The 120,947-nt window shown below is 32.9% G+C and overlaps 16 protein-coding genes and 1 non-coding gene across 25 annotated transcripts; 12 read left to right on the top strand and 5 right to left on the bottom strand.

Moving 5' to 3' along the window:
- The first annotated feature begins 9,305 nt into the window (after positions 1 to 9,305).
- Positions 9,306 to 10,492, top strand: LOC11415372 (early nodulin-like protein 2). Its single transcript, XM_003602275.3, has 2 exons — positions 9,306 to 9,471; positions 9,828 to 10,492. Exons 1-2 carry the CDS (start codon positions 9,306 to 9,308, stop codon positions 10,490 to 10,492), a joined length of 831 nt encoding a protein of 276 aa, XP_003602323.3.
- A 6,359-nt stretch (positions 10,493 to 16,851) lies between these two features.
- On the top strand, positions 16,852 to 18,346 carry LOC11433908 (homeobox-leucine zipper protein ATHB-12). The gene is made up of 2 exons (XM_003602273.4): positions 16,852 to 17,387; positions 17,614 to 18,346. The coding sequence occupies exons 1-2, from the start codon at positions 17,010 to 17,012 to the stop codon at positions 17,971 to 17,973; spliced, it is 738 nt and encodes a 245-aa protein (XP_003602321.2). The 5' UTR covers positions 16,852 to 17,009; the 3' UTR covers positions 17,974 to 18,346.
- Positions 18,347 to 19,639: 1,293 nt separating this feature from the next.
- On the top strand, positions 19,640 to 19,719 carry TRNAL-UAG (transfer RNA leucine (anticodon UAG)). The gene has a single exon. It is a non-coding gene; the product is annotated as a tRNA-Leu (tRNA).
- Positions 19,720 to 19,762: 43 nt separating this feature from the next.
- Positions 19,763 to 23,709, top strand: LOC11444754 (pyridoxal reductase, chloroplastic). Its single transcript, XM_024778514.2, has 8 exons — positions 19,763 to 20,203; positions 20,668 to 20,761; positions 20,923 to 21,046; positions 21,273 to 21,374; positions 21,694 to 21,845; positions 21,957 to 22,050; positions 23,181 to 23,362; positions 23,464 to 23,709. The coding sequence occupies exons 1-8, from the start codon at positions 19,861 to 19,863 to the stop codon at positions 23,465 to 23,467; spliced, it is 1,095 nt and encodes a 364-aa protein (XP_024634282.1). The 5' UTR covers positions 19,763 to 19,860; the 3' UTR covers positions 23,468 to 23,709.
- Positions 23,710 to 27,113: 3,404 nt separating this feature from the next.
- On the bottom strand, positions 27,114 to 29,299 carry LOC11444753 (ubiquitin-60S ribosomal protein L40). The gene is made up of 5 exons (XM_003602271.3): positions 29,096 to 29,299; positions 28,915 to 29,001; positions 28,654 to 28,756; positions 27,422 to 27,488; positions 27,114 to 27,327 (listed from the first exon to the last, which is right to left on the bottom strand). The coding sequence occupies exons 1-5, from the start codon at positions 29,196 to 29,198 to the stop codon at positions 27,301 to 27,303; spliced, it is 387 nt and encodes a 128-aa protein (XP_003602319.1). The 5' UTR covers positions 29,199 to 29,299; the 3' UTR covers positions 27,114 to 27,300.
- Positions 29,300 to 38,841: 9,542 nt separating this feature from the next.
- LOC11437926 (6-phosphogluconolactonase 3, chloroplastic) lies at positions 38,842 to 41,905 on the top strand. Its single transcript, XM_003602269.4, has 3 exons — positions 38,842 to 39,246; positions 39,321 to 39,456; positions 41,219 to 41,905. Exons 1-3 carry the CDS (start codon positions 38,918 to 38,920, stop codon positions 41,681 to 41,683), a joined length of 930 nt encoding a protein of 309 aa, XP_003602317.1. The 5' UTR covers positions 38,842 to 38,917; the 3' UTR covers positions 41,684 to 41,905.
- A 6,421-nt stretch (positions 41,906 to 48,326) lies between these two features.
- LOC11415371 (rab GTPase-activating protein 22) lies at positions 48,327 to 53,108 on the top strand. Of its 2 annotated transcripts, none has more exons than XM_024780211.2 (5): positions 48,327 to 48,811; positions 50,521 to 50,656; positions 50,748 to 50,797; positions 51,188 to 51,241; positions 51,383 to 53,108. In XM_024780211.2, the coding sequence occupies exons 1-5, from the start codon at positions 48,636 to 48,638 to the stop codon at positions 52,632 to 52,634; spliced, it is 1,668 nt and encodes a 555-aa protein (XP_024635979.1). In that variant the 5' UTR covers positions 48,327 to 48,635; the 3' UTR covers positions 52,635 to 53,108. The 2 variants fall into 2 exon arrangements, with proteins under 2 accessions (XP_024635979.1, XP_003602316.1); XM_003602268.4 differs by having other exon boundaries at positions 48,331 to 49,106.
- A 2,706-nt stretch (positions 53,109 to 55,814) lies between these two features.
- On the bottom strand, positions 55,815 to 58,608 carry LOC25489786 (cytochrome b5). The gene is made up of 4 exons (XM_013605987.3): positions 58,457 to 58,608; positions 58,105 to 58,200; positions 56,366 to 56,432; positions 55,815 to 56,280 (listed from the first exon to the last, which is right to left on the bottom strand). The coding sequence occupies exons 2-4, from the start codon at positions 58,189 to 58,191 to the stop codon at positions 56,030 to 56,032; spliced, it is 405 nt and encodes a 134-aa protein (XP_013461441.1). The 5' UTR covers positions 58,192 to 58,200; positions 58,457 to 58,608; the 3' UTR covers positions 55,815 to 56,029.
- Positions 58,609 to 61,396: 2,788 nt separating this feature from the next.
- LOC11437925 (metal-nicotianamine transporter YSL3) lies at positions 61,397 to 66,966 on the bottom strand. Of its 2 annotated transcripts, XM_013605986.3 has the most exons (9): positions 66,603 to 66,966; positions 65,939 to 66,319; positions 65,236 to 65,408; positions 64,824 to 64,921; positions 64,594 to 64,728; positions 64,303 to 64,492; positions 64,103 to 64,217; positions 63,060 to 63,949; positions 61,397 to 61,817 (listed from the first exon to the last, which is right to left on the bottom strand). In XM_013605986.3, the coding sequence occupies exons 2-9, from the start codon at positions 66,297 to 66,299 to the stop codon at positions 61,785 to 61,787; spliced, it is 1,995 nt and encodes a 664-aa protein (XP_013461440.1). In that variant the 5' UTR covers positions 66,300 to 66,319; positions 66,603 to 66,966; the 3' UTR covers positions 61,397 to 61,784. The 2 variants fall into 2 exon arrangements, with proteins under 2 accessions (XP_013461440.1, XP_024635978.1); XM_024780210.2 differs by lacking the exon at positions 61,397 to 61,817 and having other exon boundaries at positions 62,537 to 63,949; positions 66,603 to 66,957.
- Positions 66,967 to 68,191: 1,225 nt separating this feature from the next.
- On the top strand, positions 68,192 to 73,006 carry LOC11421663 (ATPase family AAA domain-containing protein 1). 2 transcript variants are annotated; one of them, XM_013605985.3, is made up of 5 exons: positions 68,193 to 68,780; positions 70,806 to 70,964; positions 71,093 to 71,388; positions 72,012 to 72,120; positions 72,794 to 73,006. In XM_013605985.3, the coding sequence occupies exons 1-5, from the start codon at positions 68,273 to 68,275 to the stop codon at positions 72,796 to 72,798; spliced, it is 1,077 nt and encodes a 358-aa protein (XP_013461439.1). In that variant the 5' UTR covers positions 68,193 to 68,272; the 3' UTR covers positions 72,799 to 73,006. The 2 variants fall into 2 exon arrangements, with proteins under 2 accessions (XP_003602314.2, XP_013461439.1); XM_003602266.4 differs by lacking the exon at positions 72,794 to 73,006 and having other exon boundaries at positions 68,192 to 68,780; positions 72,012 to 72,413.
- Positions 73,007 to 76,246: 3,240 nt separating this feature from the next.
- On the top strand, positions 76,247 to 81,293 carry LOC11430809 (ATPase family AAA domain-containing protein 1-B). Its single transcript, XM_003602264.4, has 5 exons — positions 76,247 to 76,621; positions 77,104 to 77,404; positions 79,955 to 80,113; positions 80,239 to 80,534; positions 80,853 to 81,293. The coding sequence occupies exons 1-5, from the start codon at positions 76,424 to 76,426 to the stop codon at positions 81,054 to 81,056; spliced, it is 1,158 nt and encodes a 385-aa protein (XP_003602312.1). The 5' UTR covers positions 76,247 to 76,423; the 3' UTR covers positions 81,057 to 81,293.
- A 3,888-nt stretch (positions 81,294 to 85,181) lies between these two features.
- LOC11430808 (AAA-ATPase At2g46620) lies at positions 85,182 to 87,079 on the top strand. The gene has a single exon (XM_003602263.4). It carries the CDS (start codon positions 85,370 to 85,372, stop codon positions 86,849 to 86,851), a length of 1,482 nt encoding a protein of 493 aa, XP_003602311.2. The 5' UTR covers positions 85,182 to 85,369; the 3' UTR covers positions 86,852 to 87,079.
- A 1,758-nt stretch (positions 87,080 to 88,837) lies between these two features.
- On the top strand, positions 88,838 to 93,463 carry LOC11430807 (MYG1 exonuclease). Of its 6 annotated transcripts, none has more exons than XR_003010571.2 (8): positions 88,838 to 89,276; positions 89,372 to 89,470; positions 89,961 to 90,152; positions 90,289 to 90,408; positions 90,588 to 90,659; positions 90,866 to 91,096; positions 92,840 to 92,891; positions 93,026 to 93,463. XR_003010571.2 is itself a non-coding variant. In XM_024780073.2 (8 exons), the coding sequence occupies exons 1-6, from the start codon at positions 88,947 to 88,949 to the stop codon at positions 91,088 to 91,090; spliced, it is 1,038 nt and encodes a 345-aa protein (XP_024635841.1). In that variant the 5' UTR covers positions 88,838 to 88,946; the 3' UTR covers positions 91,091 to 91,096; positions 92,862 to 92,891; positions 93,026 to 93,463. The 6 variants fall into 6 exon arrangements, 4 of the variants coding, with proteins under 4 accessions (XP_024635841.1, XP_024635843.1, XP_024635842.1 ...); XR_003010569.2 differs by having other exon boundaries at positions 92,834 to 92,891; XM_024780073.2 differs by having other exon boundaries at positions 92,862 to 92,891.
- On the bottom strand, positions 91,209 to 93,367 carry LOC11443478 (rhodanese-like domain-containing protein 14, chloroplastic). Its single transcript, XM_003602260.2, has 6 exons — positions 93,049 to 93,367; positions 92,904 to 92,950; positions 92,557 to 92,649; positions 92,254 to 92,392; positions 92,066 to 92,168; positions 91,209 to 91,528 (listed from the first exon to the last, which is right to left on the bottom strand). The coding sequence occupies exons 1-6, from the start codon at positions 93,248 to 93,250 to the stop codon at positions 91,414 to 91,416; spliced, it is 699 nt and encodes a 232-aa protein (XP_003602308.1). The 5' UTR covers positions 93,251 to 93,367; the 3' UTR covers positions 91,209 to 91,413.
- Positions 93,464 to 100,711: 7,248 nt separating the features above from the next.
- On the top strand, positions 100,712 to 105,633 carry LOC11415370 (molybdate-anion transporter). The gene is made up of 8 exons (XM_003602257.4): positions 100,712 to 101,026; positions 101,743 to 101,887; positions 101,978 to 102,146; positions 103,168 to 103,438; positions 103,707 to 103,972; positions 104,071 to 104,286; positions 104,569 to 104,671; positions 105,172 to 105,633. The coding sequence occupies exons 1-8, from the start codon at positions 100,876 to 100,878 to the stop codon at positions 105,228 to 105,230; spliced, it is 1,380 nt and encodes a 459-aa protein (XP_003602305.1). The 5' UTR covers positions 100,712 to 100,875; the 3' UTR covers positions 105,231 to 105,633.
- A 2,506-nt stretch (positions 105,634 to 108,139) lies between these two features.
- On the bottom strand, positions 108,140 to 110,669 carry LOC11437924 (uncharacterized). The gene is made up of 3 exons (XM_003602256.4): positions 110,400 to 110,669; positions 109,082 to 109,241; positions 108,140 to 108,706 (listed from the first exon to the last, which is right to left on the bottom strand). The coding sequence occupies exons 1-3, from the start codon at positions 110,476 to 110,478 to the stop codon at positions 108,457 to 108,459; spliced, it is 489 nt and encodes a 162-aa protein (XP_003602304.1). The 5' UTR covers positions 110,479 to 110,669; the 3' UTR covers positions 108,140 to 108,456.
- A 7,438-nt stretch (positions 110,670 to 118,107) lies between these two features.
- LOC11437923 (F-box protein SKIP23) lies at positions 118,108 to 119,610 on the top strand. Its single transcript, XM_003602254.3, has 2 exons — positions 118,108 to 119,334; positions 119,533 to 119,610. Exons 1-2 carry the CDS (start codon positions 118,108 to 118,110, stop codon positions 119,608 to 119,610), a joined length of 1,305 nt encoding a protein of 434 aa, XP_003602302.3.
- The last annotated feature ends 1,337 nt before the right edge of the window (positions 119,611 to 120,947 follow it).

Here is a 120,947-nt window from a genome sequence, read left to right as displayed (position 1 = left end):
ATTTTTCTTATATGAATATTTTTTTTGTTACGTAACTATATACTTATTTAATGTTAATTTTTTCTTATATATAATTATAATTAATATATTGGAAAATGATATTTTGTACGGAAGTTTAGGTACGGAAGTCTACGGGAGCGTGAATTATACTTCAGAAAAAACAAAATTAAATTAAGAGTTGTGATATTTGTACAACCATATGTAACAACTTTAATGACAACTTTTATTTACTCTCTTCCTATAATGTGAGTATGTGAAAGAAAGTTGTTAAAAAGTTGTCAAAAAGTGGATGTACATATATCATTTCTTTTAAATTAAATAAATAATAAAACCTTTAATAGATGAAACCCACCGTTCACCGAAAAGAAGAAAAAAAAAAACTGAGAAAGGAAACCGATTTAGACAGTACAATTGCTTTTCAACGAATTCATCATACCAAAGGCTGCATCGTTACATTTCCAGGAACCTCAAAAACCCATATAGTCATCATGGTAAATGAATGAGTAGATATCAAGTGTGAGATTCAACATAAGAATCACCCTCCATATCATGTGATTTTAGGAAATTCTGAAGTCATTTCAAGCAAATCTTCATCAGTTGAGATTGAAATTATTGCAAGGCCTTTGTGTTCAACATTACTGCAATTCCAAAATCAGCCGCATCTATCGGTGCTTGCACTCATTCCTTACCACACTTTCTGTTTTAGCAAATCTACATAAATTTGTTAAGGAAGGAGATTTGGGTTTGCAAGAGAAGGAACAGGTTTGTTTTCTTTGGGGGAAACGACCAGGGTTGTTGTTCTCTACAGTCTACACAAATTTCCACATAAGCAAGCAAGCTGGTTTTTTTTTTTTTTTTTTTAATTAAAAAAATTCACAAAGTGTAGCGCGTGGAAAGTGAAAGTATTCACGCGTCCGTGAAATTTCGTTGGGTAATTGCCGTACCAAATAGCATCTCTCTAATTTGTTTTTTACATCTTTATTTTTTATCAAAAAAATCTTGATAATTGTGGTTCGATTTTTTGATTTTTTTTGTTAAATTAAAAATATTTAAAATTCGATAATTGTTTATGTAATGTCACATCCAAACACTTCAATTTATGTAAGTACTTTTTAGTGTACATATCCAAACATAAATAGCTTATCAAATATAAGAGCTTATGATATAAGCTCTGTTATAAGCCATAATGCTATAAGCATCTATATAAGCTGTTTATCCAAACGAGGCCTATAATATTATATATTTCAACTTTTTTGTACAAACAAAAATAAAAGATATTAACTAAACAAAGAGTTCTACCCAACACAAGAAATGCAATGATAAAAATCAAAAGTACAAACAATTAATTACAATACCAAATTAATTAACTGAAAAAACAACATAGATTATTATAAGCTAAGAGATACAACCCAAAAACATAATATGATTTAGCCACCAAAGATGAAGATCAAAAGTTAAGTTTGAAATTTTCTCCTTCAACCACCTTATTGATAAATGATAAACTTTATCGAACAAGCGAGATATCGAGTCCTCTGTATACTGAAAAATTTGATTGTTTCTTTCCTTTCAAATAACTCAAACACAAACTAACAAAATCATTTATAAGAAGACCAAATAGTTCTGAAAAAAGCCTCATAAATTACCAAATAGCACAAGATGATCAGACAAGTGTATCGTATTTACTGAGTACACTCCGAGCCATTGCATAACTAGGCCCCATATATTCTAAAAAATGTCGCACCCCAGAACCATATGATCAATACTTTCCGACATCCCGCATCCGCTCACTCACGAAGTAGTATCAAGTGGAATAATTCCTCGCCTTGCTAGCTTGTCCTTTCCGGTGAGCCGATTACGTAGTAAGTGCCAAACGAAAAGAGAAATTTTAAACGAAACTATTGTCTTTCTAATTAAACCGCATACATTTAGATCGGAACAAATTTTATTATGCAAAAGATCAGACAAAGATATCTTTATCCCGCAGACAAGAAAAATAAAAGAGGGTCTATCTGAGACCTCATCAGTACTTTAGGGACAGACTTCTTTTTTTATACATATGTGCCATGAAGCTTTGTCTTTATAACCAAGCAAACTGACAGTCCCTTTATTGAGGCTTGAATAGAGTGTAGCATTATGCATCAGCAAAGCAGCATGATCTAATTTTGAGGAAATTGAAGATACATAAATTAAGCAATGAAAGGGAAAAAGAACGGTGCAAAGGGATTGCCAGAAGTCAAGAAGCTCTCTTTTTCATTTCATTATATTGTGGGATCATGTGTATGTCTGGTTTTGTGTTAGACAAGAATTGAAAAATTGACTATGGATAAAAATGGCTTGAATGTATAATTATTTAGAGCAATGATATTTGAACAACCATTTGCTAACAACTTTCATGACAACCTCATTTTTCTTTTTTTTTATTGGTCAAAAACAATGGAGAGAGAAAAAGGAAGAGAGAGAATAAGAATATAATCTGAGTATGTGAGATAAAGTTGTTTAAAAGTTGTCAAAAAAATGATTGTACAAATATCATTTCTCAATTATTTGTGAGTTGAACAATAAATTTAAGTGTTAAAATCAACCTGAAATCAAAAATCTAATTTTTAACTTTAAGTAGAACCAATTATAGAGAGAAAATCAATTATATTCGAGAGCAACCAAACATTTAAACCCCAAACCTTACATATATTATACATTGTCCCTGCCAACTGAGCTGAGCTCACGATGACCAATTCTGAATCATTTTTTTTTTGTGTGGTGGTTGGGGTTTGAACCCCTACCCAATTTTAAATCATCTAGAAGTGAAGTAAACCTACCTAATATTATTTACCATTTACTAAAAAGCCTATAAATTATATTACTGATAAATTAACTTTATTTTCTAGATAAGCAGAAAATTTTATTTATGATAAATATTAATTCCGTCCTCCTAATTTCCTTTATGAGTGATAAATTGAGACATTTCATGAAACAAATTTATAAATGAAAATAAAAGATAATAAGAATTTTACTAAATAACTGTATCAACCATGTATTCACCATTTACATGAATATACAAACATAAATAATTTTACATTCCACCATGTATCAATTAATAATTTTACAAACATAAATTAATTGGTTGATAGACAAACATAAATTAATTATTAATTTTACTAACATCACTCATGTCATTTAGCATCTCTCATGTGTCAATTAACTGGCTGAAAGAACAAATTAATGTTATTTAAATCATTAAGTCATGGCATTTGTGAACTAGGAAGATTTTAATTTAATTTTTTCACGTATTTTCTCCAATGATGGTTGATCTCATTGTACATTATTAGTTTCTTCTGCTAGGCTAGTTCACGTTGAGATCTATGAATAACATTTATTTTAATCCAATTGAATTATTGGTCTAGTCCAATAGTTTTTCCCTTTTTTTATCTAAACTCTTGCTCTCAAGGGAAAATATGGAGAGTTGCGTCAAGTGATAAATAAAATTTGGTCTAAGAATTAGAGGGATCAAATTTGAGATGTTAATTATTGAGTAATTATTGGTCGACGCTCCTTTTTAGTGTACCACTCATGTACAACTCCATGTGGTATGGATATCTTGGTAATTTCACCTCAAAACCACAACCTTTCTTTCATCCACTACTTCTCTGTCTCATATCCTTGAGGATGGTACAAAGGTGGTATGTCACCTAAGGATGTCAACCTATTACCACTCTAATTATATCTCAATTACATTCTTGACATAAAAGATCTTTGGATTTGATGTATGGAATACTTATGAAGAATGATCCTAAAATATATCAAATAGCAGAACAAGGAACATGAATCAAACAAAATGTTAAACTATACTGTTAAGTTTTTTTTTTGAGACAAAAATGCTAAACTATATACTACATGAGTGATCATACATGTACCACCTCATGTGGCAATGCACCCTTTACACCCACATAAAATTCTGACACGTGGCAACCTGAACTCCACACAAATAAAAGATAAAATGTGGTTGTGAGATGAACTTACCAAAATATCCCTAATACATGGGGTGTACAATGAGGTGTAGGAATAAAGGGTGTTCATGTAACATTTTCCATACTACATATTACTGCATTGACTGAGCAGCACAGTCATCAACAATTATTATTAAAAACACTACCATGAATGCAGACCCGACTTTACCAGCCCAGAAACCAACTCCAAGACTTTTGCCTCGGTGTAACTTAAGTAAGAATTAATCTGGTAATTAACTGTGTCGTGTAACTTAAGAATTTAGTTAAGTGTACTGTAACTTAATATGAATAACGTAATTAGAATTAATTTGTCATGAAGCAAGGGAATAATATATTTATTTAGCAGATTCATAAAGAAAAACTTAAAAGAGAGCTTGAAAAGAAAGATATTTGAAAAAGAAGGCAGAAAGACATCTTCTTTTATAAAGGAAGAAAAGAAAGAAAGAAAAGATAGCAATAAATAAAATAGAATCTATTCTACAGAATTATATGCTTCAACTACTATCTCCTTCAATATCAATGTCTTTCTACCACTCAAATAAAACTTATGTACTACGTACTGATCCAAAAATAATTTTATAATCAATAAAGCTGAGATCAATAGTGCAGATGGGCGCAGGCAAGCCATCAGAACTTAAATATTCTACTCACACCCTTAAACAAATTAATTATCTTGCAAGGAGAAACAAACTTGAAAATCTATATATATAATTGATATGTATGTTTTCAAGATTTAATGAAATATCAAATATATATAGGTGCATATTTACATACCCGAAATGAAAGTGTGAGAAGTCTGTTATATATATGTATGTATATATGAAAACCTAGGAAAACTAATAGCCAGGAAAAAGGATATCATATGATCATACAAGCAAACAGACCTATAAATAGAAGTAAACAGAAACATGAGTACCACTTACTCATGCATAATCATATGAATTTTGGACCAAATTATGATGGACAAGACCCAAAAATAGATGTAGAACTTGATAAAAAATAAAAAATAAAAAAAATAAAAAAACTAATGATGGTTACCTTTTCCCTATTAATATAGCTAGATCTGTTGAAGAGAAGAAGACAAAGGACGTATGTGATGTGAAGTCAAATCTCTTCATCATTAAAGGGATCCACCAGTGAATATCACACACACATACACACCAATAAAACTCCACAAATAACAAATATCTTTGAAAAAATTAAGGATTGATAACTGACCTGTGATCTACCTCATAGAGAAGATCAAGAATTTGTTTAGAAGGAAGCTGTAATTGAGGGGAATGAAGCCTGGTCCGAAGAGGAAACAATAACAAATTCAATGATATTAATAATTCAACTGTTTGTGTGAAAATGGATTAGTTTCCATGGATTGCTTGAAGTAAAATTTAAGGTATAGGTATATATATTGGGACAGTGATCATATATTGATCTCCTTGGACCAGGCAGCATTCCCCACAAAATATCAGAGCTTCCAAGACGATTGATCTCTTTATATTGCTACCTAGCTATCTCATATATAATCTGATTCTGAATATCTTATGAATACTCTCTAGGTTTCGTTTTGCGGTATATTATAAGGAAATAGTGCAATGATGAAGATAATCATTAATTTGGTTTTAATAGAAAAGTAAAAGTAAAAGCTACTCCACAGTCCACACTAGCATCAGCATAAGAGAGAGAATGAATGAGTGAATTAATAAGGAATGGGGTCTGGCGGTCGTGGGCATTTCTAGAACACAGCTGTACTTGTTGGGTGAGACTTAAACTACCTCCTCTTACTCAGGGCCGTCCCTGAGAATTCGAAGGCTCAGCTCGGGAAATGAAAAGAGGCCAGTGATAAAATCAAAATGTCTTTTTTTTTAAAAGAGCGATGTTCTATTTATATTTTTTAAAAGATAAATACAAGGTGCCGTATATATGCGGTATACTCAGAGGTGAAAATGACTACCGTATACATGAGGAACCCCTACTTAACACCAAAATCAATCATGAGGAACCCCCACTCTTGAGGCCCATCCTTGTGGGAGGCCCAACTCGTTTGAGCTGTTTGCACCCCCTCAGGGACGCCCCTGCTCTTACTAGTTACTCCCTCCGTCCCGCAATAAATGACCTGTTTGAAAATGTGCAATTTTGACCTAACTTACTTTGACCATATTTTTCTACTAATATACAAAGATAAATAATATCATATAAGATGTCGTTAGATTCGTCTTGATGAGTATTTTCAAAATATCAAATTTTCATAATTTTTTCCAATATATTATTCAAGATATTTAAACTCAAAATTACGCATTGGTATGCGTAATTGGGTCAACTGTGTCACTTATTAAGGGACGGAGGGAGTAGTAGTTACTACTTCTATCTTTCATTTTATCAGAATTTATTTTCACACGTCCTTCAAAATCATCATTTTATCTTCGTTCGAATTTAATAATTTGCATTTAGAAAGGCATGTTTTGTTCACCAAACTGAAGTTCTAAAACGACAACGACACCAATCAAGTTAGATGTTTCCTTGATCATATCTTTTTAAGATATTCGTTCGGCCTAGGACCTACAAAGAAATTAGGACTTGAATGGATAGATCAAATGAAAATTTAAAATTGCATGATCCATAATCTTGTCGGTGTTTTATTATATTGCTTTACCTTGTTGAAATTGTTATTTTTAATGCATGTTGTTGTATAATTTGATTTAAAGATGGATTTTTTTTCAATTTTTGTGTTCTGCATTGGTTCGAATTATATAATTTGAACCTTCCAAACCTCAATTTTAAACACAATATGTGAACGTTTTTGAAGATATAATCCGAAATATTGTAGCAATGAATTATGAGTTATGAGTGTTAACAAAATTTTTGTCAGTAGAGGCCTTTGTATCAATTATAATATGAATTATGAGTGTTAACAAAATTTGAATTGTATAATCCGAAAAAAGGTGTTCAAATTATATAGTCCAAACGAGGATGTTTTGGAAATTATGGAGGGCGTGTGAGAAGTGATGAGTGTGAAAAAAGAAATTCTCAGCAAAAATATCATTAGGAGTAAAAACTTTGTTCATGTTTGGGCCTACCGGTGAGATTTTCTATATAACACACCATGTAAATCAAGTTTTTCTATACATACACCCGGTGTGAAAAAAATAAATTAGGCCACCTACAAACTTGAGCTCTAGGTCGTCACAAATTGGACCTATGCCTATGGTCTGCCCTGATTAAAAGCACAAACCTCGATAAAGTAAGAGTTTTATGATAATTATGATAGTTGTGTTGGAAACGCCTTAGGCCAAATGGGCTCAAGTTGTCGTTCATTGCAGCGTGACTGCCGCATTGCAAACTAACTATATATATATATATGATTTGGGGTGACGTTATCATTTCTCATTATACGCTTAAACAAATTTGCTTATAAGAGTGTTACATTGTCGGTGTTATTCAAACATAAAAGAATTTATATATATTATTGGTGTCGTTGAAAAGAATAAGTATATTTTGTAATACTATGAAATTGCAAAATATCTATACCTCTAATTTTAATCAAAATCAAAATAATTTTAATCGAAACCAAAATTAAATCATAAAAACTATTATTCGTTATATATATTCATTAGTGCAATAAAAAGAAAAAATATTATCGCTTAAAAAAAGTTTATTATATTAGCCAAAAAAATGTTTTTTTTTTTTTAATATGTAGATCTAGAATAAACAAAAAAGTAAATAAAAACTGTCAACAATGTGATTTCTCCCTTGATATTAATATTAATAATTAAAAAGGGGAAAAACCAAACAACAACAAATTGTAGTTAGGGGTAGGGATGACAATGGATACCAAATGGATAGAGTACTATAGTACCCGTCCCCATACCCTCATTTGTAAAAAATGTCCATACCCGAGCCCGTACCTTCGTGGACAACAACTTTAGTGCCCTTCCCCATACCCTATGGGCACTTAAGTGCCCATACCCGCACCCATTACCCGCACTTTCTCTATGAAAAGACAATAAAAAACATCACAATTGAAATAAAACTATGATCCAAAATTATTTAAATCATCTAATAAAATAGTACGAATCGTAATATTTAGCCAAATAAAAAAACATCCAAAATATCCCTCAAAAATTAAAATAAAAACATTCAAATAATCGTAGTATTTAGGTTTAAACTTAAATAGCTTAGATTTTAGGTTTAGGTTTAGACTTAAATAACTAAATAAATTAAATAATTGTACACCAAAAATAAATAAAGTATTTATTATATTATATAAATATGTACATGCGGGTTGCGGGGCTGAGTAGTATAGTACCCTTACCCGTGTCCATATCCATTAAAATTTGCGGGTAATTACCCTACCCGTGCCCATATCCATGAAAGCGGGGTTTACCCTATCCATTGTGGGTATTTTTTGCGGGTGCCCATCGGGTCTGGGTCAAATTGCCATCCCTAATTAGGGGAGAGAACTTTGTTACTTATTAGGGTCCAATTCAACTCGATAGATTAACTTGTATAATTATCCGTAAATGATACCCGATTTAAAAGAAAAAATATCATTCGAAGTCATCTTCTTTTTAGGGAATTTGTTATTTGAAGTAAAGTTTTATTACACATAACCTTTCATGATAAATAAGGAATTACATATAAAAACATTAGGGCTTCCTTCAAAAAAAAAAAACATTAGACCCTCACCCATTTAATATGGACCAGCTCCAACATTGGAGCCTACTAATTTAAATATATATATATATATATATATTTTACTATTATAAATTTATTTTTTACAAAAAATTTAAAAGGTCCGCTCTAAACAATTTTTACGAAGTTTATATTAGACGCACTCAAGGAAATGATATATATTTTTTTATAAAACGATATTTTTTTCAAATATAATAGTCGATAAATAGCTCTTTAGAAAACAAGTATAGAGTACTTGATCTACTTCAATTTACAGTGCTTCATTCTTTTTTGGAATCCGAGTCAGCTCCAATGATGCACTTTAATAGCCCCGCGTGAAACCATTGATTTAATTTTGCTACAATTTGGCAATGATTTATTCTGCTGCTTAATACTCCTATTTGCCTTCAAGTTGCATCTTTCCCTCTTAAAAAATTTCCTTTTCATATGTATGGTAACAATGATAATGATTATAACATTAAAACACAGCTGAAATCAATAGCATGATCATAGGAGACTGCCTCGTTTTGGGTAATGATTCATATGGACACTTCACTATAAATAAACATCACTAGCCTCATCTACATTTCAATTCAATCATCATATAGATTTCTTTATCTGAATAATTTAGCAATGATGAGATATTGTTTTCTTTTGCTTGTATCACTTGTTATTCTCAACACTTCATTGTCATCTGGATACACATCTAGGGTTGATGGCAAGGAAGGGTGGCCAGTCAAACCCTCATCAGGCTACAATGTATTGACTAGCGGAATCAAACTTCTAATACACGACAACATTTGTAAGTCCTATCCAATTTTTCATTTCAAAATTTGGCTTAAATATATTTTTGGTTGTGCTAGGCGTTAGAGTATCACTGTTTCTCTTGGTTTTTGGTTTGGTTTTATTGTGCATGCATGGAAGTTATTTCGTGTTACACCAGTTTATGTCCGTGTTTATGCCACTCTTATTGAGGTCTTTTGTGAGGTGGGGTGTAATTTGTGGTTAGTGAAAGTAAAGGTGTGCTTTGTTTTTGGATCCGGTCAACGACTAAAAACAAAACTATAGAATTTTATTGAGATTAAATTCTCCTATTAAAATTTAAATTTTTGTTTTACTGTTACTTTATATGATATGATGTTGTTTTTCGACATGCAGATTTCAAGTATAACAAAGAAATTGATTCAGTGTTGGTTGTAAACAAACAAGATCATGATTCATGCAACACCAAAAACCCGATTTACAAGATGGAAGGTGGAGATTCAGCCTTTCAATTGGACAAGTCAGGTCCCTTTTACTTCATTAGTGGAAACGTTGAGAATTGCCAAAAGGGTAGAAAGTTAAACGTTGTCGCTTGGTTTCCACATCGGCGATTAATGTCTCTGGCAGCGGATGCTCCTTCGCCAAGTATGGTACAAGTTCCAGCAATGTCTCCTACAGTCAATGCTCCGACACCAAATGTCATTGGCTGGAATGCTCCTGCGCCAAGTCCTGCCGACATTCATGCTCCATCACCAAGTCCAACAACCAATCATGCTCCGGTACCAAGTCCTACCGACAATCATGCTTCGACACCAAATCCAAGTGGCAATCATGCTCCAGCACCAAGTGCTACCAATATCCAAGTGTCACCGACACCAAGTGCCACCCATAAAAAGTGCCATCGACGTCGGCACTGGGGTCTCTGTTTTGGCTCCAAGTGCCACCGGGATTCATGCTCTGACATTGCGCCATCTCCTGGTCATTCGGGCTCTACAAGGTTGAGTGGTTCTGTTGGTGTCAATGTTGTGGTGGCATTGGTATTAGGAAGCCTTGCTTTTTAGAATGTTAGTTTTCGGACATTCATATGTTGTTACTTTCCTTTTTCTTGTCGTTGTATTTGGTCTTGTTCGTAGTTCATGGTGCCTTCTAAAATAAAACATTTTATTTTAGTTGTTGATTTTGTGGAATATAATTAACTATTACACTGAAATTTTCGCTATTTATTTATTTTAACTATTAATTATCAAATATATTTCCATTAAAAAAAACCATTTGAAGAGGAATGAGTTAATGTAACAAAAAAATGAACTGCCGCATGTTTTTCTAGGAGAATATTAGTTTGCAACAACTCTTCCTGATGTTTATTTATGACTTAAAACTAAAAAAACATTTGAGTTCAAGTCTTCACATTTTGATTTCTCCCACTGATCCATATATCCTACATAACACAATATTTAGATTTACGCAGCTTGCCTTGAGGAATGATAAAGAAACAACCATAAGTTTTTAACAATTTTTTTGAGAAATGATAGAAGATCATTGAAGTTTGAAATATTTTTAGCTGACTTAAATATGGAAATGGTCCCTGCAAATATCTGGCGTTTTGATTTTAGTCCCTATAAAATATTTTTTTGTTTTTAATCCCTGCAAATATAGAATATTTGATTTTGGTCCTTGGTATTTTGTTTTAATCCTTGTAAAATCATTTCATATTGAAATTGGTCCCAATAATATTCATTTTAGTCCTCATTTTGAGGGACTAAAATCAAATATTCTACGTATTACAAGGACCAAATCCAATATGAATCAATTTTACAAGGACTAAAACAAAATACCAAGGATCAAAACCAAATTTTTTATATTTGCAGAGACTAAAACCAAAAAAATATTTTTACAGGGACTAAATCCAAAATGTCAGATATTAGGAGAGACTATTTTCATATTTAAGCCTTTCTAGCTTCTTAACAAATTGGAATAGTTAGTTTCTCGCTAACAAGACCCTAATATAAAGGAAAATGTTAACCAGTGAATGTCAAAATTGGTTTCACCAACTTGATAAAATTAATTGAGAACTTTCAATGATATTTTTTTCTCCATCCATCGTTAATTGATTAACACACATATTATACACACCTTGGGTTTGAGGAGAGTACACCCAACTTCCTTAACCCCAGGAAGCCATGGATCCTTCATGACTTTCACATTTCCACCATCACCAATCCTCCATCTACAACCATGTAAAAAAAACCTTATGTTATTATTTCAATCACTCATGATCATACATTGATGTGTTTTTTTATTAAAAAAATTAAAGTATAAAAGCTTGCACTCAGAAGTTATTGTTTGATGGGTTTTGCTAGAAGCCATCCATGAAGGTGTTTTTTAGCAATCCACACCTCAAGGTATGATTTCCATTTTTTAGTTATAACTTTGCTAAAAAAACACCTTTATAAAAATTAATTGGTGTCTTTTAACAAAGACTCATAGAATAACTTGCTAAAAGACACCTTCATAAAAGGTGTCTTCTAGCAAAACCCTTATTTGATTATATATTCATAAGTTTACCTATTTTCATTAGAGAATTTTGAGGATACACTCAGAAGTTTTATAAAATATTTTACAGTAAATAAAAGACACAATAATAGATCATTAAAATTGTACTAAGTTTCCAGCCGTAGTGCATATCACATGTTGAAATATTTTCATATTGTGCATTGGTAGGTATTACAACATCCAGATCTTGGCTTCGAACTTTAATTACATTGCGTTTGTAGAATATGGCATTTGGTTATCTTTCAATTTTCGTTCCCCTCCTTAATTATCTTCACAACTCAAGATATCATTAAAGAATGATCAGTAAAACAAAACAAAAAATTGAAATACAAAAGCATTTTCTTAAAAGAAAATGTTAAAATATAATATTATCTAATTAGTTGTCAATCCAAGATTTAAAAAAAACTTGAAAAAATTGAAAGCAAAATGGATTGGACCTAAAAACACAACACAAGTCAGACTAGTAACTTAGGTTTCCACAACCAAAGATCTTTATTCCTACACGTTTAAGTGAATAATCAAGAAATCAAAACTCTGATACCAATTGAAGTTGATGGAAACCCTAAAAAGAGGAGGTTTGAATTATGTTGACTATTTAAAAATCTTTCTTGTATTAACTTAGACATAAAAGTCTTTTTGAATTAGCTTTTCTTAAAAGGTTTCGACAGCTCAAATAGCTCTTTATCAACTCATTTAACTTCATTTGAATCCAATTGAGAGCTTGAAGTTAAAACATAAATAATTTGTGCTAAATAAATAAAGAGATAATGGAAGAGATAAATATGCAATAGTTCACATCCAAGGTGAATGCTACATCTAGTCCTCCTACATCCATCTCTTTCGTTCCATAATCAAGTCTTACTTGTGATTAGGGGTAAATTACCCCCAATTCGTCAAGGGGTATTGTATGTCTCACCAATGCTTTTTCCTTACAATTAATTATCATTTTCATCTCAAAAACATCAAACTTTTTCATCTCTTTCATTTAACATGTGATTTCAATATCTTTCACTCCAAAATCGAGTACTACTTGTCAATAGGGGAAAACTACTCTCAAATTATGTATGCCTCACGGATTGACACTTGTTAACGATACCCAATAGGGCACATTGCAACAAAACAATATAGATTGTGACCGTCTGTATTTAAAGTTTTGTTGCTGATATCACATATGATTCCTATGCTATGCATTGCCAATGTTTTCTCCATTAGCTTTGATTCTTTTCACAATCATTAGACGAATCTAACAGTAACACACGCAAAAAATGATTGGAAGACCAATCACTTCATCTTGGACTTTGAGGCACCTAATACCTAACTTTGCTCACCAATTGGTTTGAGGGCCACCCATATGGTACAATTGGCTACGTGACACCTATCCCCTCTTCAAAAGCAAGAGGACCCCTCATGGCCGTAAAAATTTAATAGCTAATGAAAATGATATTCTTTACAATAATAGTTTGACGTTTACAAAAAGACTAGCTTGTGAGAAAATTCATCATACTTGCCCAAACGGAAAGCAAGGCTAATCATGGCCGTTTGAAGACAAAATTGGTGTCCTTTTCATGAAGAAGAAAAAAAGTTGGCATGGATGGTGAATGCATCTCTCCCCACGCAGTTTCTAGCACAAAATAGATGAAAAGAAAGAAAATAGTAGTAGATTTAAGGGCATGATCCTGCCCTAGCTTCCTGGACTTGGACAAGACTCCTTAACTTATCCGACCTTTGAAATTGAGTAAAGACAGGTTGACAATTAAAAAAATATCCAACCGTATATTTATATGGAATGGATATTATTTTATTTTTTATTACCTTTTTTGTCTCATTTTTAGTCGTAATATTAGTTATAAATAGTGTATTTTTATACGGTATTAAATATGTTGTTGATATCCTCTAAAAAAAAATATGTTGTTGATCTTTTGGTGTTCGAATAACATTGCTATTGAAATTTCATTTTCTTGGATTGTGGTTACAATATTGCTTGTGTGCTTTTTATAAAAAATAAATAAATAAATAAATAAATAAGGTCAAGATATCAAAAAGAAAGGTACACAATTTTTTATCTCTCACACATTTGATATTTAAGCTTCGCTTATTTACTTAGGTGTTGGACAAGGCGGACTCACTGCATGGTTGTGTGTGACTATACCCGCACCATATTATTATCCAATTTCTTTTCAACTTAAATAATGAATTATATACAATACATGTTATGTGTCTTTCATGTATTCTTACTTGGCCTAGCGGTTAAAAGATATTTTTAAAACTAATATTGTTAGTTTGTTACTATGACAAAAAAAAAAAAAGCAAGGTTATTTTAATCTCTTCATGTGATTTGGTAGAGATATACTAAAAGGTGTTGGAATATATTTAACAATTTTCCTTTGGAAATTCAAATCACCAAGACATTTGGGGTTTCTAGAAGTTTTGGTTACATTGCATATGTTTATTTCACAAAATGTCACAAATTCAACTCACTAGGAGTACAATAATGATCCTTAGTGTAGGGGCACCTTAGTTTCTGAACGTAGGAGTTTTTGTTTTGCTTGTACATGCGCATGTGACACTTCACCAAACACCAACATAGACAAACCAATTTGCGAATGTAATTAACCGTGGACGGAGAGCTTGATATATATAAAGCGAAACTAAAACATTGTAAAGCTTAATATGACAAGGACATGCAGTGATGCAGCCTTAGTTTTTTGCTATAAAACAAAATCAGTAATCAAGTGGTGTTCTTTAAGACTAATTAGTATGATTGGTAATAAATGTAAAAACTCACTTTCTTTGATTTAACTCCACAATGGGACAATATTTTGTTTGTATTAGGCGACATTATTTGACCCTTATCTTGTGTCCTGTATGCTTGAAAGTGTGCACTATTAAATTATTTTTATCTCATCTTATCTTCTTATCTAACCCTCACTGGATAGCTTCTTTCACTACTTGTTACTCACCAACAAGTTGCAGTAACTTCGGGTCAAAAAAACAATAAATTAGGGAAACTTATGCGTTGAAGAGAGCATGGTGTCGGACTCGGACACCCACAAACGATATATTATTGATGTGGACGTGTCAGAGTATTTTAAAGCCATGTTTATGTTTGTGTCGGTGTTTCATAGCTGTATATTGCGAAAAATATTGATAATGCTGCAACAAACAGTTCATTCTGAATTACTAGCATTTTCTAAAATATCTTGGCTTTTCAAGCAGACAAAAGAGTTGGTCCTAAGCTCAACTTTGTGGACACTACAGGTACAAACAATGTTGAACTAGCTACTGAAATTAAAGGCGCAAAAAATAAATTGGTCTCTACTTCATCTTTCTTTTTTTATTACCTAATTAAATCTTCGTTCTACACTAAATTTATTCTAGTTGTATGAGTTAGAAAAGTTATCATATAAGTTTATAATTAGGAATGGTGACAAATGCAATTCCTTCATTAAACACGTGTACAGAGCAGCATTTGACTGAGCCATCAAACTATGAGTAGAAAGTGTCTCTTGTCCTAATTACATTAGCCCTTTGCTATCAGATGTTTCAATAAAACAAAAAATCTAGTCTCAGCGATCTACATTTCGACACCTAATTAACTTAAGAATAATGACATGAGATAAGGTTTTCTAGTCTCAGATCGAAACAACAAAAGATAGATAGGTCCAACTTTTGACAGAAACATTAGTCCTTGCGTAACAAAGTAACCTCCAATTCAGCTGGAACTTACTATCAAACATCACTTAGTGAGAGTTTAAATTATCATATTAATGTGCTTTAAATGTGTTGCATATTCATAAACTATCTAATACTAACACTTTAGAATGAAAGCGCGTGGTCGTGTTTATCCAAACGATACTGATTTCACATGTTACATTCAATTATTTTATTTTCTTAAATTATACAGATGCGGCGGTGTCGATATGTTAATGTGCCTTAAATGTGTTGTATATTCATAAGTTGTCTAATACTAACACTTTAGATTGAAAGCATATGGTTATGTTACCTAAACGGTACCAACACATGTTACATTCAATTATTTTATTTTCTCAAATTATCCAAATGCGGTGTCGATGTGTTAATGTTAGTCTCTCGATGCATGTATTAGTATTTCGTAGTATATATATGGACTTTGGTTTCTTAGATATTAATATTATTGACCATTAATTAATTATGTATAATCATGTGAGTTGTTATTTTATATTTCTTGAAGGTCTAAAACAATATAAAACATATATACGTAGATATACCCGTTTATAGATATTTTAGATGATTACTTCACACAAACAAAATAATGATACGGCTGTTTACAGCATTAAGATGCATCTAGTCAAGAATTCTAAACATTACAATACGACAATTAGGCACTAATGATGTACCAAAATTGAGAAATTAGAAAGATTTTCCAACAATTTATTCATAATGTGAATTAATTATTTAAAGATGAAATTTACTAATTAGTACTAATAAAGAAGAGAAATGAAAGCAACAGAGACGTGTGGCATGAACGTGACAACTCGTGACAAGTAAAGAGTTCCTTCTACAAATGAAATAGATAAGGCCATTAGATGTCCTACAACAAGTAAACTAACAAAGATAATTTCTTGAGTGCTTCTTTTCCAACTCTATGAGTTTCTCGTGTGTCTTATGCAGTTCAGGTTATATAATCTGAACGATACAGACATTCCCTAAAAACTTCTAAAAATACGTTTGAAATATTTTAGATTTTAAAATCAGAATAGGACGCACGAAAAACTCATAGAGTGAGAAAAGTAACGGTCTACTTTCTTTCTACCTAGCAAATAAAAAGATAGTAAGCACCACACGTTTTCTAGTACCATAAGTCACTATGATCCTTCCTTTACAAGTTCCAATAACGTGATACAAATAACCTTGACATACATTCTTTTTTAGCTATATATATTCTACATCCTATTCCCCCTCAACAAATTTTAATCTTTTTTATTATTAAACAAATCTTCCTTCAAATTCCAAAAATTCAAAACTTAGGCCTTAGCCATATATAATATGATGGAGGAAGAAGAGAATATTCATGAAGGGTTTAAAGGAAAAAATGTTGAAAGCATGAGTTGCTTAGAGACACCTCAGAATTCAAAGAAGAAAAACAAGAAGATAGAAAACAAGAGAAGGTTTAGTGATGAACAGATAAGATCACTAGAATGCATATTTGAGTCAGAATCAAAGTTGGAACCAAGGAAGAAGATGCAACTTGCAAGAGATCTTGGTTTGCAGCCTAGACAAGTTGCTATATGGTTTCAGAACAGAAGAGCAAGATGGAAATCAAAAAGGATAGAACAAGAATACAGAAAACTCAAAGATGAATATGATAATTTAGCTTCTAAGTTTCAGTGCCTTAAGGAAGAGAAAGAGTCTTTGCAATCAGAGGTAAGTTAGTACTTTGGTTCTTGCAATTATATTGTAACATAACTATAGTTGTGTCTCGATAAACAGTTTAATTTAAACGAGTTCAGCTATTCGTGAACTATTCATGCTCAACTCGCAAAATATTCGGTTAAGTTTGTTTATTTATTTACTCAAGCTTCGTATTAGGCTCGATTAATTAAATGAGTTGAACTTAAGCTTAACCGTGTGATTTTTTTTTTCCTCGCAGGTTCAGAAGCTAAGTTATATGGTGGAAACATCTCATGATGGAGGAAGGGAAGCAAAGGAAAATAGCACAGAAGATGGTGGTTCAAGAAATGGATACAACAATAGCAGGTTTGAAGAAACAAAGCAAAGGTTTTCAAATGAGGGTTTGGAGGATAAAGTGGTAATTTATTCAGATGATCAAAATGAAAGAAGCACAACATGGACAGAGAAAGTTGAGGACAGAGGAAATCAACTTTTAAGAAATGATGATCATGCAGAAATTCCCTTGACAACAACACTTGAAAAATGGTACAATGTTGATCCATGTGGTATGTTAGACCAATCATGCAATAGTTCTCAATGGTTGGATTTTTGGACTTGAAAATTGCACCATGTTCTTCTATGTTGCAATGTTTGGTGTTTCCTTGAAAAAGGAACAAAGAATGGTTCAAAACATGCAATTGCAAGGTCAAGGAGAATGTCCAAGCTCAAAAAAATGAAGTTTTGTAGGCTTGATTTGATAGGTAGAGAATTATGATAGCCTCTCTCAATTCATTTGTTTAGAGATTTGGAAGAAGAAGGAATAATGTGAAAATTTCTCTGTTTTGTGCAATGCACACGCTTGCATGCCTTTTCCATTCATTTGCTTGTGTCAGTGTGATGTGTTTTACCATTTCTAGTTTTATAACTTTAGCTACCACCTTGTTAATTTGTATGACCATTGTAACATATATATGACTTGGACTCACACATAACATAGGTGCAAAATAAATATTGTGAATGAGATATTGCTTCACTTTATGAAGAACTTTATAATGGATATTTTCCTTTCTTGTCTTAGTTAGTAGTAATGATCAATTGCCTTTTTACACGGAGTTTGGAATAATTATGCAGGTGATAAATAATTAATCAGTGCACACTTTAACTTGGTGAAACCTTGAGTTAAATAAAATTTATGATCCAATGGAATATCCTTTTGTTTGCTTTTAACTCAACATCATATCCATATCCAATACTTATCCTAATTCCTAGTTCATATAAAAAGCGGTAATTTTCATTACATCATAAATACACACATTAAGAAGTGAAAAAAGTTGGTTAGTTATTTCTAATTGGTCCAACTAGATTTAAAATTAAAACATGTTATGATACGTTCTTTTCTACCAGCAAACATATTCCATCAATCTGATTTGGATCCTCAACAGTTTGAAAAGGAACGACACGACCCTGTAGTTATAACCTTACCTTACTACCATTATTTATCAAAAATAATGTTTGTGATTTAATTCAGTACTAGAAAAAAAATTATTATTTCATTTAGGTCATGATCCTCTATCAAACATACACTTCAACTTAACTTTGTGAAGGCTTTTTCATCGTGGTTCTTGCTTATTCTTAATGTTAAATGGAAAAGGCATGGGGATTGCTTATCGCTCTAAATTGGTTCTGTTTGGATTTCTTGTTGCTATAGCAAGATGTTGTAACATATTTCTACCACAGTCCGGTCTTAAATTGATGGTCGAAATCATTTGCAATTAATTTTATTTGTTCATATAGTATGAACCATCCGATTTTAAGTCAACGGTTAAGATCGTCTGTTGATCAAAACTGTGTGAGTTAATGCAAGCAATTCGGGTTAAAAAAAAAAACGGTTGTACTGATTTTGTTTTCATAGAAGAAAAAGAAATAAAATATTATACCGATTAACAACCAACTCTTGTCGTTCCTCCTTTAGTTAAGGTTAAGACAATCGAGTTTGGACTAGTTACCATGTACTTGATGTTGTAACATTTTGCTTGAAAATAGTACATTAATCGATCAGACTTAGTCGTGATGGCTTCGCAATAATTCCTACTAATTTTTAGCATTTTCCAATAATATACAAGAAAATAGTATACCGATTTATTTCACTGTTATTTCTATTATGGTGTGTACTTTTTCTCCAAGATTCAACAACTTACGGTCTTACACAGAAAATTGAGGAAGCGTGTTACTTAGTTTAGTCTTTAGTGTATATGTATAAAATATCAGACGACATAATCAGCAAAGACAGTTTGGCCGAGTGGTCTAAGGCGCCAGATTTAGGCTCTGGTCCGAAAGGGCGTGGGTTCAAATCCCACAGCTGTCAATTATTTTTTTCATTTTCTTATTCATAATATTAAACTATTTTCTTTCTTAATCGACAAAACTGATCCATAACAGTTAGTTACCACCACACAACGAATTAACTACCAAAACTGATTTTGTGTTATGTTACATAACAATAACAATGGCACTCTCATCTTGCTGCAGTTTTGTTGTTTGTTCCTCAAACATTAACAACCCTTTACCATCTTTTACTTTCAAATTCCCTTCCCTATGGCCATCCACCCAAAACCAAAAGCTCAAGATGGGGCCTCTAAGTGTTTCTCCAATGGGTTTTGGAACTTGGGCATGGGGTAATCAGCTTCTTTGGGGGTATCAAGAATCCATGGATGATGACCTACAGCAAGTGTTTAACATGGCTGTTGAGAATGGTGTTAATCTTTTTGATACTGCTGATTCTTATGGTACTGGAAGGTTTAATGGTCAGAGTGAGAAACTTCTTGGGAAGTTCATTCGAGATTTTCGAGGTTTGTTCATCACACTTTTCCTTTAATTTGGTATAATTTAACTGAACTATGCTAGATGCATGTGCCTTTATATCAATGTAAATATGAGTGTGATGGAAGGGGAAGAGATGATGATATGGATTATGGATTGAAAAGGAAAGGAAATGAAGGCGATGTATAGCTCAATTAAGCACTTAAAACATAAGTGTCTATGTATAAGCTATTTCTATAACAAAGGATAAAATAATGTCAACTTGTTTTGATATAAGCTATTAGTTGTTTTCATAAGCTTAAAACAACTCAAGGACATGTCAATCTGTCGTGTTATTTTTCTAAGCTCTACCAAGCAGTTTCGCAAGTTCTTAAGTCAGTATATAAGTTCTAATAAGTCAATCCAAGCAGGCTAATAAGTAAACTTAATAGACATGGTACTAAATTATTTGATTTCCTATTGTTTTCACTAAATTTTGTATGCACTTCCTTAGAGAAAAAAGGGAGCCAGAATGAAATTGTGATTGCAACAAAATTTGCTGCTTATCCATGGCGCCTTACACCAGGGCAGTTTGTCGATGCTTGCAGGTAGACTTTTGTTGTTGATATGTTCCCATTCTGCCTGAATGATATTACTGGACTAATATACTCATTCTTATTATCAAGTTCTTCCTACGCAGAATTCCATTGCAAATATTTGCTTTACTTATTTGCGTATGCCGTTGAACTTGAATGAAATGAATTTTCAGGGCATCACTAGATAGGATGCAGATTGAGCAAATTGGGATAGGACAACTGCATTGGTCAACTGCAAATTATGCTCCTTTTCAAGAATTAGCTCTTTGGGATGGTTTAGTGGCAATGTATGATAAGGTTACGATATTTCATGTTTAATAGTAGGATCACATAAGGCCTTAAGTGAACCATTTTTTAAATACATTCGGGGTGTTAAAGATTATTTTTTTACATGCAATTTTCATATTTTTATATATCAGATGAGTGTAAACAACGAGTTCAACGGTTCTTGCTAGGAAAAAACATTACTTTTGATTTCTTCAATGATCAAAGTTTATGTCTTAATATTTATATTGTCATCCAGGGTTTAGTTCAAGCTGTTGGAGTAAGTAATTATGGACCAAAGCAGCTTTTGAAGATACATGATTACTTGAAAGACCGCGGAGTTCCGTTATGCTCAGCCCAGGTAGAGTGTTATGCGTGATTGTAATGGTTTTACATTCAAATTTTGCTTTTGGAGAAATGCCTTTTAATGTCAGTAGTGTGATAACCATGGTTTAATTGTCAAATTAGACAAAAATATCCTTGAGAAACTACAACAGAAAAGAAAAACGATAAGGCAGAAGAAATGAACTGAGATCGGTTAAATGAACATGAGTTGCCAGAATAACTAAAAGAGAAGTGATTCCTTGAAATTATGCTGTCAGTATGCCACAACCATTCATTTATTGTCATGGCCTTCTGGTATACTTTCATTAATCTTTGTAATAATTTTGACATTTCAGGTGCAATTTTCTTTGCTAAGCATGGGGGAAGATCAACTAGAGATCAAGAGTATATGTGATTCTTTAGGTATTCGCGTAATTGCTTATAGTCCTCTAGGACTAGGAATGCTTACTGGGAAATACTCAGCATCCAAACTTCCAACTGGACCAAGGTGTGTTGACATTTACGCAAATATTTTAGAACGCTATTAAGTGCTTAATATTATAGCTTAGCATCAATAATTTTTTTTCGGTGTACCTTTGTTTTTAATTGCAAATCACAGGGGATTGCTATTTAAGCAAATACTTCCTGGACTGGATCCTTTATTGAGTTCCCTGAGAGATATTGCAAATAAAAGACGCAAAACCATGTCACAGGTAATCTTTTTCCTATTTTTACCTACTACTTTCGTTCTTTTTTATAAGCCCCTTTAGCGCTTTGTGTATAAATATCGCTCAGTTGCTCGGAGGTAGTACTAAAATTCTCATCAATTTGACTGTCAATTCATTTGAGGCAAATAAATATGTTCCAAGCCTGAAGGGCCTGAAGGTGTACTGTGTAGTAGTATATCTTGCATGAGTGCTTTAGGGCATTTTTTTATCAGTAGGAATCGAACTTGGTATTCTGAAGTTTACAAGTTACAACACTCAGACACAGTGCGCACCAACCACTTGCGCTAGACTTAGGTAGTGGTTTAAGGCATCGGACTATACTTATCTTTCTTTTAATCCATTTTATCTAATGTGGAATTAATCACTCACTTTTGAGTTCCAACAATAGTGGTAGTGGATGGGGTCAATGAATAGATAGTGCTATAAATGTTCTCTCCATTTTGTAGATTTTATTTTCCTCGCAATTATTTGACAAGAGCATTTCAACTACCAAAACCTGTAGTTTTCACATTAATCAACCGCATGCTTACAGTTCCATCTACTATGGCAAAGGTAGGCCCTGCAGGCTTGGCCCATCTTCTGGAGAACATAACTTAATCGTATTCTGCTGTCATACTCAGGCTCTATGCACCTTCCTTCGGGCTTCTGATCCAATCTTTTGTACACTACTAGTACTACTCTGTGTCCTTGTTCTGACCTCCAAATGCCAATATTAAAGACTCGGCATAACAGAAAACTAAAACCAAGATCTGATGGTCATAGAAAGCTTGTGAATAATAGATTATTCAATTAAAGGATTATATGATATCATACGTCATTGATATCTGATGTCACAAAGTAACTGTTTTATCTTGTATGTAACAACATCAGAACTACTCCGACTTCATTATCAGGATCATCCACCAAAAAAGACAAACCTTAAATGTTTTAATGTCGTGTTTTCCAACACAGCTTACTTTTTTAAAGGTTTTAAACTTCCCTTTAAAGAACGACCAACCAACCCACATAACTGTCCATGTCCTAGGTGTGTTACAAATGACAACGTCGATCACTTACTCTGACCAACCTTGCCCGATCAAATAAATTCATTGTCTAATGCATCATTGTCATGTCAGGTTGCAATAAATTGGTGCATATGCAAAGGTACAATTCCAATTCCTGGAGTCAAGTCAATAACACAAGCAGAGGAAAATTTGGGTGCTCTGGGTTGGCGTCTCTCCTCAAACGAGCTACTTCAGTTGGAGGATGCAGCACAGCAATCGCCTCGCAGGATGATCCAAAACATTTTTCAAACCAGGTATGCATGTTATCTAGCTTCTCGATTATAGGCCAGATATTTCAAGGTTAATAAAATTTGTAATTATTAGTGTTTCATGAGACTTCTCTTTCATATGCCAGATGATATTAGCGGCACAAGTTGCACACTGAGAATAACAAGGCAAGGCCTCATGGTTTTTATCATCTTCTAACAAGAAAACCAGAGAAGATTGTTGAACAATTTCATCTATACTCGTCCAGAAGAGATCGTTGTTTTTAAAGTATTGCAGTTACGTGCATATCTTCGTTTTTAAAGTATTGCAGTGTGCATATTGTGAAGAGTTGTGTAACTTCAAGAGCACCAATCCTGATCATATACTTGGACAATCATATAGTGTCATTCATATAATTTTTTGTCACGTATTATGAAGATAAATTTATTGACACAAAAAGAAAGTTTAATTTAAAAATATTTTACTTTTATGCTGCTAAAAAAGCTTCTACTGAGAAACAGCCACACCCACTGACGTAGAAAAATAGTAGGAAAACGAAAGATTCCATAATTGGTGCATCTAAAATTAACATCTAAACAAGTGAGAGGAAAAAATTATCCTTCCTTTGATGCCAGTGTAAACTATTAACATAACTTCTACTAACAAGAAACTATTTCCAATTATACTTCGGATGAACTTTTTTAACAGAAATAACCTTATTTCGTATAATCAATAATAAGAGAATGAATACATGTAGAAATATCCTGAAAGATGCAGAGACTTCATGACAACACCAACCAGCAGCAATGATTTCATAATATGGAGCTTCAAGAACCTAGGGATCTTTTCCAATGTAGAGCCTTAAAAATCATATTCTAACTCCTAAATCAAAAATAAAGTAACTGCATTTCCAAATATATAAAACAAGGTTGTCAACATTAACAAAATGATTAGGATACAAAAATATGATTCACCATTCAAACAAACAAGTCCTAATAATGCTCAATAGTTTTTCTTTCATCTGCACAAAGCAACACTACATTCTTAAGAAAGCAAAAACTAAAAAAGTCCAACCTAAACCGATTGAAGACATATGCAAGTAATATCGATTATATAAGGTATTTACAGATTACGTGTTTCATCGCCTTAAATGAGGATATCCTACAATTCCATGTAGTATACACTATTCAAAGTACTGAAAACAAAATATAAAATAATATTGGAATTAATTTGTTCAATGATTGACGTTTATAAAATGAACTAGAATTTCTCAAGACATTTTAAGACTTGATAGAAGTGGGGCTGAAAGCAAAAATTGCCACAAACCTAGAGGCTGACTGAGATTGGCAGACAATGCATCAGATAGAACAACTGGAGTGCTAACTTTATGCAGAAGAATAGATCACAATCACTTGCGCTAGAATTCTTCTGGGTATGAATATCACTAAACTGCGGTAGTACTAAAATTCTCATGGAAGTCTTTTGACTGCCAATTAGTTTGAAGCAACTAAATATGTTCGAAGCCAGTAGGTGTACTATGTAGTAGTATATCTTGCACAGGTGGTTCAAAGCAATTTTATCGGTGGAAATCGAATTTGGTACCTCGAAGTTTACAACATACATACATATATTGTGCGCTAGACCTTCGTGGTGGTTTAAGGCGTTGAATACACTGGTTGCTTCATTTTGCCTATTTCTATCCGATGTAAAACTAACCACTCGCCTTTGAATTCCAATAATACCCATTACTTAATGAGGTCAATGAATAGATAGTGTTATAACTGTTCTCTCCATTTTGTAGAATTTATTTTCCTCACAATCATCTGAAAGGAGCATTCCAGCTACCAAAATCTATAGTTATCACATTAAGCATGCGCATGGTTACAGTTCCATCTACTTTTGCAAAGGTAGGCCATGCAGGCTTGGCCCATCTTCTGGAGAATATAACTTTATCCTATTCTGCTGTCATATTCAGGCTATAAAGCATCTTTCTTCAGAACTATTCAGCTCTTGTCAAAAAAAAAAAAAATCAGAACTATTCCGACTTCATTATCAAGATCACCCACCAAAGAAGACAACCCTTAAATATCAATTCGTTCGCTTTTTAATGCCATGTTTGCCAACACAACTTACTTTTTTAAAGGTTCTAAACTTCCCTTTAAAGAACTACCATCCAACCTGCATAATTGTCCTTGTCCTATGTGCGCTACAAATGTCAATGCCCATCGCTTACTATGACCAACCTTGCCCGATCAAATAAATTCACTGTCTAATGTATCACATTATCATGTAAAGTTGCAATAAATTGGTGCATATGCAAAGGTACAACTCTAATTCCTGGAGTCAAGTCAATAGCAAAGGCAGAGGAAAATTTGGGTGCTCTTGGTTGGCGTCTTTCATCAGACCAGCTGCTTCAGTTGGAGTATGCAGCACAGAAGTCACCTCCCAGGATTAAAGGATTTTCCAAACCTTCAGTTGGAGCTGCTTGGAGACAAAACATTTTCCAAACCATGTGAACATGTTATTCTTTTCAAAAATTATAGTTCAGATGTATAAAGGTTAAATGGTTAATGAAGTTTGTAGATATTAGTGTCTCACACGACTTCTATTTCCTATACCAGATAATATCTACATCAAAGCTTCGGAAAATAAAGGAAAATAAAGATTCTTCAATCAACAAAATTCAAGGTATAATAAAATTTTCCATTTATTTTCTTTTGAGTGAATAGGCAAAAACCACCCTAATTTTTAAGAAACTTCAAAAAAAAAATCCTAAAATTGTCAAACGTTAGTCAATTACCCCCTCCGTTTGTGTGGGCCGTTAAACTCTGTGACATGACATTTAGATGTACACGTGGACCTTCATGTGGATCAAACCTTATGCCACATCACAGGGGTAAATGACTATTCTTTTTCATTTTTTCATTTTTTTGCTTTTTTCATCTTCTTCCTTCCACTTCTTCATCATCTTCAACATCACTTTTATCAATATTCATAAAAAATCCAGAAAAATATTTAAGACACAACAATCATCAACACCACCACCACCATATCATTACTAAACCTCCAACAACAATAACAATTGATGATTAAACCTCTTCAAAAAAAAAAAAAAAATTGATGATTAAAGAAAGTGATAGATGCAATAGGAAAAGTGAAAAAACAATTGATGTCCAAAGCAATTTGTCGCCATATATTTAAGAGAACCGCTCTCCCTTGTTTCGTGCTTTAACAACTAACATGTTTTATTTGTACTTTTTTCATCCACTTTGTTGTTCCTTCCTTCTCCTTCATCGTAATCTCTCACTCTCATTTGTGAATTTCCTCCAATTTTGAATTATTGTAATAGATCTGTGATGAATGTATTAAAGTTTGGATTTTTAGAATTGGGGCTCAAGCTAAATATTGCATCCCAACTCAAAAGCCAGATAATATTTAGCTTGAGCCCTCTCAACCATTCCCGAACCAAATGATCAAGACAACTTTGAAAAGTTCTTTAAAGTGATTATCTTTGACCCAAAAAATTCCACTTCTTGAAATCAAATTCATATACAGTCAGAGTAAAGTGTTTGCACACAATCAGCAGATTATAGCCATCAAATCATTGGACACCTGCAACTTTTAAAATAACCACTTCTAAAGTCGCACATATGTGATGTGCCAACAAACTTTTTACTCTCACAACAATGCATGAAAATTAAACTCAATTTTTAGGAAAAAGCACTTGTTATTAGCATCCAAGTTTCGTTCCACACATTATCACCAAAAAAGCAACAAAATTATTGTACCAACAAAAAATAAAAAGCAACAAAATTATGTCATCACATATAAGAGTAGCATAATTGATTTAACATGTCTCAATCCAAAACAAAATCATTGACAAAACTGCAAGTTCAACTTCCAACAGAATTCATACTATGAAGCTAATTATCAAAGGGCATTTTCCAGTAATGACAACAAAAAACCTTCCAGCAAACAAAACAGTCTACTTGATCTTCTTCTTTGGCCTCAACTGCAGTACAAAAAATATAATCCATTATGAACTAAATAATAACAACATGCAGATTCCATTCAATAAGACAGGCATAAGTGATAGAACATTGTACCTGGTTGCTGTGTCCGCACTTCTTTTTCCTGCAGTTGACAGCACGAGGGTGTAAACGTGCATAGCACCTGCACAGCATAGTTATAAGTAAGCACACTGGTTGTAAACATCAATGTAGATTAGCCCCGCTTCAAATAATAGATGCCAATTATAATTCAAGTAGTCTGACATTGAACAGAATAACACAATATAACTAGGTAATCATAGTATCACATAAGATGTAGGGTATCTAATATTTATCCTCTACATGCACCCCATAGGCAATTACTATTATTTTGCAAAAGAATACATTTGGTTTCAAAATCATGTGTTTTTGAAGTTCACATGTAAGCAGATATCTAAGGCAATACAATTTATTGATTGAATGCTTATGTCACAAAATCTCAATCCAGTCAGGTTTCAAACAGTAATAGATTTGTCAGTGAAATAACCTCGTTTTATAGAACAGTTCTGAGACAGTTGGCCAATTGTTTGAAGGAAGATGTGGTTCATACACTATGAAGTATGGACACAGACACCAGATACAACATTGACACAAACGCGTCAACGCTGATAAAATTGTGGGAAAATGACCTAATTCAATGTAATCACAAGTTCGGTGTCATGTCGAGTCTGACACGAGTCGGACACAGGGACACGTTTTCAATCAGAATTGTATGTGCAACAGAGTTCATACATCTGTTGTTTCGGAAATATTCTAGCTCTTAGTCTAAATTTATGCCCAGCAAAATATCAACGGAACCAAGTTAGTTAGATATAAAAGGTATTGTTATCACAGAGCGAAGAGAATAACCTAAGTGTATGCCATGCCAAACTGAAGAAAACCATCATTTTCTATGAGGTTTGTGTTCTTCCTATCCCATAAAATAACTATTTTAACATAAAACCTATGAATTTACACTTATTTAGATCCCATAGTAGAAACAGTTTCATAGCACTAGACTGTTATATATATTGCAAAACATAGTGCCAATTGCAAAAAAACAAGTAACCTTTTTAAACATTCAGATGATTTTCCTACAGTTGTCAACAAGGAGCACTAAAATCATGTCAAAAGCACCAACAAGGATGTGCGCCTCAATAAAATATACAACCCAAACCTCAACTAGAAAGTGTTTATTTTAGCAAAGTTTACTAACCATCAATCATCAAACTAGCTATTCAGAACATTAGAACTACATTTGCAATTACTTCTTTTCGAATTAACACAAGAGCCAGATTGTGTAAACTTACTTGCGGCAGATAGTCTTATCCTGATTGTATTTCCTAGCCAATGCCATCAAAGAAGGCTCAATGATTCCACCACGAAGCCTCAAAACAAGATGCAATGTTGACTCTGTAAAATCAAAAAACATATCTCATAAACCTCGCAGTTCAAACAATAGCCATTCATTGTAACTCATGAAATTTAGGGTTCAGTAATAAAAAAACATTCAATTTAAACAAACACATAGCTAATACAATTTCTTCAAAACATGAAATTCAGAAATTAACCTTTCTGGATGTTGTAGTCAGCAAGGGTACGGCCATCTTCCAACTGTTTTCCGGCGAAGATCAACCTCTGCTGGTCCGGGGGAATTCCTAAACAATTGAAAGAAAAAAAAAAACTATTCAAACAAAAACGAATCAAAGGAAAATGAGAACGAATGGATCTAGTTATTGAGTAAGAACAAACCTTCTTTGTCCTGAATCTTAGCTTTGACGTTATCGATAGTGTCGCTTGACTCCACCTCAAGGGTGATAGTCTTGCCGGTTAGGGTTTTCACGAAGATCTGCATATTCTCTTCCGCCGCTCAGTTTCTCTCTTCTCCAATCTCTGCTGTCAAAGTTTGTAACTTTTTCTAATAGGCGTATATATACGAGGTGATGATGATAGATTAGGGTTTTTCAAAGCGGAGCATTTCGTAGCCCATTTTACATTTTTTCTTTTTTTTGCTTAAATAAATATTTGATTTCTATAGTTTCTATAAACATCTCAAATTTTGGTTTTAATCCACTTTACATTTATACTTTTTAAAGGAATCCATTAAGTGTGTGTTTGATCCAACTTTAGATAGATTTTTTTTTTTTAAATGGCAAAAATGAGATATATATTAACACCAAACATGTCGTTTCTTCCGCACAAGGCGTGCAAAAAAAAGAAATCGACGCTAATTACAACAAAAGTTCAATCAAAATGAAAGAAACAAAAAATAGGGGACTATCCTATGCCCAGACAGAATAGGATAGGCTATCCAATTATGCACCCCCAACACATGAACTGCCTTTGCTGCTTTCAACCACCAGTAAGAATTAATTTGAACCTTTTCGAAGATAGAATTGATTCTGACAGAATTGATTTTGAGAGAATTGATTTATGTTTGGATACAATAGTGCATAATTGATTAAACAAACTGAATGTTGTTTGGATAGTTCTTATCAAAATTGATTTTGAATGTATAATTACTAAAATAGAGATAGTTAAATTCAAGTAAATGTGCATAGTTGAATGTATATGTAGATCAATAATAAATGTATATATATTATTTAATTTACATAAATAAATTTTCTATATATTAATTTAAAGCATAATAAATACGATCATTAAACTAATTTTTTTACAAAATATTTGTTCATATATTATATATTTTATGATAAAATATATTTAAGTTAAATGATACTAGAATTAGTTGCAAAAAATGATAAAAGAAAGATAAAAGAACTTGGTAACTCATGACCATAAACATTTTTCGGGGGCTAGCTTGGTTAAGTTTTCTGATTAAATTTGGTTCATCAAATTAATTACAAAGCAAAAAGAAGGAGAATTGGTAAAGGGCAATAAAGGAAAATAATAGGTTGTAATAATCAAAATATTAAATTTAATGTAGAATTGATTCGAGCAAAGTCAAAAGCTAGGAATTGTAGCTTTAAGGAGAATTGTTTTTGGAGGATAGAAGCAATTCTGAAAAGCCAAACCAAACAGCATTGAAAACTCAATTTCCACTTTTGAGGTTTGTAGAAGTGCTTCTTGTTGCTCAAAAGCCAAAACAAACAAACCCTTAACATTTTGTAACAAAAAAAAAAAAAAATATCACATGTAACCCAAAAAAATCCAGTAACCATTTTCAACAATTTTGATATCTTAATTTTTTTCATCACAATTTTGTGTCTCTATTTTTTAAGTTAACTTGTATTTTTTGCGGTGGCCGGAGTTCGAACCTCAGACCTTGCATATATTATGCATTGTTCATACCAGTTGAGTTAAGCTCACGATGACAGTTAACTTGTATTTACCATTTTTGTTTTTGCCTGAATTTTCATGTAAATATATAAAATATTATAACAATCTCTTGCACTACCAAAAAAAATATCTTGTATAAGAATTTTTTTAATAAAATATAAATTTAATTTTAAGCGTTAAAAATAAAAAATTCATATTTAACCTATAACTACAAAAAAAAAAAAAAAAATTGAAGAATAAAGGTGAGTTTGTTTAGAAGTTGTCACGAAAAACATTTGGAACAATAAAACTTGCTAAAAATATTCATAGATTAAAAACAAAATTTGAGATATCTATATGATCCAAAAAATTATTTAACCTTTTTTCTATTGTTTATTTAATTTTTGCAAATTAGATGAGTTTTTGTATTTTTTTATTAAAATAAAAGTTTAAGTCAATTAAGCTCCAAGCGCTCCTCAAGGTCGGGAAAGGCTTTAAGACTCAACGAATTTTAATAGAGCTACTTACATATCATTCAATAGGTCATCGTGTTGAGATGTTCTCACACAAACTTTGAAAATTGATCTCACAACCTTGCAAGTGAGTCAGCTCCAAGAAAAAATATATAGAATGGACAAACTTTCATTAGCTCGATTATGTAAAATTGAGTTATTTTTTGTTTGTATACCAACAAATGTATTTTTTGTCGTTAACATGTATAATATCATAAATCATAATTTTTTAAACCTAATGATAATTATTTTGTTAACAAAAGCTTATGTGGCAAAAGGTTTGATTATGTGGCATTGTATGAGTTGATATGCTTATTTTCATGTGACTATTTTTGTGTTTATTACGCATTAAAAACAAAATAACAAAGAAACAAATGGTTAGACTTAGGGCCATACTTTTCTAAATCGCTAAACCTTTTTCGCAATTCACAAAATGTATGTTATCAACGAGTGTTCAATCCTCCATGAAGAAATTCAGGCAAGACATACTTCCATTGAATACAGTAAGTGCGTATTTTGAAGATGCATTAACTAGAATGTAAACATTATGTTCTTTTTTATTTATTGTTATCTACGTGTTATTCATTTCATGGTAATCAATGTTTTTTCAAAGACAACGATGTTTAAGTTATCTGTATAGGATGAAGAACTTGATGCAAAAGTATGACACATTGTGGATGTTTTTAGATGTTATATGACGATTAAAATATATCCATAAGTAGTTGAACCGTCCTTCAATTGTAAATGTTTTAAAAAAATAGTGTTATCTTTGTTGTTAAAATGTTTTGCGCCAATTATGGTGGTTGATCTAGCTCTCTCCACATATTTAAAACATTTTATAAAAGTGTTTTTTTATACTTTTAACAACTTACATTTTTTTCTCATTTAGATATGAAAAAAAATTCATACAAATTAAATTCAAGTTTTTATAGAAAAATATTATATTTTGATTATTTTTTTAGTATCAACAAATAGTTGGATATTTTGAATCCACAATATCATTTTTAAAAAATAATGTTACCTTTGTTGTTAAAATGCTTTGCACCAATTATGGTGGCTGATCTAGCTCTCTCTCCACGTATTTAAAAGATCTTATAAAAGTGTTTTTTTATACTTTTAACAACTTACATTTTTTTCTCATTTAGATATGAAAGAAAATTCATACAAATTAAATTCAAGTTTTTATAGAAAAATATTATATTTTGATTCTTATTTTTTTTTTTGCTGGGGATTGTTGTATTTGTTGTAAAATTTGTTAACAAAAGAATGAAAAAGTATGATTTAACATTTATTTTATAAAGAATGAGAAAGGAAATGTTGATGTTGTGTGGTCGTTTGCATTGATTCTTGTTGTATGTGTAAATTCTCTTATGTTCATTGTTATTTTGTCTATAGACAAAAAAAAATGAAAACAAATACTTCCTCCGTTTCAAAATGAATGTCGTATAATGTTTTTACACACATATTAAGAAATATATTAATTAAAAGAAAGAGATATGTTATTTTACTAAATTATCATAATCAACTATTGATTTGTTTTCCATTAAAGAAAACATAATACTTTAGAAGTAATGTATATAATATTAATTGAAGGGTACAGTTGAAAAGAAAAAGTTATTATTGCATTGGAAACTAAAAATGACATCCATTTTAAAACAATTTTTTTTGCTAAAACAACAATAATTATAAAATGGATGGAGTATCATTAGTTGGCGTCCATTATTTGAGATAAGAAGTAGTATTTTTTATTTTTAATTAAAATAACAATGTTTAAATTTTTAATAGAAATATCCTAACACCATAATGCTCATATTTAATAGAAACATTATAATAATACTCATTATTTTTCATTTAATATTTATAAACATTCTACAATATTAGCAATAAAATTATTTTTTATATAATTTTCGTAATGTTACGTGACTCGTGTAAAATCATGGATCTTTTACTAGTTTGCATTTGAAGAAAAAAAAAATGACAAAGGTCATGGGTGAATAATGTTAGTAATTGAATTAGGAAAAAACTAAAACATGGGCTTTTGATAACCCTAAATCATGCCAATGATTGCACATGTAACTTTTGTTAAAAAACAAAAATTTCCCTACGTTGAGGCTACTATCAAGTATTTAAATATTAAGATAAGATACAAACTTCTAAATATTGTTGATTGTGTCAACTAAGATAGATCTTGGAATCATTCCACGTGTATTAATAGTTTATTACAAAAATATCTATATTCAATAATTGTTGTAGTAACCAAGTAAACCTAACACATTTTGTAAATAAAAAAATAAACCTAACACATTTCTCATAAATTAACTTCTTTAACAATTTGTTAACATCCCTAATTTTTGATAAAAGTTCCTATAATAAACGACGCATGGAGTATATTCAAATTGTTAAATGTAAATTTTTATCATCCAATTATAAGTGTCTCCCAATTTTATTTTATTTTAATTATAAATGTCTAGCACAAGACATAAGTTTTATGCTAATTATAATTTACAATAAAATTGAATTGAGAAGTTGAACTTGAACTCTTATTTCGACACATCCGTTCAAAATCATGTAGCCGTTTCCCTCTTCAAACAGTTTTGAACACACAAATTCCGTGCAAGTAGAAGAGTTAAAATAAAGCCATTTTTCATGCGATGGTTGATCTTCAGGCTAAACTGCTTCAACTGTAAACAAAGAAGCAAAATTATGAATCAACGTGAAAGTGATTTTCATATTCGTACCATCCTGTGAAACATTGGCTACCATTACATGTTCCCCAATGCAGAGTTTCAGAGGCGGACGAACATCTCTGTCTTTTTGGATTAGATACCATCGATCGTGGTATAAGGCCCAAGGATCAATCATTTTCTTTTCGAAATCATCATCAGTAGCATCCTTAGAATCATACAAATTTTTTTTTAAATCATTAGTCAAAAGATTATTGAGAGCGTTTCAGACCTATCTCTATCTCCCATCTTAGAAGATCTGTGAGTGAAAGAGGATTATCCGTGGAGAGAAATCTAATGAAATTAGGGTTTTTAACTATCCGGTATAAAATTGGGTTTTTAACTATTCAAACAAGTGGGTTGGGTTGGGTGGGGTAATTGGGTGAGTATGGTATACACCTCTATTTGTGTGTAACATGAATTTTATCTATCTAATCATTGATTCATTTTTTATTATTATATTTAAAAAATTTAAACAACTAGTTATGCAATTTTTTACAAATTCATACATCATAGTTTTTGTAATTTTACACAATCGACCGTATGTACTCTTTTATAAAATAGTCACGAGTTTTCAAAATTTTATCATGTCAACTTTCTCGTATATCTACATAAAAGTTGTTTTCGCATATATAAACAAATAAAATTTATCGCTGGTGTGACTCAACTATTAAACGTTGTTTTTGCATATATAAACAAATAAAATTTATCGCTGGTGTGACTCAACTATTTAACACATTTTTTTATGCATAAGAGAAAAATATTTAATAGAAACATTATATTAATACTCATTATTTTCATTTAATATTTATAAACATTCTACAATATTAACAATAAAATTATTTTTTATATAATTTTCGTAATGTTACGTCTCGTGCAAAATCACAGGTCTTTTACTAGTTTGCATTTGAAGAAAGAAGAAATGCCAAAGGTCATGGGTGAATAATGTTAATAGTTGGACTAGGAGAAACCAAAATATGAGCTTTTGATAACCCTAAATCATGTCAATGATTGCACATGTAACTTTTGTTAAAAAACAAAAAATTCCCTACTTTGAGGCTACCATCAAGCATTTAAGTATTAAGATAAGATACAAACTTCTAAATATTATTGATTGTGTCAACTTAGATAGGTCTTGGAATCATTCCACATGTATTAATAGTTTATGGATTTTTCTAACATGTTCAATTTTGCACAGGATAAAGGATGATTAATGCACCACTTTAGTGGGTTTTTTCAAATCTCATTAATGAGTCTCTATTTTAAAAATTGATTTTTTTTTCTCTCCTCAATTAACTATAACACAATTAATTAGCCTAACTTTTCTCATAAACTGTTTCTCTCTCTCTCCTATTTTTTTTTTTCTGCTTTTCTCATGAACACAAGTGCAGTGATGACCATGCTTGCTTTGTTTTCCATCTCTGCGTGTGCAATTAGCCAGGAATGTAAGAGGCTATAGTTGTTTTTTTTTTCTTCACGACATATGGAAGAAATTACGTAATGCTTTTCAACAAAACCAGCACAAAGCTTCATCAAATTAGTCCTATTATCAATTGGAGAGAAATCTGAGAGAGATTGATAATGATAATTCAATATACAAGGCCATTACAATGAATGATAATAAACAAATGATAAACAAACGGGTCATCCCTTATCTACTTAATCTACATAAGAACTAGTTCTTCTCTCTACCTCACCCTCACAAAAAAATTAATCAATGACATATCCTATGATACTGGTTATGGCATAGAAACGTGTCGAGTGGCATAAAAAGCAGCTAAAAAATTGAGTAGAATAAATTGAAAAGAGATAGCCTTTCAAAAAAAATTGGAGAGAGAGACGGTTTATGAGAAAAGTTAGGCTAATTAATTGTGTTATAGTTAATTGAGGAAATCCACTAAAGTGGTGCATTAATCACCCCTTATCCTGTGCAATCTTGCACAGGTTAGAAAAACCCATAGTTTATTACAAAAATACTCATATTCAATAAGTTGTAGTAACCAAGTAAACTTAACATATTTTGTAAAAAAAAAATGTAAACCTAACACATTTCTCATAAATTGACTTCTTTAACACCCCTGATTTTTGATAAAAGTTCCTATAATAAATGACACATGGAGTATTTTCAAATTGTTAAATGTAAATTTTTATCATCTAATTATAAGTGTCTCCCGATTCTTTTTTTAATTATAAGTGTCTAGCAAAATTGATTTATTCAACCTTATTGTATTGTCTTGATTGGTTTTGGGTTCTAATTTGATGAAATTAGGTCACGTAATTTTTTTTTAACAAAATAAAAAAGTTGAGTCATTATTATGAAAAAATACGACGACTCATCATTTCATCATTTAATATTAACAAAAAAACAAAAATAATTTAGATAACCCGTTACCAAACCCAAAAATAAGCGATTTGTCCAAATCGGTCTAATGATGCAACGTGGTTATCTTACCCCATTCAAACCGAAATATTGTATATGTTCAGGTTTTGGGCTTCACAAAATCCAACCCAACCCAACCCATGTACACATATACTATTATGAAATTTTACCTTATACCACTACACATATACTTTCACCCTAACAAATCTTCAAATATTTCAATGTTACCCTTTAATCTTTTACACATTAATTTTTCACCCTCGCTTGAGATTTTTCAATTTAGTACGAGTTCACCCCACAACATTCTGATTTCCGAATATATTTCCCATAAACCACTTTAAACATTTTCCGAATTGTATCTTTTATTCATAAATGAATATCAAACTTTTCAGAATTCAACCAAATTTTTGGAACATTTATGTTTAGGTTTCCAGAAAACAGTTTTTCGGTGTAATATTCCAATGTTTTTCTTAGATCTGGCTATAGCTTTTATCTAACTTAAAATATTATTATATTATTTGTTTTGGCTGAATCCAATTTAGATTAATGTTTATGGAACTTCTACGGTACACCCGCAAATTAAGGTGTACCGGTACTCTCGCTTACAATTTTTATAAATTAACTATCATTTTTTATGAAAGAAAATTGGTGTTTGTTGACATATATATTTTAGAAAATATCATTTTATAAAAAAGAACATCATTCATTTTTTAGAAAAATCATACTAAATTTTTCTACATTTTATTGTAAAAAATAATCAAAATTCTCTATTATGAGTAATATGAATTCAGAAAAATCGAATTTTATTGTGTTTACGTTTTTGGTAAATAAGATTTAGTTATTATAATTATAGGTGATGGAAAATATTTTTTTCCTACAAAAAATAACTCATTTAACTATTAATTTAAGGATTTGGTGTACCAATACACTCAAATTGTTGGGTGTACCATAGAATTTGCCTAATGTCTATCCTCCATTGAAAAGATGCATAGGCTATAGTGAGAATTCCAGCCACGACAACATCAAAACAAGATATAATCATCCATCTCTCAAGTAGTTGTAATCAATCGGTGGTAAACAGTTCCTTGAATCCAACACGGGAAAACAATTTGTGGGAAACTATGAAATCCGCAAAAACGTGAATTCACAACAATTTCGGTAACAATAACGATTCCCGTTGAAAGAATAGATTCCTGTAAAATAAAAACAAAATCGGAACGTTTTCAAGCAAGAAAGGATTCTGGCAACAAGAAAGAATTTAGAATGCACTCACTCTCTGTTTGTCTGAGAATGTTTTATGGAGAAAGAGGGACAAATGAAAGTGATGGCTCGAGTTTTATTTTATATAAAAGGGTAAATTGAATAGTTTGAGTCAAATGTTGGGGTAAATGCATAAATGTAAGGTGCCATTTCACATGGGAAAGGTGAAAATCTTCCCATGATGGACCACATGTGATTATAGGTTAGATTTTGAGGTTGTATTAAATTTTATCATATGTCTCCCACACCATAGCACTTCTCTTTCTTCTCTCCCTCGTTGCTCCCCCGCCAACATCATCCTCATCAACCTCAAACACCTAGAATGAAGGTTGTATCAAATCAGCATCACACATAATTTTTGGGTTTATATTTCATTCTCTTTTCCTTACTGTTTTTATATATTTAGCAGTGCTGCAAATCTTCATTTCCTATGAGATTTCAACCATGGTTGGAGAAAATTCATAAAAACAGCTTCATTTCAAGTTTCAACAACTCGGTTTCCCTTCAATTCAATTGATCACTGATTTTCTAAAATCCTATTATTTTCATTGTGCAAGTTTTCACCATTGTTGACTGATGTTGGCTACAAAAAAAAAAAAGCAACCAGATGTTCGTAATATAGGCAGTTTGTGGCATCTGGAGTGGCTATTCTTGCTTGGGAAGAAGACACCGTTGAGTTAACTCACCACCGAGTCAGTGACTCAGTAGAAATAAAAAAAAAAATCAAACTATAAATCTAAGTAGATGTGAGAGAAGAAGTGAATGCACATAATTAGATGAAGTTGATATTACATGGATGAACATTTTGATTTAACTTGCTCAAAAACATATTGAAGTTGCTCAAAATTTCAATCTTTATTTAAAAAAAGAAGAAAAAAAAAATCAATCTTTAATATTTGGAAAACATTTGCCCACGTTACATTAGAAAGAAGAACATGTGTATTTCTTAAGCTCTTTTAGAGAGGGAGGAATGAAAAAGAAATATAAACAGATTTGGTATTGGTGGTGGTGGTGGTAGTGGTGGGTGGGAATGGAAAAGAGATGCTATGGTGTGGGAGACATATAATAAAATTTAATACAACCTCAAGATCTAATCTATAATCACATGTGGTCTATCATGAGAAGATTTTCACCTCCTAAATGTAATGGTGTAGGGTAAAACTTCCCTACTATTATCGACAATTTTCAGCCAGTTCAATCCTAGTTTCAACTAATTCATCCGGCTTGTTACTAGCATATCCGGTCCAACAACAAAACCGAACCAAACCGGTCATAGGTTCGGTTGTCAGTCCCTTAGACCGGTCCGAGTTTTAAAATACTGTCCTTGGTTGTGTGTATCGCCGGGTTACTGTTAGACTTCACTTTTTGGGTTTGGTGAATGAGAGCGTGTTCCCATTTGATTTGACTAATAAGAACAAGACGCATGTCTTCCACTTTCACCCACTCTTCGTTACATCTCAACACTCATCGAATCCCATCGCTTTCCCTTTCAAACCCAAACGTGCATCCACTTTCAACTCAATTCTCCTTTCGACCCCTCAGATTCAAAGGTGTCAGCGCCAAATCCAACAACAAACGGTTCGTTTGCAAGGTAGTGAAATCTTCAATGGCTGTTGAAGTTGAAGTCTTCGAAAAAGAACAACTTGCTGTTTCTCTCGCCAAATACGTCGCTGATCTCTCTAATAAGTTCACTCGCGAAAGAGGCGCTTTCACTGTTTGTTTGTCTGGTGGCTCTTTGATCAACTATCTCCAGTGAGTTTCTTCTTTCTCTCTTGATGATTGATGATTAATTTAATTGAATTATGAGATTTGTGTTGTGATTATAGGAAACTGTTGGAGGATCCGTATATTGATTCTATTGAATGGGCTAAATGGCATGTGTTTTGGGTTGATGAGAGAGTTGTGCCAAAGACTCATGATGATAGTAACTATAAGCTTGCTTTTGATGGGTTTCTATCCAAGGTATGTTCTATTGAACTTTTTTTTCAACTATTAAAAGATTTAATTTTGGTTCATATTTGTTGAGATCAGAATTTTTAGAAAAGAGAAGGGATTAGAAGTAGTAAAAATCCATGAATATTGATTATGTTGCACAATCACGTAGACATGAGTAATAAATTAAGAAAATAGAAGTGATTGAATGTAACCACGTGTGTTGTTTGTGTCCGACACCAACAAATTCAGACATCAAACACACATTCAGTATGTGAGGATCCATGACAGACTTTGGCAATATCGAGTCATTAAAGTGTTAGGAAGTATGTAGTATGAGTGGATGTTACTAAGTGTGGATTGAAGGGATTTTTTTTTATCACTCAACAAGGGATTTAGGTGGAAATCATGGCAAAGTGATGAAATGAGAAAAAGGTGAAGAATTCCATTGATGAAGCTTCCCAAGCCCAGCCCAGAAAGTGTATTTCAGGTGCCCCGCATAAGCGAAGTGTACTTTCAGATCCTTTCCTTCTTCTACTTATAGCCACTAGTACTATAGTACAATTAGTGAGAGTTTATTGATGGTGCTCAAGTGGTGGGTCTGTGAAACAAATGTCATTTTGTTTGTGCAGCCTGTGGTCAAGATTTGGCTTCCTGATGCTTAAGCACTGGGTATACGCAAAGGAATCTAAAGTTTGTTCAGTGAATGCGGAAGCACTAGCTTTCTGGAGAAAATTTCTTGTACAATACAATGGAATTTGCATTGCCACCTTTCTTTGCTTCTTTCATCAATTATATCACCTATTAAACAAAAATTAAGTGAATACTCTGTACTGCCAACATTAAATTTCATCAAGAATAGATAAAGCCAACACAGTATTTGTTAGGAAGAGTTGAAAAAAGAGACGTCAATTTCGCGCACGAAATGATATTTTACTTGAAAATCACTATTAGATAACCATTTTGCAACTGGACAGAGTGCATTATACAGGCATGTTCTTATTCAAGTGACCTGCAAGATGTTGAGGGCCGTGGTATGCCCTTCAGGGAACAAAGGTTTGAGCCAATGTTGTCAATCACACATCGCAAAAAATAGCATTTTGTTCAAAAAACACTATGCTACCACGCTATAGCGCCGCAATGGCAGCCATTTGACAACACTTTGTACTAAATAGCAGATCGCAAAATAACAGCTATTCATGCAAATTGCACTATGTTATAGCACTATAGCCGCTATTTGACAACACTGGTTTGAGCCATGGAAGACTCTACCTGTGGGCTGTGGCGTAACCATTACTCACATTCAGAGAGATTAATATCAAACTAGAAGGTGTCAGAATTTTATTGCAGACCTAGAAAAGGGCATCTCTATTATGTGGTGAAGTGAATTGACAGGTACAAGCATTCCAGGGAGAGACTATTACGTGTGGATGATCCGACCAATGAATCCCCGTGTCGGATAGGTTGGTCTTCTATCGACAAGTGTTGCGTATATTGATCATTCCTATAAAATTAGGCCAGAGGGGAAATGAATTTTAGGGACCTCGTAATATTGCTATGCATGTCCACTTTATAGCCGCAATGTAAAAATAACTACAAAATGTTGGATTGAACATAGTGTACAATTAGTTTACACTGACAGTGTGTGTCTCATTTTCTCATTTATGTATGTACAGTCTTCTTTAAAATGACTGCATGACCAGAGTATGCTGTCTCCCTACATAGTCTTCTATTAGTATATTTTTCTATCAAGTCTAACCTGTTAATGCTTACATCACGATTCTCTTGGCAGGTGCCCATTCCACCTGGTAATGTTTACGCGATCAATGATGCCCTTTCAGCTGAGGGAGCTGCCGACGATTACGAGACATGTGTCAAACACTTGGTCAACAGCAATGTGATAGCTTCATCATCAGCCAGTGGATTTCCAAAATTTGATCTCATGTTGCTTGGCATGGGTCCTGATGGGCATGTAGCTTCTCTGTTCCCAGGTCACCCTCTTGTCCATGAGAATAAAAAATGGGTTACCTCAATTAACGACTCGCCAAAACCACCCCCAGAGAGAATAACATTTACCTTTCCCGTGATCAATTCCTCTGCTTACATTGCTCTTGTGGTGACTGGTACCGGCAAAGCGGATGCAGTTCACTCTGCACTACGCGGATCTGAAACATCTGAAAAGCTTCCTGCTGCATTGGTTTCACCTGAAGGGGAGTTGAAATGGTTCTTGGACAAAGGTGCTGCGTCAAAGCTGTAGATCCTGAAGCTAAGCCAGTTAATCTATGTGTTGTGCTCGTGTTTATTTTGGCAATAATGAGTTTGTGTAATGGATCACATAACTAGTACTGATTCTCCATATCTCAGTGATAGTTGACACTGGAGAGGGATCTTTGTAGCAATAAGAGGATAAAGTGAAGAAAGAGTGCAAGGCAAAGTTCTTTTGGTTCAAAGTCTAAAATTTCCCTTGATAGGTTTCCCATTATTGTGAAGCAACTCACCCTCCCCCTCATCTTTCGTATTCATTTCAGTTGGGATGCTTCCAGCGGAAGGCTGAGTTACGTTCATTACTTAGCTGATCAGATTGGTATGATGATGGACATAATAACTAAGTAGTGGACTTCAATGGTGTTCATCTTAATAGAATGAATGCCTTTTGCTCCACACTTGTCTGAACAAGTGACCAGAAAGTAGGGTGCGTATGTTTTGGATTAAAAAAAAAAAAAGATTTAGTTTTATATAAGTAAGGAGATTTTTGAAAAAATTTTAAAAAAAATCTACAGCTAATTCTCGTGTGTTTACCAACATAAAAATCATTTTTTTAAAAAAGAAATTATGTTAAAGGTTACTAGGATTAAACATGGCAACAAAACTCGCATTTGTGGGTATCCGCCTGAACCTGCTCTACGGGAAAACCCTAGTAAATGGGGTTCAGGTTTGAGTTTTTTCGATTTTAGAAAACGAGGTGGGGCGAGTATTTAGGCACTGATACCCATCCGAATCCGACTGTTTGCATCAGACTTACATTTCTACTTCACTTAGATTATAACCCCTTAAACTAACTTTTAAATTACACTTATATATTTATAGTTTTGTTTTTAAGGTGACTTAAGGGTGAAAAAAAAAAACTACTAGCAATAAACCACAACTTGGATCACCTCCTTGTTAGATTCGGCTGCTTAAAACCACTACTTGGAACAAATTCAACTCATTTAGGTGCAACACACAAAGTTATACATTAACTGATGTTTTCAATAATAACAAGAATAGATTGATTTTTCTATTTCAATCTTTTTTATATTTGTGAGTGTGCTTAAATTATTTAAATTTGTGGTTGTGACCACCCAAACATTTGTTAGAAAATAGAATAACGTGACTTGAAATCAAGTCCTTATGAGTACATTGTAAATTCACAACATGTTGGTTTAAATGGCAGAGGAGCTTACTTCAATTTAATCAAGGTTTTATTTGAAGCCAAATCAGTATGATTTAACTATCTTTTTATTTAATTTTCTATTGAACAAAATAAAAGGAAAAAATTTACACATTTCTTTCTTGCGTTTCCTATACCATCAAACATTACATGCTTTCATCTTTCTTTTTTCCTTTTTTCAATACATTTTTAGCCATGATACTTATTTTTAACTTCCTTCATTATTTTGGGGCCATGATACTTGAATACACACATACTACTTCTGTAGACTTGATCTCAAACTTAACAGCCACTCCAAGAAAGAATATGCATCCACATAAAACAAGTTGCAATTAACTTATAAAATGCATGAACATATATGCAAGGAACGTACTCTGACCACATGGGCACCGCAAATTTAGGGTATGCAAAGCTTGTTCTCTTCACCTAGCATTTCATATTTTAATTAATTTTTCACACAACGTTTTATGCTTCTTTTGTGGTTTTACATGGCATTGGTTTCTCAACACCTTTAATCATAAACAAACCTATACACTCCACTCAGTTTCTCAAACGAATATCTTTTTCCTATTGCAATATGTAACCAAATTAGATGGTTAGTCCACGATGATAATGTTTTGCTTAATGTGGCAGTTTATCTTCTTTTCCACCCTCTCTCTCCTCCTCTCTTCCCTCCAAAATCCAATTTCGGTGGTATCAATCAAATGTTACTTTTAGTGCATGCTAGTAAAACAGTATTTGATGCTATAAAAAACAGTAAAGGAGTATTTGACTGAGTACACTTTATTATATTCTCTCCACTTCGATATATAATAAAAAATTTAGAGCATTTTTCTCTCAATTATATAGAGTCACAAATTTTAAATATTTTTTATTTTACTTTTAACATCTTTATTCCATGTTTAATAAAAATGAATCTATACGACCGTGTCTTCTTCTTTTGACTGGAACTGTATGGATCTCGTATAAATGAGTATCATTCATTCCTTCAGAACACATGAGATAAATAAACAAAATTAAAACAATGATCTCATTGTTCGTAGTGATTTTTCCTTTTTCGACCAGAGTATATACCATTTACATTCATATTTCCACATGTATAAAGACCATTGCCGTTCATATAAATTCTAGGTTACATTTAAGCAATATCTATATGACAAGGTCCAAAAGTAAAATAGGAATAAAAAAATAAGAAGACCAAATAAAGTAATAAACAATCTAATGAGAAGCTCGTGAAGTTAAATCCCATGTTATTTAATTGCTAACAACGTTATTCTTTCTTTGAAATCCAGTAATTAGCCTAAGATAATGACGTACGTATTTATCTTAGCTGGTTTAAGATAGTAGAACTAATAGAGTATCCTTTATTGCTTCATTGGAAAAGTCAAATTTAATCTATGCTCTCTGGGTTGCTTAAAACACCAAACAACCACTTCATCATTAGCATGTTTTGACCGCAATCACTTAACATAATTAATGCAATAACTTTAGGATAACAACGAGTGCAATGTGGTAATTACGATACACCCTTGGCATGGTGGTGTTGTCATTATCCTAAAGAAATCAAGCAGACTCACTTTAGACTCGTTGTTTATTCTTTGGAACCTCTTTCATCATTGTGTTAGATGATGAAAAGGACCTATAAAACATGAAGAATTTCAAAAGGTGAAGCATATGGGCCTCTTAAGATTGATCCCTTTTTTCCCTTCTCATTTTTCAATAAAGATATTTAGCGGGCATGTCAATGACCCGATTAATATGCTTATTTGTTCTATGGTTGACATTTAATCATGTTTAGGTTTGTGATTGAAGTCATAGTATCAAGTTTTTGATGTCTCTACAACTACAATATAACCACGTTTGAATTGTTTTAGCAATATTAAACTAAAATTCACCCTAATTTCAATAATTACAATGTACCATTGATGTGACCGTATTTTTTTAAACCATGTTATGTCGAAAATCAAGTGTGAGTGATTATGTCTTACATTGATTAGACATAGAGGAATTGTTTGATATATAAGAGAGGGGACACTTATACCTAATGTCTTAAGGTTTTGGATGGAGATGTGTTGTCTGTCTAAGTCTCTTATTGATCTTGTACAGTTAGCTCATTGCCGCTCCCCGGACTCCCCGACAAGTGGTATTAGAGCCCTTGATTATGTCTCACATCGACTAGAAATTGAGAAAAGGAAATGTTAGATATATAAGAGAAGGGACCCATTGCCTCTCCCGACGCTCCCCAACAAGTGGCATCAGAGCCCCGAATAAGCTCGGTGGGGAGCGGGATTCTAGTGTGGATCAGACTACTGAAGTGCACTTGAGGGGGAGATAATTGAAAATCAAGTGCGAGTGATTATGTCTCAATATAAATAATACTTAAGATTTTTGGTGGAAATTCGTGTCTTTGATGTAATGTATTTATTCACTTTTTTCGATGTCAAATTTTTCAATGTTCTCGTCCATAAAGTTCAAACACAAAACCTTAAGAAATCTCAATCTAGTTATAGTTATAATCAGATCAATGTAATGTTTAAAATGTTATCATCCATCATGATGGTGTGGTTGTTGTTAATAAAGAAATAAATCATCGGGTTATCCCTAAAGAATTGTGTAGAGGCAGCACATGTCATTTTTAAAGGTGTCTCTTCAATCTTCATCATGACAATGTTGGAGGGTTATTGCCAAACAAACAAAAGGCCTTCATTGTATATGTGTGATAGTAGACAGTGTATGTGATAGATTATGGAGAACAATATATATATATATATATATCTTCCGGGTACAATTTTTTATAGTTTATTTGTCGGATCTGAAAGTGGCAATAAATGGGAAAACAATAAACTTTGAAAACCATGGAGCCCACAAAGGGTATATCTAACATCATATCCTCTCGAATATCCAATGTTTAGGATTGTCCCATAAAAATCTGGAGATTGTATATGAAGATAACCCCACATTGTAAAAAAAAACCTTAAAAATTGAATCACAAGTTATACATTGTTGCTAGTGAATAAGTAGCAACTATTTTTCATATGAATGAAAAAGCGCTACAATTTTCCCATTAAGAATAAGTAGTACAAAGTGATTTTGTTAAAAATAAATAAATACAAGTGATAGTAACTTTTGCAGTTGAAAGAACCCAATCAAATATATTATGGACAGCTAAAATTATCGAGGCCAATTGCAAAGCTGGTAGAACCGTGCTATGCTAAAAATAAATAAAAACTTCAAGCATGATTTAACCTTTCTACAAAACTATTTACCATATTTAACATGTTTACCAAAAGTGATATGAGATTCGGTTAGATTACTAGACAAGTTGGTGGTATTCTCTGACCAAATTCAAACTCCTTTTGACTGAAAATGCAATGTTAGTGTAAGGTTATTATTATTGTATTGCCATAATCAAACACATTTTGATAGTACTAACCTACTTTTGCGTCTTCTGTTTGTTTGGGCATGACAAATTATGAAAGTGGTTAATAACTCAGTATCGCTTAACTAAGTAACTCATGTCATTAGTTGAATTGAGCCACTCATAAGAAATTTTGAATTCAATTTTTTATTTATTTAAAAAAAACAGCATTAAAGACACTCTCTAAGCTTTCTTTTGCAATAACATTATTTCCCTTGTACTGAGTATAATAATCAATTTAGTTTGAATCTTCTCTAGTAACATCTATTAATCCAGTGATCTCTAACTATCCACTATAAATAAAATATAGGTTTAATGATGGAGACATTTATTGCCCCCCCCCCCTCCTAAAGAAAATTATATATATTCTCTGAGTGGTATGATGAGTAAAAATATACATTTCTTTTAGTATAAAGTCAAAATATATTTTTAGTGTACCCGAAGAATCAAATTTGAATTGGTATTTTCTGTTTTTTTAACTAGTAGATCTAATTGTGTATTTTGAAGTATTTGTGGATCTAATTGTTGTAACTGACCTATCATGCGTTGTCCATATTAACTGAGCTAAGCTCGTGAAGATAAATTTTGTAATTTATTGTAGAATTGAATATGCAAAATTATATTAAAGATTTTTTTTTTAAATAAATAAAAATATTAAGGAAAGAAAAACTATTATTAATTGCGGTGGTAATATCCATTTTATAACTTATTTTTGGATGAGATTTAGACTTTCTTTCTTGAGGTTATATAGTCAAACATTGAAAGTATTTTGGTCCAGTAATGCCCAGAGACCTAGACGATAAAATCCAAATAAAATGCATGCAAAGCTATATTTTAAGCTCTGTCGAGATAAATCTATACTTTAAGCAGTTTGAATATGAATAGTATAGACATATAAAAGCACCGGTATAAAATTCTACTAAAACCTCGTCATCTTTAAAATATTTAGCATCACTTACCTTGGTAATATTTTAAGCAGAATTGTATATTATCGAGTGTAATTTAAAATCCAAGAACATGACTTGAGGCCGAAAATGACAATGAATATTTTTTGTTTACAGAGAGATGACATTGAAGTTTACAATTGCAGTAAGGCATGCTAATTATATAATTAAAACATTATTATTTATTACTGTATAATAGTGCTAACCAATTAAAAAAACTAAAACACGTCAATTCTATTAAATTTTTATGACAATGAAATTATATATATAAAAAAAAACTAACCTAATCTAGGGATAATATATATCCCATTACATCATACCGAAATTTAAGAGTTAATGAAGCAAAAGAGAGATTGAGTCCAAAAGCATGAACCATGTTGATATATATAATTTCGCATTTGACTTTTATTTTTGGTAGATTAATTCCCTTGTATGTTTGGGAGTGGTCATTTAGTTTAGAAAAATTATATTTATACATCCACCTTGTGATAGTAAATATTTGCAAACATTATTTCCAAAAAAACATTCTGATAAAAATATTTGCAAACATTATTTTCAAAAGTCTAAAGTTACGTATTTGTCTTGTCGGAGTACTACGTATTTGGTGGATGATGAGTACGCATTGTAATGCAGCAGATGGAGTGAGGAGAGTTGGCATGTGACATACGTATTCAACGCTTAAATCGCTTTTCTCCTAATATATTAAGATTTTGACCCATAAATTACAAGACAACTTATATATTGTAATAAGGGCCAAAGAAGGCAAGTAATGAGTATTATTATTCAAAAGAAAAAAATAGCGAGGGAGATTAGTCATAGTCATCTTAAAACCATTATTATTATTTTACTAAATAAGTATAATTCATTAAACAAATTAAATTCTATCAAATTTGAATACTTAATTTGAAGTTAAAAACTCATTTTATTTGATTGATCTAATGGTTAGATATTTACATTTTGCGAAATAAATAAATAAGATAAGATGTCTGAGATTCAAATCCAATCTTATATTAAGATTCGCTTAACACAAAGAGAAGAGTTAAGTAAGAATCACTGCAATCTAATGAGGATAGTGATTATTGTAGAACCTCTCCCCTTACTAGGAAAGTAAAAAAGCCTAAACAATCTCTCCCCAACAAACATATAGGGGAAAGAGATTCTTTCATTTGCATCTCACTCCTCTATCTTTATTATCTATCTCTCTTCATAGTGGGAGAGAGAGAGAGAGACAAAGCAATAGTACAAAATAAGTGGCTTCTCAATCAATCCTCAAAACCAAAACAAAACAACAAAGTCTTGTTTGTTTTCATCTTCACTTCTCAAACAAAAACACGTTTTGCGGAATCATTCATAAGAAGAAGAAAACCAAAGAACAATCGTGGCAGGGGTATTCAAGTAATTTCAACTCCTCTCCTCCATGTTCCTTTCCACTAACTTGAACGTCAACAACCAAACTCCGTTCTTCTCCGACGGCGCCTCCGCTGCCAAGTTCTCTTTCATGAGCACGGTGGCCACCTCTCTGACTACGGCGGTGCTCTTCACGACTGTGGCCGGCATCGCTCTCGTCGCCGTCTTCTTCTATGGTGCAAGTAGGTAAACACCAAAAATTCCTCAAATGAACGAATCTCAATCGCAAAAACTCTAGCTCAATTCTTCACTCTGATGAAACTGTTTTCGATTCCGATTTTGTAAACAAAGTGAATATAGCAAGGAGTTACTTATAGATGAATCCTCTTAGAAGAAGTAACAATTCATCTTCGTCATCTTCAAATAATTCATCTCCTTCTTCATCATCATCGAATTCATCGTGGATCCATTTGCGTTCGGTTTTATTCGTTGTTACTTCTTCTTCTTCTTCCTCACCAGCTTCCTGTTCATCCTCTGATCGGTGAGTTTTTCTTCTCCCACTTCATTTTTTTCCTATTACTTTGTTCTGTTTAATTCGCCCCAGATCTCGAATTTTCGATATCACCGATCTTGTTATCAGTGTCAGTTTAGATTAATCAGCATGTGTGTTTCTAATTTTGGGGCTTTTTGTTCGCTTGTGGGTTGTTCTGAGAGTGTAGAAATGGTTAATTTGTGGAATTGAAATGCTTTCAAGAATGAAAAACAAAACAAAGTTTTGATTTTTATGTGAAAGGGGAAGAAGGGTTGAAAAGGACGAGATAATTAGAGGGAAATAGATCTCTATTTTGGTTTATTTGAGGCATTTTTTGTTCTGCTGTCTTTTTGTGTGTAATTAGATTTCTTCAATCTGAAGCTCCTTTTATCTTGTTTTGGATTTTTTATCCTTTTGATTTTTATCTAACTTGAGTCCTGTCAAATCAAATTGTCTATGAATAAATCACCATGTTTAGGGAAAATGTAATTGATTGTGATGATTGTGATCTTGATTGGATTGGATACCAAAACCCTTTTTCTAGCTTTGTATTTTGCTTAGATCTTCCTAAGCTAGAAGGAAGATCTATGCATAAAGCATATTTAAGTGAGTATGTTCATTTGGAAACTTAAGAAATGTTTTTTCTGGACAAAATCAAATCTTTGGTGTTTATTTAACTTGATTTAAGGAAATATATCATGTTGTATCAAGCATTACAATTCTTTAGGCTTTAGTATTCTAGATATTTTGTGGATGTTGATGTGTGATGTGTCACAATTCTTCAAGGACAGTTTTTCTTTATGTCCTCTTCCTTTACTCTTTTTAAATCAGATCTCATAACAAGTTAATTTTTTTTTCCATATGCTCTCTCAAACTCGTGCTTATTTATGTCAGTTGATAAGTTCATATAAGCTTGCATAAGCCAATCCAAACTCACCAGTATTTTGTTTTCATATGTACATTTATAGAGGCATATTACAATATTGTCTTTGTAAGTTGAGGAATTCTAGAACTGAATGCATTTATTCATTTTAGCATTATGGAAACAAGATAGTTTATACATAAAAACATTTTAGTGTGGAATCCATTAACAGTAATGAAATGATACATGAATGAAATCTGTGAGAATGGTAATTCACATAGATTTGTAATTCAATGCTAAAATATGTTTCCGCTTTTTTCCATTGGGAATGAAGAAAGCCACAATTGGCTTGAGCAAGTATAAAGCTTGACCAAGTATATCTATTCGACTGGAGTATTGTGACATGCTTTTAAAATGAAATAATATATTTTTCTGTTTACTTCTTCACTCACCTAAATGTCATCGCCTAAATGTCATAAATGATGTTTTCTGCCTATTCTCTATTCCAAAACCTACATTCAAGCAGTAGTAGTAATGAGTAATTCTTTGTGACAATTTCAGAGGTCGTCTTAAATCACCATGGTCACGCCGAAAAAGAAAACGTGTCCTTTCTCCTCAACAATGGAAAAGTTTGTTTGCTCCCGACGGGAGAATCCGCGATCGTGGAATGAAATTCCTGAAAAGAGTTCGCAGCGGAGTGAGTTTACTTATTTATCTGTTTAGATTTCAATTTAGTGGCTTTTGGTGTTTCATTTTGATATTGATTGTGATATGAATGTCTGATGCAGGGTGTTGATCCTAGTATCAGAGCTGAAGTTTGGCCTTTCCTACTTGGAGTGTAAGCATTCTTTCGTGTTTCACTTCTAAATGATGTTTATTTATTTGGTACATCTAGGATGCATGGATTTTTAGACAAACACGTCTTCTAAAGACAGCAAGGCATATATACATGGAGCAAAATTTAAAGCTTCTCTTTAGTATTTGACCTTTCATACTCATTTTATTTTGATTCTTTTTCAAAATTCAATGTGATGGAATGAACAGGATTATCTGTCAATTTTTTTTAATATCTTTTTTTTCTGCTTCATGTTATGCATTAGGATGAATATTGATTACCTTGTCATTTATTATATTTTCTGTTATTTGAATTTATCCTCCAATTTTTTTCTTTCTATTTTCATTTATTTAGACATTTATATGGTTACTGATTACTCTTTCGTGTAAACAGATACGATTTGGATACTACCAAAGAAGAAAGAGATGTTATAAGAACTCAAAATAGGTATGCATACAAGTTTATATGCAATCCATGCCTGATCCATCATCTTTCTTTGGTCTTTAAAACTTTATTTATTTGTACTTCCCTTTTTCCTTTTGTTCAGTTTAACATACTGTTACTTTTATTCTAAATCTTTGAACACAGAAAGAAGTATGAGAAACTCCGCAGACAATGCCGGCAACTGCTAAAATCCAACAGTGGGAGCTTTAAGTTGATTGAAATAGGTGAAATCAACTATGAAGGAGATGGTGTGAGTTTTATTCAAGATTCTGGTTCTCCTAGTTCTGAAGATGCAGCAAGTGCCAGAGAATCCCTTTCCAGTGGGGAACAGAGCCCGGATTTTGAATATTCAGATGATCCATCCGTTTCCCTGTTGGAAGGAGATGATGCTCCCAGCAGCAGCAACGCTGATGCCTCTGCCCTCGATACAGATTCCACTGACTCGGATTCCTCAGAAAGTCCCGAGGTATTTCAGACATTTCCTTCTGATGATGGTCTGGAAGAGAACAATGCCAAGACAACTTCTAAGGATAGTTCTTCTCCCTCACAAATGAAAGGCGCGTCAACACTACGAAGTAGGGAAGACTTTGCCACATGGCAACGGATCATCCGACTTGATGCAGTACGTGCCAATGCAGAATGGATGCCGTACTCTCCCTCTCAAGCTGTTGTTCCAGAAAGTAGGGCACATCGATCTGCTGAGGCTGTTGGCTTGAAGGATTATGGTCACCTAGATGCTGGCAGAATTTTTCATGCTGCTAGATTGGTTGCTATTCTTGAAGCATATGCACTATACGATCCTGAAATTGGCTACTGCCAGGGTATGAGTGATCTGTTATCTCCTATAATTTGTGTTGTATCAGAAGATCACGAGGCATTCTGGTGTTTTGTTGGATTTATGAAGAAGGCCAGGCAGAATTTCAGGCTTGATGAGGTGGGTATTAGAAGGCAACTCGATATAGTTGCAAAAATAATCAAGTTTAAGGATTCCCACCTGTTTAGGCATTTGGAGAAGCTCCAGGCCGAGGATTGTTTTTTTGTTTACAGGATGGTGGTGGTATTGTTCAGAAGGGAGTTGACATTTGAACAGACTCTCTGCCTTTGGGAAGTAATGTGGGCAGATCAAGCAGCAATCAGAGCTGGTATAGGGAAATCCCCCTGGAGCAGAATTAGGCAGCGTGCTCCACCAACAGACGATTTATTGCTTTTTGCAATAGCAGCCTCAGTGTTACAAAGAAGGAAATTGATCCTTGAGAAGTATAGCAGCATGGACGATATCCTTAAGGAATGCAATGGCATGGCAGGACACCTTGATGTTTGGAAGCTTCTGGATGATGCCCATAACTTGGTGGTCACCCTTCATGATAAAATGAAGATAGAGGCATCATTCCAATGACTGCAGTTGATACGTAAACTACTATATTATATTGTTGTTGAAAGATCTTTACTTACAGACTGCTGGATTTCTCCTCCGCGTCTGAAAATAAGCACTGCAAAGGGCGGGTTTATTAAAACGAATCTCGGTGCTTGCTAAACTTTCCACTGCTTATTTATGATCTTTAGTTTCGATAGTGTTGTGTCTTAAAAGGGGATTGAAGTTAGTTAGGTTTTATACCATGTTTATTTCTTTTTTTTTTTCTTTTGGCTCCATCCTTTTCTTCCTTTTAATTTCAACTCTGATTTGAGACCCATTTCGGAGTGAGTACCTTTGCCTGAAGCAGGTGGGTAGGTGCATGTAACAGTTATTAGAAGAGACTGAGATTTCCTCGACAATTACAATTGTTGTCCTTTTTGACTGAATCTGAACTCACCAATCCTTTGACTCTTCATGATGCTGACTGAGTAAGCATATCAAGTGGAGTTTATTTAATCTTTGACTGGACATATGCTAGTTTAGAAGTATATCTTAGTTATATTTAATTTAATTGCTTTAGGGTGCAAGTTAACGGCCGCATAATTTGATGCGTAGCTTACTCATTCCGGTCATATGCTTTGTTTTGAGGGTATCTCCGTTAACTATTGATGGTCACTTTTACTTACACCACTAACAAAAAATAAAATTAATTGTCCTATAGTCTTCATCCGGTCTATGCTTGATTTTGGACTGCCGCTTTTTCACATTCTAAAGCATTCTATCAGTGTTCATCTTTACCTGTTTATATATCATCTGTTAAGCTAAAATATTCTTGTCTCTAGGATAAGTTGTCTCTTATTTGATTTTTTTAAATTTCAACTTGATTTTTTGTTTTTTAAGTTAAGAAATGGTTTCGTAGTTTGCAAAAGTAATACCAGTGTGAATTTTTCTAACACAATTTAATGAAAAGATCAACATATAAACATAAAATAAACTTAAACTTAAAAAAAAAATGCGATAGTTGTACAGCATGGAAGGTGATTATTTAGTCTGTTGATTATTAAGTTCTTTTTTAGGGCTTTCGTCAAACTTATTTTAGTTATAACATGGAAGGTGATAGTTGTACAACTATTTTGTAATATCTTTTAGATAACCTCTCTTTCATACTTACATTATGTTTTTATTCTCTTTCTATTGTTTGACCCATAAGGAGAGAAAAAAAAAAAAATTATCACAATTTGTTGTGCAAATATCACTATTCTTGTAACATACGGACATTGAAATGATGCACATATGCATACACCTTTCTTTGATTGGACTGACCTCGAACTACCTTTGGGTACATTTTTGACATTTTGTCTTGTATTTTGCAGTTGTTTCCTTATGAAATACTATGAACATTTCTTTTGAGAAATTATTTATCTCTACATATTAACCTTATTTTAAATTATTAGATACATTTATTATTTATTGTAAAAGTATGCACATACTTGATATTACAAGTTTTGGCATATGATGTTTGAGTAAACTATCTATGGAAGTCGTCTGACTTGGGTAGAATATGTTCTCCAGTCTCTCCCTTCCTATGTAATGTAGATTACTATTTCCAAGTCAATTTGCGATGAATTGGATGAGAAGCGTTATAATTTTACGTGGGCGATACGGATCATAGTAGGAAATTACATCTGATTAATTGGAAAGAGGGGTGGTAGACCAAAAAAATGTTGGAGGTACAAATCAGACATGGGGCTAGAACGATTCAATCTAAATACCAATGTGGTAATGATATCTTTTTCAATGACAAACGTAATTATGTTAACTGTTATATTAGTATTTTTTATGTTTGGCATGATTCGAATTCTAAACTTTAACTTTTTTAATCCAAGTGTGAAAATGATCTAATTCCTCACATCTACAGTGCTAGACAAGGATCAAATTTTGGAAAGGTGTTTCATCTTGTTAGGAAGAGGTTCAAAAGAATTTGGGTTGGCGTACTGCTGATGGTAAGATGATTGACTTCTGAAGTGATAATTGGTTCTCAAAAAAGATGTTTTACTTCCCCGCATGAATGATACCTTGTCTTGGCTGAAAATTGCATGTCAATGAGTAGCTTTGCTACTCCGGTGGTCACTGGGACATTTTTAAATTACTTCATCCGTTTCAAAATACATGTTGCAAAATACATGTTGCAGTCAAACTACATTACACATGTCAACGCACAACTTTGATCGTTAATATTTTTAATTATCTAAAGTAAAAAATGATAAATTTTTTAAATTTTAAAAATACTTATTGAGATAAATCGAACATCTTGCATGCTAAAAAAATATAGTCAAAGTATGTCATGTAAATTGTGCACATTGCAAAAATGCGGCATGTATTTTGGAACGGAGGGAATATCTCCGTTATCTTCCTAAAGCTATCTAGGACTAGGACCATAATGTTACGCTTGTATTATCTTGGTCCAGATAGCATAGCTTGGTCTGGTACATCTAATGGTACCTTCTCTGACTTCGACTTTTTATTATTTAGAACAGCTGCACCAAGGTTCCTCATCTTGTGTTTCAAGCTGTGTGACGCTGGCAGGGATCTGAATTTGTTTGTGAAAGGGTGCATGCAATGCTCAAACTACAAACGACATCTGCAACGTTTTCGAGAATTCTATCCATTTGCTTAGAGATTGTTATTGTTAATCTGTTGTTAGCGGTTGAATAACAATGAGAATCAACCTAGGTATGATGGGCTACATTGAGATAAGAGAAACAAGAATTATCGTTTTGCAAATCCGCCTAATTTTTCAGCCTTTGTTTAGATTGTTTGGTGGGGTCGCACCATATGGACCAAAAGTATCACCCGAGCAAATCTGGTTTGCATTTAACCTGTTTTCTGTTCTTACAACCATAAGTTAGGCTCTAATGGTCCATAGTAGTTGTAACCTCTTGTGGTTATCACCAATAGAGACTACAGGGTGAATTATTCATCACTATGCAAGCAGAGTAGCCCCAGAACTAAAGGACTTTAAATGAAGTACACTGGTTACCAGGTGTAAAGCAGTAGTACGATTACCGTCAACCTGTGACAATAATCTAGTTGAAGAGTATCTTGCACTTTGCATCCCCATAAAAATTAAGTGCCTTACAAAAAACTCATTAAATCAGAATTAGAGTGATCACTAAATAAAAAAAAAGCTTCCGAAAATATCAACAAAACAAAGATGCTAAATGAAGAGAGATGAAATTCACAATCCAACATTATTATTAGGCTTTTCAGTCACAATGACACCAGTACCATTCATTACCAAAGAAAGTTGAAAAACATTATAATCCAGTTTCAATGCTCAAGACACCAAGAAGAAACTAAACACTGTCCTTTGAATGACCCTCTATAAATAGCTAACAGACCCCTCACAAGGGTGCAATATGATGATAAAGAAGGAGCTACTCTTTCTTGGTGTAGTTTCTGACAACAAAGGCTAAGCCCAATATCAGGAGAGGCACCAGGAATTGCAAAATCTTGATCACAAATTCTGAAGTCTTGTCCGGATTGTACTGAGACTGCTGAGGTGGAACATAGGTGCGCTTTAGGGGAACAGTGGATGGATCAATCTCACCAATGTAGTATTTGTCCATCATTTCTCTAGCAGAATCACTGTGTCCCACATCTTCAAAATCATTAGTTGCATCTTTCCCTGTAATCGATACAGTACAATATAATCAATATGGTTATCCTCAGTGATTTAGTAACATACCCTTTTCGAATGGATATAAGCATACCTGTTGCAGACAACAAAACCTCATCACCTCCAGGATGATCCTCCATAAAAGGGGAGACATCGTACACCTAACATGGTTGAAGAACAAATTTTCGTCAAGAGGCATAGCTAACATTAACATTATCACATACTAAAACTATGTAGTAAAATCTATGTCTTTGGCCCAATAGCAACCATTCAGGCCAATATACACGTTGCTCTGCATTTTTCAGGGAATTAGAATAGCCTCACAATTGGCCATCACAATATCAGGCATTGTTTAAAATAGTGAAAGTGGTTTTCCTTCTGCTAGATTTTTAACTAGCTAATGTCTTGTAGAAAGATGGGTTAGGGGAAGGCAAACATTAAAACGCATCACAATGTGAATACAATAGCTAGTGAAAGCATCTAAGCCATATAAAAGGAAGATTGAGGAAGACCACCTCTCAGAGCATATTTGACTAACATCTTGCTATTTGACCAACACTCCCCATTATGTTTCGAAGTCACAGGGGAACAGAAGGATAATGAATCAAACTGTGAAAAGGAAGAGTATGGCACATAAATTAATAACCCATTATAGGAAGAAGGGTTTTATGAAGGTTACAAGTTAATCCTTATTTTCCTCCCTGCATTTTAAAAGGATGCCAATAAGAAGGGAGATTAACTTAAAACTCCCCTTCCCAAGTCCCACATGGCATCAAACATCAGATAGATCTCAAGATCTGCAGGTAAGTTCAATGATTCAAATATTTCATGTATCGACTGACATTCAATTTGGATAAACCCCACAAAATACAAATGCAACAAAAGAAACTCATTGTATTAATATTTATTTCTAATATTCATTCTTCTTAAACGTTGGGGTGTGCTTATTTTTTCATTTGTTTGCGATACTGCTCGCTTATCAAAGGTATGGAATCAAATTAACCATATTTTATGTGACAGTTAAGATATTAGTACATATGACTAAAGCCGGTACACGACTAGTAATGCACGTAAAGGATGATCAACTTCTGATGATAATTTGTGTCAACCAGATGTTATATTTTTCTACTCAACTACTATCTCGCATGCAAAATTACTAGTGTTTGGAAAGGATACTATATAACATAACACAACGACTCGTTTTATTATTTGGTCATCTATGAGTAAGAGGCAAAGTTTAAATTGCAGCATCTATAGAACCGTTCAGATTTGAATAATTCAATATGCTAAAATAAAATCCAAACTTAAGGTGGTTGTAGACAAACAAAGCATGTCATGCAGGCAATATATCATATAAAGTTGAAATGTTGATATATATGAAAATGAAACAATTATTATTCAGTTAAACGTGTAACATCAAATAAGATGCAAAGAAAAGACCTAAAAAATGTAATCTGTCTACAAGTAGAGAAGAACAGGACCACCATCATTTGTTAACCACACTGATCTGGACATAGCATAAACAAACCTCAACAACATTCAATCTTAAAAATAGGAAACTATATAGCAGATAAAATTGTTCAAAAGAAAGATAAAACATGTTCACTACAATAAGGAACACTCTGCAACATGCAATGCACAAGATCCAGGAAATATACGTAACATGCATGATCCCAAAAACTTGAACTTCATCTTCAACAAAAAATTAAAATCAAAAGAAGCATTTAATTAGCATAATCACAATTTTGATTGTGTTTCATCAGAGTCTATAATTCCAAAGAATAATCAATCACTCATGAAAAAAAAAAAAGAACTTTTTGCGAAAAAAAATACCTTTCCAGAAAGAATAAGCCAGCAATCTTTGGTCTTGTTGTGCTTTGACACATCATCGAAAGTGTGAAGCTTTGGATCTGAAGCCATTTTCTTTCACTGCCACAAAATCAAAGACCCAGAAAAATTCAAGTCAAACCCACAAATTAATTTTATCTGAATAAGAAAAAAAAGATCTAAAGAATCAAGAAAAAGGGGAACAAGCATGCATCACATCAAATCAACTTCTTCAAAAAGAGAATAAAGAAGAACGTGAAAAAGTGTGAATTTTGATTATTGATGAAAAATTGGTAGAGACGAATCGATGCAAAGGAAAAGGAGAAGATTTTGAAGGGAAAAAACAAGAGGGAATTACCACTTCCGGTCCTTGGGAGATTCTGAGTGATGAGTTGTGTTGTGTCAAATCTCTTCTTCACTTTGTGGGTTGGTGACACTGGATTTGCTTATAAATCACCACCAAATTCTTTTGGACTTTAAAATTACCCTCATACTTTATTTATATTACAGTATTGCCCAATACAAAATTTTGTTTATTTTTTTCTTTTGGTACAATCAAAATTTTGTTTATTTCGCTATATTATGTAAAAAACCAAAAAAATAAAAAAAGAAGAAGTTAGAAGGCTAATTAAACAACACAAAACATGAGGAAAAAAACAAAACCAAAGAGACAAACGAGTAAATCATCAATTTGGTCATCGTCTTTGTAAATAATTTTTAAATTGATTCTATTAATATTTCAAAATAGTATATGTCTTTGTCAAAAGTTTTTCAATTGAACACATGTTTCTATGTTTTTTTCACATGGTAAATGACTTAATTGAAAAACTTTTGACATAGACAATGACTATTTTGAAATATTAATAGAGTTATGGATTAATTTGAGGATCACTTACAAAGACAATGATCAGTTTAATGATTTACTTGAGACAAAACTATTCCATAAGGAAATAAGTTCATGATGCACCAGATTGACAATGCCTTTCGAAAATGACTTATAAATTAGCAAACTAGAATATGAGAAAACTTTAAGTTTAACCAGAAAATCTATACTTTGACTCTCTTCTCTTCGTGTATGACTGATAGAGTCGTTGCTTTAAGTTGGATTTTTAATGTCTTAGATTTAAAAATGTTTTCAGAGACGTTTTTTAATTACGTAAATGATGTCGGTAATATATGGAGCATCACACATTAACCACCTTTAAATTCATTTTTAAATACAGTTGCAATTTCAAAAAACACATATAATGAGTAATTTTTGTTTTTTTATAATTTTAAAATGTTGATGTGACAATTATTTGATGACATGATTGTATGTAACAATGACAAAAGACTAACGTGATATTGATAAGTTGAATTATGCATATACATTCATGTTAAATCATATTATTTTAACATCGTAAGTATATGTTAGTTGGTAGAGACATTACAATACCTAAATTTTTTGAATTGAATTTAAATTTTTTTATTTATTCATCTTAGAAGGTAGTCACATAGTTAATTGATCCACAAAATAAATCATAATATTTTAACTATTTGAGAATATTAAAACACTTCATTAACTTTCATCTTCTTTATCACCTCTACACAATGATTCTCAACCCAAAACTCAAACACTTCAACCTTAACTAAAAACATTTGTGTAACCTTCTTCTAAGATCAAGCAATTGAAGGATAGTCGGACTAAATCAAAATTCTTTTTTTTTTGCCTGACTCGTTTTCCATGCTGAGCATTTGAGAGTGAGAAGCTATACGATGTCTACATCGTGTCCACAAAGTTGTATTTCATCTATTTATTATTAGTTTTTTTTTTTAATTAAGATTTGGCTGGAGAGGAGACAAAAAGCATATTAATCAGTTTCAATCATTGGATTTAAAAGAAAAAACTACTAGTACCAATTGTATTGTACTGATTATTTTTCTCTAAAAGAATTTTTAATTATTTTATTGGTAATATGCATTTACGTGTGTCTTTGTTTTTTGTTTTTTTGAGGAATTTACGTGTCTTTGTTAACATTAGCTGAACGACACTGTTAAAAAAAATTACATTCAAATTGATGCTTTTGAATTTTGATTATGTTTTATGTTATAACGACGCACTTTGAATTCGACGGGAGAAATTCAGAAATATCATGTTGAACAAACTCAAGTTGAATTGAATTCAATGCCAAATAGTAGGTCATTGATTTTTGATGTACTTAGACTTAGACCCTCCAAAAATGCTACAACATGTATTTCCTATAAACTCCCTTTACATTTTTTGGTACAAATATACTCCCTCTAGTTTATTTGCATGAACTTAAACTTTTTAATTTTAAAATAAAATAAAATAGGTAAAGTAAAGAAAGTATTTAGAAACACGTTTTGCTTGTCTTCAACTTCAGTACTACCTCCGTCCCTAATTATAAGATCCTTTTAAAAAAATAATTTGTCTCTTTTTATAAGATCTTTTTGGTGTTTCCAAGTATATTAATTATTTCTTTACCAACATACCCTTATTTATTTTGCATTTTTCTTCAATCAACAATAAATATTATATTGAAAACATAAATTTACTCTCTCTCTTAAGGATAAAATTGTAAAAACAATAGTAATTATACACAAATTTAATACTACAACCAACTTTCTTAATCTCCGCATTTTTGACAAAAAGCTCCTATATTTAGGGACGGAGGTAGTACTAACTAGTAACAACAATACACAAAATCAAACTAGTTAGTTAAACTACTAGTTCACAACTACCACTCTTGAGAAAAAGAAAAGTCCACAAAAACAATGGGCTAGTCAATTCAAAGTAAACAAAGTCAAACCACTGTTGGTCTGGTCGTACATCACTCGTATGCATTGTGTGCTGGGATAACACTTTATGTTGAATATTTTGTTATATGAAATTTTTATTACAGACTAAACAAATACCAGTGTTATTCAATATTTGATACTCTTACAACACTTTATTTGAAACAATCTTCATTATCACAGGGCGTAGCTCAATTGTTAAAAATATCTAAAAAATTTCATTGGATACTACCTAGATACGTTTACTTATGTCTGAGAATTTATAATAGTTTTGTCATTTCGTGTATCTATAAAAAAATCTCTTACGCATTCTCAAAGCTTAACCTTCACTCGATTCACTTATCTCAATATTCTTAAAGTATATATCTCTCTAATTTGTGATTAACACCTATTAAGAAACTCACTTTCACAACCAAGAGGATAATGTAGGCGATGATCATTGGGCTCGAACTGCGCAGCAAAAGCAGTATAACTCATGGTGCAAATGATGCAGTAACAACAATTGATGCAACAAGTGAAAACCTTTCAACAACCACCACCCCATTGAAAAGTGGGGAACAAGAACAAGGCCTTTCATGAGTTTTATAAGTTGAAGCCGCCAAATTTTGAAGGATGTATTAATCCATTAGTGGCTTAGGAATGATTAAAGAAAATGAAGAAAGTCTTTAATTATCCCCTTGCACCAAAGAAGAGAAGGTGATTTTTTCTACCCGCATGCTCAAAAGAGGCAAAGACCTGGTGGGAAGGTGGAAGGGCCTACATGATTTTCACTCGCGTTGAGCTCCCTACTCCTCGCTTAGCGATTTGTTTTGCCCTGAAACTTCAACCTTTTTGACTTAACTCGCTTCCAACTCGCTTAGTGAACTGCCTTGAACTCGTAATCTTTGATTTTATCCAATCCATGTATCTTTAAGAAAATAACCCTACAAAATGTATATAATTAGGTCAAAGTATCTATATTGGCTTTCAAAAGCTAGTTTACTGATATTTGCTATAATTTTATGAATTTTCCTTAGATCACTTGTAAAACAAGTCAATAAGTACCAATAAAATATGTAAAAATACGTAAATTCGGCACTTATCAATGTTCAATTAGAATTACTAGGTTAAAAGTTAATCATCATCTATGTAGAATGTTAGAATAGGTTAATGAGACACAAATGTGGATTATGCATTATGCATTTAGGTAGAGATTTTTGGAGAGTAATGAAACTACAACTACTAGATTGTAATTAAACATCTAAGCATAAAATGCTATGAATAATAAAATTTACTGGTTATGCATTGTGGGACTAGGCAGTGTGAAGTATTTATTTTATTGCGGGGTAGATTAGTTAAGCTAAGACATTCCTCCAGGCACATAGGAATGCCTTAGATGTCAGTTACATTTTAGGCAGGTAAATGGGACGCTACGTGCAAGCTTTTATTTAGCAACTACGTTGATCGTACATATCACGTTGAATTACCCACATCTGAGTGATTTTGCAGATGCGTCAAGGAGTTTTTCTCATGATAGTTAGTTAAGTTAATTTATGCGAGTTAGTGTATGTTACGATAGTAATAAGTGAATTGTTGTTAAACCGAAAGGGCAGATTCAATCTAATCTATGATCTAATGTAAATTCACTTTAAAGGGATATGTCTTGTGCTCAAATTGGTCATCCTATTCAAATATGTCAAAATTTGTCACAGTATTTTTGCTTACAATTTTTGTACACATTCTTCTTGTGGAATATAAGCTGGATTTACATATTAATCTGGACTACAAAGCTTGCACATTTTATGTATATATATATATATATAATAACTAATAAGCAAGCCTCCTAGCTATCCTATGGCATTATAACCATAAATACCTTAGGTAGAGTAATCTAACTACATCTAATTCCTCTAATCACTATAAGTAATATTATATCACTGAATGTGAACTTTGGACTTGCTGCAGTAAACAAAAGATGCAGTTACACAGATATCTATCTCTACCGAATGATCTCAGATTGGATGTTCCTGATTGCGCAATAACAAAAGCAGCTTAAAATTATCTCGGCAATTAATTTGAGATTGAACGGTTGAAATAGATAACCTTGGGACGCAGTTACTGCACCAAATCCAAATCCGAACATTCTACCTAGATGGGAAGAAGCTCATGCATATTGGGGGACGAACCTTTAACAAAGCGAGAATGGATGAAGGAAGAATCCACAATCCATCTCCACAAATCAAACCAGAAGCAACTGCAGGAACCATCAAACCAGCTTCCTTTTTGTTCAGCATATGCCATGCAAACACAACTAAACTGCCCACACACATATCAATGGCAAAGTAGCCACCAACTAAAAAAGGCACAGCCATAGCCATTGGAAGTGGAATCCATTTCCCAACTTGTTGTGGGCCAAGATCTCTGACCAAATTAGCCACTATAGCAAATGCGAAAAATCCACAACACAATTGCAAGCAATGATCTGGAAGAGCAGAAAAGCCTTCCACACCCAAAATTGCCATGTTTCTATATATAATAGCATATGGAGCCTTGTAAATACCATCTGGATTTCCAACATCAAAAGCCTTATAAAAAAGGAAGAATGTGACAGGAGCAACAACACAACCTATTGCTGTACCAATTGCTTGGCTTACAAGCATCGAACGCGGTGAAGTCAGAGTGAGATGGCCAGTCTTCAAATCGTGCATCAAATCAGATGAAATTGAAACAATAGATTTAATCAAACCACACCCTACAAGTCCAGCAACTACACCATCACTTTTTCCAGCTAAGGCTGCAAGCACAAAGAGAGCCACTTTTCCATAGTTATAGGCCATGTTCATATCAGTTAATCCAGCACCATAAGCATTGCAGAAGCCGAGCGAGGGTGCAAAAATATACGCAAACAGGACGAAATACCACTTCACCTGAGGGAACATCAACGGGATTACAACAATTGAGACGATGGAAAACAATACGTACCCTGTACATGCCAACCATATAGGAATATTTTCTCTTGCAAACATTTCGTTACGTCTGAGATCATCAAGAGGCAATGGTTTCTGGTTACTGGAGACTGCAGTGGCAAAGAAATATTAGATTTTACAGGCAAATATGAGACTCATTGTGAACAGTATGTTTAGAATCTGAATGAAATCCTCAAGGACAGGAAAAATTATACTCCCTCCGTATTTAAATACGGAGGGAGTAAGTGATTTCATTTACTTACATGTATTAAGATCCCTCTTTTTCATGTTGGCATGGATATTTGTGCCAGTGAAATAGAGAACTTTGATAAAATTGTAAAGCCCATCACCAAGAATCAAGGCAATGGAAATAAAAACCTGTAGCAAGGGATACAATTTGATAAGATCTAAAAGCAAATAATATAGATTTGATAAGGTCTAAGTTTAGCTAGAATTGAAGGACCTTATAACCATTGAGACTCCTCATGCTACTTTCTGGTATACTAGCAGGGAACCATTCTCCTTTTAGTCCTTTGATTAATGGCCACATGATGCCCCAAGAAACCACAGCACCAAGAAGTAATGATAAATTAACAAGATGAGAACAAATCATTCCTGCTCCAACATAAGTCATACTGAAATCGAAGTAAAATCTGCAAAATTAAAGCGCTTTAATCAGTAACAATTGGATAATCGTTCCATAGCCGAGAACTTTTACAACTAGTTGTAGAACAAGAAACAAAGGAATACACACGAGTTTTTCCATGCTTGCAATCCAAAAGTAGGAAATTGAACAAATCCACAATTATCTCCACCGGTGAAGAACCACTGAAAGAATGCCCACACAAAACTTGCCGAGAAGAATTTCACGAATCCATGAACCTGCTTCCTGGGAAAGAAGTTGAACTAGTTTGAGCTCCTAAAAAATTCATTAAATTAAACACTCCAAAAAAGTTAAAAAGAAAAGACAAAATAAGTACATACTTGGCCATCACATCTCCTTTAGGAGTATGGAATCCATTAATGAGAACAGCAGTAGCAGTTCCACTTGGATAAGTTAATTTGTAGTCTATAATCATTATCTGTTAAAGAACACAAATACCATCATCAACACCATTCAAGTCAAATAGAACCAAATTCTTTAGCAATATTTTTCTAAAAAATATCGTGGAAGGGAATTTTTTTATTGTTTAAAGTGATACTAAGAATCATTCTACAACCATGCTAAAAGGATTTAAACTTCTTCCCGTGAGATAACAAGATTAAAATCTTAACACTAAACTGACACCTTATACACCAATTCTTTAGCAACATTTGAATAAGCAATTGCATTCGATGAATCTAGTGCGAAATCATGAAATTCATTCAATACAATGCTAAAATGAAATATTACTACCTTTCTGATGGGGACCAAAGCTAAAAGTCCAACAAAACTGGTCACAAATAGAAATGCTGTCATCCAACCAATTGCAGGCTCCTTGGTACTACCAGGAGTATTCCCTGGTGTATCAATCCCTGCTTGCTCATAAGTCCTCCTATTCAACCCCAATAGATAAGATCCAAAACCACCTACAATTATCACACAAGTTCACTTCAACAAATCGCAAACACACACACATAAACTTTATGTTACACCAAATATCTGTTTGGATTGGATTAATTAAGCCTATTTATTTCGGAGAGCTCACGTAAACAGCTTATGACATGGCTGTAAGTTGTTTTCAGCTTATTTCCGTAAGCTCGCTCTCCAGGATAGCTAATGAAAACAACTTATAACTCATATGAAACCATCTGACTTTATTTTATTTTTTGTTACAGAAATAGCTTATACATAAGCACTTAGTTAATCCACTTATCCAAACAGGGGCCAATTCAATGTCCCTAAGCTGCTTTCAGCTTACTTCCATAAACTCTCCACAAGATAACTTACGGAAGTAGCTTATAGCTTATATGAAAACGGTTTGACTTTATTAGATCTTTTGTTATAGAAATACTAACTTATATAGAAGCACTAAATGAATTGCTTGTCCAAGCAAGGCCCAATAGAAGGTAAAATGATTAGAATAGAATCATAGAGCAAGAGAAATGCAGACACTAACCTCCAACAGCGATGCTATAGCAAGCAACTGCACAAGTTTGAATGATAGTATTCTCTTGTCTTGTGAATGGAGCTGATACAATATTAGCTTTTGAAAGAATCTTAGTCCAACTTCGAATAAACACGAAACCAAGTAGAGCAGCAGAAACATTGAGATTAGGGACTAATCCAGTAGTGAGATTGAGTTTCATCACAATCACACTATAAATTATTCCAATTATAAGACTAGCTATTAGTCCTCTAACTGTTATCTGTTTCCTCCATGGTGCTATTCTATTCAACTCTTCATCCATAGCCACTTGACCCTCTTCAATGTGATGATTCTCAATCTCTCTTTCTTCTTCATTGCTTCTAGTATCCATTGGATTCACAGATTCCACCACTGTGATTGAAAAAAAGTTTAAGAGAAATAGGAAAAAGAATTAATATTCAATGATGATGGCTTAAACTAAAACTCTTTGACCACGTTCTTAAAAATCAATGGGACTGAAGAGAAGTAATAAATAATGATTAAAGCAAATCTGAAAGAGAGGTGTGCGGTTGTGTCAGATTTAGTATTATTCTGAAATAAGCATGTTAGAATCTGATTCTTCAAATTTGTAGAATTTTTTTGTCACGTAATGTAAAAACAGAATATCAGCTCAACAAATGAAGAAATATCTTACCTTCAATTATTGTTTTGACAGTAGAACGTTGAAATAATGAAATGTAATATAGAATTCTAAACCGGGTGTGAAGAGATTAAGGAAACAATAACATGGGCTAATTCAGAAGTTGTAGACCCTGGACACATTAATTTATATTTGGCATGGCTAGAGGAAGACAAAATAAAGTCCACTCCCTCTCAACATAGCTTGCATGTAGTACAACGTAGTACTACAATAAAAAGAAGTTTCCTTAAATTTTCATGTTTATTGTACTACAACTTTGTTTTAGTGGTAAAAAACCTACTTTCCAGGTAAGCTTAAGATGATGGGCTGAAAATCAAAATAGTCTACCATTGACTCATATACAGGATTTTAGTTAAGAAGAAATGAAGTGATAAAAAGTCGAGCTAACGATTAATCTCTAGCAAACAAATAATAATAACATTTGAGTTAAAGAAAAAAACATAAATGGTTTATTTTGAATTGTTGGATTGTTATTGTTTGTACTGTTGGGGAGTAGCGTGTGGCATAAACATGGGAAGATGAAAGGTCAACAACTCCACCAGTAACCGAAGAATTATAATAGGATGCGGCGGGACCAGGTTGTGTGGTGGGCCCTACACCATTTTTTCTATTGGATTCTCCACAACTAACCACCGTTCGATTTTTTTCTATCACTCCTTTCATATCCAAGACAAGACAAGATTGACGTGCGTAATAATCAAGCAACAACAAGAGACACCATTCACACAAAATTGCACATAATTTTTATTTCAGCCAAAAATGATCCTACAACTTGTTTATCCCCATGAACTTAGTTTGGGAGTTCGAACACTGTCCACCACAATCTAAAACTTGTTCTTATTAATTGGAGAAAAAAACAATACTAGTAGCTTTTTTGAGGAAAGAAAAACAAAAAACAAAGCTGTAACTTTTTTTATAACAAAAATAGATATTATGAACTTTAATCTAATTTCCTTTCCCAGTTTGCTAATATGTCCTGTTGTGGCAGTTGCTTTCAGCTTTGGCCTTTGGCCGATATTTCTTCGCTGCTTTTGTGTCGTTTCGCTTCAAGTATTACTCCAATGGTAGGCTAACCCAATATATTTGTGAATAAATCAAGTTAATTTTATATTATATTTAAATTTTTTTTTTTTTGTTAACTCTCCAGTTAATGAACTCTAGTATACGAAGTTCGGTCACAAGGTAAGTAAAGTCTCATAAAAAAATGTTTCATCTAAAATTTGAATTCAATCCTTCCAAATGATTTGTCTTTTGGTGAAGTTCATTAATAATTTGAGTTCAAATATTTATTTTTTAAATGACTTGAGCGAGCTTAGTGCTTGTTTATTTGTGCGGTGAGTGACCGCTAATGCACATTCAAAGTCAATATCACCGTGGTTTTGAGAAGCAAGCCCTCGGGAATGGCCTGCCTAAAGCACAAATACTTTGTACTCAAGTATTTAAGTACTACAGTACTTAAATTGGGTGGGGTGTGGGTAGAAAAGAATGGGATATAGGTCGAAGCTTTATTAAGGCCCAACTATTTTGATAAAGTAGCCTAGCCCAATGGAACTCAATCTTCGTCATCAAACTAAAGCAACTCCTCCTCCAAGCATGGTGATTCTTTTTGTTCTCGGTAGAACGGTTCCGCTGCAGAGAGCGGAAAATTACAAAACAAAGAAAGAATGTCGTCGAATTCACCAGCATCAGAATCTAAGTTTGTAACTGATTTGATTTTATTAGCGGCGAGCGCCGCATTCAGTTGCTTAATATTGTACACCGGTTATTCATATCTTGACCCGAACCGTCAATCATCCAAAAAAGCCCTCGAACATAAGAAAGCCATTGCAAATCGTCTTGGTCGTCCTCTCATTAAAACCAATCAATACGAAGATGTAATAGCCGGTGATGTTATAAATCCTGACCACATCGATGTTGAGTTCGACAGTATCGGAGGATTGGAAACTATTAAAGAAGCTTTGTTTGAGCTTGCTATTCTTCCTTTGAAACGATCAGAATTGTTTACCCATGGAAAGCTCTTGGGGCCTCAAAAGGGTGTCTTGTTGTATGGACCACCTGGTACTGGCAAAACCATGCTTGCTAAAGCTATTGCTAAGGAGTGTGGAGCAGCTTTCATTAATGTTAGGATGTCTAATCTCATGAGCATGTGGTTCGGCGATGCCACTAAGCTCGGTAAGTCTGCTCTATTTCTGTTAATACTTAGGGCGATAGGAATACCTATATCATACATGTAAGACTGTTCTTGTTGTGGATATGTTAATATGTAGTCCATTAGGGAAATTAGCCTCTAAATGGTGCATTTGATCGGCTGAAACAAAAAACAAAAACAACACAGAATAAGGTAGAACAACACTTGACAAACTTTTATGGTATTGAACAATTTTTTCTCTTATACTATGTTTTGTGGACAAAATGCTGTTTTGCTATTTTACACAACTTGTACTTGGGTTGCCAAGTTGCATTGTGGTTTAGTGAAAGACAAGAATTTCAGTTTTTGTTGTGTCCCTTGCCCCCAAATTTGTCGAAAACCTTGGAACAGAGTACAAACAACTGAAGTTGTTCTGTCATGTCCCTGATTTTGATTTTTTAACAGATCAAACGAAATGAGAGAACTTTGAAGAAGTAATAGTAGTTTAAAACCTTTATAGTAGTATCCAATAATTTGAAGATACGATCTTGTAGTGAAAGGAGGTGTATCATCTTTCATAAAGAATTAAACTTTGACATTAAGTTGAATAGAACAGAAGTCGCCTTATGCTGTCCCAGTACCTTATTTTTTTAGAAAAACCAATCTTTCTCTGATATGGTTGTTGAAAATAACCTTTTTGTCAGTGTGTACTGATTCTTTCGTTTCAATGTAGAAGTATCAAAGCTACTTTTTATCAGTTAGCAAATCCTATAATAGATAGTGTTTATTTGACAGATATTCTCTGATGATGAATCTTATTGATTTCTTGTTTTTATGAATGTGGTTTATCAATGATGATTCTTATGTGTAATCTTTTGAGTGTTCTAATTCCAGTGAATGTGCATCATTAATATTTGTAGATTGTACCCACAATTTTGTAAATGGATAAAAGGATTCACAATGGTTTTGATTTTTAATGTCTTATTTCAAATCTAGATATTTCAGCATGTACTTGTTTTGATTCTTTGACTAATATTGCTGGTATATTCTCTATTTATCAGAATCTGTTGTATTTTTGCTTTGCTGTATCTATGGCCCAGACCAATATTAACCTTTTCTGCTATAAAACTGGCTACTTTTTTTAACAATAAGACAAACTGCTGTTGATGAATGTTTTCTAGACAATCCTAATTTTTTTAAATTCAATATCTTGTGAGAGAATATGTAGCCAATATGTTGCTGTGTGTCTAATGGTCACGGCCTCACAGGTGCACGTCGTGGAATCAGCCTCTTGTAATGTAATATAACTTATATAAGTCTGCTTACAATAGACCCGTAATGGTTCCAGACCCTTTACTAGATCCTACCACTGTGGGAATTTCGTAGGTTGCCTTTTTTATCATCGAGGTTGCTGTTTTTTGCTTTCAATTTCCGACTGAACTGCCTGCAGGTTTGTTTGACACGCATGCAATTTATACTGCTTACAATAGATTCATTCTGTTTGATGGATAAGGCCATCTGTTCATCTAATGGCAATGTGTTGTTCTGATAATGATAGTAACCTTTATATTGGGAAAACAAGTTTATAACATATGAATATCCCTCCCTCGATCGATTTATGGGCATTTGAAAAACTTTCTAGCTGCTAAGACTAATATTGAACTGGTTTCCAAGATGAGGCCAAAATATTACAAATAACTCTAGTTTTGGAATGAGTAAAAGGGTTTCTGTTTATGTTTATGCTGTTTGAGTTTTTTGTCCCTGTATGTTCCTCGTTCAGGAGTGTATCTGTATAGCGATGGCTACCCTTGTTGGTTCTCTAATTATTGTTGATTAGCAAAATGTGTGGTTATTTGGTTGAAGGCTTGCAGCTGTTCGTGCGCACATAGGTCAAATTCTTCATTAGAATATCTAACAAGGGCATCCTGGCATACATAACTATGCTTCATTTATTAAACCCTGATATAATTGTATCTAACCTTTCATGTGATCAATTTGCTTTATGTTGTTCATTTTGAATGCGGTTCTTTGTTTTGGCCTATCGTTAATATTATGCTGTTCTCATGCAGTGGCTGCCATATTTAGCTTGGCTTATAAGCTTCAGCCTGCTATCATATTCATTGATGAAGTAGACAGTTTTTTGGGTCAACGTCGTTCATCAGATCACGAGGCTTCGCTAAACATGAAAACTGAGTTCATGGCTCTATGGGATGGGTTCAGCACCGACCGTAAGTTCTAAAGTAGTTGACACGTAATTTTCATTCGTGGCATAAATTTTCAAAATAAGTGACTATTTGGATGAGGATTTTACTAGCAACGTCTACTACTTTAAATATATTTTTTGGTTTACGTGTAGAGAGTGCTCGAGTTATGGTACTTGCAGCAACTAATCGCCCTTCAGAACTTGATGAAGCAATACTTCGGCGTTTTCCTCAAGCCTTTGAAGTTGGAATTCCAGACCAGAAAGAGAGGGCTGAGATATTGAAGGTTATCTTAAAGGGCGAGAGGGTTGAAGATAACATAGACTTCAGTTATATAGCTGGTTTATGCAAGGGTTACACCGGTTCAGATCTATTTGATCTTTGCAAGAAGGCTGCATATTTTCCTATTAGAGAACTGCTGGATGATGAGAAGAAAGGGAAACAATCTCAAGTTAGTATATGTGTCATTCTCTTCTGCTATAATTTAAAATTTTCGCAATAGTGAATAATATGCTGTGCACAGCTGTCGGCTGACTTGACTGGACTGCATTTCTGTATCTGTTTCAGTTTCTGTTGCCTAGAAGAGAAAATAAAGGCTTAATTGCACTTTTGGCCCCCTAAGTTTTAGATTTGTGCAATTTTGCCCCCCCCCCAAGTTTAGCCCCTTTATGATTTTTTATCCCCTCACATGTTTTTCCTTAATTTTGAGTTGATATGGCAATTTTGAATGACATGGAAGCTTGCTATGTTTGCCATAGTGGATATTATCAATTTCTTAAAATAAAAAACTGGTAAAATTGGAGAGCTCATGTGCCTTCCCTTCAGTTGTGCATTTGCTTGTGTCCCAAATTGTTTAAAAGTGAAATCTTGCACTTCAAATTGCCTTCAAAATTAGGGAAAAGCATGTGCGGGGCTACAAAATCATGAAGGGAAAGGCACGTGAGCAGAATGTTGTGTTGGATGTGTGGCGAGACTAGACAGGATACAATTTCATATAGTCTTGTACTCTTGTTAACTAGTGTGCCTTTGGAGATCGAAATTACTGAGCAGTTTTATTTTATTTTTATGTTTCAGGAACCTAGACCTTTGTCGCAGTTTGATTTAGAGAATGCCCTTTCCACTTCACGGACGACGGCTGTTGCAAGCGAGTATGGTGTGTCATCATCAAGACGGACGTTTCCTGGTGAGTCAGTTGATTATCAGGGTCAAGCTGCAATCAATGAATTCTCTAAGCTTATGGTTTCTTATATGCTTAACCTCCAATCAGATTCCCAGGATTCTTAAGCTTTTGAATTTTTCTAGAGCATTTTTATACTTTCATTTAGCTTAGTCCGGATTGCAACAATGATTACTTTGTTAGTTATACTAGTTCTAGAACATTTATTATTTATTATATTTATTTATATATTTATTATACACTGTTTACAAAAGTGCCAAGGTTGGCTGCTGCATTTTATTCAGTATTTGATGCATCAATTCTTCTTGTAGCTCTTCTAGTTCCATACATGCCATACTTTATTTCTTCTGATTACTGTTGGGGTAATGCATATATATATTTATGATGCAGTCAAATGACAGAAAACTAGAATAATATAAATTTCCACCGGGCCTCGGCTGTTAAGTGGACACCGGTCATTTTTAGAGTTGAATCACGCATTCTGCTCTGTTTTGTTAAAGATTTGTGAAAGAGAAAAACATATTATAATCTGGAATCAACTCTAAAGAACACTTACTTTTAGTCCTGGTGATGCTAACACAGCCAAAAGTTCATCTACATTGCTGTATTATATAATAATTTAGTGCATAATAAGTGGTTTAATTGGATCTAACACTGAAATGCCTAACAACTTTAACAGATTAAGCTAATATTCACCAAGACAACACCTTTATCAAGTTGCCAACATCCATCGATGGTCGAGACCTGGGGGAATAACTGGTATCGGAGTGAATGCGGCATGGTTAATCCCTCCAAATTCATATCTTTGATAACTTAAATATTTCACACAAATTAAAAAAATCATTTAATTGATGTATATATGTACAATCCAACATTTTGTTTTTCATAAAAATAGGTCATCCAAATCCATACAATTTGTTTTTCCAATCACTTTTTACGCTTTAGTGTATTTGAAATTATACCATTTGGTACTCAAGTATTGGGAATGTCCTCGTCTTCCAAGCTTTTTGCTAGAGGAATGTTTCATGGGACACTGTTTGTAGAGATAAAAAGCACGGTGGCTTAGGCTTGGGGAGGATGCACACTGTTAATATAGCCTATATATGATGCGGACCCAAGGTTTTGCATAAAAAATACAAATGTGGCGTTGAGCTGTTGACGTGATTCCGAAAGTCGATAAAGATAAGGAACAGGGCAATTTTTGGCGAGGTATATGATCAACTTGGGACGGGTTCTTAAAGTTAACAACCTGGAGACTTGGATCTGGACATTTGGTGGAATTTTGGAATGATAGATGGTGACCGTCATGATCTTCCGTTGTTATCATGTGTGGAGAACCAAGTGCCTATGCATGAAGCTAATAGATCAGTTGCCAATTATGTTGATATTGTAGGGAATTGGAGATTTCAGGATATAAAAAATCGGCTGCCTCATCATGTAACATAAGTGATAAGTAATTTTGTTGCCTCCTTGTCTATCAAGTGGTGATAATTGCTTAGCTTGGAGGATGAATAACGATGGTTCCTTCTCCTTATCTTCCGTACTTATGAATCTCTTGAGAAGAATAATGGTCATGAGTGCATCGTATTATCAATCTTATTTGGAAGTGGACAAATCCTTATAGAATTCAATGTTTGTTATGGAAACTTAGTCATGTCTCTCTCCTAACTAATGAGAAGTGTTGTTGGAGGAAATGGCTAATATTCATACGTGTCTATTATGTCAAAACGGTGTTGAGGACCATATGCATGCATTTCGCGATTATAGAGTGGTGAAAGAATTTTAGAAGTTGTTGAACCCTCGTATCACGACTCATTTCTTTGATATCTCGGATTGGCAAGATTGGTTGATGGTTAACATCCTACACAAAGGTTGTTGTGATGTTCAATGTGGTGTGAGTTATTTTGTGCGGCTCTAGATAATATTTGGTGGAGGCGTAATGTAGTTGTGTTTGGGTCCGAGATTGTGGATAATTCAAAGCTATAATCATATATGATATAATCAGAGAGTTTGTAGCATTAAACATATATGAAGCGGTCACGAGAACAGAGAACTTGGCATCTTGTGACAGCATCCTTCGAGACGATGATATAAGCTTTATATATGGTTTTGCTGCAAAAATTACTCCATGTTCTGTTCTAGAAGCTGAACTTTGGGGGCTTTTACACTGACTGAAGATTGCTTAGAGTAGAGGTTTTAGGAATATCAAAGTGTATGCAAGTAATTAAGTTGATATCGCATAAGTTGTCAATCAAATAATTGTTCAAATAATATTACTCTTTATTAATACCCATACTCATATGACCCGTATAGAGAATATTGATAACTATGAGTGTTCAAAGCCTCAATATACCACAAATATCATTTAATTCTTTATTTTTTTAGTTGAACAATATCATGTAGTTTTTCCCCTAAAAAAATCATAGTTTTTGTCAAAAAAATTAGCAATACATCAAATAGTTAAACAACCACTTGATATGGAATTGAACGACAACATTGTATACGAAAAGTTAAAACCTTAAGATACTAACTCTCTCCCTCCTTAATAACTTATAAACTCTCGCCCCACAATTTTTAGATGCATTTATTATTATTTTTTAAAATATAACCCCAAAAACAATTTAGTATTTAATATCTTTAAATAATATATATATATTAATTGCACTATCAATTTTTTTAATATATGCAATTTGCATAGGAGACCTATATTGTTGGTGTAGGGTCAACTAAGGGTTGCAAGAAGTTTATTTGGAAAAAAGGTTTAAGAAAATTTGGAATGTTTCATAAATTTCTTTAGGAGTATTTTTGTAAAAAAAGAACATTATGTATTAGAATACAAAAAAATAATGCCCATCTTTCGAGAGATCATTAGATTTCAGAATTATTCTTGCATCTTGAGGTACTTGGTTCGAGACTAATCCGACCCCGACTAAATCACAATCAAACCTTTAAACTTTGGACCTGTGCCTACATCAGTTTAATATACAGTCCATTTAGAATTTGGTCGATAGATAAATAAAATAAGACCTAAGTTAACCTTTATTGTTTCACTCAGAAATTAAACTTAAGTTGTCTTGGACAATTTATCCATTGATGAAACTCATATCCTCCATAAATTTGTTACTATACTGTAACACAACTTTTGAGAGGTTTAAATGGTTTTTTACTATCCTCACCCGATCCCTTTAGGCTATGTTTGGATTGGTGGTGAGTGGTGGAATGGAATGGAATGGAGTGGGATGGAGCCACATTCCATTGTTTGGTTTTGTAAAAAAGGGATGGAATGGAATGGAGTATGATGGAACCCATTCCATCCAATACCACTCATTCCTTCAATTTTTCATTCCACCCAATTTGGGGTGTATCCAATGGAATGGAACCACATTAATAATATAATTACCATTTTGTCCTCAATTTTCATTCCCCAATTTCAAGCGCGCATCTTTCCCTCATTTTTTTCACATCAGCCTTTTTATTGGTTCTGCTATAGGCTTCTGTTGTGTTTGTTTTAGGCTTTTAGCTGTTATGGAAGGTTTTTTTTTTTTTATTGCGCATCAATCCTGTATGTTGGGTAGGTTCCTTTGTATTGGTGTATTCATTTTTTGCTTGCATATGTTTTCTGTCATGTACAACTGGTGCGCTAATTGATATGTCCCTTGTAACAGTTTGGCTGTTTGCACATCTTGTGCTAGCCTTTTTGCAATATTAATGTGCTGACTCAAAAAAATAAAAAGCTATGCATATGTTTTTTTTTTTTTTTTTTTTTTACGTTAAAGCTATGCATATGTTGAATACAAAATAAACCTGCATTTCATGTGTTCACGAGAATTGAATAGTATTGCAGAATAATTAAGTATCTTGAGTTATAAATTCAACATAGTGAAATTTTCTAAGAAAAGGGTAAAAATGGAATAAAAAAGTTATAACTAATTTCATTCCGTCCACTTTCCAAACAATGGAGTGGGAAATTAGTTCCATTCCGCCGTATAATATCCAAACAATGGAATGAAATCTTTGTTCCACTCCATTCCATTCCATTCCGCTCCATTCGGTTCCGCTCCGTTAGTTTTAGGTTATCCAAACAGAGCCTTAGGTTTTATACGAAAATAAAAGCCCAAGCAGCCCACCTCAGAAACTTACGCGAAAGGACGAACTCTATCGTCATCCGCAAGTATTGATTGAATATTAGATTCTTAACTTTTCAAGAAACCTCCCTCGATTTTCGCAGACCACAAATTCGGTGGTTGGATACTTAAAAAGAAAAACCAACTTTAACTTCTATCTTCGATTGTTCGTTCATTCAAAGGACATGGGAGGTTTTTCAGATACGAAGGTTTTACAAGACCTGTTGTTGTACGCGGCAAGGGCGGCGCTGAGTTACTGGGTTTTGGTCACAGGTCTCCGCTATCTCGACCCGAACCGTGAATCATCGAAGAAGGCTCTTGAACAGAAGAAAGAGATTGCTAAACGTCTTGGTCGCCCTCTTATTCAAACCAATTCCTATGAGGTACCCTTTTTTTTTTAATACTTTTTTCATTTTTATTTTTGAACCAATTTCCATTTTTTGTTCATAATTCTGTGTTGTCAAACCGATGAAAACTGCATAGGTCGGTTTCGGGTTGAAATTTGTCAAACCGATGAAAACTGCAGCACTAATTCTATGCCTAATTTCAGGCTGAAATGTGTTACTACATACAGTTGCATAGAGCAACACAAGGTTGAAGAAATAATTGAAAAACAAAATTGTAATAAAAAAAAACATTTTTGTCCAATCTTTGTGCGGGGTTCCTTTTTCTAGCTTATATATAGGGCCATGTTCGTATTAGTATTTGAAGGCTATACCAAGCATAAAACCATCCTGTGCAGGACCTGGAGCTTTTTTTTTTTTTTTTTTTTTGTGTAGATTTCTGTGAAAATATTGGACTTAGTTAAGTGTTATTATCTCTCATTTTAATGTTTAATTTAATTTGCGCCCTTTATTGTGTGTAGGATGTAATAGCGTGTGATGTTATAAATCCTGACCACATCGATGTAGAATTTGACTCTATTGGGGGTCTTGAAACAATCAAACAAACTTTGTTTGAGCTTGTTATTCTACCCCTGCAACGACCAGACTTGTTTTCGCATGGCAAACTCCTTGGACCACAAAAGGGGGTACTGTTGTATGGACCTCCTGGCACTGGGAAAACCATGCTCGCAAAAGCTATTGCCAAGGAGTCCGGAGCAGTTTTTATTAATGTGAGGATATCCAACCTGATGAGCAAATGGTTCGGGGATGCCCAAAAGCTTGGTAAGTGTGTAGCATTCATATTGTAGCATATTTTAATCATGAATTAAATTTTTGTTTAGAGATATGGATGTTGTGATTTTCTTAGTTCAGTGATTAGAACTCTTATATTTTTCATAAAAGGCATGTCTACATGCAAAGATCCATAAAATTGTTTGATGCTTTCTATGCGAGTGTATAAAAGCTTGGCATGCCAACTATTGTAATCACACTATATAACTTCTTTGTTGCTATATGAGTTGAATGTGTGTTACAATCTTGTTTCACTCACTGTTACGAGTGGTATCACTTGCAGGTGTAAGGTTAGTCATGTCTACAATTGATAATATATGATTAGAGCTGTTCCAACGACCAACATAGTTTCTTTTGCTGAAAAGGGAATTTTCGTTCAACAGAAATTATTGTACAAATCAAATACCATTTAGCCCAGTGGTAAAGGCACAATATATTTTTTATGGGACAGAGTGTTGGGATGTAAAGAACCAACACGAAAATTAAGCATACCAGAGATAAGGTTGTGCTTGGCTGGTATTCATAGTAGGAGAGTTGGGGTAGCACTCACAGTAGAAAAGAGGGTGGAAACTAGGCTTAGGTGGTTTGAGCTTGTAGAGAGAAAACTTGTAGATTATTTAGTAAGGAGAGTAGATCAGACGGAGGATAATCACATCCCTAGAGGCAGAGGAAGACCAATCAAAGCTATAAGAGAAACTATTAAGATTGATATAGGGATTAATGAGTTAGATAGAAATATGGTATATGATAGAACATTATGGCGTTATTTGATTCATTTAGCCGACCCCACATACTGTGATAAGACTTGGTTCTTGTTGTAGAAATTATAGTACAAGTTTAATCTTTATTTTTGAATGTACGACAAACCAATTTGCCTTGAGATTGGTTTATTGATTACCTTAAAAGGGCAAAGACACTCCTCAGGATTTTTCCGTTCTGCAACAAACTCATTGCTCTATTCACTCAATGATATCCCTCTTCCCTTGTGTCCTATTTATGCCTGTAAACCTCTTTAATTAACCAACGAACATAATATTAAGAGAATGACAGCATAAAAACACTTGTTTTTTTTTTTAAAAAATATTACCACCCACCTCAAAATCAACCTAGCCCTCAAAGCTCTAAAAGCTGGAACATATAAACACTTTTGTCTTGATTATGATGTACGTTACTGTAGAATATTAAGAGAATGTGGCTGCTTATATTATTCAAATTTCATTTGCTTGGGCCCGACCGGCTGTATGTCCTAAGCAAAGGTTATATTTGAACTTTCCGTTTGATCTTTTTCTTTAATATTGTAACTGTGGCCAATTTGGGTTTGGCTCGTTAGCCATTAGGCCGAGAGAAACAGACCCAACATATAAAAACCCACTTCTAGGCTCCATTTGTTGTTCTTCATTGAAACCCAATATTTCTTGTGAGATTCTGTTGTAGCCTGGGGGAGAGAGATGCATGAACAAAGATACGAGAGAGAAAGTCAGCTAAGAAACTCAATTGAAGGAGGCTAGATAGTTCACAGCTAGATTTATGCTTGAAATCCTGTTTAGGCTGTCATTCCAACCTTTGAAACTCAGTTGCTATGTGCACCAGTGAAATCATGAAAAATTGTCGACCCAAGCAATTTCACGATTAAGCATGGCGACCTCACATGATCCCACCAAGTTTTGATTCTGTTTGGAATCAAGATTGTAAGATTGATCTTTATGTACCTTGGTTGTAGGCACCGGTCCACTAACTGCCGGTGTCTGTTGGTTCAAGTGAGGGGTGGAAGCATGACTTGACATTGCATAATTAGGAATTCTGTGACTGCCATGCATAACCGTTCTACTGACAGCAGAAAGTTGACCGCAATACCCGTGACCCAAAAAATCTCCGCCATCACAGGCTACTTCATCTATGCTTGACCACACTATGGGTGTTTTGGCCTGATTCAATTTTAGCTTCTTCTCTCCTTAAAAGGAGTAGGGTCGACCACAATGTTACATGTGATACTCGGGCACAGCCACAATGTTCCGCTCCTTCCATCCATCTATTTAAGGCCATTTGACAAAAATTTCTAGCGTTAAAAGTAAATTCATTATGAATGCACTATTTTCTGAAAGAAGTTGTTATTGGAACTGGTTTTTGAAATAAGGTTAAAATATATCAAACAATTCTAGTTTAGAATGAGTAAAAGGTCTCCCTTATTGTTTTTGCTGGTTGAGTTTTTCATCCTTGTACGATCCTTCTTGCGGAGTGTATATATGGTTAGTGATGGCCAGTCCTGTATAGGTTCTATAATAACAGCAGATTAGCAAATGTGTGGTTATTTTTTTGAAGGCTTGAAGCTGTTCGGCTGCATATGGGCCAAGTGCTTCATTATAGCAGTTAGTAAGGGCAACCTGGCATACCTAACTATGTTTCATTTATCAAATCCTGACTGATTATACAATATAAGTTTGTATAAATTTTTTTATTTTTATGTGATCAAATTATTTTCTGTTGCTTTTTTCAGCGTGGTTCTCTGTTGAGGTCAATCACTAATATTTTACTGTTCTGCAGTGGCTGCCGTATTTAGCTTGGCTCATAAACTTCAGCCATCCATTATATTCATCGATGAAGTAGACAGTTTTTTAGGTCAGCGTCGTTCATCGGATCATGAGGCTGTGTTAAACATGAAAACTGAGTTCATGGCTCTATGGGATGGATTCGCCACCGATCGTAAGTTTTTAAGTAGTTTGTTGTTAAATTTTAATTTGCTGTGTAAATTTTCAAAACAAATGACAGTTTTGACAGAGATTTAGTTATTAGACTGTTGCTTTATGTTATTTTTTGTTATTGTGTAGAGAGTGCTCGGGTTATGGTACTTGCAGCAACTAATCGCCCTTCAGAACTTGATGAAGCAATACTTCGGCGACTTCCTCAAGCCTTTGAAATTGGATATCCAGACCGGAAAGAGAGGGCTGATATATTGAAGGTTATCTTAAAGGGGGAGAAGGTTGAAGATAACATAGATTTCAGTTATATAGCTGGTTTATGCAAGGGTTACACTGGTTCAGATCTATTTGATCTTTGCAAGAAGGCCGCATATTTTCCTATTAGAGAAATACTGCATAATGAGAAGAATGGGGAACAATCCTGTGTTAGTATATTTTTCATTCTCTTCTACTTTCTTCTCTGCCTTATTTTTTGAATTTTCCCAGAAGTGAAAATATGCTGTTTACAAGATTCAATTTCTGTTAACTAGAACAGAACAAATTAATTGTGTATGTCTGTTTTATTTGGTACTGGTATGCACCCAAAGTTATTTTTGTCTGATTAAAGCGTCTCATGTTAATGAAAGCAATTAATGTGAAAGATCAATTTGTGATGACGTGGATAGTCATTTAGTTGCTTTTTTCATATCATGAGCGCCGGAGCTGAAAATACTGAGCTATTTTATTCATTTTTCACGTGTCAGGAACCTAGACCTTTATCGCAGGCAGATTTGGAGAAGGCCCTTTCTACTTCACGGAAGACATCGGTTGCTGCAAATGAATACAGTAGAATGACATCAAGAACGTCGTTTCCTGGCGAGTCAGGTGATTCCCAGGTTGAAGCTGCAATCAGGGAATTATCTAAGATTATGGGGGTTTCTCACATCCAAGTAGATGCTCAGGATTAAAATTGAGTTTCTTTAGAATGTGTCGTTTAGCATAGCCCAGATTGCAACCGCAATTACTTCCTTGGTTATTCTAGTTCCCAAACTTGTATTATTATACACTATTTATACAAGTGCCAGTGTTGCCTTTTGCTCAGAATTTCATGCATCAATCATCTTGTATAACATAACATACCATGTATACTAGACTTTATTTATGATTATTGTTCGGTAATTGAAATATATTGTTGTACCGCCCTACTTTTGATATGATACGTTGATATGATACATCCTAATATGTGTATATGAGAGCTGCATTTTTCTCCACCACCTATCATAAAAACCGATCTAGTTAGTACTGAAGTGCCGTTCCAGATGGTAAAAAAAAAAAAAAAAAACACAATTTTTTACAATTGTTTAAACCTCTGGATGGATGAATCCGTACAGAATCGTGTTTTTGCCTGTCTGGAAGGCTACATCGGTTCTTGCGTAGGCCGTAACGATTAAGCGGACTCAAAGTCAAGGGTATATCTGAAATCAATTCCGAAGAAAACTTAACTTTGATAATATTGATACTAACATGACCAAAAGTTCATATGCATTGCTGTATCATACATGATTTGTATCATGAGTGGTATAATTGGATCTAACACAGAATTGCCAACTAACCTATGACTCACTAAGATGGTGCAGTTATAAAGTTGTCAACGTTCATCAATGATTGAGAACTTAGAGAAATAACTGGCTTTGGAGTGGGTTCAGCATGGTTATACTTTATGCAACGTGGGTTAGTAATTTCATACATGTGTATTTGTTGTCTTTCTGGTCCACCAGCATATGGTGGCGATGATTAACTTCAACATTTGAAAAAGTCACTAGCTCTTCCCATCCACATTCATTCATTATGGTTAAGGTCTTAAGGACCACAAATTTGAAACTTTCCACCATCAAAGCATATTTCTACGGTGAATGCAGCAGGACCACCACTTAGGAGGCATATATCATCGAGTTTTTACATCATTACTTAACAACTTTTAACATCGGACTAAAACATGTTGTATAATTTAACAAAGACTGACACATTTGCATGTATGGCTGAGCAGACCACAACCACAACCAAGATGTAAGATTAATGTTTATCGGGACAAACTTTAAGGTTATGAATTGATCTTCTTGTGACCACAATTATTTTATCGTAGGTGTTAATTTTTAAGGTTATAAAGCTTATGATGCTGACTCTATCCTAAACCCTATCTTAACATGGAATTTAAGTTCACATTACTGCTTAATTTTAAAGAGTTGATCCTTTTACACATTTTTTTTTTTATGAAACTCCTTTTATGTATTTTTATTAATAAGAAAATGGTTTTATTAGTAAGAGAAAAATACAATTTGTTTAATATAGCTAATGAATGCTAGTATTACTCCTCTAGGCTCTAGTCTGTCTCAAATTTAAGTAAAAAAGTGTAAATATTTGGTGGTTTTAAATATAAATAAATCTAACATTGACTATCATCATATTTTTCTCTTCCAAATTAGAGCGCTAGCGGTCGAAAGTTGAGAAAATGTTTGAATGGAAGAGTTCAAAATCAGAGAGTTCCTAGTACAACCTTCAAAATCAAAGGAGAATGATAGATAATATCTTCGTTGTTCTTTACTTATTATTCTCTTTGACTCCGTCTTATTTTTCTTCTTTTTTAACAAGAATTTTCCATTTGTCATCGGGTATGAAAAGTAGCACTATATTTAATTCTTGATGTTTTTGTTGAATAAGAAAATCAGAATATGGTTTTTATGATTCACGAGTTGATGAATACTTATGATATTATTAAAATAATAATCTTTTTCTCGATAATTAATGGCAAATCATCAATGACCAGCAACTTTTCTACAAAAAGAATGAACGATATTCGGATTAGGTTATTATTTTAATAATTAACTTCTCCAATCAAATAATAACGTGCAAATATTTTAAATTTTTTATAGTAGTATATTTATTAATGGAGACTATATAATGATAAAAATATTTACATGTATCCAAGAATGTTACTATCATAATAGCTTAACATACTTTTTTTAAGTTGTCCGATCTAAGGATAATGAACTCATAAGCTTATCACTTCACCATCGCGAAAGGAAAGAAGACTTTCCTCTATTTTTTCGAGCAAAATTCTTGCATTGCAATCCATGTTGTATCTACTTGACCTTGTCATAAACAAAACGATAATAATACTTTGTATTTTAAAGGAGTTGATTTCCATGTGGATATTTCGTGAATTAAATTATTCCAATTTCATTTTAAAAAAAGTCAATTTGGGTATACTTTCTTTTTTATGTTTGAGCTTAGATTATTTTTCTTTCTTAGTTGGCCTGGTGACACTCACAAAAATTAAGTCATAAGTATAATATTAACGAACTTAGAATATCCATGCCAAAAGTTTATTACGTGCACTTCTTTTAAATATTTCAATTTCCCGTTTCAACTGTCACGTGAAACTGTTTATTTAATATTAAAAAGTAAAATTGATGAGCATAAATCAATTAGGAACGATATGTTATAATATACAAGTAGTTAAAGTTGGAATTCTGAATTTTCTACTTATTCATTTTAAAATGTGAGTTTTGTTTTTTTTTTTTTGGTCAAGAAGATGTGAGTTTTTAGTCACGGGACTATCTAACATATACAAATAATATTAAAAAGTAAATAGTTAGTTTTTCATACGATTTCTATCATTTGAGTATTCAACTAAACATATGTTTAATTTCTCAAACAAAAAAAAAAAACTAAACATATGTTTAAGGGTGAATTCTAGGGTGAGGGTCCAATTAGGTCTCTCGCCGGTGGATCACGAAAAAAATACCAATAGATTAAATAGATGGTTCAGATTTATTAAAAGCAATAGTGTAAACATGTACAACTACTCACATTCAATCCTATCCTAAAATGATTCTAGTGTAGTTACAAATCATGTTATGATTCTTCCTCCATAATCAGTTACCACTCTTACACTCAAACCATCCAATCTGAAAATCAAGTTATGAACCTTAAAATTAACTAATTTCTTCTTCTTCTTCAACAAATCTGTTAATTGCAATCCCATTAAATCTCCAGTCACGCAAGCGCCCTCATATAAGTAGTTGATTTTTTGATCTCAACACTTATTGTATTTTGATTAGTTTGAGTTAATATACTATCTTTTTGGCATATTTAAAAAATAATCAATTTTTTGTATCATATATATCTATATTTTATCATATTTCATTTTTTATCTTCGGATTTAATATTATATTTATAGGGATATGGCAGTAATTTATTTTCTTATTTGATCTTTTTTTAATTCTAAGTTAGATCATATTCATGAGAGGATATGATAAATTTTAGAATTAATTTTTCATGAGAAAAATTCAATTCAATTATAATAATCTATACATAAATGGAAGACAATCGCATATAAAGATGCACTATAAGAAGCAAAAAACGTCAAACATTAAATCAAGACCAAATATGATACAATTATTTTATCTTCTGCTATCATGTCCACCAAAATGGTCGTTAATGCATTACAACCTTAGAGACTAAATCGAAACCTATAATAATAAGTGTAAGAAACATCCTAAAAAATATATACGAAACAACCAAAAATCTAATTAAACCATAAATTAATTATTGTTGAAAAAAATGTCCTTTTGATCCTTCGATATACCCACAAGAAGTTAGTTTTTAGCACATTACTAACATAACATAGATGTAATTTTGAAAACAACCCATCGTTACTTGGAGTACTATCTTCTTAGCACATTAAGAAAACCCGTGATATAGATTGTTGGCATAATAGTAACACATATCACAAAATATACATATAAGCAAGTTTGATTTAAGACAACTTACCAATAGGAGTGTCCTTTTTTAAATGAATTAAGGTTCCCACTACATGAAATGATTTAATAAGAGTCATATATCATAAGTCATAATCATTCGATAATAACATAATTTATAAAAGAAAATAGAAAATAGATTCTAAATCTAAACAATGAACAATAATAGAGAAAAATGTGTTAGCGTAGGAGGCCGTAAGCTTCCCAAGAGTCAAAAAAATTGAAAATCAAATACCCCAACGAAGAACACACGTATTAAATTTATTTATTAACAATATTAAATTTGCCGGCAACTGACCTTACGGAAACAATGACCTGTTCAAAGTTTACACTGTTGATATATACAAAGTGCATCAACAACATTACACATTTACATTCCAATATTCCCAAATCCAAACGCACGCACCATTATATTCATTGATTCTTAGATCAATATTTATTATTAAATTCTCAACTGAATTATGATTTGGCTTGGGGTCACTTCCATGACAATCTCTTCAATTTTCTTCATCTTTGTTTTTTCTTACTTAATCCTTCGTTTCTTTCGTAAAACCTCTGCTTTACACTTTCTCAAACATTGGTGGCTTTCGTTAGAAAATCGTCTTCATCTTCATCAATCGTTTAAAATTCCTCTCTATGATCATAATTTCCGGGAAAATCAACTTTACCGGAAAATTCTCACCTACCTTGATTCACTACCTTCCGTTCAAGATGCTGATTTCACAAACCTGTTCTCTGGTCCCAATCCGTCGGATATTTTTCTCCACCTCGATGCTAATCAAATTGTTCATGATACTTTCTTGGGAGCTAAGCTTTCATGGACGAACAACACCGTCGCTGGCGACTCCGCTTCTGCTCTCGTGCTTCGAATGAAGAAAAAGGATAAGCGCAGAGTTTTTCAGCAGTATTTTCAACACATTCTCTCAGTAGCAGACGAACTTGAACAAAGGAGGAAGAAGGATATAAAATTGTTTATGAATTCCGTCGCTGGAGAAACATACCGGTGGCGATCGGTTCCATTTACTCATCCAGCAACCTTCGAAACGGTGGCAATGGACGCAGAACTGAAAAACAAAGTGAAAACAGATCTAGATCAGTTCATAAAGTCAAAGCAATACTACAACCGTTTAGGCCGTGTTTGGAAGAGAAGCTACCTTCTCTACGGTGCTTCCGGTACCGGTAAATCAAGCTTCGTCGCTGCGATGGCGAAGTTTCTCTGTTACGACGTCTACGACATCGATGTTTCGAAGATAATCGACGGTTCAGATTGGAAAACACTCCTGATGCAAACGACGCCAAAATCGATGATCTTAATCGAAGATCTCGATCGTTTATTAGCTGGAAAATCAACGGGTGTAAACATATCAAGCGTGTTGAATTTCATGGATGGAATCATGTCATGTTGCGGTGAAGAACGCGTGATGGTTTTCACGATGAATGGTACAAAAGATGAGATTGATCAAGCGGTGTTGCGACCTGGAAGAATCGATGTTCACATACATTTCCCCTTATGTGATTTCTCCACCTTCAAGATTCTTGCGAGCAGTTATTTAGGGTTGAAGGAGCATAAGCTTTTCCCTCAGGTTGAAGAGGTTTTTTATCAGACCGGTGCCCGGCTTAGTCCGGCTGAGGTTGGTGAGATTATGATATCGAACCGGAATTCGCCGAGCCGGGCTTTGAAAACCGTTATAACTGCCATGCAGGTTCAATCAAACGGTTCGGGGCAGAGGTTGAGTCATAGTGGCTCGGGTCGAAGCTCCGAAGAAGTTAATGATACAAGTGCTGTGATATGTAGAGAGAGTGTTCATACGGTGAGGGAGTTTCGGAAGTTGTATGGGCTTTTGCGGTTGGGAAGTAGGAGGAAGGAAAAGGATGAATCGGTTCCTAATTCGGGTCCCATTGAGAAAGAAACTCCGTCAAGAATTGAGGGTCGGGTCGGATAAATTAGATCCGATTGGAATATTTAAGTTTTTCTTAAGAAAATTGTAAAGTTGTTTGCCAGTTATTTGCTAGCTGCTACTAACAATTATTGCAGATTTTTATTTTAGATTTTTATTTTTTTATAATTTACAATTCGTTTGTTGTATGTACACAGAAAAATAATTATGGTTAGACAGATAGAACTAGAATGAATTCATATTATTTGTTTAATACTGAGTTTTGATATTCAACACGCTGTGTTATTTTTGAATTCCATTTTAGGGTCATGATGAATCTATTTAAATACTCTTCATTTGGGCAAGCATTGCTTTTGATATAAATGAGACAATAAGACTTGTAATTAGGTCTTTAGAGTTTAGAGCCACTGACTAGCGAATAAGGGTTCTCAAATTTGAGGCCGTTGATTTGGGAATGTTCCCTACAACTTACATTAATTTGTGGACTTTTTGACCATGAAAGAAGAAATCAAATTCTATTGGCTTCAAGAATATATAAAGAAGGTTGCTCAAATGTATACACGGTTTGGATGTTCTAGATGGAAATATGTCAATCCATAGACAATGGTCAATAAAATAGCCTATATCTTTCCCTCAAAAAAAAAAAAAAAAAATAGCCTATATCAAGTTTAAGTTACACTAAAATTATTTCACCCCGACCAAAAAACCAATTCTAAAATTAGAATTTTTGGGCATTTAAAAAGTTGTTTTTACACCAACAAGCAGGTCTTTTAAAGTAGGTTAACATGCTGGACAACTTAAACTAAAGTAGCTTAACATGCTCGGCAACTTAAAAAAAAATTTAATAGATTTTTGGTCAAATACATCTTAAGATTCTTTAAGTTTTTCGTTTTTTCTTAAAGTGGTCTTTAAATTTCAAAAGTTTCAAACAGGTCCTTTTAGTTTTTGAATCGTTTCAAACAAGTCATATTGTAGATAACATAGTTGGTAATTGCTTCATTGAACTCATCTTTGGTACCAAATCTGGCTCCTAACACCCACTTAAAATTAGTCATCTTTTTAGGCATGACAAATGATGGATAATACTTTTTGTTGTTATCATCTGAATCATCACCATCATCCTCTAAAAGGACTTGTTTGAAACGATTCAAAAACTAAAAGGACTTGTTTGAGACTTTTGAAACTTAAAGACTACTCAAAAAAACGAAAAATTTAAAGAACTTTTAGATGCATTTGACTTAAGTTTTTTGATAGTGATAACTACTTAAGTTAAGTCTTGCCCAATCTAACTTGTTTTCTACGCCTGTGGTTGATGTAAATTTTTCAAATAAAATAAATAGGTGTTGAAAGTGCCGTGTGCTTGAAGCTTGATTAGAGGATATTACAAGTTTGTTGTCTCCTAGCTTCCAGAACTTGCAAACCATACAAGAAGATAATGTCGAGGCTCTATTGGATGTTGACCTAGCTCTATCTAAATTCAGGTAGTTGTGTTACTCTCACCTGTTAGTTTCATATGACACATATTAACATTTGCTTTTTGCTTAGAACAAACCGTTCTCCAAATTTAAGATATCGGACACCATTATGATTTATGCATTTATAGAAGGTATAAAAACATTTGAACTCAAAAAATGTATTTATTAAAAAATGTTTCAAAAATTGATTATTTTAAAAGTCTAAAATGGGTTTGTGAGTGTTGTTTTTAAGAGAAAAATATATTTTGAATAATTTTTCCATTGTTAAGTGTCAAAAATGAATTAGTTCAAGTGGTAACAAATCACAATTCTTAAACAAGTGGTCAGAGTTAAATATTTAAATTTAGTTTATGGAGAAAATTTAATTGAAAGGAGAAAATTCACCTCGTGTTGCCAGTAAATTCCATTACGGAGGTATCTATAATATAGCAACAAAATATAGAATGGGTGTGGTGTGGTTGGTAACTTTGTAACAAGTGAGGGTGAAAATAGCAGAAGTAAAATCATTAGTATTCAACTCAAAACGAAAAAAAAGGCCCATCAACACAACCCAAACTACGTCTCTCTCAAGATAAACTGACAAACGACGTCGTTGCAAATATCTTCTTCTCCGTTGCTCTGAAACACAGTAGAGAAAGCTGAAAAAAAAGGCCGAAGTTGCGAAAATGTGGCACAGGACATTTCCATCATTTCGCAGGATTCTATCATCATCTTTCTCCACGTCACGCGCGAAGCGCGTGGGCACTCACAATGGAACCTTCCACTGCGACGAAGCACTCGCTTGCTTCATGCTTCGTCTTTCCAAACTCTTCTCCGGCGCCGATATCGTTAGAACGAGAGACTCGAACCTTCTCGAAGTATTGGATGCCGTAGTCGACGTTGGACGCGTGTATGACCCGAAACGACACCGTTACGATCATCATCAAAGGGATTTCGATCAAGTTTTTGGAAATGGTTTCGTAACTAAGCTTAGTAGCGCTGGACTTATCTACAAGGTCTTTCTTCCATTCTTATTCACTCACTTGCTGTTTTCGTTTCTTCATTATTAATCAAAACCGAATTTATTGTTCAATATTCGTTAATCATGCAGCATTTTGGATTGGAGATAATTGCAAATGTGCTTCATCTTGATGAAGATCATCCTCATGTACACCAGTTATATCCAGCTATATATAGAAACTTTGTAGAGGTAATTAATCTTAGTATGAGTTGTGTTATTTTTACACAAGTTTGACATCAAATTTCGACAATAGATTATATGGTTAACACATTTAAAATATGTTGTTGATTTGATTCAGTAGATTGCTAATAAATATAACAAAGTGTCACAACTGTTTAACCGTCACTAATCATAATTTTCAATTACGATCAAATATACGCGATTTAAGTGTTAAAATATGCATGAAAATTCGTTAACTACATTTTGTGTTTAAATATACACCTGAAAATCGTGGTTATTTTCGTTCAAAATCGTGGTTTAGTGAGATACGATCACGTGTTATATTCATTAACCCTCGACTGAATTGCTTTAACCAACTAGTTGTTGAATTTGATGTCAAAGTCTTATTAATGTTTTACTATGCATTCACATTTTCGTGTTCATTCTTGAAATCTTGGTGGTTAAAATTAATTAGTCTTGAGATGTTTCTGTCTGTTAAAAATACTGTTTTATTTTTAAGGCAGTTGATGCTGTGGATAATGGAGTGAGTCAATATGACTTGAAAGAATCTCCGAAATACATAATCAACACAGACTTGGCATTTAGAGTAGAACGATTGAACTTCGACTGGATCGATTCTGATCAGTCAGCTGATGCAGAGAATGAGGCCTTTCATCGGGCAATGGCTCTGGCTGGTGGTGAGTTTGTGGAGGTGAGACTGTTTTGGAATGTCCATATTTGATTTCTGCTGCTCCCTGTGTTTAATTGTTTATATTGTTTCTTACTTCCTGTTGAACAATCATTTTAGTTTCTGGCAAAAATATAATCTTTTTTTCCTCGTGTTACAGAATGTGAATTATTATGCAAAATCATGGTTACCGGCACAGTCTATTGTTATGGAGTGTCTTGCAGCAAGAGAAACTATTGATTCTAGTGGAGAGATCATAAAACTAAATCGATCTTGTCCTGTAAGCACACAAGCCATTTAACTTATATGACGCAATTTTTCAATAACTTCCTAACAGTGATAGTTTACTCTCTACATACCAAACAGCAAGTAAAGAACAATATCTGCTAGGGAAAGTAATATTTGGTTTTGACTTTTTAATATCCTTTTAACTATTCTTTTTTCTCACTTATTCCACAGTGGAAGCTTCACATACATGAGCTCGAGGAGGAAATGAAAATCAATCCTTCCATCAAATATGTTCTTTACCAGGTAGGTTTGTCTGGCTAAGTTAATCAATCAATCTGAAATTGAATATAAGCATCCATCATTTTCAGCATCCCCTCCCAAAAAATCCTTATTTTCTGGTAAATCTTAATCAAGGAAACTTGTAAACTTCCAAAATTTTCTTTATTTTCCTATTCAATTATAAATTACTATTTGATCTGTGATTTATGTAATACAATTTCTACTTGTAGGATGATAGGAGTGAAACATGGAGAATACAGGCAGTGGCAATTTCACCTGCTACATATGAGAACAGAAAACCACTACCATATCTTTGGAGGGGTTTGGAAAATGACAGGCTATCTGAGGTTGCTGGAATCCCAGATTGTACTTTTGCGCACATGAGTGGTTTTATTGGAGGAAATCAAAGTTATGATGGAGCACTAGCAATGGCAAGAGCATCTTTAAAGGCTTAGGCAATGGTAGGTTAAACAAATACCTTTTTCTTGTATTTTAATTGAAAGGGTGCTTTTGTGGTTCCAAAACATGGTTCACGTGCATCAGTGAATTGCAAAATGCTGCTAAGTGATAACATGATGCTAATAAATAAATCCTTTCATGTTAAAGCTATGGAGGCAATCTTTAGAGAACGTAACATGACATTTTCTCTCATACTAAATTTCTACACCAGTTCAATGTTTACATTTCAGTTCATCCGTTCTGTCCTTTGTGTATCAGCATCCTCATTATGGTCAAAACTAGGTCCAGACTTCTCGGCATGCACAATGCTGACAATATTTCACTCCTCTGCTACAGCTGGCAGATCCTCTTTAAACCATTTGTAAAGCCCACCTTCTAGATGGAAGACGTTGTTGTACCCATTAAGGACTAGCAAGTAAGCTGCTATTAGAGATCTGTGAAAGTACAAAAATGTGATCATTAGAGCAGCCAATCAATGATTTTAATATTATATTTCACAATTACATGAAAAGTGGTATGCACCATGCAGCTTTCAGCTATATCACTTTCTCTATTCTTACATCCATGCAATCCAAGTTATTAACGGCACCTTCCCTTGTGTATTTTAGCCGATGAAGAACTAATTTGTCTTTTTATTACTCTCTCTGGTCTTATATCACATGATTACTGAAACAAATTGGCAGGATGGTTTACAATAATACGAATGTCATTCATCCTGTCCTCTAAAATTTAAATGTCTTTGAATCTGAGGTTGGTTATAAAGTGCAAACACACTCAAAAGGTGAGTTGGTATCGGCTTGCGTAAATAATGGAGTGATTTCATAAATTGTTGTCAACCAGTTTTGTACTGTATATTCTTACAGCATACATGAAGTTATATATTCTTACGGCATATATGAAATTATATAAGCAATATTGAAAAACCAGGGAGACAAAATCATGCTAAGAAAACCAGGGAGATAATTTAATACCTAGATTGTTGACCTTGTGGCAGATTTTGTGTTGGTTTCATTGTTCCCCCTGCTGAGCAAGCTACTATTATCTTTGCATTTTTATCTAATTGTTCACCAACAGCTGGCCGCATGAATCAAATATTTAGTTTCAGAAAACAAGAAATGCACGAATTCAAGAACTGCGCGTTGAGGCAAATTCATCTTACACTTGATAAACTCGGGATTCTCTTCTGTGCCAGAGAAAATACCAAAAAATGCAAATGCAGCACGTCTGGCAATGTCCCAGGCTGTCCATTCTTTTATAAGCCTGTATACTTGCACATTAATTGCATCCGGGGGATGGCCCTGCATTCATCATAGTCAAATCCATCAGTTTCTTTTCTTCTTAGTACCCTATATTACAATCGATTAAACCCAAGTAGAAGCACAAGAGAGACACAGAAAATGCAACATGAATGTACAGGCACATTGGAGCTGGAAAACAAGGCTTGTAAAACTTGTTCACTAACCTCCTTGAACTCTGCTTCTGGCCTTACATCAAGAATCACAAAATTATTTTCTTTTTGAAGGCGCAGAGCTTCCTTTGGCTCCACACTTTTTACCTGCAATATTAGATCAAAGATAAACTTGCATGTGATATAAATGAGAAATCACATATCCAAAGATTGTACTATATCCGATCCTTGCTGTTTATTATTAAATAGAATTTCATATGCTTCGCCCAACATTTCAATCTTTTAGTTATCATGAAATTTCTATTTGCGCACTTTAATATAAATGCTAAAGGCGCAGGTGTTCTTATTTGTGCATTCAGGAGAGTATGCGGGGCACAGATGATAGAGAGGTAGAGCTTTACCCTTTTTTGCAGCAGTAATTCTCGCTTAACTTTCCATTCTTCTTCAGCTATTACCTCCAAACAAAGTGAAGTTAAGTTAAGTTTCTATCACGTCTTTAAAGTGCTGTAACAATTTAATTCAGGAAGAGTAACTCAGAACAGATACCTGGTGACTTGGCTGGTTTTGTGGCTGCGCTCTGGACTGTAATCCCTCTTGCAAAGTTCAGTTGTGATTTTTGAGAAGTGGGTTTGTATGATCTCACTCTGACACACCATGAATTTTGATCACGTGTACCTTCTAAGGAAGGTACCAAGGATTGTAAATATGATGTGGATGGATATTGTAGAGCAGTTGATGTAAAAGCCATGCTTTGAAGCTCTCAGTTTCGACAGATAAATAAGATAATTTTAAGTTTAAGTAGCTAGTTCAATGGAAGTACTTGGGATCAGACTACTGCGGCTGTTGTCAAGTGAGTTGTTTGGTTAGTTTGTGAGAAATGTGCATCTGCGTATTGTGGATATTTTTGCCACAAAATCTGAATTTGTGGTCGATGTTTTAGGAATCCCATGCTATTTGGATATCCGCATTATCATCATTTTTGTCCTTTTTTTTCTTTTCTTTTTCCTTTGCTTACTTTGATGCGATATTTTTAATCATTATTATGTCTTTGGCATACGCGTTTTGATGTATTGTCTGTCCGGAGGAGTACCTTTGACACTAGTACTTTTTTTTTTTATATTTTTTTATAAGGAACTAGTACTTTCTATTTTTGCTATGTTCGTTTCAAATATTCCCTCGGTCTCAATATATAACCACACATTTCACTAAAAAATTGTCCCTAAATATAGTCATGTATTTATTATTTTTTTCCTAAACATACCCATAATTAATACTGCTAATTTATCTTGAAATATGAAAAGTCAAATTTAACATACATACAAACAAAGAATAATTTGATAATATTAACACACAAAATAGACACATTAATTACATTAACAAATTTTCTTAAGAAATGTGAAAAAAACAAAAGGAGATTATATACAGGGACGGAGGGAGTATATTTTTATCTCGTTGTTTTTGAGGAAAAAAGTTTATCTCGTTTTTTACTGCTATATATATATTTTTTTTACATAACATTAGGATATATTTCTTTTTTTTTCGTCTGCACTCATAAACCCAGGTTGAGTCAAGTGAATTTATAGGCAAGTGTCATTTTAGAAAGAATTGTTTACTTTTCATATATTAGTTTTTATATAGGCAAGTGAATTATTTACTTTTAAAAAAAAAATTGGGGAAGGGAGATATTTTTTATTTTTTTGTGTGATTTCAAGTGGCACTCATCAACCCTTTAATCAATCGTTCAAAAAAAACTCTTTGATCAATGATTTATAACTTTAATATTTTTCAGGAATGAAATATAAGTCATCTATTGCCATATCTATTTGGAAGATATGGAACCATTCAATAGATATATCCATGCTTGAAAATTTTAAAGGAGGGTACGGTAATGATTAAAGAAAAATCAGAAAATACACCTTGAATTTGATTGATTTTCTTTACTTGCATAGTTTCATACTCCATGTGAACAAGTTTCTGTTCTGTAATCTTATCTTATGCATTTTTCAGTATTGCCATGTTAACAATAGTTGCATGATGAATCGCATCTGACAAATGGAGCTATAACTTCTGCAGCAGAAGAATCATGCAGGAAATTCAGCCCATACATAATAGAAACACGAAGTTAATGAATCATTGGGATATTCTGAGCATCTAATCGATCTGACTCAAGTGCATTTCTTTTTGAACAAAAAAATAGATTGTACAAAAGATACCATGTTAATTTACAGCAAGTAAGAATCCATTAGATTGCTTAAAAAAACATACATATGCTGACTGATACCTGTTTTATGCTTGAAAACAATGGCATGATTAAAAATTGAGTACTATAAAATTGAGTATTTCCTTAATCAGAGGAGGAAATTGGGAAGGAAGAGGTTGGCACGATTGTTATTAAGAAAAGTGGCCAGTGTCTGTCGGTCAATGATTAGTCGTGCATAAACGTGAGTGTCAAATACTACTAGCGGTAGTAGTACGTACTCACTACTCAGTACTCTTATGCAGTTTAGGAACAAAACAAAAAAGTTAGGAGCATGTGGTTAATGAAAATGTCAATGTCTGCCATAAATCGTGACATTGACTGGCTAAGCAGTAAAGTAGTACTACCATTCTAGTTCCATAATGCACCTAATTGGAAGATTGCCGACAATTTATTAATAATTCCATTCATTTATTTCTTTATACTAGCACCTACCTACCCAGCTTTTGGTTAAGACAAAGGAGAATCAAGAGATCTTGTTGTTATCATGGTGCGAATTTGGGGAGTGCAAGAAGCTCTACATTGAGCCTCTAAAATTATAGGCTTAAAAAAAAATTATAATACAACCCCCACTTAAATTAAAAAATTATATTTTACTTTTTTTTTCTTCATGACACGTATGAGTTTTTTTTAGACTTTAGTTCTACTTTCTGGACATAAATTTGATGCTATCAAACCACCATCAATTTGTATAATCACTTAATCAGTCAATTTAAAAAGTTATTTCATTGAAAGAATCACAACAATTATTTCTTTTTCACATAAACCATTCGTTTTCCCCTTTCCTACGACGTAAGAGTGACATTCCAAACGAAATCGTTAGATAAATTTCACCTCTCTTTCACTTAGTTTTCACCTCTCTTTCATGTTTTGTTTTTTAATGAAGCTTAACTACACAAAAAAATTTGTATTTTTATTTTACTGAAGCTTATTTTAAAAATAGAACCGAACCTCATATTTCATAGGAACGACACTAGTTATTATCCCTCTATATTCGTTGTACTATAAATAACTGAATGAAACATTTAATTTTAAACTGTTCGTAAACTATGGTACTATACATTTTGCTAACAGTTTTTTGAATAATACAAACTTCAAACTTTTATAATAAACGGGCTTCATTTTAACTTAGAAAAGATGTTTGCATAAACTTCATTTTATCGCCATTCGCAAATGATTAATTTTAAGTTGGTATAGTTCCAATAATTAATTTGCTCTTAGTTTTATCATTCATAATCTTTAAAAAAGAATTAAAATTAAGTTGGCAATTACCGAACAATTCTTTATTCGTACTTTAGATTTGAGTTATATTTTTATATTTTATTCTATTTCATTGTGTTGGAATTTAACTTCAATATATTATTGCTACTTAGTTTTGACCTAATAGAAACAATTAAAAAGATTCCATCAAGACTCATAACGTAAAGTAGAATTTCTTATGTTGGTTGAAAAACACTACGCACAAACAAGCACTTGACGTAGTCGATAGGTACAAAACACGATCCTAAGCATTTTTTGGTACACTAAAGCTGGGATAATGGGATTGGGCAGGCAGATCCATAGAAAAATATGACAGAGCGGAGAAAAGCAAGCTGACAGTTTGCTTTTGGTATTCAGAAGTGCATTTGCAACGATGACATTGTTCCTTTCATTCTTGGTCAGCTTTTTGTGTACACCAAGACTTTTGAGAAAACACCGATTGATAATAATGTTTGCTCACTTTCGTCAAAAATAAATAAATATGTTTGCTCGCTCATGTGAGTCATGTCACTTTGACATTTATGACATTATAACATGTGACCGTCAACATATTTAGATAGGGTAGTTGTTTCACTCAAGAATTCAGTTCACACACTTATAGTTACACTAACGAAGCTTCTTTCGGGAGAGTTGATTGAAGAGGAATAAAATAGATATTATCCATCGAAAAACATTGATTGTTATCTTTTATAGACATAACTATTACAACTTAACTAACTTTTTATTAGTTAGTTGCACACATCATGCGATGTTTCTCCATCTTCTTGGTATTGTTTATTCTAAAATACATGGTGAGAAATTTGGTATTATGTTCCTACAAACCAGTCCCATAAATTTAAGCCCTTGTTGATTCTCTCAACTCATCCTAAGATTTCTTAGGTGATATGCAAAGTACTAAAGAGTGATATAGTAACTCAAACAACTCCTTCAAGTCATTTAGGACTTCCTCCATTTAGAAGTGGAAAATTACGAGTAGTTACCTCTTATTTCGATGAATTTTAGTGTTGCAGAAGGATCTTGATTTAGTTCAACATCTTTTAGTTATTGCAAACGAGGATTCAGAGACTTCTTTTACTCCTTATCTGACGATGAATCAAAGAAAAAAAATTACAATATACCACTATAATCAGTATCTACGACACTTGCTCCAAAGGTGATCAGTATAGCCGATATTTAGATGTTAATTTAACATTTTTCTTGGCAAACAAAGTGTTCTGTTATTATAAATGTGAACTCGTTTACTTTTCAATTCGTTCATTTAGTATAATTTAAATTTATTTCATGCATATTTTTTTATTTTATTTTTATAAGATTTCAAAAGTGTAAAAACATATTTATTATTTAAAACTCGTCAATTTTTTGTTGTTGTTAAAACAAGCAAAGTTTTGAAAGAAAAATAGAAAGTTGTATAAAAAATTAGAGATGGAGGAAGATAATAGAGTATATCACTGAAACTCTGAGTGCACATTTGTAACCATAGTCAAAATAAAATACTCTATCTATTTTAAAATAAGTGTTGCTTTAACAAATAAATTATTTTAAAATGAATGTCGTTTTACATTTTCAATACAATTTTAAATTTTTTTTTAAACTTTATCCTTAATAAATACTCAAACTTTTTTCTTTCATACAATTTTCAATGCAACTTTAAGTTTGTCTTGTTCTTATAAAATAAGGTTATTTTAGAAAAATTGCTATGACATCTGACTATTTTATTCTATTCTTTAATCCATATGCAATTGGCTAAATCGACACTCATTTTAAAATGGAGAAATTGCCAAATGGATCTCATCAATTTTGGAAAGAGGGACTAGGGAGGGGTCCACCGCACATTAGCACATTATCCATTTATAACTTTGGCAGAGTACTAGATCCGAGACAACGCCGCATGGAGCGTTTCTCTGCCGCGCCACAGCCAATTACCACCGACAGTATCAATTTCTTCAATTGAATATTAATCAGCCGTTTAATAGAACGCCACGTGGTACCCAATCTCAGTTAAGGGACGATGATTACCATATCAACAGTAAACCGCGTCGTCGTACATTTAATTATCCTATGCTATGCAACGTCACCCCTCCCAGATTCACGCGTCTTAATATTTTATTTTTGCATTTTCTTTATTTTATTTACACCTTCGTCCAAACAAACAAAAAATAGGGTCGAAAAATTGAAACGAGGATTGTAAAAACGAGTGCCCATAGTATACCTATTCCTTAATACAAAATATTTTAAAAGAAAAATATCAAGTATAGTATTTATGAAAAATGGTTAATCTATTTAAGTAAATTAAACATTTAATATTAAATGCACGATGAATATTTATTGTAAAAAAGGAAATGTACAATGAATACCAAATTTTACAGTAATTTATTGTTTTTTGGGTAGGATAACATTAAAAAACTTCTATATTTTGAATCCTAAATAATGTATACATTTATTAACAATATTTGAGTTTTTTATTTAAAAATTAAATACAATAAAAATTTTACTTTAAATTCGTTAATCATTATCTTGACAGCTACTAGTAATATGATGATTTTGATGCAAAATAATTCTTTGATACAAAAAAAGTTACTTTTTGTGCTTATGTAAATTGTTTTTTTAGTTCCCTTTTAGGGAAGAAGAGCACACAATCTAGAATTTGAATAGAGAGATAATTTAAATCTGATAAATAATTATATTAGATTTAGTATAAAAACATGGGTCTTGCAAATGCCCTAAGAGTGTGTTTGGATGGGGGAATGTTTTGAGGGAATGTAATGTTTTGAAGGAATTTAAATACCTTGAGGTGAATTTCATTGTTTGGGTAATAGTTTGAAGAATTTTCAAAATGATGAAAATTTATGAAGTATTTTGTTCAAGTTAAATGTAGAGAATTTCAAATGACACCTAAAAGTTAAGAATTTCAAAATTCTTCATTGTCATGTTTTTTCAAATTTTACATTTTGGTCCTCAAACTTTCCAAAATTTTCAATTTGACCCCAATAAATTTATAAAAAATTGCAAATTGACCCCTCAAATTTTCCAAAAATTATAATTTGGCCCCTCAAAAAATTTGAAATTTACTAATTGACCCCTAATTTCATTTTTCAAATTTTGCCCAAAAAAATTGAAATTTATAAAAGTTGCCCAAAAATGATGACAATAAATTTTTTTTATTACTCCATCCAAACAATAGTATTTAAGAATGAAAGCAATTTAATTGAATCATTTGAATTACCTAGAATTCTAAATTCTTCAAAATTTCTCAAATACTCCATCCAAACACACTCTAAGGGCAATGGTTAAGGATTCCATTAATAGAAATTTTATATTGAAAATACAAATCTTTACTTTTTTCTTAACAATAATTAGACCATTTTTAGATGCAAACTTACTTATTGTAGTACTTTAACCAATGCCCAAAAGGCAATGGTAGCATTCTCCTTAAAACATATATTGAAATATTTAGTATTTTAGGTTGAGTATTAAAATATTTCAAATTATGTATTAAAATTATTTTGATTTTGATTGAGTATCAAAATATTTCAGATTGTATATCAAAATATATTATATTGTGTACCAAACTATTTTATATTGAATACCAAATTATTTTAGATTAATTACCAAAATATTTTTGATTGCCTTCCAAAAAATTTCGACAAAACTTGAGGATTAAGAAAAACACTTCTGGATAATCTTTGAATTAGTTATTTGATTTGACATTTTCAGATAAAAAATAATTATTTTCAAGAAAATTTCTAACGAGTACCCCGATACACTCTTTAAGAATTTTAAAATAAGATTTTTTTAATAAAAAAATCAAATATTTAAAATTTTAATGTATAAATTATACAAATTTTTTTAAAAAATTACCATTTAAAATCTTTTAAAAGTGCTCAAAGAACACTCGTTAGCATTTTTCTTGGATAAAGGGAAATGCTAAATATATACCCCGAAGGTACACCCTAAAATATACTAATTATTTATATTTTCAGGGAATGCTTAATTCGTTCATAGAATTATTTATCATTTAAATGTACACATTCTATTATATAAACACTACTAATATGTGTGATCTATCATACATATTTTGTTCAACTCACACAACACTAATTATATGCAATATGAGACTTTATAGTTAGAGTTTTGGTCTTTCAATTTTCGCATTTGTTCCAACATAAACAAGTTTAAATGCGTTGAACTCCAATAATTCGGTCACATAGAGAGACTTGCTTATCACCCACAAATAAGTCATTACCTTAATAGCAAGAGTTGAACTCACCCTTAGATGTATTAATCAACTCTTTAATCTACAATCGAAACCTTCAATTTGAAGGTCTTAAACGGGTCCCATTTGTACACATCACTTTTTTATTATTTTTTAATAACAATTTCTAATAAGTACTCATTCACTCCAATGGAGACATTCCGGCAAAAAGTCTAAATGGATCCAATAACTAACTCTTCCTAATTTACATTCCACCATTAACATATTATTTTAATAAAAAAAGTGTGTGGGGACTACTAAAATATGAGGGTCTTATATTAGACCCTTGATTTTGGAAGACCCCCAAATTTTTTTTCCAATAGAAAGTATTTGGTCTTAAATGACGAAGATCTCACCAATGCTTTAAGAAATTACAAAAAGAGACAACCGTTTATAGGCAATTTTATCCAACACACTCATCACAGCTGATTACAACACCCATCACAAAACCACTATATAACCTTCTTCACCCTTCTCTCTCTCTTCATCTATCTTTCATACCACTCGTGTCTCGTGGTACCATCTCACACAAATCTTACAAACACACTCTGCAAGAGAGACTGGGATCCAATCCAATTTGACATTTCTCTTTTAACTCGCGATAATGGAGTTGTTCTTCTACCTTGTCTTCGGTGGATTAGCCGCTGTTGTTGCTGTTCTCGAGCTTAGCAAAAACAACAAAGATCGTATCAACACTTCATCTCTTTTCAATTCCTTCAAGAACAATTATCTTCTCATTTATTCTCTTATGATGGGTCGGTAGATCTCTCTTTTCTCTTTTAGATCTCTTCTTTTTCTTTCTCGATCTGTTTTTTTTCAAATCGATTCAATGTTCGTGTTAATCGTGATCGCGTTCTTCTGTTTATTGTTTCTTTCGTGAATCGTGATTGATAGAATTATTATTATTATTATTACTACTAAAGGAAAGAAAAAGCGATTTTTTGTTTTTATTTTTAAATTGAATTTGGTGTGAAAACAATGTAATTGAAATGGATCTTAGCGTGATTTTGAAATCTGAATGGACAATGATTCTTTCTTTTATGATTTTCTTAGCTTTAGTTGCTTGTGATAGTAGCGATGTGTTTTTTTCGATCTTTGAAATTGTGATTTTTACTCTTTTTCTTTGCTTTTTGGTTTCTAAATTGTTGTTTACACTATACTTTGCTTATTTATGATTTATTTACTTTATCTTTTTCTATGATTACTTTTATATTTTTTAATTCAAATGTCGTTTTCATTATTCGAATTTTAATGTTGGATGAGATCGCACTTAAACTGTAAGTTTTTGAAATGAGTTGATTTGATTATATTTTATGTTTTGATCTGATTTTAGTAACTTTTTCTGATTACCAAGTTATACTTTAGATGACACTGTTGTTGGTGTACATATTACGTAATCGGAAGATAGTAATTGTTACTAGAGATGTTAGTTTTTAGTGATCTAATAGGTATCTTTTTTGTATGGCTATAGCTGGTGATTGGTTACAAGGTCCATATGTTTACTACCTATACAGTACGTATGGATATGGAAAAGGGGAGATCGGACAACTCTTCATTGCTGGATTTGGGTCTTCGATGTTATTCGGAACAATTGTGGGATCGCTTGCCGACAAACAGTGAGATGCATTTTTGTTTTCTAATTGTTGTTTTGCTAGACATATATCATAGCATTTTTTAGTATCTTATACTTCTAACTATGAAATCAGGGGCCGGAAGAGGGCTTGTGTGACTTACTGCATAACCTACATTGCGAGCTGCATCACCAAGCATTCTCCTCAATACAGAGTCTTGATGTTGGGCCGTATCTTGGGTGGCATTGCCACTTCACTTCTGTTTTCAGCTTTTGAGTCGTGGCTAGTTGCTGAGCATTTCAAGGTGAGGACTAATTGTTTGTTTTTCAAGTTGTCTGCTCTTTATTATCAAATTTTCTCTTGATATGTTGACTTTATACACATAGAAAGTGCCTTGTAATTTGAAGGTGTTCATTGACATGTAAATATGTTAATAATTTTTTTTTTTATCTGTATATGGAGGCTGTAAATGTCTTGATTAATAGTTATTATAAGCGCCACTGAGAAGAGTAGGTTATATAGATCCTCTAAATGATAATATTAGCTTGATTGTTTTTGAACAAAAATTCAAATTGTGCCAATGTTGCATGTAATACTTAATATGTAATTATATTACATGAACTTAATATGTCATTCTAAACAGAACTAGCTACTATTTGATAGATCTTACAAGTTACAACTACAAATTTTGAAAATGGGTTTAGACGTGGATCATTATGTTTAGTAATAAGGATAGTTGTATATTTGTATTCTTTATGTAAATATCAACTATGTGGTGTAGTGGAGTCATTGAGACATGGTTTTCGGTGTATACTTGTTTCTTTTTGTGACTCAATATACACAAACACACTAGTTGCTATAGGACAACTTAGGCACGGTTTAATTTAAATGCTGCAGTTCACTTAACGAAACAATTAAGGTAGAGGCAATACAGTTTGATGGCACCTGAAGTTTGATATCTTCATTGCTTGTTTTAGGTTTTCATATCCAATATAGGGTCCTGTAGTTGTTTGTTCTGCTTCATATTCTTACCTGTCTACTTCTAGAAACTCATGTTTTCTGAATCAATGTGTTCCTGCAAACTAGGTTCATTACAAAAGATGTTGATTTCTGGGGTTTATAAATTTATTATATCCCTCTAAACAAGATAAACATGCATTTTACAATATCCTCCAAGTGGCCAACTTAGTGACTTTTGCTCATCAGAATACAATTCTTACCCCTAAAATCTGTGACAAAGGGTTTTGTTATTTACCTTTGTCTTGATTCCTTCATTTTGTATTTTGTACTGATGAATCTCAATTTTTCCCACATGAATCTATCAGAGGGGCTTTGATCAGCAATGGCTATCATTAACATTCTCGAAGGCTATATTTCTTGGAAATGGTCTTGTTGCCATTTTTTCTGGGCTGTTTGGAAATGTCCTTGTTGATACATTGGCTCTTGGACCAGTGGCCCCCTTCGATGCTGCTGCAGGTTTTCTTACAATTGGTATGATTGTCATATTATCTACATGGACAGAAAACTACGGTGATGCTTCTGAAAACAAGAGTTTGCTCGCCCAATTCAGGGGTGCTGCTGTGGCCATTGCTTCTGGTATATTTCTTACCTTAGTTTTATGTCATTGTTTATACAGTGGTTCAGTACTATGAATTTGAAGTTTGAAACTCTTAATGTGTGGCATTAATCTGCATAAGTAGCGGGCTGGTCAACATTTTTTCCTGGGAGTGATGTATGTTGAAATGAACATATTCATTTTGTCTTTCCTTATTTTGTTATCATTATTTTATTCACTTGTCTTGTATTTTGTTCATTTCCCAGTTCAGACGTTCATGAATTTATTATTACATTCATTGTGTTTCAGATGAAAAAATAGCCTTGCTTGGTGCCATACAGTCTCTCTTTGAAGGTTCAATGTATACCTTTGTGTTCCTATGGACTCCTGCGTTGAGCCCAAATGATGAAGAGATTCCCCATGGTTTTATTTTTGCAACATTCATGCTATCTTCAATGTTGGGAAGCTCACTTGCATCTAAGTTGATGGCTCGTTCTTCATTCCGTGTGGAGAGCTACATGCAGATTGTTTTTGCAGTTTCTTCTGCTTCTCTATTGCTTCCCATTCTTACCACTGTATGCTATTCTTCCAACATACCTTCCCCCACCTGTTAGTATTGTGATTTACATCTCACACTATTCTGCAATATTTTGACTTCGTTACTGTGGAACAGTTTTTTGCAGTTCCTACCAAAGCAACAGGTGGTAGTCTCTCATTCGCCGGGTGCATTCAGCTTTTGGGTTTCTGTACTTTTGAAAGTTGTGTTGGCATATTCTGGCCATCCATTATGAAGATGAGATCCCAATACATTCCTGAGGAAGCCAGGAGCACCATCATGAACTTTTTCCGCATTCCTCTCAACATTTTTGTGTGTGTTGTGCTGTACAATGTATGTTGCACAATCTACAACTCAGATATAATGCTTGATCTTAAAAAATCTAACCCACTTTTATATTGCACTAATTTGAACCCGGAATTATAAACCCTTTCCTAAATACCACGTCTGGGTGGACCAGTCATATTGTTGAATTCTACACTTACAGCCCCTTTTTTGCAAAAAACAAAAGATATTAGCTCTCTTCATCTGCATCTCTCTCTCTCTCTCTCTCTCTCTAACTGTTTATTTTTTTCTCCAACTGTTTAGATCATTTGTTTATTTTTTTATGTGCAGGTTGATGCATTCCCTATCACTGTTATGTTTGGCATGTGCTCAATTTTCCTCTTCATGGCTAGTATCTTACAAAGGCGACTGCTGGTGATTGCAGATAAGCCAAGTAAGACCCTCACACTATGATCTGTTGCTTATGTTGAATTTGTACCGCAATGGGATCAAAACTTATTTATGCTACAATCCTGTCACTGTGACAAAGATACAGTTTTAAGTTATAACTGCTTCTTATTTGAGAAATTGCTCGTACACCTTTGGCTTTGTGTACTGTTCATGCCCTTGTGTTATCTATCCTGCCTCAAGCTATTTTTGGTAGATCTCTGATACTGCAGCAAGGCCAAACATGTTTCAAGCTAGATGATTGCCCACTTTGGTTAATTGGACATGTTTGTTTTGCCTTTAAGTAAAGTCCATGGGTTGTTTCTTTGCTGTTAAGGCTTGCCCTGCCTATCTTATCTGGCATATCAACACATGGCAATATGAGTGACATGATCACCAGCTACACAAACCAAATAAATTTTCTTTACAAACAATATTTCCCATTTTCATATAAAACAACTAAAAATGTTCTTAGCGCTGACATTTTGTTCTTTTGTTTGAAAACAGAAACCGAAGATTGGCAACTCAAGGAAAGGGACACCGAGTCAGAGCCATTGAACCTGTAATTGATTATTAAGTTTTGGGAAGGCACTGAACGCTGCTGCTTCAGCCTCACATAATGCAGTTTCTGTCTAAACTGTGTACTACGCAATTTGAGTGTGAAGGTAAATCTGGTGCCCACCAACCAAGTGAAGGGATTCAAGCTATTAAAGGATCTGTGGGTCAATTTCTTTTTAGTGTTTCTGATTATCAATACTGTAGTACGTTAGATTTCTATTGCCTATTATTTTACTTGAGGAGAAATCTCCATTTTGGTATTAGTTCTTACTTATGTCAATTCTTTTGGGGCGGGATCTAAGTTTGTCTCGTTGGGAATAGTATATGTACCCTTTAATTGTCTTAATTTTGTAATTTGTAATGAAACTACTCTACATTTAATCGATGCAGCACTAAATCTTCATTTATTTACCCTCATCAAACTTGATAGGAGTAGTGCTTTTGATAGTTTACAACTTCGAGCATGTGCTCACGAATGTAAAGATGCTCTCGATCCGTTTAGAGTGGTTATTAGTAGTATTATAATGAAAAGGGAAATGTTAAAGAGTGCCCTTGGGACATTGGTTAAGAGAACATAAATAGAAATAATTTGTTGAAAAATGGTGAAAAGTGTTAAATTCAACTTTATAAAAGTAAAAATGTTGTAATTTTCAAAGCAAAACTACTACTTTTAGTTTCCTTAACCATTGTCTTGAGTGCATTGGATAGCAAGACCCTAATGAAAAGGGGCTATTCCCTTATAACATAGACAAACAATGGTTTGGATCTAAAGGCTTAATTACACTTTTGGTCCTTGCATTTTGACCAACTTACGAAATTGGTCCTACCTCTTTTAAATCGAACAAAATCGTCCCTAACTATATGTTTTTTTGCAGTTTTAGTCCTACTCCCTATTTTCAACTCTAGAAACGTACATAATGATAGATTTAGTTCAACCACCTATGCTCAACCATGAAATAAACAAGTAATAAATTATGTGGGTACAAGGAATCTACTTTGTTCAGCACACAAACCAAGAAAAACCCTAATTTCTAAGACATGTTTCAGGTATGTAACATGTCTCGGAAATTATGTTAGTGTGATGAATAAAGTAGATTCTTTGTACCCACATGTTTTATTATTTGTTTATTTCATGGTTGAGCATAGGTGGTTGGACTAAAACTGTCATTTCTGTTCGTTTATGGAGTTGGAAATAGGGAGATATGACTAAAACTGCAAAAAAACATATAGTTTAAGGACGATTTTGTTCGATTTAAAAAAGATAGGACCATTTTCGCGAGTTGGTCAAAATGGTAGGACCAAAAGTGTAATTAAGCCTATTCTAAATACAAATGATTTTTTTTTAGGCTAAATTGTATTTTTGGTCCCTTAACTATTTAGGTAGTATCACTTTGGTCCCTTAATTAAAATTTGATCCCCTAACTTCTCTCCATTACACATTTTGGTCATTTCCGTTACGTTAGTTTTAATTCAAAAACGTTAGGTTTTCTTCGTCTTCTTCTCCTCTTTTTCATCTTCATATCATCTCCATCAACCTTCAACAACAAGAATCCCAGAAAAATACCAGAAGAAAATGAAGTAAACCTAACGTTTTTGAATTAAAACTAACAAAAATGACCAAAATGTGTAATAGAGAGAAGTTAAGGGACCAAAATAAATTAAATTTTAATTAAGGGACCAAAACGATACTACCTAAATAGTTAAGGGACCAAAAATGTAATTTAGCCTTTTTTTTAAGGGAAATGCTGCTCTTAAGGCACAAATTAACATGACATTTTTTTAATGACTCGATTGTCTAACAAGCTTGAGAGAATTTAGTCGTGTAATTTTTCAATTGACGAGGCCAAAAGTAATGGTTAAATCTTACATTCAATCTCAAAAAATGCCATTCAAGTAAATGATCTTGGAATTTTTCCCTTTTAGACCCTATTCTCACAATAATATTACAAAAACTAATCACTTCCTCTCAAAAAAAGAAAAAAACTAATCAAACTTATACATTTGATATTAAGTGAATAGGTAAACTGATGTTCAAAATTGTGAACATTGACCAAAATTATATCCATGTTAACTTTTTAATTTTGGAGAGGTTCCATGTTAACTTTTGTTATTAGAATGTGTCTATTGTTTATTCGATTAGGCTGGCAAAAAATGAATGTGTCTATTTTCACATAGACCCTACATTAATTTCACATCAGCTGGTGCCATTTCATACCAAACTCTAGAGCTGTCACTTTGGAATTCAAACATGGTAAATACTTTTTCCCTCTTGGTAATATTTTAGCATACAATGATGTAGCATTGATGTAAGTTCTATGTAGAAGATCGCATGTTTATTTAGTGCGCCACATCATAGTCTCAAAGATTGGAATTCAATGAACATGCCATATAGATTGATGCTATACAATTTCAAGAATGTATTTGTCAATTCATAAAAAATTAGAGACTATTTTAACTTATTATAATGATTTTAAGGATTAATTTGTTTATTCACTTCATTCAATTTTAAGCTATCAATTTTGGTGACACGTGAAATAAAGGGGTCCATAAGGTCCTAATTGAGAGAAGGATCATTAATATCAATCAATAATATTTTTATTTCTCAAACTTTATATAAATCTCAATTAGGATCCTAGGGAACCTTTTATTTAACGTGGCACCAACAATCTTATATAGATTGCTCAAGAGACAAGCTTCAAATCCCCTCAAAGACAATTGCGAAATGATTGTTAATATCAATCAATAATATCTTTATTTCCCAAACTTTTTTTTAATAAAAAACCTGTAAGATTTATATAAGATTTTAGATTACAGCTAGTGAAGGGAAAAGATACACTAACAATCTAACATAAGCACACAACTCTCTTATATATTGATAATGAAGTGTCCACCCTTGTAATTAGATTACACGGCATAATGGTCTACAAGTATAACTTTATGACAGCATAAACACTACTTGTCATTTGTGTGATCCTTGTCTGCAATACAATTTAAATTCTGCAAAATAACTGAATATACAATTTAATTACGAAGCACTAATACCACAATTTTTTATACATACATATGACCAATATTGTAGTAAGATATCACTGAACACAGAATGTTTGTGTTAAACATTTTTACGCTATCAAATTATCAATACATATTTTATTAAACAAGCATATACATAAATAATGCTTACATACAAAGAAGTTCCACTGTGAACTTCACTATTGGGTTGAATGGTAGAGATGGTTATATCACACGGCTGCGTTTGGCATCAACAGAAGCAGCTTCCAAATCCCCAATGAAAAAAAGAATTTTGTCCAAAATTCCTCGACATGATCTCTCTTCAGCTACAGAGCTTTCTCCAGTGAAGTCCGTTTCTGAACTAGAAGTATGACCAGATAGTTGTCGCCGATATTTTCTTGAACCTAGATATCGTTGTACCTCGCCTTGGTGAACAAGATAGTAGTCACTTCCTTCTCTAACAATCTTCAAACCCCTATTTTGTGAAGAATTAAAAACGTCATTCCCTTTGTGTCAGAGTTAAATAATTGTTTCCACACACTACACTTTCTATTGTAAGATTGCAGACTTTATTTATTTACTAATGTCTGTCAGCACAGTTTTGAGACAATAATTTGTTATGTTGAATAACTATGGTTCATGCTAGATCTAAAGCAAATCCAGGTAAGAGGAAGCCAACACCAATGTTATATGTGTGCAGGAATTAGCAATTATGTTCATTTTAGAAAAAATTGGGGAAGCCGAAATTATTACTACTCTCAATCATCATGGCATTTAAGATGAAATATGAATATATATGTGTGCTTGTGCATGCCATACTACTCTCAGCAGAGTAAATAAAAGAACTTACAATCCAACTCGATCGCATCGATCTTGCGCCTCATATACTTCTTTCCATGATTTTGAACCAAGAGGAGCATAAAAAGCAGCATGATCTCCTCCCCATCTCTCCTTAAAAAGGTTTGACCATAGAGCATTGTCTGAGGCCATGAGCTTCCACTTCCTACAGACTGTAAAACAATTTATCAAATTCAAGGCTTATCCAAAATAAGGTAATAAACTCAGAATAATTTAGACAGAAGATTAAAGCAAAACTCGTCAAAATATCCTTTTTAGAGTGCGATATTTATTCATCGTTAACACTCAGTTGCCAATTACCAAATCGTCGGTTCTAACCTATGTGTAACATTACAAGGAAGATATGGAAAAATTAAGGCCAAACACCTCTTTTGGTCTTTAAGTTTGACAAAAATACCGGTTAGTCCTTTAAGTTTTCTAAGTTTCAAATATCGGGACAGATGCTGACAAGATTATAATGAACCATGGACAATTTGGATATGAATCTAAATGTTTACAATTTGGAACTACTAGGTACCTTGTTTATTATTTTTATATCATTATATTTATTATTAGATCAAAACATCCTTTTTTCTAGAAACATTAAAACTATGAGCTTCATCTACATGTTTCCGTTATCAGTCTAACCCAATATTATGATTTGATTCAATTTCCTGTAATCGGATAAAAAGGTGAACATCATATGTCCAATGTAACATAAAATCACAGTGATCTGTTAATCACTGATCAAAACAATAAAGATTGAATTTTAGAAGAAAAATGAATCAAGTCCATGCGAGCAAATTTTGGTCAAATTCCAGATCATAATGGAAGGTGAGGTTCTGTATTTCTTTGAAAAGCATGGTGAAAGTTAGAGTCTGGCCCAAGAAACATAGCGGTGTGTTTTATTGCTTCAAATTAAACTAGATTGACTGAAAACAGTTATTGGAATTGTATAACAAAATTTGTTGGATATCATGTAGGATTGACAGAGGTAACAGTTTTTAACCATTTCTTCCCAGAAAACAGAAACTATTCCTGTTTTCAATTCCATCAACACTGTTTTCTGATAAAGAAAAGTGTATCAATTTAGACATTAAAATTAAAGACAGAAATAATTTGAAAAAGACAGAACAAACAATGAACATATTTTAGACAGAACAAATCACATGATAAATTTTCATACAAATTCAGATCTAATAACAATATTTCAACCGATGGAACATGCAATGCAACTGATTTGAAATTCATAAGTCAACGGAATTCTAATACAAAATGATAATTTTTGAAACACAAAATATAAAAATGAAGATGGCATCATCATGACTGACCTTGTTGAGAAACAGCAAGATGGGTGTGGTCTAAGAAACAGAATATCTTCATACAGATTTCCAAAGGTAAGGTTTCCATTTTGAGGATTAGATTAAAGAATTCAGTTCATTCATGCAACAAAAACAGTAACTAGTTTTGTTTCAAGAAAGAGAAAAAAAGGTAGTAACAGTTTCTTTGGATTCTGTTTTTGTGGTCCTGTTTCTAATCTAATCTAACACTCTATCTATCTGTCTTTCGGTTGATTCAGCCAACCGCCTCCTCCTTCTAACAAGTCAGGATACTATTCGCAATCTCCATTTCCATTCGTAATAGGTTGACAAGTGGCTAAAAATTTCATGTTTTAATAATAATTAATGAAAGTGACTTTTGAACTCATGAAGGTAGGGTAACATTGGAATAGTAGCATTTATTAGGTTGTTTTTACTATACTTTTTCTTACATTTGAGATCATAATATTTTTTATTTTTTTCCTTACATTTGAGACCGGAGGAGTAATTAATCACACAAATTTATGTGTATATACTCAAATTTAATTAAAATATATTTTAATATTTAGAGGTTGGTTTTTTTTTTAACTGGTGCCATGGAGCATTCGTTAAGTATATTAAAAATGAAATTATATAGTAGTTAATGCATTGAAATTATGTAATTAATTTATAATAAAGTTAAAAACAGTTTCCTTTTATATAATAATTCTCTTTTATGGTATGCTTAACTAGTACCCTAAAGGCACCGGTTAGCAGAACCCTTAATCAAATACACTCCTACAACATCAACCGACAATGTCAAGAGATAAGGTAGTAGCTTCTGGGTGCCGTTTCCCGTGCGCAAGCTCCATAGGTCTCGTACCGGTGCATGATGTTTACAACAGGCAATTTTAGGATATTGTACTATGCTTACCTGTTGCTGTGGGTAATATCTATTATATTAATTATATAAATCATTATTGTACATATTTGTTAAAAACAAAACTACAAGGTCAATTTCGGAATTTAGATCAACTAAAATACCTATCAAAGATCTGGTAAATCATTCCACGATGCATTTTTCCCATTAAGTATTAAAATTAAGAACTCAGATGTGAACTAGATATTAATTTGTTGGCAAGAGTTTTGTTATTTTATTTAGGGTTAAATACTTAAATAAGTAAACGATCACATTAAATATATCAATATTTGATTTTAATCTCCCTAAAATATTTTTTAGGCTTTTGATCCCTCTAAAAAAATTCATTTATAGAATTAGTCCCTATATTTTAATCAACTCATGTCTAAACATCATATTTTTAATAAAAAATTTCATAAATGGGTATAATATTATGACAATCTCTCCTAAAAAAATTAGATTTTTTTTTAACAAAACATGAATTAAATATGAATTTTTATGTTTTTTGTGCTAAAAAATTCATATTAAATTCATGTTTTGTTAAAAAATTCTATTTTTTTTTTAAATGTTGTCATAATTTTCTACGCATTTCTAAAAAATTTCATTAAAAAATACGAAAGTTATACATGAGTTGACTAAAAAGTAGGGACTAACTTCATAAATGAAAAACTTTGTAAGATTCTCAAGTTAGTTTTTGTAAGATTCTCATGTTTAATCGGTGAGTTTTACAAAGATTATCATCTTTAGTAAGTCAGTCTTACAAAGATTCTCAAGTCATTAAATAGTTGGTCTTTGTAAGATTATCATATTTAGTAAGTCAATCTTTGTAAGATTCTCATCTCTAGTAATTTAGTCTTACAAAGATTCTCAAGTCATTGAATAGTCAATCTTTGTAAGATTTTCATGTTTAGTAAGTTAGTCTTGGTAAGATTCTCATATTTAGTATGTCAATCATTATAAGATTCTCCATTCATTTATAAGACTCATTTGCTATTTCCAACTACATTAATTATTTCTTTACATATATGCCCCTATTAATTATACATCTTTTTCTTCAATCAACAATAAATAACATGTTGAAAACATAAACCAGGATAAAATTGTAAAAACAATACTAATTACAAACATATTTAATACAAATATCCACTATCTTAATTCCCGTTATTTTTTCAAAATGGCCTTATAATTAGGGACGGAGGTAGTAGATGTTTAATTTTAATATCGTTTAATTATCACAACCTCACAAATATTTTTATTCTCTTTCTTCAACCTCACAAATATAGACACACACATTAGCGTTTAGAGTAATATTTTATGTCTGTATGTCTGTTTTTTTTTTGTTATGCTAATGCGTATAATTTTTCCAGTGTTGCGTAATGCGTACAATTATTATTTTTATAAAATTTTGATTTTAATTAAAAGTATTAGTATAGATGCCTAAAAAAATTATACTTATATATATTTTACACATTTATATTGTAACAAACTATGCATATCTTTTTATTATTAAAAAAACTAAACATATTTTTTTCAATGACACCAACAATGTGACAAATATAATATCATATAATATAAATTCTTATCTTTTTAAATGACACAAAAAATATGATATTCTTATAACAAAATTTGTTATACCGTATAATTGGAAAAGAAAAATCAAACTATTCTCTAGCTTAGCTCAGTTGATATAGACAATGGCTGTGTTTGGTAACACAAAAAAGCTAGCTTATAGCTTGTTGGATTAGCTTATAAGCTCGTTAGAAGAAAACGTGACGTGTTTGGTAACAAGCTTTTTTCATGAGCTTATAGCGTTTTTTGAAAAGCTATTTCAAGTAGCTTTTTAGCTTATAGCTGGTAGCTTTTTATATTTTCTTCCAACTTTAACCTTATTAATTTAATTAATTATTTTTTAATTAAACAAGTACCCATGTTCATCTTTATAACCGCCCCATTTTTTCCTTAAATAAAATGCCGTTTTTTTTAAGGAGCACTTTATATATATATATATATATATATATATATATATATATATATATATATATATATATATAATATTTTTTTATGGAAATGCTTTATATTTTGTTATAACTAACATGTCGTACACCACACAAAAAATAACTAGCCTATTTTTTTTTTAAAGGAAAAAATAACTAGTCTATTGTACGTTGTAAAATTTTATATATTCTACCTCACATTTTGTTTCCACATTTCTCTTATTTTTGGGACTCATTAAGCAGAGATCAAAATTGTTAGTGAATTTTTTTTTAGGATTAAAGGTCGAAGAATTTTTTTATGGAGACTAAGACCAAAAGTTTGAATATTTATAGGGACCAAAAACATATTTAACTATAATTAAAAATATTAAAAAATAAATACATTACAAAAAAAAGTGTGTGTCTATATATATATTAAAAAAAAACATGTCCTTTTATGTCATTTTATATTTATCAGCAACTTTAACAGCTAATTTTACCAAACACATTATTTTTAATAAGCAAGCTTTTCAGCTATAAGCTATCAGCTATCAGCTACCAGCTATCAGCTAGCTTATCAGCTATCAGCTAGCTTATAGCTTCTTTTTACCAAACAGAGCCAATGTATAAATATATGCAAGGTCGCAGGTTCGAACCCCGGACACCAACAAAAAAATAATAAATTTAAAGTTTGGTACAATATTTTGCCAAACAACTTTTAACTTAAAAATAACTTTAGAACTAGAAAAAATAAAGAAACCAAACAACTTTAACTTTTTTCTTATAGAACTTTATTTTAACTTTGTTTTAAAGTAGCTTTTAGACCGAAAAAAAACATAGCCAAACGGTACCTAAATCCTCGTCGGTTTAACTCAGTTTGTAAGAACAATACATAATATATGCAAGGTCCGAGGTTCGAACCCCAAACACCACAACAAAAAAATACAACTACATAAAATGAATATTTTGTTACAAAATCATCTCAATCTTTTAACAATTACTTTCTCTTCCTTCAAAATATGATTATTTGTTTAAAAAAACACAAAATGATTAAAATATTTCGAGGTGTCAAATAATTAAGATAGAAATAATTTGCATTTTCGTTGAACATTAACCAGAGAATTTATAATTATAATTAGAGAAAGATAAGCAATTGTAAAAATAAATAAATATAAAGCCTTTAAAAATAACCGTTCCTGGGACTTCCAGAGACAATTCCGAAAGCACCCTTTTCTAACTATAACAATTCCAACTTATATTGCCTTTTATAAAAACAATATTCAAAGGTTAGTGGGCCATAGTCCACCAAAGATCACAGCCATCAATTCATTGTCATACATATCTAATGGTTGACATTTATTTTGCAAAAGAATAAAAAAAAAAAGTTCAAGTCACTTACCGTAGGAGATCTAAAGAGGTCTCCCACCCTAACCTTTGTCGTAGTTTCTGAACCATCATAAATGAACATGTATGCTTAGCTCAAAACTTGGCTAGAATATCCACATAGGAGTTGCTTTTTCTTTGAATGTGGTGAACAGAGATGTCTCAATTCTTGACAAGACAACTTCGAATTATCTCAAAGAAGGTTAGCATAATGATGGAGCCTTGGTGTTTCTTTTACTACTAAATGAACTATATGGAGAGAATTAGAAAAACATATAATTTCTTTGAAGCCTGCTTTCCTAGAGTAATTCATGTTAATAGAGCTTGAATTTGGACCTAAAAATCATATTTTGATATTATAGGGATTAAAACCTTATTTACTTTTTTTATGGTTACACGTTCAAACAGACACTCCGTACTCTTCTGTTTGCTTTTTATATTGCGCTAATTCGTATACATTACGAACAATAGTTTTTATAAAATATTGATCAAAATTATAATATAGATAATGCTTAAATATGTATTTCATCCTTGCAATTAGGGATCGTTCAAATTAGCAAAATGGCATGAGAATGGACAAAAACACCTTCATCTTCCTTCTTCTTCCTTTGAACAACGCATATGGTGCACTCTTCTCTGAATCTCCGTCGCCGTCGCTGACATCATGTAGTCACTCCTTCCTCTTTAATCCACTTCCTCCATCACCGTTACCATCTCAAATTTGAAGGATTCATCTCTTAAATTTCAAAATCCAGATCCCAAATTCGAAGGTTTCATCACCGATTTTTTTCAGAATAAAAATGAAACAACATCGTTCAGATTGCTAAGATCAAAATCAATATCAAACAATAAGTTTTGAAGATCCAAATTAAAAACGACTCACTGCAATTTCAGACTGCAAAACGACACTGTTCGTGAGAATATTGTCGGAGAAAAATCGAAACCAGCATGACAAATTCATTCACCACAACACCTCTTCCCTATCTTCTTCTCTCTTTAGAAACCTTTTTCTTCCCTTAGCATTTAACACACTGATTTTTAAGAAAAACAACGACCCATCACCTAAGCTTTTGGATTGAGAAGGTGGTGGTGGTGGTAGTGACAACGGTGGTTAGAAGAATGTTTTAAGGGAATGAAATTAATTGAATTAAACATGGATGGAAGACAAGAAATGGGTTTAAAGAGGTGGGATGAAGAAGATTTTAGTTTTTATTTGGATTTGGATGAGAATTTTGGTTTGGTGAAGGAGATTTTGGGTGTGAAGGAGGGTTTACGTGAGGGAAGAATTTGAGTGTGCAGGTGAACTTGCGTTGAAGAACAGGGAGAAGAAAAGAAGGGGTATAACTGTCATTTCACGCGTGGGTTGGCCAACTAACAGCGCCACATCATCAAAATTTGTTGATCCGGCAGCGATTAATTGGATTAAGGGACGAAAATTTAAATGATTAAAGAATGCAAGAGTAATTTGCAAGAATTAGTGAATACAGGGACCAATTTTTAAATGACCCTTATTTATAAGGAGGAAATACATATTTAAACCTATAGATAATAAATATTTTCCATTTTCATATATTGTAATAAACTACATTTATTTTTTTCAATAATATCAACAATATAATAAGTATAATATAAATTCTTATCTTTATGAATGACACTGAGAAACCCAAAATCATGTATTTTATTTATATACCGTATAATAAATCACATTTGATATAGAGAAGAAAAGCTCCAAGTTCCATTTTATGTTGTCTCTGCTGAATTATGTCTTTGAAGTAATGCTCTAATTTGGAATACTTTGTCAGTGGTCTGGTTGCATTGTATCTTTACATTGGAAGATCTAATGCTACAATATTTGCTTTGTTATGAAGTTTGTCTCTTTATTACGCGAGTATTCTTACTTCTTAGATCTTGCTAACTGAAGTTATACAAGTTAGAACAGTTTTACATGGAAGAAAGAATTGGAAATTAAGGAGTAAAATTGGAATTTCATGTGTAACAGTGATTGCCACGTATCAAATTAGTGATGTGGCAGTGATTAAGTGAGGAGAGAGACGAAATTTTAAATGATTAAATTTTGCGAGGGCAAATTGCTAAAATTAACGAACAGAAACCATTTTTTAAATGACCCTATTTAAAAGGACTAAATACATATAAAAAAGCCTTAATTTAATTGACTTGTATAAATAGATCAGTTTACGTATTCAATTATATCCACGATAGAAATGTGGGAAGAATATGCCTTCAGAAGATTACTTTTAACTTAAAAAATCATTATTAAAATGGCTTTGAGTTCTTGGTTTATTTCACTTCTTTGGTCGATGTTTACAAAGTTGCTGACAGTAGATATACATGCATACGCACATTAAAAAACATGCAATAATTTACCAAAGCTATCTGTATCCAAATAATTGTTTTCTTATTACAACCCTTTTCAATTGAGCTATACCTTGACGGTTAATGTTTGTTCTTTTAAAAAACTTCTATTGCAGCACAAAATAAAGGTAATAAAGGAAGACACCAATTAATTGTAGAAGTAAATCTTACCGTGGCCGCAAAAGCTAGAAATAGCTGCTTCAGCTTGAAAATCACGTCAAAATTTGAAGAACCAAACATGTTACTTCAGTGCTATAATTGATTCTGCCAATGGAAACGCACGTCTAAGGCTTACAAACGGGATACCAAACAAGCAATAAATCTCTTACCCTTGTACACGGACTTGAAGCATTTTACCCATCCCACCGTCAGACACCATCTTTTCTAAGGATTCCGGCCAAAACCACACCAACGTAGCTTTTCTTTCATTGATCTACCTTCATTAATGTGGGATATATTGTTATATTTTTTGGTACAAAATGTGAGATATATTATTCTTTTATCTTCATTGATAATTCCGAGTTCATGACTTGAACAACCCCTAATCCCCAAATAACCTACATGCATTATATATCCTTTAATCATAAATGAATTTGTTTTGATTTCTCCCCCAAATAAGGTGTAGATTTTCCATAAAGCAAAATAATTATGAGAAAAATTGATTAGATGAGATTAAAATATAATTGTTCTTGTCTCGTGAGTATAACTCATTTGATAGGGATAATAGACATTGAATGATTTACATATAGGTCGGAATTCGAACCATGAATTCCCCACTTTTTCACTTTAAAAATATGAAATTCTAATCACTAGAAGACTTAAAAAAAAGTTTTTGTCTCCCATATCATGAGTAATCTGATTTTTTATTTTTTTTTGACAAGTGAGTAATCTGAAATGATAAAAGGTTGCATATTCATTTTATTTGATGGGTCTCGAGTTGTTTTTCATAATTTGGTGGTGTGTGAATTTATCTTCTATTTCATACGCTTACATATGAAAATCATGTATTCTCAATTAGTATAATATAAATTATTTTCTAGGGTTTGTTTTTTCTTTTCTTCTTGCTATAGAGAAGAAAAGAAAAGGTGAATCCATGGCCACAGTGGAGGCAGACTGGTGTCATCTCGATGTAAATCTTCTCAGTTTGATATCACAACGATTCGACAATGATCTTGATCTCATTCGTTTCCGATCAGTTTGTTCGACGTGGCGGTGCTCTTCCATCTCAAATCACCACCGTCCTAATTTAGTGCCCTTCAAGATAAAACATTTTGAGTTTCACTGTCCATCATCATCCTATTTCCTCTCAAAACACAGTCTCTTACTCATCAAACCACCACCACAACAACAAAATCTCCGTCCCTGGTTGATTAGAATTACCCAAAATTCATGTGGGGAAACACAACTCTTCCATCCACTCCGCCCATGTGAGTATCCTTGCCCTTATGATTTTCCTTACGTGCTTGACTTCAACAAATTCTCTCATGTCGTCCATTTGGGAACCTCCTTCATCATGGAAGAAGAACCAGAACCGACCGAGTCACAACTGTGCATGGAACTGCTCCAGGAGAGATTTGAATTCCATTACTTGAACTTACAAGATGAAGCTTTTAAACATGCAATAGAAAAAAAGGAAATGGAAAATAAGGCAATGGGAATAAAGGTTGTTGCTGTCACGTACCATGGGAAAAATCCTCTCGCTCTTGTCACATTGAACTGTGCCTGCCATCCGCTACTGTTCCATTGCCGCAAAGAGTGTTGGACGCCGATCCCTTGCGTGTCAACGTACTTTCTAGACATCTGCGTGTTTAAAGACCGGTTTTGTGCAGTTAATAAAATTGGCAGGACAGTTGCTTTTGGACCGGACTATAGTGTCGAGTTATTGGCTGAATATGTGGATGGAGGGGACATGAAATTCCTGGTAGAGAGTGAGGGTGATCAGTTGTTGCTAGTAGACATATATGACTCTCATTGTTTTGGTTTCCCCGGTGAAGATGGTTTAAAGCTTGATGTGTTCAGACTTGATGAGAAGGAGAAGAAATGGGTCAAGTTGGCGAGTTTAGGGGATAGAGTTTTGTTCTTGGGGAATGGATGTTCGTTTTCTGCTTCTGCTTCGGATTTGTCTGTTGTCAAAGGAAATTGTGTCATCTTTAGTGATGATGCATTCTACGATTTTGACCAGATGCTTTGTGGGATGTGTGTTTTTCACTTGGATCAATGTTGGGTTTCCCCTTTGTCTGATTATCCTGAGTACTCCACCTCGTTTTGGCCACCTCCGGAATGGATCGTCAAAAGCTGCATTCATGAAAAGATAAAAAGAGTATGTTTTCTTGCATTCTAGTGTGATTGTGATATGATATGCATTATCGTGCTTGGTTTCTGTTAGATTAGATAAACGTTTTGTCTGTCTTGTGTGTTATTATGAATTTGCTTTTATGAATTTTCCATGACATTTTTTTTTTTAGAATTTGGATCTTCTCATTTGGTTTTTAACCGAATACCTTGCTACTTTAAACAGGAAGAAGAGAAAGAAAGAGGACATGGAACAGACAAAACATCGGGTTTATTGGCAAAACTTGGCACCATGCAAATTTAATCTTTCATTACTTATGTCCTGACAATATGACAATGATTTCCATAAGTATTCTATTAGCTTGAAGACTTTAGGGTTTTGTGTCATTTCCTAGTAATGTTCATTTCCTAGTCCCTGAATTTAGACTCAGTTAGTCACATTAATCCTTGAAATTGACTAACAGAGTCTACGTTCAAGCACTGTTTTGCAATTTCTCTGCATTCAAGTACTTAAGTGACTACTCTTTTCTTATTCAGGAACTAAAGTGACTAATCCCAAAAAAATTATGTTTTTTTTTTATTTTACAAAATAAAGATTTATTATTATTATTATAATTATTACTATGTGTTAATTACAAAATAAAAAACTATATTTTTTTTTACGTAAAGATATATTATTATTATGTGTTAAAAAAAATTATTTTACTTTTTTTACATGATGTGTTAGCAATATTTTGTTTTGATTTTTTTATTTTTTTTAAGAATGATTGGAGGGAAAATTTGTATTTTGGTGAACAAGTTTAGAGGGAAGATTGCCACCAAAAATTTGATGTTGTTGAAATTTTTATGAAATAATAGAGTAACGCTCCAAAAATGTCCTAAAAAGTATCTAAGGGGACAATTCATGATTGTTACCAAAGAAATAACAGAGTGACGCTCCAAAAACGTCCCCATAAGTATCTAAGGGTACAATTCATGATTGTTACCAAAGAAATAACAGAGTGACGCTCCAAAAACGTCCCCAGAAGTATCTAAGGGGACAATTCATGATTGTTACCAAAAAAATAACAGAGTGACGCTCCAAAAACGTCCCCAGAAGTATCTAAGGGGACGATTTCCAAGGGTTGCAAATTTTTATCTAGAGAAGATCATAAAACGTCCCCTTAGGGACTTTTAGGGGACAATTTTTGCACATCCCCTAAAAAAGTGTTGCCAGAGACAACAAATGGTGTAGTGATGGTTTAATCTTTTACTATTATTTATGTCCTGGCAATATGACAGTGATATCCAACACTGTTCTATTTTCCAGAAGACTTGGTATTTTGTTTCAATTCCTACTGTTTATGTTTGATACATGATAAAGAGTTCTAATTAATTAGTAATTTCTAACTTATTGTTGAATATTCTCACTGTGTTATTTCTGTATTTATTTTCAATGAATCTTCAAATATTTTCTTCTCTTCTTGGTAATGAAAAACAAAGCCGAGTTTCCTATTTTTCTCCCATTGTATCATCATTTGAATGAAAGGATCCTGTGCATTGGTTTATTAAACCAACCTCTTAAAATTAAAAAGAGCTTATGAAAGTAAGGATTTGGCTGTACTTTTACTTAGTAATGGCAAAATTTTACTTAAAGGAGGA

Source organism: Medicago truncatula, chromosome 3 (assembly GCF_003473485.1).
Source record: "Medicago truncatula cultivar Jemalong A17 chromosome 3, MtrunA17r5.0-ANR, whole genome shotgun sequence".
Taxonomy (NCBI): domain Eukaryota; kingdom Viridiplantae; phylum Streptophyta; class Magnoliopsida; order Fabales; family Fabaceae; genus Medicago; species Medicago truncatula.
This window is presented reverse-complemented; position numbering and strand designations above follow the sequence as displayed.

Excerpts from the sequence above, each read along its gene's own strand:
- LOC11415372 (XM_003602275.3), top strand. The coding sequence starts at position 9,306 with ATGAGATATTGTTTTCTTTTGCTTGTATCACTTGTTATTCTCAACACT. Across the intron at positions 9,472-9,827 it reads TCTAATACACGACAACATTT|ATTTCAAGTATAACAAAGAA; the intron begins GTAAGTCCTATC and ends TTCGACATGCAG.
- LOC11433908 (XM_003602273.4), top strand. The coding sequence starts at position 17,010 with ATGATGGAGGAAGAAGAGAATATTCATGAAGGGTTTAAAGGAAAAAAT. Across the intron at positions 17,388-17,613 it reads AAGAGTCTTTGCAATCAGAG|GTTCAGAAGCTAAGTTATAT; the intron begins GTAAGTTAGTAC and ends TTTTCCTCGCAG.
- LOC11444754 (XM_024778514.2), top strand. The coding sequence starts at position 19,861 with ATGGCACTCTCATCTTGCTGCAGTTTTGTTGTTTGTTCCTCAAACATT. Across the intron at positions 21,047-21,272 it reads TAGTGGCAATGTATGATAAG|GGTTTAGTTCAAGCTGTTGG; the intron begins GTTACGATATTT and ends ATTGTCATCCAG. Across the intron at positions 22,051-23,180 it reads GACGCAAAACCATGTCACAG|GTTGCAATAAATTGGTGCAT; the intron begins GTAATCTTTTTC and ends TTGTCATGTCAG.
- LOC11444753 (XM_003602271.3), bottom strand. The coding sequence starts at position 29,198 with ATGCAGATCTTCGTGAAAACCCTAACCGGCAAGACTATCACCCTTGAG. Across the intron at positions 28,757-28,914 it reads TGACTACAACATCCAGAAAG|AGTCAACATTGCATCTTGTT; the intron begins GTTAATTTCTGA and ends TTGATTTTACAG. Across the intron at positions 27,328-27,421 it reads AGTGCGGACACAGCAACCAG|TTGAGGCCAAAGAAGAAGAT; the intron begins GTACAATGTTCT and ends TTTGTACTGCAG.
- LOC11437926 (XM_003602269.4), top strand. The coding sequence starts at position 38,918 with ATGTCTTCCACTTTCACCCACTCTTCGTTACATCTCAACACTCATCGA. Across the intron at positions 39,247-39,320 it reads TCTTTGATCAACTATCTCCA|GAAACTGTTGGAGGATCCGT; the intron begins GTGAGTTTCTTC and ends TTGTGATTATAG. Across the intron at positions 39,457-41,218 it reads TTGATGGGTTTCTATCCAAG|GTGCCCATTCCACCTGGTAA; the intron begins GTATGTTCTATT and ends TTCTCTTGGCAG.
- LOC11415371 (XM_024780211.2), top strand. The coding sequence starts at position 48,636 with ATGTTCCTTTCCACTAACTTGAACGTCAACAACCAAACTCCGTTCTTC. Across the intron at positions 50,657-50,747 it reads TGAAAAGAGTTCGCAGCGGA|GGTGTTGATCCTAGTATCAG; the intron begins GTGAGTTTACTT and ends TGTCTGATGCAG. Across the intron at positions 51,242-51,382 it reads GTTATAAGAACTCAAAATAG|AAAGAAGTATGAGAAACTCC; the intron begins GTATGCATACAA and ends CTTTGAACACAG.
- LOC25489786 (XM_013605987.3), bottom strand. The coding sequence starts at position 58,191 with ATGGCTTCAGATCCAAAGCTTCACACTTTCGATGATGTGTCAAAGCAC. Across the intron at positions 56,433-58,104 it reads GGCTTATTCTTTCTGGAAAG|GTGTACGATGTCTCCCCTTT; the intron begins GTATTTTTTTTC and ends CAACCATGTTAG. Across the intron at positions 56,281-56,365 it reads GGTTTTGTTGTCTGCAACAG|GGAAAGATGCAACTAATGAT; the intron begins GTATGCTTATAT and ends TATCGATTACAG.
- LOC11437925 (XM_024780210.2), bottom strand. The coding sequence starts at position 66,299 with ATGGATACTAGAAGCAATGAAGAAGAAAGAGAGATTGAGAATCATCAC. Across the intron at positions 64,218-64,302 it reads GGAGTCTCAATGGTTATAAG|GTTTTTATTTCCATTGCCTT; the intron begins GTCCTTCAATTC and ends CCCTTGCTACAG. Across the intron at positions 63,950-64,102 it reads AAAGAGGGATCTTAATACAT|TCTCCAGTAACCAGAAACCA; the intron begins GTAAGTAAATGA and ends TTGCCACTGCAG.
- LOC11421663 (XM_003602266.4), top strand. The coding sequence starts at position 68,273 with ATGTCGTCGAATTCACCAGCATCAGAATCTAAGTTTGTAACTGATTTG. Across the intron at positions 68,781-70,805 it reads CGGCGATGCCACTAAGCTCG|TGGCTGCCATATTTAGCTTG; the intron begins GTAAGTCTGCTC and ends GTTCTCATGCAG. Across the intron at positions 71,389-72,011 it reads AGAAAGGGAAACAATCTCAA|GAACCTAGACCTTTGTCGCA; the intron begins GTTAGTATATGT and ends TTTATGTTTCAG.
- LOC11430809 (XM_003602264.4), top strand. The coding sequence starts at position 76,424 with ATGGGAGGTTTTTCAGATACGAAGGTTTTACAAGACCTGTTGTTGTAC. Across the intron at positions 76,622-77,103 it reads TTCAAACCAATTCCTATGAG|GATGTAATAGCGTGTGATGT; the intron begins GTACCCTTTTTT and ends TATTGTGTGTAG. Across the intron at positions 77,405-79,954 it reads CGGGGATGCCCAAAAGCTTG|TGGCTGCCGTATTTAGCTTG; the intron begins GTAAGTGTGTAG and ends ACTGTTCTGCAG.
- LOC11430808 (XM_003602263.4), top strand. The coding sequence starts at position 85,370 with ATGATTTGGCTTGGGGTCACTTCCATGACAATCTCTTCAATTTTCTTC.
- LOC11430807 (XM_024780073.2), top strand. The coding sequence starts at position 88,947 with ATGTGGCACAGGACATTTCCATCATTTCGCAGGATTCTATCATCATCT. Across the intron at positions 89,471-89,960 it reads TATATAGAAACTTTGTAGAG|GCAGTTGATGCTGTGGATAA; the intron begins GTAATTAATCTT and ends TTTATTTTTAAG. Across the intron at positions 90,660-90,865 it reads TCAAATATGTTCTTTACCAG|GATGATAGGAGTGAAACATG; the intron begins GTAGGTTTGTCT and ends TTCTACTTGTAG.
- LOC11443478 (XM_003602260.2), bottom strand. The coding sequence starts at position 93,250 with ATGGCTTTTACATCAACTGCTCTACAATATCCATCCACATCATATTTA. Across the intron at positions 92,169-92,253 it reads GAATCCCGAGTTTATCAAGT|CTGTTGGTGAACAATTAGAT; the intron begins GTAAGATGAATT and ends TCATGCGGCCAG. Across the intron at positions 91,529-92,065 it reads CCACAAGGTCAACAATCTAG|ATCTCTAATAGCAGCTTACT; the intron begins GTATTAAATTAT and ends GTACTTTCACAG.
- LOC11415370 (XM_003602257.4), top strand. The coding sequence starts at position 100,876 with ATGGAGTTGTTCTTCTACCTTGTCTTCGGTGGATTAGCCGCTGTTGTT. Across the intron at positions 103,439-103,706 it reads TGCTGTGGCCATTGCTTCTG|ATGAAAAAATAGCCTTGCTT; the intron begins GTATATTTCTTA and ends ATTGTGTTTCAG. Across the intron at positions 104,672-105,171 it reads GGTGATTGCAGATAAGCCAA|AAACCGAAGATTGGCAACTC; the intron begins GTAAGACCCTCA and ends GTTTGAAAACAG.
- LOC11437924 (XM_003602256.4), bottom strand. The coding sequence starts at position 110,478 with ATGGAAACCTTACCTTTGGAAATCTGTATGAAGATATTCTGTTTCTTA. Across the intron at positions 109,242-110,399 it reads TCTTGCTGTTTCTCAACAAG|TCTGTAGGAAGTGGAAGCTC; the intron begins GTCAGTCATGAT and ends ATTGTTTTACAG. Across the intron at positions 108,707-109,081 it reads CGATGCGATCGAGTTGGATT|GGGTTTGAAGATTGTTAGAG; the intron begins GTAAGTTCTTTT and ends TTCACAAAATAG.
- LOC11437923 (XM_003602254.3), top strand. The coding sequence starts at position 118,108 with ATGGCCACAGTGGAGGCAGACTGGTGTCATCTCGATGTAAATCTTCTC. Across the intron at positions 119,335-119,532 it reads TTCATGAAAAGATAAAAAGA|GAAGAAGAGAAAGAAAGAGG; the intron begins GTATGTTTTCTT and ends TACTTTAAACAG.